At 42.6% G+C, this 144,179-nt stretch overlaps 1 protein-coding gene across 6 annotated transcripts; it reads left to right on the plus strand.

Annotated features, from left to right (window-relative positions):
• The first annotated feature begins 7,202 nt into the window (after window positions 1-7,202).
• Window positions 7,203-90,356, plus strand: RFX2 (regulatory factor X2). 6 transcript variants are annotated; one of them, XM_075863346.1, is made up of 18 exons: window positions 7,203-7,293; window positions 62,278-62,390; window positions 63,212-63,301; window positions 65,894-65,970; window positions 66,663-66,921; window positions 74,878-74,952; window positions 75,976-76,157; window positions 77,224-77,343; window positions 77,543-77,658; window positions 77,849-77,967; window positions 78,162-78,271; window positions 78,532-78,683; window positions 82,237-82,334; window positions 82,505-82,654; window positions 82,742-82,950; window positions 83,132-83,285; window positions 84,050-84,092; window positions 89,875-90,356. In XM_075863346.1, exons 2-18 carry the CDS (start codon window positions 62,286-62,288, stop codon window positions 89,982-89,984), a joined length of 2,169 nt encoding a protein of 722 aa, XP_075719461.1. In that variant the 5' UTR covers window positions 7,203-7,293; window positions 62,278-62,285; the 3' UTR covers window positions 89,985-90,356. The 6 variants fall into 6 exon arrangements, with proteins under 6 accessions (XP_075719461.1, XP_075719471.1, XP_075719488.1 ...); XM_075863356.1 differs by lacking the exon at window positions 7,203-7,293 and adding an exon at window positions 7,377-7,622; XM_075863373.1 differs by lacking the exon at window positions 7,203-7,293 and adding an exon at window positions 7,377-7,570 and having other exon boundaries at window positions 77,549-77,658.
• The last annotated feature ends 53,823 nt before the right edge of the window (window positions 90,357-144,179 follow it).

Genomic DNA, 144,179 nt, shown 5'->3' on the forward strand with positions numbered 1-144,179 from the left:
GCCGATTAACCCCTTAGATGCAGGGCTCAAAAGCGAGCGCTGCACCTGTGGTGTTTACAAGCAGATCGGAACCCCGCAATGAAAGCTAGCTCCGAACCCTGCCATTAACCCCTTAGATGCCGCAATAAAAAGTGATCGCGGCATCTTAGTGGTTTGTAGCGATCGGCATCGACACAACGTGATCAGGAGGATGCTGATCATTGCTATGGCAATCGGAGGCCTAACAAGGGCCTCCTGGTCTCCCACGTACGATAGCCTATTATGCCCCGCCAACGGAGAGGACCTAATAGGCTTGCTGTCAGTGAATGACTGACAGCTCTAATGCATTGCACTATGTGGGTAGTGCAATGTATTAGAGCAGCAGGCCTTCAAGTCCCCGAATAGGACAAAAAAAAGGAAAAAATACAAGTACGCATACTTGGTATCACCGCTTCCGTAACGAGCCAATCCATAAAACTATGTTATTTTTCTCACATGGTGAACAACACAAAAAATAAAAACCAATGTCATAATCGCTATTTTTTTTATCACCCACCCTCCCAAAAGATAGAATAAAGTGATCAAAATGTCGCATGTACCCCAAAATAGTACTAATAAAAACTACAACCCGTCTCACAATAAACCAGCCCTTACACAGCATTTTTTTACTTAAAAATAAAAAAGTTCTGGCTCTCAGAATATGGTGACACAAAATCTGCAGTGTCCAAAAGCGCATAAGATTTGGCACGATTTATCAGTGCAACATTGGCCACATAAACCTGAAATATTATTTACCGAATTATCATACCCTCTTAATATGCCCTGATGTACTCCGCACAGCTTACATTACATTATAAACTGAAATACCAGCAAAACCCCAAACAGAAAAACTGCCAAGCTAAATCTGCTCTCCAAAAGCCAAATGGCGCTCCCTCCCTTCTGAACCCTACAGTGTGCCCAAACAGCAGTTTACGTCCACATAGATGGCGTTGCCATACCCAGGAGAGCCAGCTTAGCAGTTTACGAGGCGTGTAATTTTCACTTTGCACCATCCGCTGAGCATTAATTACTAATCAAAAAACACACCTGTGGGGGCAAAATGCTCACTACACCTCTTAAAATTCCTTAAGGGTTGTAGTTTCCAAAATAGGGGTCACTACTTGGGGGTTTGTTTTACTATTTGACCTCAGGGCCCCGCAATCATGGGTCAATGCTGTGAAAAATCACCAAAATAGACCTCACATGCACATGTGGCTCTTCACTTCTGAGCCCTGTCATATGTCCAGGCAAATGCTAAATGCCTTGAGGGGTGTAGTTTCCAAAATAGGGTATCTTCTTGGGGGCTTCCACTGTAGTCTGGTACCTTAGGGTTTTTGCAAATGCGACATAGTGCCCAAAAACCAATCCAGCAAAATCTGCATGCCAAACAGCGCCATTTTGAGCCATGCCGTGTGTCCAAACAGCAGTTTATGACCACATGTGGGGAATTGTCATATTTGGGAGAAATTGCTTTACAAACGTTGTGGTGCTTTTTCTCCTTTATCCCTTGTAAAAATGAAAACAATTATTATTCTTATTCACATGAGCGTGTCAGTTTTGCATGCATAAAAAACGCAACGCTTTGTGCGCGTTGCAGTTCCTTGTGCCATCAGTGTACAGTGCGCGGCTGCATTTTTTACGCACGTATGACATCTGTGTGTCATGCGTTTATTAAGTCAGCAAAAAAAACTGAAGGTGTTTTTCTTTCTCATCATTTCTTTATCAACTGTTGTGTGAATATTGTTTGTGATTTTCAAGCGCCCATTGACTTCAATGGGTGCGTGATGCGCAAAAAACGCAGAAGAATAGGACATGCAGTGAGTTTCATGCAGCGGACACGCTGCATGAAAAACACAATGTCTGAATGGCCCCATTGAATTGCATAGTTCCGTGTGAATAAGGCCTTAGTTGAAGAAAATGTTGATATTCATTTATACGGCCTAATTTCAATTAATTCTGCAAAAGACCAGTGGGGTCTAAATGCTCACTATACCCCCTAGATAGATTCCTTAAGGGGTGTAGTTTCCCAAATGGGGTCACTTTTGGGGGGCTCCTACTGTTTTGGCCCCGCAGGCACTTTGCAAAATGTGACATGTCCCCCAAAAACCATTTGTAAAGGATCTGCCAGACACAGCTTCTGTGTCGATGCCCATGGTTAGTCAGTCTGCACCTGCTCCTAATGCATGGAGCCAACAAGGAGTTCAAAAACAGGGGTATGCTGCGTAAAATAACCATTAGCAAGAGGAGTGGAGTCGATACCCACTACCGGGACAGGTTTAGGCAAATCAATCAATGGCATAGCTAGAGACATAGCAAATTCCACAGACATAATATTAGCAGAAGATCCTGAATCCACGAAGGCACTGCCGGTAGCAGACCTACCACCAAAAGAGACCTGAAAGGGAAGCAAGATCTTATTAGGTTTCATATTTACGGGAAAAACCTGCGCGCCCAACTGACCTCCCCGATGGTCACTTAGGCGCGGAAGTTGTCCGGCTGCTTATTCTTACGCCTAGGACAGTTGTTCACTTGATGCTTGTCATCCCCACAGTAGAAGCAGAGACCATTCTTCCTGCGGAACTCTCTACGTTGTTGGGGAGACACGGAGGCCCCTCCGTGGAAGAACGAAGCAACGGAACCTTGGGAGCCATCATGGGGGAGCCAGAGGAGGAGGCACAAAAACGTTCAAGTCGTCGTTCCCTGAGATGTCGGTCAAGACGTACCGCTAAAGCCATAACCTGATCTAGAGAGTCAGAAGAGGGATAGCTAACTAACAGGTCCTTCAGGGCGTTCGACAGACCCAATCTAAACTGGCACCTCAAGGCAGGGTCATTCCATCGAGAAGCTACACACCACTTCCTAAAGTCCAAACAGTACTCCTCAACGGGTCTCTTACCCTGACGTAAGGTCACCAGCTGACTCTCGGCAAAGGCAGTCCCGTCAGTCTCGTCATATATGAGCCCGAGAGCAGAAAAAAAAAAGGTCAACAGAGGAAAGTTCAGGGGTGTCAGGAGCCAAGGAGAAGGCCCATTCTTGAGGCCCGTCCTGGAGCCGGGACATAATTATACCCACTCGCTGGCTCTCAGAACCTGAGGAGTGGGGCTTTAGACGAATAGAGCTTACAACTCTCCCAAAAGGAGAAAAAGGTCTTCCGGTCCCCTGAGAACCGGTCAGGCAACTTGAGGTGGGGTTCAAGAGGTGAGGTGGGGGAGCACTACCAGGGTAGCATCATGCTGGTCGCCCCTCTGAGCCAGGGCTTGGACCTGTAGGGAGAGGCCCTGCATTTGCTGAGCCAGGGTCTCAAGGGGGTCCATAGTTGTGTCAGGGACCAGGGTAGAAAAGGTATATGGGCCTGTGATTATGTAATGACAGGGTAGGGAGACAGACAGGTGAGCCCTAATCTACCCGCCACTCAGTTCCTGCCTACTTGCAACGGCCCGTCCTAGGCGACGGCGTACAACTGGGTGACGGTCCCTACGCTCACTATGTGCACGACAGACAAACAGACAAGGGTACACAGAAGCTAAGGGAATGGGGCAGTTGCCCACGGCAACACCGTGAGCAACAAGATTAGTGAACGAGCCGAGTAAAACCAGGAGTGTACGAGGTACCAAACGCAGAGCAGGAGAGTAGTCAGTAAGCCAGGGTCTATATGGAGCAGAGGACAAATGTACAAGCAGCAGCAGCAGGAAACAGAAGAATCACAGGCAAAGGAGGAGCAGGTAGTGAAGGTATAAATAGACAGAGGACGGGAGCTAGCTCCGTCTGGCCAGGCGGTGATAGGCTCTCCCACTCCACAGCCTCCCAGCCTGATTGGTAGAAGGAGGGTTCACCCGACCAGACTTAGGAGCAGGGGCAGACTGACTAACCACGGGCGTCGACACAGAAGCGGTGTCTGGCAGATCCTTTACACCATTCCAGCTAAATTTGAGCTCCAAATGGTGCTCCTTCCCTTTTGAGCCCTGCCGTGTCTCCAAAAAGCAATTTATGACCAATTATGGGGTATTGCCGTAATCAGGAGAAATTGGTTTTCAAGTGCTGGGGTGCTTTTTCTCCTTTATTTCTTGTAAAAATTGAAAATGTCCACGTTTTAATCTGAAAAAAAAGTAGTTTTTCAATTTCATGGCCTAATTCCACTAAATTCAGCAAAAAAAACTGTGGGGTCAAAACGCCCACTATACTCCTCGATAAGTTCCTTCAAGGGTTGAAGTTTCCCCATTGGCTTCACTTTTGAGGGGTTTCCACTGAATTGGTCCCGCAGATTTGCAAATGTGACATGGCGACGCAAACCATTACAGCAAAATTTGAGCTCCAAAAGCCGAATAGCGCTCTTTCCCTTCTAAGCCCTGCCGTGGGTCCAAACAGCAGTTTATTACCACATATTGGGTATTCCTGCGCTCAGAAGTGGTTACTTCTGACACCTCACGATCCTGACACTGGGGCTCTGCTTTATAAGTTCCTGACGTCGGTACATTGTGTGCGGCAGTACATACAACGCATCAGGACGTTGTATTGGCCGCCACACATTGTCCTGACGCTGGCCAGCGTCAGGACTTTGGAAAGAAGGACCCCAGTTATAGTAAGTTCGGTGAATGGAACAAGCCCTGCAATATAATCCCTTCTCCAAACGAACTACTGCTGGGTATAACTTTGATGGTCGGCGCCAGGGCCCATTTTTTTTATTTTCGTGGGCCAGGCCCCATATGGCAGTACCACTAGTACTGCCCTGATGGCGCCCTGACTACGCTGAGGACTGAGACATAGGAGTAACCTGCAGCAAAATCAGTACACACTTGCCGAAGTTAAGGGTGAACACCAAGTCGCCCTAAGGCTACACAATGACAGCAAAGATCGCTGCGTGCTACGGAGTGCATCGCAAAAGTGGATGCGACCGCGTTGCGCCCCCCAGGTTGCCGCGACTGTCAGGTCGTCGTAACCCCGTGGTCGCAATGTGGTCACATTCACTTTAATTACGCACGCAGGGTTTGCACAGCGATCTTTGGCCGCACAGCCTGTGTCTCACTAGAGCTACACGTGCCGCACGGCATGTAATTCACAGTGCTACATCGCATGTAATAACAGTCTATGGTGTTGCGTTACCACACACGTGCGCATCAAGGATAGATACATAGCTGTAAATAAAGAAAATGAAAATAAAAAAATCTTTATTTTGATAGCTTTCACACGACACTAGCTTTCAACTTTAATTATGGATGAAACAGCGAACCCATTAATATATATTGGCCACGGACACCTTTCCGTATATTTACGGATGTGTGTCTGTGCCGTAGAAATTATGTGCAAAGTAAAGAACATATCCTATTCTTGTCCACAATTGCGGCACGGACTCGCCCATAGAAGTCTATGGCCACTTCCGCAATTGCGGTTGGCTACAGATGTGTATCTATAGTGGTCACCTCCGTATTTGCAGACAGTAAAAACCCTTAAGGTCGGGTGCACAAGGCTTCAGGAAAGATACATATTTGCAGAATATATATATATATATATATATATATATATGCTTGAGAAAGGTCCCAAGGTGGGACGGAAACGTTGCATTTGCCATGTTGGCACAATAAACTTCACTTTTTCACCTGGATTATCGGAGTGCTGCTGAATTTTCTTCTTGGATATTGGTATGGTCTGTGGATCGGGACTATCAGCTGGCACCCTTTATTACTTGATCTCGTATTTGGAAACAGAGTGCTGTTGTCTTTCTGCTGGTATATATATATATATCTTCATGGAGATTTATAAATATTTTGTGCAAATGTGATTTCTTCGACCTGTATAGAATCACACTAAACTGTGGCTTACAATTATTATATATCTTTGATAGCGATTCACAGCGTAAGGCTATGTTCACACAGTGCAGATACGCTGCGTAAAAGCACACAGCGTATCCACCCTGGGCGCCGCAGGGAATTCCGGCCAAAGAAAAACCCACACCAAATTGTGTCCGCTCCGGAAATCCTGCATTGAAAAAAAAACCAAAAAAAACAAAAACAAAAAAACAGATACTTACCATGGTGACACATCCCTCCAACGTTCTGCAGCACTGGGATGACGTTTATCCCATGTGACCGCTGCAGCCAATCATAGGCTGCAGCGTTCACATCGGCTGAAACGTCATCCCAGGCTGGCCTGGACAAAGAAACACAGATTCCTGAGCAAATAAGATTTTGTTTTTTTTTTCTTAGTTGCGCTCTTTGCAGCGAAATCGCTGTTTTTCTATTGCAAAGAAACAGTTTCACCTCCCTATTGAATTCATGGTGGAAAATCTGCAACAAAAAAAGCAGCGTTTACGCAAATACAGCGGACATGCTGTGGATTGAAAAATCACACCGCAGGTCAATTTGAGCATTTTTTCCCACTTATTTATTCAAATCTCATCCAGTTTGCTGCTACTGTATTACGCAACAAACTCTGTTTCGGAAAATCCACAGTATTTACACTATGTGAACTTACCCTAAGGGTCAGTTTACACAGTTTTTTGACGCAGAAACCGCGTCGGAAAACGCACCAAAAAAGCCTCCCATTGATTTCAATAGAAGGCGGAGGCATTTTTTGCCCTCGAGCAGAAAAAACAGCTCGCGGGAAAAAGAAGGGACATGCCCTATCTTCGACTGTTTACGTCTCTGACCTCCCAATGACATCAATGGGAGGCAGAGAAAGCGTATTCCACTGCGGTTTTTGCCCGTTGCGCTCAATGGAGCGGTCAAAAAACGCAGTGAAAATCGGCTGCAAAAAAAAAACTTTGTGTGAACAAAGCCTAAGGCCACACAGTTTTGATGCAATTTTTTGGAGCCAAACACAACAGTGAACACAAAATAAAGGAGATTCATTCAGTCTTCCCTTTATAACATTGCATTCCTTCCTTGTGGATCCACTTAACCTAAAATTAAAAAAAAGAATAAAACCGATAAAAAAAACCTGCATCAAATCTGTGTGATCTCGGCCTAAAAGTATAAACAAATGGCGACGTAGATGACGAACGTTAGGTCTGGAGCCAGTTTTCCTTTCCCTCGCATACACCATTGCAAGAGAAGGATTAGTTCAGGTTTCACGCTACATAAAATGGCGGGTTCCCTTTAAAGAATTCCGCGCTTCAACTTCCCCGGAGTTTGGCGGTTGTCCGGGTAACTGCCCTTCCCCCACCCTGAACCAATCACCTCCTCCCGCCATTGCCGGCGCCAAAGCTCAGATCCCGCCTTGTTTCTCGTCAAGGAGACTCAAACGGAGGGCAGGAACGTAGTCTAAAGACACGCCTACTGGGTAAGTCCAGATGACGAATGTGATTACGTTAGTCCGTTTTAGCCAATAGAAATGTGATAGGAGAGCGAGTTGGGCGTGGAACGGTCGTTGATGATGTCAGAGGGAGAGGATAGCAACAGTTGCCTTGAGACCCCCGGCGCCATAGTGACTGTAGCCGTGGAGACTGTTACTTGCCAACCGGAGACACACGATCAGCAGTGGCCGGAGGAGCAACCCAGGGACCGCGGGGCCACAAGTTTCACATCACGCAGCTAACCGCACGGGGAGCAGGACCCAGGTGAACCGCTCACCCGTACAGTCCATACTACACCGGGGATGGGACAGTAAAGGTCGGGTTACGGAAGTAGATGGGACTGGTGCTCTAAGAAGTAGATCCGGGCTGTGCGCATATTAACCCTATAGTCCTTGCTGGGCCGCTCTGAATATATATGTGTATGTGTATATATATATATAGCGCGCGCTATTAGTATAGTTTACTTCCATATGCAATCTGTGGTGCATTAACAGGTCCGTTTGTAGTTCCAGGTCGTCAGCACATACACTATGAACTTTTAAATCTGTGTTGTTTCTGTGTTTAATAGCTTTCATGAACATACACGAGTTGGAGTTAATCCTCAGTTTATGTTCGTAGTTTTGCTAGTAAAAATATAATATTTTGGCCTTGTTTATCAAAACTGTCCTCATTGCCCATAGCAACCAATTGGTTCTCCGCTTTTATTTCTCAATATGCTTTGGAAAATTGTAAGCTGCGCTCTGATTGGTTGCTATAGGCAACACTGTTTTCCTGTTATAGACACTTGATAAATGAGGCCCAAATCCTACGGTTTAATACACACTTGTGACTACAATATTCATGAAGCTGTTCCCAGTGTTGTAACCTACTTCCCGATACGTGAGTATAATCAGGAATTGTCCAAGTGGAGATGGTCTCAACATTGACCTTTCACCTGGAAACACACACTGACTGCGGTCACTTGTTTTCAGACCGTTATTTATCCGTCGTGTGACGTTGGATTGTGTTGTCCAGCAAATTTTGTGGCTGAAAACAAAAGATTTCAGCACTGACTGTTCTAGAGCTTGTGTCTTGGGGATTTCAGTAAATGTTGTGTCGTCCTATCTGCTCAGCAGGATTACGTATGGAGCTGATGAGCGATAAGGATTTTAATTTCGTAGACGTGCACTTCAGCATTCGCACAACCATTCTGTCTTGTATCCGTTTCCTTCGGAAGATAATACTTCCCTGGCGAGGTAGATGAGCAGATGTCATCTCTTTCCCTGAACACACCTGTTGTGTCCCCTGGGGGCGCTGTCACGGAGATCTCCATAGTGAGACGTTTCCTCTTTTATTGCTTTGTGCCCACTTTTAGTTCTTTTTCCAGGGTTGGTTAGACTTGAATGCTATGAAATGCTTTTTCTTCTGTTTTTTAATTATCATTTTCTAGTTTTTGCTGTTTTATTTTGCTATAAGTTGGAGGTCGACCTCTTGTACACACTTAGATATTACTTGTACTGACTAGATTGCTATATTTATGGCTGTCTTCTACCGACGTCTTTATATCTGGAAGGCAGGACTGTTTATTTTTGTTGCCTTTGGATACCAAACAGCTCAGCCGTTCAGCGTTCACTGTGTACAATTGTATCCGCAAAGCAATTTTGTTCCTTTGAAAATGGACACCGAAAATAAACAATTTGTAGCCGTATCTTGATATTTACTCAATGGGTGAGCTTAAAAGACCCAAATATTTCAGGTTCGCAGGAGATAATGTAGAGAGCAACAATTCAACGTCAAAGGAGCATTTCCCGTCCTCTTGGTTTTCACTGTTTACTGTTATTTATTGTGGAATCTAGTTTAGTTCCCAGTAACTATTGAATTATTTTTGGTGAGTTGTCCTGTAGTTTTCGGCTGAGATCAGATCATAATTCTGTACATACAGTTTGGCTCTACTGTAGACCTTCGTGTAAATGACTCTCTCATATGGCCCAGTTGTCTTACTGTGGCCATCACCGGAGGATTTGTCCTATTTTACTCTTATTGAGAGTGGTCATTTGTCCTTCTTGGCATTGGACACCTCATTCTATACTGCTATAATGCACAATGAGCCAGTTGGCATTGTTCCCAGACTGTTTCTATAGTTACTACTGCCAGGACTTTGTGGAAAAAATAATAATCTGAGCTGAATTTAGTAGTCACATACTTCATGTATGTCACAGGCCTCACCCATTTCCCTTTAATGAGGAATCTAAGGGCTTCTCTCCACGTTGCGGTCATTTAGCGATTCTTGCTGCAATTTGTGCAAACCCTGTGATATGACTGCGACGTGTAGGTGTCCTTGAACCATTCTGTTCAATGATGGGTGACTACCCACTATAAAAGATTTAGTCTCCATCACAGGCTGGCTAGCATTCATTTTTTTTTTTTTTTTTTTATTATACGCTCTGCTGTCAGAACATCCTGCAAGTTTTGCGCTCAATAAAAATAAAATTGTGCCTTGTTTTTTTGGGTGCCGTATTAGAGGATGATCTTTACCGTACGGAACACAAGAAGTTCCTGCAGCTCCGTGTAGTGAGGCCTGACCACCATGGTCTTGGGGGGTCTTCTCAGCCAATGCTCCTCAGGTCTACAACTCCAGCAAGAGCTACCACTGAATTTATGGCAGTGAAAGAATAAGGAGACTTGGCAGTACTACGACCATGTTTTTAGTCTTTTCTTTCCCATTTTTCAAAAAAAAACAATGAAACGCAGACGGACCCCCATTAGTAGTCAATGCAGATGTGAACAGAGTCTTAGGGCTTACTCAGACGAACGAGTGTAAACGCCATGTCGCACCCGTACGGGACCTATTTTCACTGATCCCTCCTAGACTTAAGTCTATTGAGGGATCCGTGAAAACGCAAGAAAATAGGACGTGTCCTATTTTTTTCACAGGCCCTTCACGCCGGCCATTAAAACAACGAGCGTGTGAACATCCCCATTGAGTTGCATGGGTCCGTGTACTGTCCATTTTTTTATTTAGCGGAAGGCACACGGATGTATAATACGCTCGTCTGAATGAGCCCTAGTATGTATTCTATTATGACCTTCGCTTATAAGAGGCCACATTCACACTGCAGTTTCCCATACTGTCTAACCTTTCATTGGTTTAATGGGCTAGGTTTTTATTTTTGGATATAATTTGGGTATATTAGAATTGCATTACTTAATACCTATGTATCTGGTTGGATTTCTGTCCATACCGGCACGCTGCAATGTCTGAATGCTATCCGCACTGTGCACAGCATAGATCTATTTGCAGCTCTGTAAATAGGCGGTTGTGTCATTTCAGCCAGCAGCACATTCTACCCATCACTCCTGGCTGGCAAGGCTTATTGTCAGAAGGGGCTGTGGACACCTATCTAAGCAGATGCCTCATTATTATATCTCACAAAGAATAATCAATAGAAAAAAATACATTTGGTTTATTCATGTATGTGCTACGATAACAACGTATGTCATTGATACATTGGCCTTGGGAATAGGATCTGTTTGGATATACTCCGTGTTCTAAATAGCTATGTGCAAGGCAATATGGGGCATGTAAAATTCGCTGTGTAAGCGCATGTGTAGCTTTTTTTTAATAAGAACATTGGCCACCAGTGACCTCGGTGACTACACCGTACCCGGCAGAGGTCTCTTGGAGGGGCAGACGTGTTTCTTTGTCCTATAACTTACACAGATCTGTCTTTTCTAGGTTTGAGTACATTACCTTTGCTGTACGTTTCATGTGACGGATTTCTGACCTCTTTATAAATCTGCTTTCTCATCCCTCTAGAGCTTTTATTCCTTGCATTAAATGACTAGTACGCTAAATGATCAAGTCCTTTCCGTTTTTATGTATGCTCTGTCTATTGTTAGCTCTTCTAAAAGGGTTAAGGTCCATGTGGACAGATATTTGTTTTTCCTGAAGTCACAAGCTAGAAACCTCCTCCGCGCCACCTGTATCCTGATGCCTCCAGGCGCTATTTAAAATACGCCGGCATCACTATGTTTTCATATTTAACTCTGGTCTCCTTGGTTCCCACACTAAACACAAGGGATTTCCCATGAACCTCGCTGAGCAGAGACACCTACTGGTTAGTTGGATTAAGCATGTCTTTACTCCCCCTTAAACACATTTAACTTCTAAATCCGACTCTGGAATTTTTTGCCTGGCATAGAGGCGAGGGTATTTTAAAATCTGACTCCCCGCTGTCTGCTTAAAGAGACATGCCTGTGAAGGTTATCATGCCACCTTAGTTCACAAATTCAGTACTAAACGTTCTGCTTATACAAAACATTGCTAAAATGTCTACGGAAGAGGCAAGCATGGTGTGAATTTGTTTGTATTTACTCGCTGCGTACAGGTTAGAGCAGCAGTGTGACCTGTGATAAATGGCGTTGCCCTACTTATTAGCGACCGTTGTATTTTTTCTCATCAGAGGAGCTCCATTCCTTATTTATCATGTAGTCCAGTGTAAGCCTAGTGAAATGTCAAGATCACTATTGATATTTGGTTTCCTGACAATACTGAAAGAGTAGGATAAAAAGTATGAAAAACTTAGACCTTGTTTCATGGTAAAGATGACAACCAAATCTACAGCTGTAGTGATGTCACATTAGCGTCGTGTTTACGGTTTCTTTTTCATATGATTGTTCCCAAAAAAATATCTCATTCATAAGACATTGGCACAGGTGAATGGCGAGCCAGTTTCTTCCCAAGTGCAGCATGCTCCAGACTCCTCAACCGGGCACGTGTGTAGGCATGGAGCAACGCCAGGTCGGACCTGGTGTTTTGTTTTTTTTTTACCACTTTTCTAAGTCGAAAGTGTCAGAAAATGTTAAGTGATTGGCGCTTAGCAAATCCCTACAACGCTTTACACAGAAGAGTACTTTCCACCATAGAATTTGACTATCGCTTTCTCATCGGTAGCAGTCCAACTGCTGTGGACTCCGCTTCCCCCCCTAATCTTTAGAAAAAGTGGTCTCCTCGCTGCTTAAGGGCTGCATCTCTTCTTTCACGGTGTCCTGTACACCACAAAGCTCCCAGCCATCCGCTGGGGACTACAACACGGCCCCATTCACTGTGGTGTACTTCCCAGCACAGCAGGTGGTCAGGGGTGCTGTTGAGTAAAAGAAGTGACCTGAGGGACCTCTGTCCTTTTTTGTTCTCGGGATTGTTTGGTGTCCTGAAGGTCAGAACTCCACCGGCCATAATGTTGATCATAACATCCTAGCGATGTGCCATAACATTAGAGAATGGGAATGTCCCTTTAAAAAAAGCATACGCTTAAATTAAAGCTTTTACCGGGCATTTATGTTTGTCCTACCTTCTAGGTATAACGTTAACCGTAAAATACTTTTAATCCATATTCTGTTTTGGATATAACTGCAAAACAATCTAGAAAATTAAGAGCTAAACCCTAGAATCAAATCTGAGCAATGTCTCCCAGGGAGTTCTGTACCTTTACTGGTAAGTTTTATATACATTTCTGTGCTGTCCTTAAAGAGGCTCTGTCACCAGATTTTGCAACCCCTATCTGCTATTGCAGCAGATAGGCGCTGCAATGTAGATTACAGTAACGTTTTTATTTAAAAAAAACGAGCATTTTTGGCCAAGTTATGACCATTTTTGTAATTATGCAAATGAGGCTTGCAAAAGTCCAAGTGGGTGTGTTTAAAAGTAAAAGTCCAAGTGGGCGTGTATTAGGTGCGTACATCGGGGCGTTTTTAATACTTTTACTAGCTGGGCGCTGTGAAGAGAAGTAACATCCTCTTCTCTTCAGAACGCCCAGCTTGTGACAGTGCAGATCTGTGACGTCACTCACAGGTCCTGCATCGTGACGGCCACATCGGCAGCAGAGGCTACATACAGTTCATTCTGCAGCAGCATCAGCGTTTGCAAGTAAGATCGACTTACCTGCAAACGCTGATGCTGCTGCAGAATCAACTGTAGCCTCTGGTGCCGATGTGGCCGTCACGATGCAGGACCTGTGAGTGACGTCACAGATCTGCACTGTCACAAGCTGGGCGTTCTGAAGAGAAGAGGATGTTACTTCTCTTCACAGCGCCCAGCTAGTGAAAGTATTAAAAACGCCCCGATGTACGCACATAATACACGCCCACTTGGACTTTTACTTTTAAACACACCCACTTGGACTTTTGCAAGCCTCATTTGCATAACTACAAAAATGGTCATAACTTGGCCAAAAATGCTCGTTTTTTTAAAATAAAAACGTTACTGTAATCTACATTGCAGCGCCTATCTGCTGCAATAGCAGATAGGGGTTGCAAAATCTGGTGACAGAGCCTCTTTAAAGAGACTGTCACCAGTTTATCACTTCCCTATCTCCTAACTAATCTAAAAGGCGCTTTGATGCTGATAAACGTTTATTTCCAAAGTTATGTTTTTGTTTTTTTAGACTTATGCTAATTTTGGCTTCATGGCCAACTGGGCGGTTATTTTCTTTTTACCATGTTGTATAGAAAACTGTATGGCGCTGACCAATCGGCGTTATACACTTCTCTTCAGTCCAGCCCTGTGTGATCTCCGCTAGAATCGCAAGATCATGCTGTGACGTCACTTCCTGCCGCAGGTCCTTCACCAGAGCGACTGAAGACGGACGTACATATCCTCCAGCCATGCCAGGACGAAGTCGCGGCAGGAAGTCAAGTCACAATGTGATCTCGCGATTCTAGCTGAGATCACGCTGGGCTGGACTGAAGTGTATGGCGCTGATTGGTCAGCGTCCTACAGTTTTCTGTACAACGCCCACATGGTAAAAATAAAATAACCGCCTTGTTGGCCATTAAGACCAAATTAGCATAAGTCTAAAAAAGAACATTAGCTTTCTGGAAATAATGTTTCTAAAAATAAAACACAGGAATTATCTTCATCAAAGCGTCTTTTAGATTGGGTAGGAGATGGGCACGTGATAAACTGGTGACCGTCTCTTTAAACAGGGGAAGCATATTCAGGTGATACATGCGCTTTTGTGTCTTCCACTTTATTCTCTCCTTGCTAATCTACTATTGACTTCAGTTAAATTGTAGCTAAATGTTCGGCAAACTTCTGACTAGGGATGCACGATGCATCGAAACTTCGATACTGTTTCGATACTTTGCATCCCCAAACGGTTCAATACCGTTGTTTCATGTATTTCGATACTTAGCTGCGCAGCCGCACAGCTCAGTGTTGTAACACATGAATGTGTGAGAGCGGGGCTGCGGCTGTGTGATACAGCCATCGCCGCGCTCCTGAGTCCTGATTACAAGTGCTCGGGGGCAGGATGATGCAATGCGGCCGGTGCTGCACTAATGAGCGGCGGCACTGAAAACCGAACATGGCGGGCGCACTGCAAAACACCTCCATGTTCTGTCTTCAGTGTCTGAACCGCCGCTCATTAGTGCAGCGCCGGCCGCATCACCTCATGCTGACCGCGCACGCGCTTCCTGTCAAGAGCGGGGCAGTGACTGTATTACACAGCCGCAGCCCCGCTCTATAACAGCAGAGGTCAGAGAAACCTCTCATCTCCGCCGCTATTCTCCTGAATGCTGCGATCACAGCGGACTGCAGCATTCAGGGGAAAATGAGAAGGGAGGATGCCCCTTGGATCGCATCACAGGGAATTCATGTGACGCGATTGAGGGACATACCATATATGGGCAGACAGCCCAGGGTCCATTGAAGGACCCCAGGGCTGTCTTACCATATTTCCTGTTAGGACATACCGAAGTATGCCCTAACAACTGCCTGTGTACGATCAGTGCACAGGCTAATGTACTGTAATATAGATATATTAAAGTTGAAAAAATTAAGTAAAGACAAAGTAATGTTAAATAAAATAAAAAATACACATACAGCTTTTTTACAATAAACATTAAAATAAGTCTCAATACATAAAATATACACACATTCAGTATTGGCGCAGCCGTAATAACCTGCACAACAATTTGCCGCACATTAATAGTAATAAACCCCATCATGTACCTTACACATTAACCCATTATGACTGATAAACATGATGGGGTTAATTACTATGAGGCCTCGTTTACACTAGCGTGTGCGTTTTGCGCACGCAAAAAATGCGGAGTTTTGCGTGCGCAAAAGGCATTTAACAGCACCATGTGTCACCACCATATGATGCGCGGCTGTGTGCTTTTCGCGCAGCCGCCATCATTATGACACTCCGTTTGGATGTTTGTAAACAGAAAAGCACGTGGTGCTTTTCTGTTTTCATTCATCCTTTTCACTGCTGTTGCGCGAATCACGCTGTTCGCACGGAAGTACTTCCGTGTGACATGCGTGGTTTTCACGCACCCATTGACTTCAATGGGTGCGTTATGCGCGAACAGCGCACAAATATAGAACATGTCGTGAGTTTTTTGCAATGGACTCACGTTGCACAAAATTCACGGACTGTCTGCTCGGCCCCATAGACTACTATAGGTCCGTACGACACGCGTGAAAATCACGCGCGTCGCACGGACGAATAACACGCTTGTGTAAACAAGCCCTGAATGTGAGGCACGTGGAGGTTAAATTCATCATCACACCTCGCGCCTCTCAACAGAAAATGGAAGAACTTTTTTTTTCGTTTATTACTGTTTGCAAAGTATCGAAATGGTATCGAAATCGCAATACTAAACGAAGTATTGTTATCGAAGTCCAAATTCTGGTATCGTGACATCCCTACTTCTGACATGTCATAGTGACATGTCAAAAGGTTGGATTGGTGGGGGTCAGAGCACGGAGACCCCCACCAATCACTAGAACGAAGCAGCTGAAGCACTCTTGTAAGTGCTCCGTGCTTGGACCCCCACCAATCCGAACTTCTGACATGTCAGAAGTTTGGCGAGCGTTTAGCTACACTTTAAGCAAGAAAAAGCAGCTCCACCCCCTTTGCTAATGATCCGCCCAATTCTAGAGTTCCAGCCCAAAAAATTAGAAAGTGCCGAAGTAACGGGCCCCGTTTCCTTTGCTATATTTCAACAAGATTGTTTGCAGAAGGTCTTGCAGGCCAAAGGCACTTTTGCACTGATAAGCGGCCGGTGCAGTGAGCGCCGATCAACGAGACATCATTGATCGACGCTTGCTTGCTCAGGGCACACGGAGCTATGGATGGGGACGATCTGTCGTTACTCCGATCGCTCATCCCCATACATTATTATCATGTCTGCGGCATGTCTCCCATTTTATACAGGCAGATGTGCTGCCGACAAAGATAATCTTTTACTTTTTTAAGACGATACGACTGGTAGATGATCGAGCGTTTGCTCGTTAATCTGCTGATCGTTTCCCTGTTTACACAGGGCAATTATCGGCAACGAGCGTTATATGAACGCTCATCTGCCCGATAATCGTCCTGTGTAAAACCCCCTTTAGGCTCATCTCACATCTAGTTTTTAAGGCATGTCGGAAGTGTATGCCCGGGAGTATTTCCTGACATATACTCCAATGTGCCCATAACCTCCTATGCACCCAGTGTTTGGCAAGTGTCCTTTTGGCAACTTGCTGGGCTAGTATGCGTTGGCTTGCCACCTTGTACTGTATAGAAAAGCATGTTTTTTTTTTTATTTTTTGTTATTTTTTTTACAGTGGGAGTCAATGACTGATGTATGCTATACAGTGGTATACGTCGTGGAAAACTCCCAACGTGTACCTCTGAAAAATGGGGATGTGTACTGAGCCGAACAGTTTTCACGTTGATTTCATGGTGTCCCTTTGAATATGTTCACAATGGGCAGATTAGCTGTTGAAAATCCACAGTGTATTACAGTAGCAACAAAGTGCATGGGAGTTGAACAAATCTCCTCTACACGCTGCGGGAAGAAAATCTCATCGGAAAACGTTCATAAATTGACCTGTGGGTACGGCCTTTTAATTGTGTTTTTGTTTTTTTCCTCATTGATATCAATGGGGAGGTAAAAGCTGCAACAGAAATAGTTGAATTTTTGTAGTGGAATTGCTGCGATGCCGCAGCAAGAATTGCAAATCGGATAAAAATGAAAACCACTTTTTCTTATTTAAATTTAATTGAAAAGTCTGTGCCCCCTGGTGTCATAGCAATGGCTCCTTTTACCCCCCCACGCCTTTTTCTGTGCAGCCCGGCCTCCTGGGATGACATTTCATCGCATGTATCCAGCGGTGGATTAAGTAGACCATGGGCCCTGGGCTGTTACCCAAATTTAACACTACCTTTTTGGGCAAGCATTAACAAATGGGTGTTACGATTCCCCTTGTCACAGGGCTGTGTCCCTACACACTGACATTATCACACTGTGCAGGGACACGTCCTGACAAGGGGAATTGTCTATCAGTCCTGGACTGCAGAAAGACTTTTTGTGAAACACAAGGATTTCCTATAATAAACATGTCAGGAGAGGTGACAGATTCTCTATCAATCTAGTGACTCACAGGTGACGACGTCTGATTCTAGTAGTTTTTTTTCCTCTTTTCTTCTCCATCCGGTACAGAGCTCATGACGACTTCTCCCGGCCATGACTCATTTCTGCAGAATTTGCCTTTCCGATGTCTTCGGCTCCTCACTTTTCCAACATTTCCACACCTAGAAACGAAAATAAAATTCTCATGGTGCCACATACTGTGCCCCTAAATATAATAGCACCAAACACTGCGCGCCTGAATATAATACCACACACTGTAAAGCACCACATACACACAGCCCCCTGTACATAGTGCCACACACAGCCCCCTGTACATAGTGCCACACACAGCCCCCTGTACATAGTGCCACACACAGCCCCCTGTACATAGTGCCACACACAGCCCCCTGTACATAGTGCCACACACAGCCCCCTGTACATAGTGCCACACACAGCCCCCTGTACATAGTGCCACACACAGCCCCCTGTACATAGTGCCACACACAGCCCCCTGTACATAGTGCCACACACAGCCCCCTGTACATAGTGCCACACACAGCCCCCTGTACATAGTGCCACACACAGCCCCCTGTACATAGTGCCACACACAGCCCCCTGTACATAGTGCCACACACAGCCCCCTGTACATAGTGCCACACACAGCCCCCTGTACATAGTGCCACACACAGCCCCCTGTACATAGTGCCACACACAGCCCCCTGTACATAGTGCCACACACAGCCCCCTGTACATAGTGCCACACACAGCCCCCTGTACATAGTGCCACACACAGCCCCCTGTACATAGTGCCACACACAGCCCCCTGTACATAGTGCCACACACAGCCCCCTGTACATAGTGCCACACACAGCCCCCTGTACATAGTGCCACACACAGCCCCTGTAGATATTACACACCCCCATAGATAGCGACACACACAGCCCCCTGTAGATAGTGCCATACAACACCCTGTAGAGAGCGCCACACAGCCCTCCCCCTCTTGTAAATAGCGCCAAAAAGCCCCCCTATAAAGAGCGCCAAAAAGCCCCCCTATAAAGAGCGCCACACACATACCACTGTGGATAGAGCTACACAGCCCTCCCCCTTGTATATAGTGCTACACAGCCCTCCCCCTTTGTATATAGGGCCACATAGCACCCCCCCTTGTATATAGTGACACAGAGTACTCCCTCCCCCCCTCCCTTTGTATACAGGCCCACACAGCGCTACCCTCCCTCTTGTATATAGGGCCACCCAGCACTCCCCCTTTTATATAGTGTAATGGAGCAATCACCCGCCCTCCTTGAATATATACACAGCGATAGTCCCCACCTAAAAATAATATATACAGTTTACTTGCCTTACCCCGTGGCGGCCGCTCCAGCTGGATGCGTGTGAATCCTCTGGACTAGACGCATGCGCAGACCGGCGTGATGCAGTACCTCATCACGCCGGCCTGCGCAGGGAGTCTTCCCAGCGCCTTATAGGCTGCAATCCGAACGTGAGCGGCTGCAGCCTATAGTATTCATTTCTATCTAAGTCCTGAGGACTCTGATGCAAATGAATGTGGCTGCCGCTAGCAACGCCACCGGGCATGAGGGGGCCCGTGCGATCATGTGTGGCCGGCCATTGGGCCCCCCCCTCCGGAAGCCTTGGGCCCGAACCGCCCTAATGAGGATCCACCACTGCATGTATCCCGGTCTGTAGTGGTCACATGGACTAGATCTTCACCACAGGAGGCCAGGCTGCACCAGGGGGATGCATCACTCTGGCAATGCCCGTGGCTTTTTCCTGCTGTTCTTTCTGCAGTGGCGATTCCAGCCAAAAATCTGCACCACAATTTTGTGCGGCCTTTCGGCCGGAATTTCCTGCGGGTTCTAGGTCGGATACGCTGTGTACTTTTACACAGTGTATCCAACCTGTGTGGGCATACCCTTTAACTTCAGCTCCTGTAACACATGCTGAAAATTATGTATTGTAATTACATAGAGGTGTTGCCGATTTTGTTTTGAGAGCTCTACAGAAAATCTTTAACCCGTTAGTGACCGCCAATACGCCTTTTCACGGCGGCCACTAATTCTGATGCATAAGCCTTTTTATGGCACTGCATCAGAATGAATAAACAGCTGTTAAATCTCCCTGCTCTCAGCTGCCAGAGGTAGCTGAGGGCTGGGGGCGTCCCTGCTCGGATCTCACCTGTTTAACCCCTCAGATGCGGCGCTCAATAGCGTGCGCCACATCTGAGTGGTTTTGGAGAGGGAGGGAGCTCCCTCTCTCTCCCACCGACACCAGGCGATAAGATCACCAAGTGTCTGTGTCTCCGATGGCAGCCGGGGGCCTAATAAAGGCCCCCAGGTCTGCCTGTAGTGAATGCCTGCTAGGCTATGCCAGTATTATGGCAGTAATACACTGCAATACAAAAGTATTGCAGTGTATTATAATAGCAATCGGGCAATCGCATATTAAAGTCCCCTAGTGGGACTAGTAAAAAAAGTTTAAAAAAATATATATGAAAAACCCACTTTTTCCCCTTACAAACTGCTTTACTATTAAAAAACCAAAACAAAGTAAAATAGTTATGCATATTTGGTATCGCCGCGTCCATAACGACCTCGACTATAAAGCTATTACATTATTTAACCCGCACGGTGAACGCCGTAAAAAATTTATAGAAAACCCTTGTAAAATTGCTGTTTTCTGTGAATCCTGACTTAAAAAAAAAAAAAAATGTGATCAAAAAGTCGCATCTACTCAAAAATGGTACCAATAAAAACTACAAGTCGTCCCGCAAAAAAAAAAGCCCTCGTACAACTGCATCGGCAGAACAATAAAAAAGTTATGACTCCTCAAATATGGAGACACAAAAACAAATAATTTTGAAAAAAAAGTGTTTTTACTGTGTAAAAGTAGTAAAACATACAAAATCTATATAAATTTGGTATCGTTGCAGTTGTAACAACTTGCTGAATAAAGTTATTGTGTTATTTATACCACACGGTAAACGGCATAGATTTAGGATGCGAAAAAGTGGCATAATTTCTTTTTTTATAATAATAATAAAATTATGAATAAAAGTTAATCAAATATGTACCCGAAAATGGTGCTATTAAAAAAAAATACTTGTCCCGCAAAAAACAAGACCTTATACAGCTATGTCGACGCAAAAATAAAAAAGTTATAGCTCTTGGAATGCGACGATGGAAAAACGTAAAAATTACCTTGGTCATTAAGGTTTAAAATTGGCTGGTCATTAAGGGGTTAAACATAAATTATTTCTATTGTGATGGCAGTGTGTTTTTTTTTTTTTCTCACTCTTCTACATCGTTTTTAAGCTGCTAAACTTGAGGCATGAAATAATCAGTTTTTGGAGAAGATGTTAGTTGGAAGCAGGGTGGTGGTTCTCAGTCTTCCTTGTGACCCCTCTGTGCTCTGAACAATAGGTTTAGCTCTCGGAGCTGAGTCACAGGCCTGTTCCTCATTACAAGGAAACTAGTTATATGAAGGAAAAGTCCTAAGGAACGGGACAGCAGCAAGTGAAATACTTGAGAATTCATGATGTCGTTGTATTTGATTCAAATATAGGTTATAGATGACTTCCTTTCTAGTAAAAAGTACGCTATGTAGCGGTCTGTACTCCTCAGGGGAGATGCTACGATTTAAATATCCATATAAATATTATATTAAATAAAAGCACTACAAATACTCTGGTTAAACAGAGCATCTCTCCACCACTTTGTTCTGTTTGGAATTTTGATCTGGCTGCACGCCGTTTGCCGCGTTTTTTGAGGGGTTTTTGCACTCGCGCCCATTGAGTGCCACGGGCAAAAACGTTGCCAAATACGCTTTCTCTGCCTCCAATTGATGTCAATGGGAGGTCAGAGACCTAAACGCCAGAAGATAGGGCATGTCGCTTCTCTTTCCCGCGAAACTGTTTTTCCAGTACATCCCTCATGACAGCACTACAGGAGGTTGCCCTCTTGACCTCTGTAGGGACAGGAAGACAGAGAGGTTAAAAGGCCCCTCCCACCACCCACTTGCCAGTGTTCTTCCTGTCCCCACAAGGGTCAGGAGCAGAGAGCGTCGCTCCTGTATTAGTGCAGGAAAAAACTCGGGCAGGGGGCAAGATCGGGGGGTCCGTGCACTCCCCCTTCTCTTCCCCCTAAAGCCCAGGCTAACACCCCTCATACGACGGGTCCCTTAGCTCCCTCCCTAAGACACCTACCGGAGGAATCCTAGGCAGGGTTCTGGTAGTGTGTGGGGGCTGGGGTTTCCCAAGCAGGCTTCGGCCGGACCGCGGACCAGGCGGGGACCGGCAGCTCCATAGGCATGGACGCACCGGCAGGGATCCTCGCTGCACCGCATAGCAAGCCTTAGCGCCGGCTATGGCGGCTGCACTCCAGGTACACGCTGGACGAATAGCCGACCGGATATGACGTCGGGCTACTTCCGGTCCGCGGCCATCTTGGAAGGCGGGAAATTCAAAACGCCCGCATTTAAAGGGACACGCACAGGTATGTAGTTAGAGCTGATAACTCTAACTTGGATTTATTTTTTGTGGTTTGCATATTGCATTGCCTGTTACCTGTCGCGATATGGAACTTCCTCGTCCTGATGGAACTCCAGATATGTCCCAGGGTCACGTGAGTCTCACCCTTGGGGAAGGGTATGACCCCTTATGTATGTACACCATACTTTACCTACCTTCTGTTTTCTCTAGGAAAAAGATTTCTCTCAGAGACAAACTGATAAAAAGAAGGTTAAAAAATGTGCGACTTGTGCAAAAAAAATTGCCAGAGTCCCATAAAAAACAATTGTGTCAGGATTGTATTGCCAAAATACTAAAGGAGGAACAACCAACGTTCATGTCCGAACTTAGGACTATGATTCGTGAGGAAGTGGGTCAGTCAGTAGCCTCCCTCGCCCCTCCGCAAGAAACTCCCTCACACTCCCGGGCAAAAAGACCACGGATTGAAGTGGATCAAAAATATTGGCCTCCTGGGGGCGTGGCCAGCTATGGGAGAGTGAAGACGTGCTTTCTCCAGCTCCTCACCCAGTGTGCTAAAATCGGCTGACATCCACTCTCAGACATGGGGAAGACGACTAAAAAACACAAGGCAGCAGCCCCTACCTGCCCCTCATCACCCCAGCGTGATATCGGGGAATACTTCGGGCGACAACCCCAGATGCAGCTCCGGGCCTCGATCCGGGCCGAGGCCGGGGGTCAAGATGGCCGCCCGACCTCTCCATCTCCACTGTCTCAGTGCCCTGAGCTGATAGAGACGGCAACAGAAGTCGCTCACTTACCTGTCCGGGTCCAGAATCTGGAGGCCTCCGATTCCGCATCTCTTCTCCGGGCTGTGGAGGATCCTGCGGCCCGGCCGACCTCGCCTGCCTGCATCCAAGATGGCCGCCGGGACTCTGTGGTGCTCGGATGTGGGCCTGCTCTGGGGAATACGGCCCCCTTCACAATCTCTCCGGATGGGAGAGCCCCGGTGCAGAGGGTATCGGACCCTCGGTCTCATTGTGAGGCATCTGGGGCTCCCTCCGCGGCAGGTGCCGCTTTTCTGCCATCAGGCCTCGTGGCCTCTCAAGATGGCCGCCGGCGCTCTCCGGCTGGCCTGCAGACGTCGGGTCTCCATCCACCTACGCCATTGCTTTCATGGCCTGATGGCCAGCTACCTCCTGGACCTGACTGCGGCCTGCTACCACCTGATCCGGCCTCCAGGGTCGCAGGAGACGCCACAGCTGCCCTGACTACAGCTCCACAGCAGGACGATTCATATGAGAGGCGCAGTGAGTACCGAGGCTCTGAACCTCCTGCCCCCAGTGTCTCTTTACAGCCTGTAGGGCCACTAGTCCCAGACCTCCCCACTCCTCTCAGGGGCCCTGGGCTGGTGGGGGCCCCCCCATCTTGGTCCTCCAGCTCCTCAAGGAGCAGCGCCCCAAAAGTCCCCTCAACCACCGCCCCGGCCGGGCATGTGGGATTTCCCCTTCAATCCGGGACTTTGCCTGCATTACATACCCGTGACCAGGGTCCTCAATTCCACCCACTTCCTTCTCCTGACCTGGAATATGCCCATGCTCCGATGGATATACCAGCAGACCTTGCATTAAGTCTCACAGACCCGTCGTCTGGAGGTATATGTGAAAATAGGCCGGCGACTCTTTCAGACATCCGCCAGCTTGTCCAACTGTTGCCCACCAGGGCTGATATGTCTTCCTTTGCCAGACAGATCGTGGAAGAATGTAAGCTGGAGTTTACTCAATTTCGGGCTGAACTTTCCTCACTTTCTACAAGGGTGGACACTCTTACGCAGGAGCGGGTTGCTGATAATGCCACTATTGCAAATATCCAATCTACTATTCAGCAGCACTCAGCTCAGCTGTTCACTTTGCAACAACACCTCGATGATATCGAAAATCGTAACAGGAGGAACAACCTACGTGTGAGAGGATTGCCCGAATCTATTCCTACGTCCGATCTGTTTTCAACTCTCTCCACCATCTTCAATACTTTACTAGGCCGTCCGCCAAATACCCATATAGAGATCGACCGGGCACATAGAGCTCTCCGCCCTGTAAGTGCTGATGATCCTCGGCCGAGGGATGTCATCTGCCGAATCCATTTCTACGCAATCAAGGACTCTATCCTGCAAAAAATCCGGCGGCAGCCCATCATTCTCCATCAAGGCACGCAGTTACGTATTTTGCCGGATTTATCTCGACATACGCTGGCGCAAAGAGCTGCTCTCAAGCCCCTGCTGGAGGTGCTCCGAAACCGGGACATCATTTACAGGTGGGGCTTCCCGTTTGCCCTTATGGTCAGACAGGATGGCCGTACCTATACCGTGCGATCCCCGACCGACTTGCCTAGTTTCTTGCGGGACTTGAACCTTCCTCATGTTGCGTTACCAGAGTGGCCCTCATTGTTATCCTCTGCTGGCGGAGGATCGAGAGGGAGACGCCCGCTCCCTGGGCCTCTATCTGTGGCAGAGGGTCGCCCTCCACGAGGACCCCGCAGAAGATCTAGACGCCGACAAGAACGGGACCCTACTCCACCCATGGAGACCGCCCGTTCGGCGTGATGACCCGGATTTCACACCCCTGGAATCCTTCCTTTTACGTATTTACTTGCTGTCGGTTTTCAAGAATGCCTGTGGTTTTGAGTATTACCTTCAGATGCCTTCCAATGTCTTCCTCTTGCTCATTATTTAAAGTGTGCAATGATGTTAAGCTGTCAATATTTATAATATGGTACGCTGGGGAGAGCGGATAACTCTTATGCGTAGTTGTCACCTTCCCCCTGTAGGTTTTGGACCGAATTTTTGGTCTACCGCAATTGTGCGCTTAGCTGGTGCGGCAGTTGTTTTCTTACTGCCTTTTTTGTTTGATTTTATGTCTGTGTTTTTCTCTAATGCTCTGTTCTTTACTCCTAGCTTGTTTCCCTCCTCTTCCTCCCTCCTGGCGATCCTGGACTCCGATCCCTCGTGCGTTAGCCGGCATACTTCAGCGAGCCGCTTAGTCTGCACCCATGGCTGACCTTACTATTGCCTCCTTCAATGTGAAGGGGCTGAATGTTCCTGAAAAGCGGGCGCAAATTCTACACCATCTACACAAGCGTAAGGTACACATTGCATGCTTCCAGGAGACACACTTTAAGGAGGGACATACCCCTACTATCAAGCACAAACATTACACTACGTGGCATTTCAGTAATAATCCCCTCTCCAGATCGTGTGGAGTTGCCATAGCCCTCCACAAGTCCCTCCCCCATCAGGTTGTTAATCTGGTTGTCGGTCCCGACGCAAGATACATCATCTTAGTGCTTAATATTGGTGGGAGGGAATTCACGGTGATTAACGCTTATGCTCCCAATCAGGGTCAGGTGCCCTTCGTTCTCCAACTTATAGAAGCCGCCCTTCCGGTGGTCCGGGGGACTGTGGTGCTGTGCGGAGACTTTAACCTTACTCTGGATCCGACGGTGGATAATTCTACTGGTCGCTCTAGTGTTGCATATGGTGCTATTAGACGGGCGAGGCGTGCTCTCCTACAGCTTCAACTTTGTGATGCATGGCGCCTACAACACCCCACTGATAGGGATTATAGTTTCTACTCCCATCCGCATGGCACCTACAGTCGCTTGGATTACATTTTCATCCAGCAGCATGCTCTCCCCTGGGTAGCCTCTACGTCCATTGGCAGTATCCTGTGGTCTGATCATGCCCCGGTATACTGTACCTTACAACTCCCCTTCATCACTAAAGGCTCCTGGACTTGGAGACTGAATGAGTCCCTGCTCCTGGATGGGATGTGCCATGATGATTTACTTCAAACGGTGGAATATTTCACACTTGATCACGCTCAGGATGACACGTCCCCCTTGGTGCGTTGGGAAGCCCTTAAATGTGTTCTCAGGGGGGTCCTCATAAAACACGGAGCGCGCCTTAAAAGAGAAAGGGCCCACTCCCTTAAAATTGCGCTCCAAAAAATTAGCGCTCTTGAACTGGCCCACAAGCGTGCGTTGTCTCTTCCGATTTTACGGGAGTTACAGGTTGCCCGACAGGACGCCAGACGGCTGTTGGACTCTGCCCAGCAGCGCGCTCTCCAAGTCTGTCGCAGTAAATTCTACGAGTTTGGCAATAAGAGCGGACGCATGTTGGCCAGAGCTTTAAAAACTAAGATTGCCCAATCACACATCCCAAATACTAAAGCTCCTTCTGGCCAGGTGGTTCACACGACCCCAGAGATAGCGGATTGCTTCCATACCTTTTTCTCTAATCTTTACAACCTTGACCCTCCCACCCCTACCCACTCTCATCTGCCAGACGGGGATTCTTTCTCTTCTCCCTTCACACCGTTGTCTAGGGAGATAGCTGAGGAACTTGATAAGGACTTCACCTCCCCGGAGCTCCTTGCGGTTATAACCGATCTTCCTGGGGGAAAGAGTCCTGGCCCGGATGGCTACACTGCCAAGTTTTACAAGGTGTTGGCTGACCGGTTGTTACCGTTTTTACTGCCAGCTTTTAATTCTATCTCCCCGGAGGTCCGGTTTCCTCCTAGCTCCACCTTGGCTCATGTCACGGTTATCCCTAAGCCGGGTAAGGATCCTCAACTCTGCTCCAGTTATCGTCCCATCTCCTTGCTCAATGTAGACCTGAAAATTTACGCCAAATTGCTCGCCAATAGACTAAATAACTACCTGCCTGATCTAATCCACCCGGATCAGGTGGGCTTTGTGCCTGGTCGGGAGGCCCGGGATAACACCCTTAAAACTCTAGATATTATCCACCACGCCCAGACTAACCACATCCCGCTCATGATCCTGTCCCTAGATGCTGAAAAGGCGTTTGACAGAATATCGTGGCCTGCCCTTTACCAAACCCTTCGGCATGTGGGAATAGGACCCTCTCTCTTGGCAAAAATCATGGCATTGTATCGTACGCCTTCGGCCCAAATAAAAATAAATGGCTCCCTCTCGGCACCTTTCCCTATTTACAATGGCACGAGACAGGGTTGTCCCCTATCCCCCCTGTTATATGTTCTGGTTATGGAACACCTCATGGCCTCCATTCGGAGCAACACGGATATTAAGGGTATTAATATTGGAGGGATGGAATACAAGTGCTCGGCATTTGCTGATGACCTATTGGTCTATCTCACAGATCCTCATGTCTCTCTTCCTTCATTGATGTCCGAGTTGTCCCGTTTTGGAACATGGTCTAATTTCAAAATCAATTTCTCTAAGTCGGAAGCGCTAAATGTTTCTCTCCCGGGCCCGTTAGTGTCGCTTCTCCAAAGTAATTTCCCCTTTTCCTGGCCCTCCAGAGGTATTACATATTTGGGTGCCCGTATAAGTGGTGACCTTACACAACTGTTTACAAATAATTATATCCCCCTACTGGCCAAGTTTCGCACTGATCTTAATTCCTGGCATAAGACTGAATTTTCCTGGTTTGGCCGTATCAATATTATTAAGATGTCGCTCCTCCCCCGCTTGCTTTATCTCCTGCAGACGATCCCCATCTCTATCCCATCCTTCTATTGGTTGCGGCTTCAGCGTTGCTTCGGCTCCTTCATTTGGCCGACTGGTCGCCCACGTCTGAGCCGGGCTCTTCTGACTCGCTCCAGGGGTACGGGTGGGGTTGGTCTGCCGGATTGTAGGCTCTACTATCTAGCATCAACTCACGCACGTGTTTTAGATTTTTTTCATAACCGTGAATCAAAACTATGGGTCCGTTTGGCTCAACAACTATGTCCCAGTACCCTATCATCCCTGCCGTGGACCCTGCCCGGGAACAGACCGACTCAAACCTCCTTTGTGGTCCATCATACCCTTCTGGTATTGAGGTCCTTAGGACCTGAAAGTACGCTTATAGACCCCCTGGGTCCTTTAACTCCAATCACAGACAATCCAGCCTTTCCTGCTGGTAAGGCTGGTCGCTCCTTCCTAGGCAGGCCGTCCACCAATCCCATGTATTTTGCCCAGGTTCTCTCCGCTTCCTCTCTTCTCCCTCTAACATCCATCTGCCCCGATGCTGTGCCCTCCACTCGCCGTATATATGAATATGCCCAGTTAAAGCACTTTTATGGAGCGGTTAAGCGACGCGCACATCTTCACCGGTTGTTGACGGACTTTGAGCGCCTATGTGTCTCCACCCAGCCCCCTACCCATATCATATCCACGATATATAAGTTACTCCTTTCACAGCGTTCCCAACAACTCCCCTCCTTCTGCGGGGCCTGGGAGAGAGAATTGCATACTACATTTACTGACGCACAATGGAAGCGATGTTTCTCCCTCTCACAAAAAGCATCTATAGCCACTAGGGCCCAAGAAACTAGCTACAAAATAGTATCTAGATGGTACCGGGTCCCGGCTGCGCTTCATAAATGGTATCCATCTATGCCTGACAATTGTTGGCGTTGTGGTGATGTAGGAGGTTGTATGTCTCATGTTTGGTGGAGTTGCCCCTTGTTGAGGAGTTTTTGGGATGCGGTACTTAAATTGATATTGGAGGTTACTGGAGTCTCTGTCCCCAACTCTCCGGAAGCAGCTCTTTTATTCATGTTCCCGATGCCAATACAAGTTTATAAAAGCTCACTAGTTAGACACCTCCTTCAGGCAGCAAAGTCAGTGATCCCGCGCAGGTGGAAAACGGCAATACCTCCAACATTAGATGAGTGGTTTCGGGAAGTTGCCGCGATACAGCGAATGGAACACCTGGTGGCTCACTCTCCGGCAGCTGTGGTAAAATACACATCTACGTGGTCTCCTTGGATAGTGTTTCTTTCTTCTCCTTCCTACCTCACGGCTGTAACCTGAGTTGGCCTATGCTCTTGTGAAATGTACTGTGACGCTTGCTGGCTGATGTTTTTTCACCCAGAATACCCCAGAATCGGAGTCCAGGATCCCCTTGTCCTCTCCCCTCCCTCCTCCTACTCCCCCTCTGGGGACCTTTTTCTATACTTTCTCTTCCCCTGTCTAGGGTAATGTGCCGCTCCCTCTCTGTTTGAATTAAGTGGCCTCACTGTGCCTCCTGATGTTTTGCTGTAAGAATTCTCCATGCTACTGTTGTATACTGCGCAGTGTCCTTCCTATTGAGATGTGATGCACATTATTGATTGATTTCTCTTTTTTGTTGTTGTTCTGATTTGTTTTTGATTTGGTCCACTGACCTTGTTTGTCGGTTCCATTTATGGTGTGGAGGCCTTCCCTCCACTATGTTGTGTAATTTTGTGTTTTGAAACTCAATAAAAATTTTTGAATAAGAAAAAAAAAAAAATATTGGCCTCCTTCTCAGGGGTCGGACTCTGAACAGGAGTGCTATTACCTATCGGAAGATGAGTTAGAAGAAAGAGACGAACTCTTACCTTCAACTTCTTCCACTCAAGAGAAAAAATTTTTTTTTCTTCTCTTCCGAGATGTCTGATACCCTAATTCAAGCAATACGGGAAACTATGGATATTCCCGAAGTGGACCAACCACATACCATCCAGGATGAGATGTTTGGAGGTCTAACGGGAAAGAAAACAAGGGTTTTTCCGGTAAACGAAAATCTTAAAAGAATGGTGACAACTGAATGGGAAGATTCAGAAAAAAGGCTCTTCATTTCAAGAGATTTTAAGAACAGACTTCTCTTTGATCCAGAGGACACTAAGCCTTGGGATGAAATCCCAAAAGTAGATGTCCCAGTCGCCAGGGTTGCTAAAAAAAACCGCAATCCCCTTTGAAGATTCCTCTCAGTTGAGGGACGCCATGGACCGAAAGGCAGACGGACTACTAAAAAGAGCGTGGGAATCTTCCTCTGCCTTGATCTCAACTAATATCGCGGCCACATCAGTAGCAAGAGCAATGTTCATATGGCTAAACCAGCTAGAGACCCATCTGATGATGAAGACATCACGACAAGAGCTACTAGAATCTCTACCGTTACTAAAAATGGCAACCGGATTCTTGGTAGACGCTTCAGCAGAATCTATTAGATTTGCTGCCAGGAATGGGGCTCTCTCAAATGCTGCTAGAAGAGCATTATGGCTCAAAATGTGGTCAGGAGATACTAAGTCCAAAAACAAGTTGTGTTCTATCCCATTTACAGGGTCTCTGATGTTCGGTCCTCTCCTTGATAACATACTGGAGAGTGCAACAGATAGAAAAAAGGGGTTTCCTGAAGAGAAACCAAAAAAAAAAAAAAAACCCCCTCAATTTGGAAGATTTCGCCAACAGAGGGATCCTACTTCACAGAACTACAGCGGGAAAGGGAAGTCCGGTCGCTGGAGTTACCCCAAAGGGAAAAGGGGTCGAGGATATCTCCTTAACCCAAATAATTCATTCCAGCCCTCAAAGCAATGACGCCAAGAGTGTGGGGGGAAGACTCCTACAATTTTATCCCGAATGGTCGAGAATAACCCAGAACCCCTGGGTTCTAAAGATAATAGAAGAAGGATACAAAATAGAATTTTCCTCCATTCCTCCAGAGAAATTCCTAATAACCCAGTACCAAGCAAAAGATCTTCATCAGGTACTTATCCAGGACGTCCAGAAATTACTCAGATTGAGAGCCATTTCCCCAGTTCCCCACAACGAGATATGCAAGGGCCACTATTCGAAAATCTTCTTGGTCAAAAAACCAGATGGTTCCTACAGGACAATAATCAACCTGAAGTTCCTAAACAAATGGGTGAATTATCGGAAATTCAAGATGGAGTCTATCAGATCGACTATTCCTCTAATAAGGGAAGAGGCATCAATGTGTACGATCGATTTAAAGGATGCGTATTATCACGTTCCTATCCACCCCGCGTACCAGAGATTCCTCAGATTCGCAATTCAGGACGGTCCTTCCATTCTCCACTTCCAGTTTGTCTGCCTCCCCTTCGGCCTTTCCTCCGCCCCCAGAATTTTTACAAAAATTATGGCAGAGATCATGGCATTCATAAGAAGTCAAGGTATAGTAATTATCCCATATCTAGACGACTTCTTGTTGACAGCAGATACTCCTGCTATCTTAGTCAGTCATCAGTCACAGGTTCTTTCCCTACTACAAAAATTGGGATGGATAATCAACTTTCAGAAGTCGAGTCTTCCTCCCCAGAAACAGAAGGTCTTCTTAGGAGTACTGCTAGACTCCTCCCTTCAACATTCCTTCCTCCCAAGAGAGAAACAAATACTCCTACTGGCAGAAGTAAGAAAATTTTGGGGGAAAGACGCCTGTTCCATAAGGGAATGTATGCGGATGTTGGGAATGATGACATCTTGCATCCAATCTATTCCATGGAGCCAATTTCACTCCAGACCCTTACAGAATCTGATCTTGTCCCGGTGGGATCGAAAACAAAACTCCCTGAATTTAAAAATGCAAATTTCCGAGACTGTGAAATCATCTCTCCTGTGGTGGCTCTGCACAAACAACATAGACAAGGGAGTCCCCTGGAGAACTTCTCCTTATGTAGTGATTACCACAGATGCCAGCAAACACGGCTGGGGGTCAGTAATCCAAGACCAACACTTTCAGGGCACATGGACTGGTCAAATGAAGATGATGTCTTCAAACTTCAAAGAACTAAGAGCTGTATGGGAGACACTTATAAGAGCTTCACCCACCATAAAAGGGAAGCATATAAGAATTTTATCGGACAACACGACAGCAGTGTCCTTTCTTCGCCATCAAGGGGGAACAAGACACACTCTTCTTCAGGGCCTCTCTGCACAAATTTTCAGTTGGGCAGAAGAAAACGTCCTATCAGTCACGGCAGTCCACCTAAAAGGCTCAGAGAACATCAGCAGATTTCCTGAGTCGGGAAAAAGTAGACCCAGGAGAATGGTCCCTAAACAAGGAAGTCTTTCGTTGCCTAACCCGAAATTGGGGTTATCCACAAATAGACCTGTTTGCCACGAGGAAAAACACTCCAGTAGAGACATTCTTCTCCCTAAATCTCAGAGACAACCCATTGGGAGTAGATGCATTGTCCCAACACTGGGACATGGATCTGGCCTATGCCTTTCCTCCGTTTCCTCTAATACCAATGGTATTAAGAAAAATCCAGGAAGATTTGACAAAGCTCATCATTATTCTTCCCTATTGGCCGAAAAGAAGTTGGTTTCCAATCGTACAATACCTAGCGTTGGAAGATCCTATCATGCTCCCAGTCAAGGAGAATCTTCTCTCCCAGGGTCCCTTATTCTTCCAGGGAATAGAGACTCTGAAATTGTCAGCCTGGATCCTGAAAGGCAGATCTTGAGGAACCACGGTCTGTCAGACGAGGTAATTTCAACTATCTTATCAAGTCATAAAGAAGTTACCTCAAAAATCTATCAAAAGATTTGGAAGAAATTCTGTTCCTGGCATGGAATCCCAGGACCAGATCCCTTTTCTCCCAACATTGCAAAAATCCTAGATTTTTTACAATCGGGATTCAGAAAAGGACTTAGCCCTAGTACCTTAAAGGTACAGATTTCAGCCTTAGGTAATTTTTTTAACACTCCTCTGGCTGAACATCGGTGGATCAGAAGATTCACCCAAGCGGTCTCTAAACTGAAACCTTCCCTAAAGAAATCCGTTCCTACCTGGGATTTGAATGTGGTGTTAACGACTCTTTGTGAGCCCCCCTTTGAGCCGCTCGACAAAATTAGTATGCATTTTTTAACTCTAAAAGCTGCATTCTTAGTCGCTATTACTTCAGCAAGAAGGATTGGAGAAATCCAATCTCTGTCAATCATAGAACCGTACCTAAAAGTACAAGAGGATAAGATCATCCTAAAGCTGGATCCCTCATTTATTCCAAAGGTATCTACCGCTTTCCATAGAGAACAAGAAATAATTCTACCTTCCTTTTATCCAGATCCAAAAGACCAACAAGAAGAAAAATTCCATTGCCTGGATGTCAGGCGAACAATTCTTCAGTATCTGGATAGAACCTCCTCCTGGAGACAAGATAAAAATCTATTTGTCCTATTCGGGGGAAAGAATAGAGGAAAGAAAGCCTCAAAAGGCTCTCTAGCGAGATGGGTAAAAACCACCATACAAGAAGCCTACAAGTCCCAAGGACTATGTGCCCCACAAGGCATCAGAGCCCATTCAACAAGGGCAGTCTCGGCATCCTGGGCAGAAAGAAGAGAAGCCTCTATTGACCAAATCTGCAAAGCTGCCACTTGGTCAAGCCATCATACGTTTTACAAACATTATAGGCTCGATGTTCTGTCCGATACGGATTTAAGTTTTGGACGGAAAGTCCTCCAATCCATAGTCCCGCCCTGAGCATTATAATCTGGTATTGCTCCTGTAGTGCTGTCATGAGGGATGTACTGGAAAATAGCAATTAGACCTACCGGTAATTGTATTTCCAGGAATCCATCATGACAGCACCATTATATTCCCTCCCTTATTGAATTCTGATTTGTGCATTTAACATGTCAGTTATTATCCCTAGAAATAAAATAGGGTTGCATCCATCCTGGTGTAGTAATTGAAAAACACTGGCAAGTGGGTGGTGGGAGGGGCCTTTTAACCTCTCTGTCTTCCTGTCCCTACAGAGGTCAAGAGGGCAACCTCCTGTAGTGCTGTCATGATGGATTCCTGGAAATACAATTACCGGTAGGTCTAATTGCTATTTTCCGCTCGCTGGAATAAAACGCCTCCGCCTCCCATTGACATCAATGAGGCATTTTCGAACGTTTTTTGGCACGTTTTCCGACGCGGTTTCCGCGTCAAACTCAGTGTGAACTGACCCTAAGGCCGCATGCACACAACCGTAATTTTTATTCGCAATTAAGGATCAGTAATTGCAGATAAAATACTGACACGTTAATTTCTATCGGCCACGCAAAAAATAAAGCTTGTCTTATTTTTTGCATTTACAGACCGTGCTCCTATACTTTATATTGTGAGCACAGCCCTCAAATGCGAATGACTGTCCGCGGCCCTTCGGTGCAGTAAATACTGCACGGTCGTGTGCATGAGGCCGAACTAGATAATAATTAACGGTTCTTAAACTTCCTTCTGGGCTTAAAAAAAGAACTTTCCAGCTGCAATTTTATTTCAGACCAACATACACAGATCATTAAAGGGTTTTCCTCAATTACAAGTAATGACATCACTAGAACCCCCGTCGATCCTTCAAAGTTTTATGCTGCATCAACGCTCCTGGCTACCTGCTGTGCAGGGAACTACAACACCACCTCGCACACTTGAAGTTCCCTGCAAAGCGGGTGGACAGGAGTGCTGCCATGCAGGAAAAAAATCCAAAGGTTTTCAGGACTGGTGGAGTCCCAGAGGTTATAATGTTATGGCATATTCTAGAAATATGCCATGACCTATAATGAGTATACTTTAAATTGGCCCTAGTGCATATGGAGGAGAAAGGAAGTATGGTTGTCGGACACCGTATGTGTGCAAGTACTGTGGAATATGTTGCCACTTTATAAGGAACTAGATTTTAAAAAAAAATGTGGTTTATTCAACTATTCTAAAATTATAAATTTTTACTCGGTGGTGCCCCCCGCCCTCCAAATAACTGCTAATACCGCTGGGTCCTGCATTTTGATAATAAACAGCCTACCCTATTATGTCTCTGCCCAGCGCTGAGTAGGAATAAGTGCTACTGTCCTAACCTGCCCTGCCCCCCCCCCCCCCCCAGCGCTGCGTATGATACCGGTGCTGATCTTCATGTACAGTTCTAAATTTATTCTACAGGGTGGGCCATTTATATGGATACACCTAAATAAAATGGGAATGGTTGGTGATATTAACTTCCTGTTTGTGGCACATTAGTATATGGGAGGGGGGAAACTTTTTAAGCTGGGTGTTGACCATGGCGGCCATTTTGAAGTCGGCCATTTTGTATCCAACTTTAGTTTTTTCAATGGGAAGAGGGTCATGTGACACATCAAACTTATCGAGAATTTCACAAGAAAAACAATGGTGTGCTTGGTTTTAACGTTACTTTATTCTTTCATGAGTTATTTATGGTGCACCACCACATTATGGGTGTCAGGTCTGAGCATTCCTAGATAAACTGTTTCCTGGAAAGTGGATTGGTCGTCGTGGGCCAGTTGAATGGCCCCCTAGGTCTCCCGATCTGACCCCCTTAGACTTTTATCTTTGGGGTCATCTAAAGGCAATTGTCTATGCTGTGAAGATACGAGATGTGCAGCAACTGAAACTACGGATACTGGAAGCCTGTGCTAGGATTTCTTCTGCAGTGTTGCGATCAGTGTGTGAAGAGTGGGAGAAGAGGGTTGCATTGACAATCCAACACAATGGGCAGCACTTTGAACACATTTTATAAGTGGTCGGAAACTTGTAAATAACTCATGAAAGAATAAAGTAACGTTAAAACCAAGCACACCGTTGTTTTTCTTGTGAAATTCTCGATACGTTTGTGTCACATGACACTCTTCCCATTGAAAAAACTAAAGTTGGATACAAAATCCGACTTCAAAATGGCTGCCATGGTCAACACCCAGCTTGAAAAGTTTCCCCCCTCCCATATACTAATGTGCCACAAACAGGAAGTTAATATCACCAACCATTCCCATTTTATTTAGGTGTATCCATATAAATGGCCCACCCTGTACATACAGAGCATGTATTAGTAGTGATGGAAACTCACCACTCTTTTAACAGGGACTTGACTACCTGGTATTTCCCCAGGCTAGAAACCTCATGACGTCCATCTATACATCAAATATTCATTGCGACGTGAGCCTTTAATGTGCATTATTTACAAGCAGTTTTAGATTGGATTGCTTCCGTTGTATTATATTATTGTAACCTCTTTTGGGGTTTCTGGAATTGTATAGAAAGGCTCTTTTTTTTTTTTTTTTTTTTTTTTTCCCGCTTGTTAGTTGGTGCTTATGCAGTTTGACCACTGACTAAAATTAAATGGCGAGAAATGTGTTTTTGAGAACCAGGGTCACAAATTTGTAGATCAGCAATAACCATTAAGTAAACTGCTGCTTAATGGCCTTTGGCTAAAGACCCATTTCCCTTTTGTACGTCGTTTCTATGTAATAAACATATGGGATGAGGCATTTCGGATGGGAGGTGAAACACTTGAAGCGATTGTCAGATTTAGAAAATCCATGGGCAAGTACCCTTATGGGGAATTCTAAGAAAATAAGGGGTTGCCCTTGTTCATGACCTATTCGCCATAGCAGCTACAAAGCGTGACCCGGCATGTCAATGCATTATATGGGCTGCACATTAAGGCTGAGTTTACGCGGGTTGGATACGCTGCGTAAAGGCATGCAGTGCGTATCAGCCCTGTGCACCACAGGGAATTCCGAACCGTGGTGCAGTTTTTCGCCCGTAATGTCCGCTGCTGAAAACTGCAGCAGTTAGCCGGCCTGTTAGCATGACGTAAAATCCCAGGATACAGCTGCAGCCAATCACAGGCAGTCACATGGGATGAAGGCCAGCCTGGAGGAAGAAACACACGCCTAAGGCCTCATGCACACGACCGTGCTCGTAATTACGACTCGTAATTACGAGCACGGCCGGCCACGGGCAGCCGGCCGCTTTTGCGAGCCGTGCTGCCATTATAAAGTATAGCAGCACGGCCCGTAAAATAGAAAAATAGAAGATGTTCTATTTTTTTTAACGGCACGGGCACCTTCCCGTGAGAAAACGGGAAGGTACCCGTGGCTAACAGAAGTATATGAGCCCGTTATTGCAATAACGGGTGTTTTTACTGTCGTGTGCATGAGGCCTAAGTAAGTCTAAGATTTTTTTTTTTTTTTAAATTCTGAGTTGCGTTTTTTTGCAGCGGAATCTCTGGCAACCCGCCGCAAAAAAACGCAACAACTGCTATTTGTTGTGGATTTACCTCCCCATTAAATTTAAAACCCGCAACAAATAAGCCGCGTTTACGCAAATACAATTGACACGCTGCAGAATAAAAAATTCCGCACTGTAGATCAATTTCTGAGCGTTTTTTCCGCTCCATATTTACGCAGCGTGTGAATAAGATTTGTTTTATCTCATCCACTTTGCTGCTACTGTATTTGCTGCGGATCTTCTGCAACGATTTCTGCTGCGGAAAATCTGCAGTATTTACGACGTGTGAACTGACCCTAACTGTGTAATGCTTCAGCACGTTATAACAGCACTTGATAAGTGCTGCACTATATTGATTGATTTTTTATTTTTTACCATTACTGGAGATACTTAACACCTTCCCGACCGCCCACTGTCTTTTGACGTCAGGCGGTGCAGGTGCTTAATCTACAGAGACGTCTTTTGGCGTCGCTGTAGATCAGGCTGATGCGCTGAATACAGCTGGGGTCGGCAAACATCCGGACCCCAGCTGTTTAACCCTTTGATTACCGCGGTCCGTGACCGCGGCATGATCAAAGGGAATTCCCCTCTTTGATTTAATCACCGGGATTCCAGTGATGCGATCAAACAATGGGGAATCCCTCTGCAGTCAGCCCTGGGGACCTACAAGGGACCCCAGGGCTGTCTGTTCCATTTGCCTGCTGTTTGGGCACACTATGTACTGCCCGATCAGCAGCCTGTGTCATAGTGACACAGTGTAATGTATTAGCGTACAGAAGTATGCTAATACATTACAAGTCACAAATAAAGTTATCCCTTGATGGGATTAAAAAAAAAAAAAGTAACAAAACAAATAAATAAAAAAAGTCTCAAAGAGTTGTATTTTGCATTAAATACATTTTATTGCCCCTACACTAAATAAAAACAAAAAACCTACACATATTAGGTATCTACACGACCGTAATAACCTGAAGAATGAATCTAATGGGTTATTAAGCGTGAACGGGATAAAAAAATTAACAAAAAAAACAATTCCAAGAATCGCTTTTTCCTATATTCACGGCGTAAAAATTTTTTGGTGAAAAATGTGTGAAAAAAAAAAATACTATTTCTCTCACATAAAACAAGGCCTGATACAGCCACGTAAGTGAAAAAATAAAAAAGTTATGGCTGCTGAAACGCAGAGAGGCAAAAACAGAAAAATTGAGCTGGTCTTTTCAGGCCCGGTCATTTAATGGTTAAAGGGATTCTGTCAGCAGACTTGACCTGCATAAACTTAACACCGCTAAATATGTGCTGGGGAAACCAGTTCATACATCCCCATGTTTACAATCATAAACCAAGTAGGCCAAAGAAAAAGATCTTTTATTAACTCCCGTGCCATATGATAATGAATCATGAAGTGTCCACTGGGCGTACTTTCAAACCTCCTCTGTGCGTGATTGATGTCTCCTGGAAAGGACGAGGGATGAAGCAGGAGAGGTTAATCAAGAGAGGAGGATAGGGGTTGCCACCGATAATACAGGACGCTTCACAGATTAACCCGTTAGTGACCGGCCCATCGTGTTTTTACCTCGGTCACTAACGGGCCTTATTCCGATGCCATAGACTTTTTACGTCGCGGCATCGGAATAAGTAAACAGAGCAGGGAGCGGTCAAATCTCCCTGCTCTCAGCTGCTAGAGGAAGCTGAGGGCTGGGGGCGTCCCTGCTCTGCCGGGTGAGATCGATATTTGTATCAATCTCACCCGTTTAACCCCTCAGATGCGGTGCTCAATAGCGAGCACCGCATCTGAGTGGTTTTGGAGGGAGGGAGCTCCCTCTCCCACCGAAACCCGGCGATACGATCGCCGAGTGTCAGTGTCTCCCATGGCAGCCAGGGGCCTAATAAAGGCCCCCAGGTCTGCCTGTAATGAATGCCTGCTAGGGCATGCCGGAGGCATGACCTAGCAGATGCCTGTCCGTTTTAAATGGACAGGCAGTAATACACTGCAATACAGAAGTATTGCAGTGTATTATAATAGCGATCAAAGAATCGCATATTAAAGTCCCCTAGTGGGACTAGTAAAAAAAGTTAAAAAAAAAGTTTAATAAAGTTAATTTTAAAAAAAATGAAAAGCCCACTTTTTCCCCTTACAAACTGCTTTACTATTAATAAACCAAAATAAAGTAAAAAAGTTACGCATATTTGGTATCGCCGCGTCCGTAACGACCCTGACTATAAAGCTAATACATTACTTAAGCCGCACGGTGCCGTAAAAAATGACAGAAAAATTGCTGTTTTCTTTGAATCCTGACTTTAAAAAAATGTGATTAAAAAGTGATCAAAAAGTCGCATCTACTCCAAAATGGTACCAATAAAAACTACAAGTCGTCCCGCAAAAAAAAAAAGTAAATATTACTGCCTGAGTTGAACGATTAAATTAAGTTTATTTAGATAATCTTAAAAATGGGCCCTTAAAGCCAAAATAACAGGCTCAATCATATGGTCAGCAGCAGAGACCTAGCCTATGAGGCAAAGGATACTAACTACCCACAGACCAGTCTCTCCTATTATTATATATAAGCTGAATCCTACTGATTGATTAGTAATAGCGCCGTACCACGCTATACCTTGCGCTATGTTGCGCTCGTCCGGCTCTTAAAGCCACGTAAAGTGCTGTGGTCAGCAATAGGGTCAAGACCTCCAATGTTCGGTAGCAAGCCCCCTGTTGCAAGATCACTGACCAGTATTCACTCAAAGTTAAATTGTTAGTTGTAATGCTCTATCGTTAATCCTACGCGTTTCAGAACCACCGTTTCTGGTGGAACATCATCAGGGATTATTAGTGTTAAACAATAATCTTTAATATAGATGCCGGATCGCACGGTTGTGTGCATTAATGAACCTCCCGGCTCGTGCACGATCAAGATATAATGGTCGCCATTATATCTTGATCGTGCACGAGCCGGGAGGTTCATTAATGCACACAACCGTGCGATCCGGCATCTATATTAAAGAGTTAGTATCCTTTGCCTCATAGGCTAGGTCTCTGCTGCTGACCATATGATTGAGCCTGTTATTTTGGCTTTAAGGGCCCATTTTTAAGATTATCTAAATAAACTTATTTTAATAGTTCAACTCAGGCAGTAATATTTACAATTTAACGGAACGAAAACCTAGTTATCAGAGAGATATATTATTATATCGCAAAAAAAAAAGCCCTCATACAACCGCATCGGCGAAAAAATAAAAACGTTACGGCTCTTCAAATATGGAGACACAAAAACAAATGAAAAAAAAGCGTTTTTACTGTGTAAAAGTAGTAAAACATACGAAAACTATAAAAATTTGGTACGTTGCAATCGTAACAACCCGCTGACTAAAGTTATTGTGTTATTTATACCACACGGTAAACGGCGTAGATTTAGGACGCAAAAAAGAGTGGCAAAATTTTAGATTTTTTTCTATTCCCCCCCCCCAAAAGTTAATAAAAGTTAATCAATAAATATGTCCCCCAAAATGGTGCTATTAAAAAATACAACTTGTCCCGCAAAAAACAAGACTTTATACAGCTATGTCGAGGCAAAAATAAAAGAGTTATAGTTCTTGGAATGCGACGATGGAAAAACGTAAAAAATAGGCTGGTCATTAAGGTCTAAAATAGGCTGGTCATTAAGGGGTTAAAGTCCCCTAGGGGGGACTAAAAACAAACACAATAAAAATTAGTTTTCTTTTTAATACAAAAAAAATTAAGTTTCCCATAAGGTAACGCAATTTTTAATAAAAAAAAATATCATAATTGATCACTTTATAGTCGCATGTACTTCAAAATGGTACAAGTAAAATTACAGCTTGCCCCACAAAAAAACAAGCTCTCTCCGCGCTCAATCAACAAAAATGTAAATATGGCGGCACAAAACAATTTTTTTCTTTGTAAGAGTAGTAAAACATAAAAAAGAATGTGTCGATTTGGTATCTCTGTAATCGTATTGACCAGCAGACTAAAGTTAACATGTCGTTTTTACTGCAATAAACGCTGTAAAAACTAAACTCCAGAAACAATGTAGGTATCAGGGTTTTTTTCCCCAGTTCCACCCCACAGATATATTTTTTCAGTTTCTCAGTACTTGCATGGTACATTAAATACTGCTATTAAAAACTACAATTCGTCCCGCAAAAAACAAGTCCTCGTACGGCTATGTCGGCTATGTCGACAGAAAAATAGTTATGGTTTATAAAATGTGGGGAGGAAAAAAAAGAAAATCAAAAAACGTAAAATGGCTGCAGCGCCAAGGGGTCAATAGAAAGCTCGCCACATCTGATTATCAAATGGTAAAAATACAAATAATGTACAGACAAGTTCTAGAGAAATATGGCAAATCTATTGATCAGGTCCATAATCAGAACATTGGGATTTGGGTCAAAAGTAGGGACTGTGAGATGGGAACATTTGGGAGGTTTTAGATTGCGGTTTATTACTGCAAAATTGTGGCAACTTGCCTCTGTTTTGCGGTTTCACAAAAACATCCGCATTCTACCACTGTTTTGCAGTAGTTACTTGAAACCGCGATTTGACGGTACCCTCTGAATATACCCATAGAAGCTTCATATAGTAATGGCACAGACTTTGCAGCACTGGAGTAGAACCGCCAAATAAAAGGCATTAAATATCCGCAACGTTCAACTTGTCAACTGATCTGCATTTATGGTGTAATCCTCGCCTCTCTCTCTCCAACATGTTCCAGCTTGCCATACTCCGGGAGGTTTGTTTTTTTCCTTCATTATCCTTTCTTCGCTTCTGTGAGAAGACATTCTTGAAATTCCTTATTGCTACACAAGGCCTGATTATTGGGCCCAAAGACAACCCCTGGCGAGGACATCAAATTAGCATTACAATAAATGGAGATGTGCTGGTAAGACCAGGAATACAGGGCATGTTTCATACATCGAATATAATGCCAACAGAGAAGTGAAGAGGCGTATTTTTGTGTTCTCTGAAATGTGATCGCTCGGATTTATGAAGTCTAAAATGCACGTGTATATGCTGTAGCAGTTCCCATACACTTCCGATTGTGTTATACTGTTGTGGAAGCGGGGGGCATCTGATTTTCACAAAATTTTCATAATTGTGCCATTTTGCCGCAGTTTCTAAAAAAATCATTCCAGAAATTGAAAATTGACCCCACATTGCGAATGGACCCTTACTTTGCTGCATTATTATTATTGTACCCCGGTTGGGCAAATGGGCATTTATACTAATGCTGCTCATATGTCTCTTTAAATAAGTTTCTTGGTTTCCTTCATGCATTTTACACAAAATGCAAACTTGTTTGCAGCTTAATATTTACCAAAGGCTCAGTATTGGCATGAGCAGATAAATCGGGCTGTTGGTACAACAAATAAGGGGCAATTCTTAGGGCACACTTCAGTAGTAGTAATAATAGGCTGTCCGTGCCGACATTGTATTATTTCCGCTCCCTCGGCTCTCCAGTCCTAATAACTCCCACTTTTAAGTAGTTAAAATGAGCTAAAAATACTCCCTGGTCAGTTTCTATAAACACACGCAGATATCAAATTCTGCGCTCTGAAGATGTCTAGATCTGATAACCTGTTGCAGAAAACCCTTAATGTTCTTTCATTTAGAAATGTGAAATTCTCTGTAGTGGATTGTCCTAGCAGTGATCTGGAATAAACAGTATCTCTTCTCGCCCCCTCCCTTCACATTTCCTGGAGTCTGGTATAATACATGACACATTACCTAGTTAATGGTAGAAAGCAGAGCAGCATACAGTAGGGGAGGGGGAGGGGGTGTGTGGAGTGGCGTATTGTTTAGTTTGGGATGTAATCTTTGAGTTGCCCAGCAACCAGATCATGGATACAGGAGTGGACTGTAGTTGCTCCTAGCAACTGTTGTTTGCCGAGTAACAATCCGGAGCAAAGCAAACAGAGCCAAGCATGGCAGTCTGCGCTTTACACAAGGAACATCTGCATCTGTTTTTCTGCTGATTAAACATGGTCTGACCTCCACTCTCCAGCAAGAAGTGGAAATCTCGGCATTACTGTCTTTTTACAGGGATATACAGTGGATATAAAAAGTCTACACGCCCCTGTTAAAATGCCAGGTTTTTGTCATGTTACAAAATCAGTCCAAGATGAATAATTTCAGAACTTTTTCCACCTTTAATGTCACTTATAAATCTGTACAATTGTATTGAAAAACAAACAAGTCTTTTAGGGTATAAAATTAAAGACAAAAATAACGTGGTTGCATAAATATGCACACCCTTAAATGAATACTTTGTTGAATTACCCTTTGAATGACAGCATTCAGTCTTTTTGGGTAGAAGTCTATCAGCATGGCACATCTTGACATGGCAATTGTTGCTCACTCTTCCTTGTAAAAGCGCCCCACATCTGGCAGATTGCTTGGGCATCTCCTGTGTACAGCCCTCTTCAGGTCACCCCACAGATTTTCAATGGGATTCAGGTCTGGGCTCCGGCTGGGCCATTACAAAACTTTGGTCTTCTCCTGGTGACGCCATTCTTTTGTAGATTTGTAGGTATGCTTTGGGTCGTTGTCGTGCTGAAAGGTGAAATTCCTCTTAATCTTCAGCTTTTTAGCAGGGGCCTGCAGGTTTTGTGCCAATATTGCCTGATACTTGGAACTGTTCATAATTCCCACCACCTTGACTAAAGCCCCAGTTTCAGCTGCAGAAAAACCACCCCAAAGCATAATGCTGCCTCCACCATGCTTCACTGTGGGTATGGTGTTCTTTTGGTGATATGCAGTGTTGGCTTTGCACCAAACATACCTTTTGGAATTCTGGCCAAAAGGCTCAACCTTGGTCTCCTCAGACCATAACATGTTTTCCCATTCTTTTGGCAGAATTTATGTAGGTCTTGGTAAAACATAGATGGGCTTGGGTGTTTTTCTTTGTTAGAAAAGGCATCCGTCTTGCCACCCTACCCCACAGCCCAGACATATGAAGAATACAGGAGATCTTCATTGTGTTCCATGGTATAGCTAATGCCTTGGAAATTCTTTGGTACCCTTCTCCTGACTGATGCCTTTCAACAATCCGATCCCTTTGCTGTGTTGTAAGCTCTTTACGGACCATGGCTTTTGCTGTCACATGCAACAAAGAAAATATCAAGAAAATCCTAACAGAACAGCTGAACTTTATATGGGGTTACTCAGAATCCCTTCAAATAATGGCAGCTGTGTACTGCCTACTATTTAACATGAGTTTAAGTGTGATTGGCTAATTCTGAACACAACATCCCCAATTATAAGAGGGTGTTCACACCTATTTTTATTTTTCCCCTATAAAAGATTTGTTGTTTTGCAATACAATTGTACGGGTAATGGGTCTTAACCCCTTCCCGACATTTGACGTAACCATACGCCAAAGTCGGACAGGGGAAGTATGGAATGGGCTCACGGCGTGAACCCGTTCCATACAATGCCGGTGTCGGCTGTTTGTCATAGCCGACACTTCAGAGTAACGAGCGGCATTACGCTCGAGCGCGATCCCGCTCGTTTAACTTGTTAAATGCTGCGGTCAATAGTGACCGCAGCATTTAAATCGTTAGAAAGAGGGGGCGACCCCCTCTAACAGCTCATCGCGCCCCCGCAATGCAATCGCGGGGGGGGGCCTTGGTTGCTATGGCTGCCTGGAGGCCTAATGAAGGCCCCCAGGTTCGCCATCTTTGTGCACCTATTAAGCCCTGCCTCCGTCATTTGACAGCGGCGCGTAAAAAAAATGACGGCCGGCACAGAACATCGTAAAGCCCATTCAAATGAATGGGCAGATGTTTGCTGCCGCTTTGGAGCCGTATTTTCGGACGTAATTCGGGGCTAAAACGCCCGAGTTACGTCCGTAAATAGGGTGTGTGAACCCAGCCTTAGGGAGATTTCAAAACCACAAAAAAGGCCATACTTACTAAGTGAGGGAGAATTGAAAAATACAGTGAACGAAAAAAAAAAAAATCTCCAAGAATGCCCTGGCAATCCAGATGCTGTTTGACGTGTATTCTTGCGCGTTTTACACTCCGAAATACGCGTAAAAAAACCGCTTCATTAGGCTTCTTATTCAAATCAATTGGAAAGCACGCAGTTGGTACATACAGCGCGTATTTAAAAAAACAAACCGCGTCTTGTAAAAAAAAGTAGTGTCAGAATACGCACCAAATATTCTCATAGTCAATGGGAGTCCTGATTGCAATCGCACACAAAACGTGTCCAACGCCTGTATTTTAAAAAGCGCTTCACAAGAATTGCTAGCATATTTTACACGTTGTGTGTACTTTCCCTAAGGGTATATTCTGACAGTGTGAACAAATCACTGTTAGGCTGGGTTCACACGAGCACATTAACATCCGTAATGGACGGACGTATTTCGGCCGGAAGTCCCGGACCGAACACAGTGCAGGGAGCCTGGCTCCTAGCATCATAGTTATGTACGATGCTAGGAGTCCCTGCCTCTCTGCAGGACAACTGTCCCGTACTGTAATCATGTTTTCAGTACAGGACAGTAGTTCCACAGAGAGGCAGGGACTCCTAGCATCGTACATAACTATGATGCTAGGAGCCCGGCTCCCTGCACTGAGTTCGGTCCGGGACTTCCGGCCGAAATACGTCCGTCCATTACGGACGTTAATGTGCTCGTGTGAACCCAGCCTTAGGGTATGTGCACACGATAAGTGGCTTTTACGTCTGAAAAGACAGACTGTTTTCAGGAGAAAACAGCTGTGTCGTTTCAGACGTAAAAGCTCCTCCTCGCATTTTGCGAGGCGTCTTTGACGCCCGTAATCTTGAGCTGCTCTTCATTGACTTCAATGAAGAACGGCTCAAATTACGTTGCAAAGAAGTGTCCTGCACTTCTTTGACGAGGCAGTCAATTTACGCGTCATCGTTTGACAGCTGTGAAACAACGACACGTAAATGACAGGTCGTCTGCACAGTACGTCGGCAAACCCATTCAAATGAATGGGCAGATGTTTGCCGACGTATTGTAGCTGTATTTTCAGACGTAAAACGAGGCATAATACGCCTCGTTTACGTCTGAAAATAGGTCGTGTGAACCCAGCCTAAATTGCAGTGAAATCGCTGCAAAATACTTTGCGTTGGTTTTGCAAAAACTGAGTTTGGCGGTAATTACAGTGATGAAGTACAATTTTATCTCCGCGTCTGCATGTACCCTAAAACAGTTTGACTCCATGTTTGATGTATGCCGATCAGCAATAACATTAACCCCTTAATGACCAGCCTATTTCAGGCCTTAATGACCGAGCTATTTTTACGTTTTTCCATCGTCCCATTCAAAGAGCTATAACTTTTTTATTTTTGCGTCGACATAGTTGTATAAGGTCTTTTTTTTTGCGGGACAAGTTTTAATTTTTAATATCACCATTTTGGGGTACATATAATGTATTGATTAACTTTTATAAAAAAAAACATTTGCGGGGAATAGAAAAAAACTACAATTTCACCACACCTTTTTGCGTCCTAAACTTATGCCGTTTACCGTGTGATATAAATAACACAACTTTTTTCAGCGAGTTGTCACGATTGCAACGATACTAAATTTATATAGATTTTGTATGTTTTACTACTTTTGCACAGTACAAACACTTATTTATTTTTTTTGTCCAAATTATCTGTTTTAGTGTCTGCATATTTCTAGAGCCATAACCTTATTCTATTTTTCCGCCGTGTAGCTGTATGAGGGTTTTTTTTTTTTCGGTACGACTTGTAGTCTCTACTGGTACCATTTTGTAGTAGATGTGACTTTTTGATCACTTTTTATGTTTTGTTTTTTTTTGTTTTGGCAGGATTCACAGAAAACAGCAATTTTTGCATGTTTTTTTCATTTTATTTTATAAGACGCTCACCGTGGGGGTTAAATAATATAATAACTTTATAGTTTGGGTCTTTACAGATGTGGCGATGCCAAATATGTGTAACTTTTTTAACTTTTGTTGTTTTTAGTAATGAAGCAAGGGGAAAAAGATGGGTTTTTAAAAAAAAAAAAAAATCACGTATTTTTTTTTTATAGACTTCATTAAACTTTTGTTTCACTTTTTTACTAGTCCCACTAGGGGAATTCACTATGCGAACCTCCGATTGCTTTTATAATACACTGCAATACTTTTATATTCAGTGTATTAGTGCCTGTACGTTTAAAACAGACAGGCATTGGCTAGGCCATGCATCTGGCATTGCCTAGCGGGCATAACTAGGGGCAGACCTGGGGGGCTGCCATAGAAGACAGACACCCGGCGATCTTATCACCGGGTGCCAGTGGGATGAGGATGCTCCCTCCCGCTCTACAAAACCACTCCGATGCCGCGCTCGCTATTGAGAGTTTAAACAAGCGAGATTGATACTGATATCGATCTTGTCCGTTAGAGCAGGGCTGCTCCCTGCTCTCCGCTACCTCTGGTAGCGGAGAACAGGCAGTTCTAAAGGCTCCCTCTCTATTTCTTCCGATGCAATGGCATAAATAGGCTATTGCATCGGAATAAAGCCTGTTAGTGGCCGCCGTAAAAACACCTATGGGCGGTCGCTAACTGGTTAAAAAATACTGACAGGTGAAGTAAATTACATGATCTCATTACAATGGCACCTGTCATGGGTGGGATATATTAGGCAGCAAGTCAACAGTCAGTTCTTGAATTTGATGTGTTGGAAGAAGATAAAATGGGATCGACTTTGACCAGAGCCAAATTGCTATGGTTCACTGACTTGGTCAGCATATCCAAAATGGCAGGTCTTGTGGGGTGTTTCCACTATGCAGTGGTTAGTAACTAGTAAAAGTGGTCCAAGGAAGGATAACTGATAACCCAGCGACAGGGTCATGGATGATATAAAGGTGTCCGAACACAGTGTATCACAGCTTGCTGTATTTGGGACTGAATATCTGCAGTCTGAAAAGGTCATAGTGCCCATTCTGACCCTTGCCCATTGTAGGCACTTTTGGTGGAGGACAAGTAAGCATCAGAGCTGGACCATAAAGCAATGGAAGAACCATGCCAGGAATCACGTTTCTTGTACATGTGGACAGGCAGGTGTCTGTGTCGCTTACCTGGGGAAGAGTGTTCTACCTAGTGCCATTTGGGAAGAAGGCAAGCCGGCGGAGGCAGTGAGATGCTCTGGGCAATGTTCTGCTGGTAATCTATGGGTCCTGGCATTTATGTGGAAGTTACTTTGATATGTACGACCTATTTTAGGATTGTTGCAGACCACCAAGTACCCCCCCCCCCTTCATGGCAACTGTATTCCCTAATGGCAGTAGCCTCTTTCAGCACGATAATGTGCCCTGCCACACTGCAAAAATTGTTCAGGTATGGTTTGAGGAACATGACAATAAGATTAAGGTGTTGGCTTTGCCTCCAAATTCCCAAGATTTCAATCTGATCTAGCATCTGTGGCATGTGCTGGAAAACATGGAGGCCCCACCTCGTAAACTACAGGACTCAAAGGATCTGCTGCTAACTTCTTAGTGCCACATATCGCAGCACACCTGCAGAGGTCTTGTGGAGTCAGTATCTTGACAGGTCAGAGCTATTTTAATGGCAAATCCTGCCAACGATAAGTGTAGCTCTAATAGATATTCGTTAAAGTTTTATGTTTAAACTTTTTCTTCCTAGCCCCTTTCTGACATCCCCTGTACATGTACGGCGAAAGTCGGAGGGTAAAGTATATAGCCTGCTCCATGCGCCACGGATGTCCGCTCTGTATTACAGCTCTCTAATGGTCGGGTTCGGACATAACCACAGAATTTAACCACTTAGATGCTGCAGTCAATAGCGAGCGTGGAATCTAAGCCATTAAATAGAGAGGGTCCCCTTTGCCCCAAGGTCTGCCATCATTGTTGTCCTATATTTTATATGTATGATAGATAGATACATACATACATACATACATACATACATACATACATACATACATACATACAGCCCTACTTAGGAATCCAATGCCCACTGATTAGACTGCATTTTCAACATAACAGGTTAGCTTTAATAGAACAAAAAAAGTACAATACATACCAGAATTGCGGCTTTTTGACACCTTACCTTCAGATAAATAGAATAAAAAAATGATTAAAAAGTTTGTTACCCAAAAATGCTACCCATAAAAACTACAACTTGACCTGTGAAAAAACAAGCGCTCCATGGCAGAAATAGAGAAGTTAGCTGTCTACTTTGTTTGCGTAGTTTTTGGAATATTATTTTATTTTTCTAGGATGTTACAAGGCTTAGAACTTTAGCAGCAATTTCTCATATTTTCAAGAAAATTTCAAAAGCCTATTTTTTCAGGGACCAGTTAAGTTCTGAAGTGGCTTTTAGGGCCTTATATATTAGAAAGTCCCCATAAATCACCCCATTTTGAAAACTGCACCCCTCAAAGTATTCAAAACCGCATTCAGAAAGTGTTTTAACCCTTTAGGCGTTTCACAGGAATTAAAGCAAAGTAGATGTGAAATTTACAAATTTCATTTTTTTTTTCTTTTCGAAAATTCATTTGTAATACATATTTTCTGTACCACAGAAGGTTTTTCCCAAGAAATGCAACTCAATACATATTGCCCAGATTCTGCAGTTTTTAGAAATATCCCACATGTGGCCCTAGTGCGGTAATGGACTGAAACACAGGCCTCAGAAGCAAAGGACCACCTAGTGGATTTTGGGGCCTCCTTTTTCTAGAATATATTTTAGGCACCATGTCAGGTTTGAATAGGTCTTGTGGTACCAAAACAGTAAAGACCCCCCAAAAGTGACCCCATTTTGGAAACTATACCCCTCAAGGAATTTATCTATGGGTATAGTTAGCATTTTGAACCCACAGTTTTTTTGCTAAATTTATTTGAATTCGTATGTGAAGATGAAAATCTACTTTTTTTTTGTGAAAAAACATAGAAATGTTAAATTTTTACAAGGCATAAAAGTAGAAAAACACCCCAACATATGTAAAGCAATTTCTTCCGATTTATAGTAATACCCCATATGTGGTAATAAACTGCTGTTTGTACTCACAGCAGGCCTCCGAAGAGAAGGAGCACCATTTGGATTTCTGATTTTGCTGGAATAGTTTTCAGTGCCGTGTCGCGTTTGCAATGCACTGGAGAGATGAAAACATCGGAAACCCCCCAAAAGTGACCCAATTTTGGAAACTACACCCCTCAAGGAATTTTTCTAGGGGTAAAGTTAGCATTTTGACCCCACAGTTGCTTTGCTGAATTCATTGGAATTAGTCTGTAAAGGTAAAAATCTACTTTTTTTTCTGTAAGAACTTGACATTTTTAATTTTTACAAGGAATAAAGGAGAAAAAGCACCCCAACTTTTGTGAAACAATTTCTCCAGATTACATAAATACCCCATATGTGGTAATAAACTGCTGTTTGGACCCACACCGGGGCTTAGAAGGGAAGGATCGCTATTTGGCTTTTGGAGCTCAAATTTAGCTGGAATAGTTTTTGGGTGTCATGTCGAATTTGCAAAGCCACTGAGAGAGCGAAACAGTGGAAGCCCCCCAAAAGTAACCCCATTTGGGAAACTACACCACTTAAGGAATCTATCTAGGGGTATAGTGAGCATTTAGGCCCCACACGTCTTTTGCAGAATTTATTGTAATTAGGCCGTGAAAATTAATAACATTATTTCCACTAAAATGTTGAATTTTTTCAATTTCACAAAGGAGAAAATGCACCCCAACATTTGTAAAGCAATTTCTCCCGAGTACGGCTATACCTCACATGTGGTCATAAATGTTTTTTCATTAGAAAGTAATTAACCCTTTCCGAACTGATCCATGTTTTGCTTTATTTTTCCGTCAATAGTGGTGTGAGGGCTTATTTTTTGCGGGACGAGCTGTAGTTTTTATTGGTATCATTTTTTGGCACATAAGACTTTTTGAGCACTTTTTATTACATTTTTTGGTAGAGCCAAGGTGAACAAAAAACTGCGATTTTGCTGTTTAAAATTCTTTCTTTTTCACGGTGTTCACCGTGCGAGTTCAATAATGGTATATTGTAATAGCTTGGACTTTTACGGATGCAGCGATACCAATTTTCAGTTTTGTGTTTTTTTACATTACTTTAGAGAAAAAAATTTGAAAAGTGTTTCTTTTTGGACTTTAAATATTTATGACATTTTTTCCACTAATAATGATTAACTTTTTTTTTTTTTTTTACATATTTTATCAGTCCCCCTAGGAGACTTGAACCACCGATCGTTAGATCACTGGTAGAATACACTGCAATACTAATATATTGCAGTATATTGTCATTTTTACAGGCTCCTGTAACAGCGCGATCGCTGTTTCTGTCCGTTAGTCCCGGGTATCAGCTGTAATACACAGCTGACACCCGCAGCGTGTGGGGCGCGCTCAGCACGTGAGACGCTCCATATATCACCCCCCCACACACCACGACATGCTATTAAGTCATGGCGCACGAAGGGTTTAATGCGCAGCGGATGGTGCAGAGTGAAAATTACTATTTTCCACTGATGTGCCATTTTAGTGCACTATATGTTGTGCCACAAATACCTCATAAAATATTAACCAGGTTCTCCCGGGTATGGCGATGCCATATCGGTGGACGTAAACGGCTGTTTAGGCACGCTGTAGGGCTCAGAAGGGAGGGAGCGGCATTTGGCTTTTGGAGCACAGATTTAGCTTGGCAGTTGTTCTGTTTGGCGTTTTGCTGGCATTTCAGTTTATAATGTGGGGGCATATGTAGGCTGGGCAGAGTACATCAGGGCATAATACGAGGGTATAATAATGGGGTAAATAAATAATCTGCAGATATGTGGCCAGTGGCGCACTGATAAATGGCGGCCAATCTTATCCGCTTTTGGAACGCTCTGCACATTTTGCATCGCCATAATCTGTTAGCCGGAACTTTTTTTTATTTTTTCACCACTAGAGCTGTGTGAGGGCTTATTTGTTGCGGGACGATCTGTAATTTTAATTGGTTGTTGATCACTTTTTTTATTCCATTTTTCGGCAAGCCAGGTGACCAAAAACCATCAATTCTGACAATGATTTTTATTTATTTTTTACGCCGTTTACCCTGGGCTATAAATGACCATTATATTTTAGTCTGCGGGTCGGTACGATTACGGCGATACCATATGTATATAGGTTTTTGATGTTTTGCAGCGTTTGCGCAATAAAATCACTTATTTAGAAAATAAATTATTTTTTGTCACCGTATTCTGAGAGCCATAACTTTTTTATTTTTCAGTCAAAAAAGCTGTGTAAGGGCTTGTTTTTTGCGTGACGGGTTGTAGTTTGTATCGGTACAATTTTGGCGTACATGCGACTTTTTGATCACTTTTTATTGTATATTTTAGGGAGGGGTGGTGACCAAAATAGTGATTCTCGCATTGTTTTTCGTTTATTTTTTTTGCAGTGTTCACCGTGTTGGAAAAATTATAGTTTTATAGTTGGTGATTCCCAATATGTGTAGTTTTTTTTTTACGTGTTCATTTTTTTCCTATAATAAAAGACTTATTATAGGAAAAAAAAAGCAGTTCTTGTTTATGTCACTTATAACTTTTTTATTTGTACACTTTTTTGAAAACATTTTTATCCTTTTTTTTTTTTTTTTTTGTACTTTTTTCACTTGTCCCACTAGTGGACACTTAGACTTGCAGCTTTGATCGCTGCTAGAGTACATTACACTACCTTCGTAGTGTAATGTATTCTAACTGTCATTGTGATGTAACAGTCACACTGACAGGAAGCCTACGACGACCAGCCTCCGGCTGTTCCTCATAGGCTTCTGTACATGGCAGCCCGGAAGCCATTTTCTGGCGTCCGGTTGCCATGGGTACCATCGCCAGCCCCCGTGATTTCACGTGGGGGCTGCCGATCGGCGCTAAAATCCTTCGATGAGGCGATCGGAATTGACCGCCGCATCGAAGGGGTTAACTGCCGAAATCAGCGGTGATGGGCCGCTGATCGGCAACAGGGAATGCAGGGCAGACACCCTGCACAGTTAACAGCCGCTGCGGTGTTGTGCCGCGCGGCGGTTAACTGTCAAAGCACAGACGTAACTGCACGTCAAGGTGCGCCACCTTACTGCACACATTGACGTGCAGTTACGTCAAGGTGCGGGAAGGGGGTTAGACAAAAGTTTTTTTGTAAAAGAAAAAAAACCTAAGGCTTCATTCACACGAGCTTGTCCAATTTTCGCAAAAAAATGGACCATATTTCATGACCGTGTGCCGTCAGTGTGCTTTGCGTTCCGCATCAGTGTGCTTTGCGTGTGGCATCCATTGTTCACGTCCGTGCAAGTACTTCCCTTTTTTTTTTTTTTTTTTTATAAAATTTCTCTAATTGTTTAGCAGCTGATGCATGAAACACTGACAGCACACAGATTTAGTCCGTGTGCTGTCCGTGTTTTTCAGACACCCATAGACTTCAATGGGCGAAACGGACCAAAATAGGACATGCAGTGAGTTTCACGCAACGGACACTTGCTGCGTCAAAATTCACGCATGTCTGAATAGCCCCATTGACTTGCATGGGTCCGTGTGCTGTCGGTTATTTCAACAGACTGCACACGGATGCGGAACACGCTTTTCTGAATGAGCCCTAAGTTTTGGTTTTGCAAGAATCCAATAAGGAGAAAAAAGAGTCACTGTTACCGCTCGGTGAACTCTGTAAACAACGAAACTCAAAAAGCAATGGGGTATCTTTTTTTTATAAAAATGACTGCAGCGGAAAGGGGTAAATAGTAGTAGTAAAATATATCTATAGTGTCCCAAGAAACTTTGCGTTTGCCGTCATTCAACATTATTGCCATGTCGTGAAACTTTGCGTCAAAGTAATGTTGTCGTTTGCCGTTCATTGAACCAAGTGTCCACAATGTACTCTGGGGCGTCAGTGAAGTAGAAATGGCTGTAGGAGGACAATGAGCCTAATGTTGATCTTCTTTACAGATTACATTCAACTGCACATCAAATGTAATGTACAATCCTCTAGCTGTAATGTCCTTTAGTGGGATTAGTAACACGCAGTTCTGCCCCATGATCACTATTTTATCTTGCATATCTCCAGTTCTAAATACCGCCAGAGACCTTTGCGTACGTATTTGTAGATGCACTTTTAGAACCTACAGTTGCAAGAATAAAGTGGGATAACTTGGAATCCTGCAATGATTGCTAATAAAATGCAGCCTGATTGTTCTCGAAGTCACAATTATAGACCAACACAATGTAACTAAACTAATAACACAAATAGGTGTACTGTTCATGTCTTTTATTGAGCACATTTAGTAAGCACCCTCAGTGCAAGGAGGAAAAGTAAGTGGACCCTTGAACTTAATAACCTTTAAATGTCCCACTAAACTTTTCCTGTAGATGCAAATTTGCATAATAATGAGGAATTTTAGACCGTTCCTCCCTGCAAATCTGTTTTTAGTTCATCAATATTTCTAAGATGCCTTGCATGTACAGCCCTCTTCAGGGCATGCTACAGCTTCTTGATAGAGTTAAGGTGAGGACTCTGACTTGTCCATTCCAAGACACAAATTTTCTTCTTTTTAACCCCTTCAGGACCAGCCCCATTTTTTTCAAATCTGACATGTCACTTTATGTGGTAATAACTCTGGAATGCTTTTACCTATCCAAGCGATTCTGAGATTGTTTTCTCGTGACATATCGTACTTTATGTTAGTGAAAAATTTTGGTCGATAAATTCAATATTTATTTGTGAAAAACACCAAGATTTAGAGAAAAAATTTGCAAAAATTTGCATTTTTCTAAATTTAAATGTATCTGCTTGTAAAACAGATAGTAACACCACACGAAATCGCTACTATTTCACATATCCCGTATGTCTACTTTATGTTTGCATCGTTTTTTGAACGTCCTTTTATTTTTATAGGACGTTACAAGACATAGAACTTTCGCAGCAATTTCCTACATTTTCAAGAAAATTTCAAAAGGCAATTTTATTCAGGGACCAGTTCAGTTCTGAAGTGGCTTTGAGGGCCTTAAATATTGAAGTCCCCATAAATCACCCCATTTTGAAAACTGCACCCCTCAAAGTATTCAAAACCGCATTCAGAAAGTGTTTTAACCCTTTTAACCATTTCACAGAAATGAAAACAAAGTAGAGGGGAAATTTACAAATTTCATATTTTTTGCCAAAATTCATTTGTAATAAAAAAAAATCAGTAACACAGAAGGCTTTACCCAAGAAACGCAACTCAATATTTATTGCCCAGCTTCTGCAGTATTTAGAAATATCCCACATGTGGCTCTAGTGTGCTAATGGACTGAAGCACCGGCCTCAGAAGCAAAGGATCACCTAGGGGATTTTGGGGCCTCCTTTTTGTAGAATATATTTTAGGCACCATGTCCAGTTTGAAGAGGTCTTGTGGTGCCAAAACAGTGGAAATCCCCCAAAAGTGACCCATTATGGAAACTACACCCCCTCAAGGAATTTATCTGGGGGTATAGTTAGCATTTTGACCCAACAGTTTGTTTGCTAAATTTAATGGAATTAGCGTTTTGAAAATGAAAATCTACTTTGTTTCTGAAAAAACATCGAATTTTCTAATTTTTACAAGGAATAAAGGAGAAACTTCCCCCCCCCCCCCCACACATTTGTTAAGCAATTTCTCCCGATTACGCAATACTCCATATGTGGTAATAAACGGCTGTTTAGACCCACGGCAGGGCTCAGAAGGGAAGGAGTGCCATTTGGAGCGCAGATATTGTTGGAATGGTTTTCGGTGCCATGTCGTGTTTTCAGCGCCCTGGAGGGACCAAAACAGTAGAAACCCCCAAAGGTGACCCCATTTTGGAAACTACACCCCTCAAGAATAACATTTAAAAATTGCGTCATTTCTAGGATATCTTTTTCCAAAATAGTACATGAAACTGATGAAACACACCCCAACATTTATTACCTAGTTTCTCCTGTGTCAAGAAATACCCCCACTTAGGCCGTAATCTGCTGCACAGTGTGACCCCCAAAGCAAAGAAGCACCCTTTGGCTTTTCAGAACATCATTTTAGCTTGAATGAGGTTGATAGGCCCCACTCCATGCCTGTAAAGGATTTGAGCTTGCAGAACGATCTGACACCCCTAGAAGTGACCCCATTTTGAAAACTGCACCTCTAAGGTATTCACCTAGTGGTTTAATGAGTGTTTGTACCGCTAGGTTTTCATAGCCGGAATCATGGTATTTAGGTGGTAATTTTTTTAACAAATCTATTATTTTTGGGGCATGGTTGCCTTCCACAGCATATTAACCCGTAGAAGTGCATTTGCCAGTGTATGTAACTATGTCGTGCCAACAAAGCAGATGACCAACAAATGTGTCAGTCCACAGCTGTTAACAACCGTTAAAGCAGGGAGAATTAAAATTAGAACTGTATTGGACTGAAGGGCAATATATTTGAGAACTGGAGGAAAAAATTTAGAACTTGAGCATGTTCACAGGATGAAAGAACGGGGCTTTATAATGTCACTACTTTTTTTCAAAGGGACTGGTCATACAACATCTCTTTAGCCCCATCAATCTCTATATCGGAGACTAACGTGCCAAGGGACGTTGGCACAGCATTACAGGTCCCTGCCCGTCAAAGTAGGAACCGTAATTTGCACAAAACAACCAATCACCTACAGAATATATAAAAGGGCAGTGTCCAACACCATCTTTATGGACAGTAAGGCCTCATGCGCACGGCCGTGATTTTCGGGTCGGCCGGCTGCGGACTGTCAGCCGCAGGCCGCCCGCAAATCGCGGGACATGGCCGCCGCCATTGTTTTCAATGAGCCCGGACTGCAGAACAGGGCCGTAATAAGACAAGCCCGTTCTTTCTGTGGTCCGGGCTCCCGGGCCGTGCAAGGACCGCAAAAACTATGGTCGCGTGCATGGCCCCATAGAAAAGAATGGGGCCGCAATTCTCCCGTGGATTTTCGGGGGAATTACGGCCGCAAAAACACGTTCGTGTGCATGGGGCCTAAAGGATCACTAATCCCCTAAGATATTGTCAGTTTTCCTGGAAGTATTTTCGGGTTTAACATGTTGTGTAAAAGCCTGAACAACAAAAAAGCCCATAACGTATTGATCAGGAACAGCTCGTAAATTGAGTAATCTCCAAATATAAAGAACTATGCCCATATCACCAAACCGTTTATAAGAATTAATATAACCGCTTTATATGGCAGGAGATAGTTATAATAATAGGCAAACTCAGTAAAATTATTACAAAAAAATATGTATTGAAGGAATATTACATTTATATGAAATTATGCTGTCAAATAAAAATTTAATTTTTATCTCAAGTGTGCTATTTCAGTGATTCCAACTGACCTTATTTTTAAAACTCTACCCTTCAAGGAGGTATTCATCTAGGGGTATAGTGAGAAAATTTGTTAGGGGTTTTTAAGAAATATTTTAATTTGGTGTGACTAATTATAACGTGAAACCACGTAGGTATTCGTCTAGAGCAGGGGTCTCAAGTACGTGGCCCGCAGGCCGCATGCGGCCCCTGGGGCTGTCATCTGCGGCCCGCGGGACACAGAGCCGCTAGCATCGGCTCTGCTCCGAGACTCTGGAATTCCCTGACATCGCTGTCCACATGTGAACAGTGATGTCTGGGGCTTCCCCAGAGCTGGAGTCCCGGGCAGAGCGCTAGTACAGGCTCTGCTTCGGGACTCTGTGGAATTCCCTGACATCGCTGCCCATATATGGACAGTGTGTCAGGGTCTTGCCCAGAGCGGAGCAGAGCGCTGGTGTCGGCTCTGCTCCTGGACTCTGTGGAATTCCCTGACATCGCTGTCCACATATGAACAGCGATGTCTGGGGCTTCCCCAGAGCCGGAGTCCCGAGCAGAGCGCTGGTGTCGGCTCTGCTCCGGGACTCTGTGGAATTCCCAGACATCGCTGTCCACATATGAACAGCGATGTCTGGGGCTTCCCCAGAGCCGGAGTCCCGGGCAGAGCGCTAGTACAGGCTCTGCTCCGGGACTCTGTGGAATTCCCTGACATCGCTGCCCATATGTGGACAGTGTGTCCGGGTCTTCCCCAGAGCGGAGTCCCGGGCAGAGCGCTAGTATAGGCTCTGCTCCGGGACTCTGGGGAGCCTCTAACATCGCTGTCCATACATCGACAATGATGTCAGGGGCTTCCCCAGAGCAGGAGTCCCAGTGATGTCAGGAGCACAGCTGGAGTACCAGGAAGAGCCTACTAGCGCTCTGCCTGGGACTCCAGCTCTGGGGTTGCCCCTGACATCTGTCCATATATGGACAGTGAGCTCAGGAGCAGAGCTGGAATCCCAGGCAGAGTGCCAGAAGCGGCTCTGCTCCGGGACTCCAGCTCTGGGCAAGCCCCTGACATCACTGTGGCAGCCTCTACAGAGGGCACTGTGGCAGCCTCTACAGAGGGCACTGTGGCAGCCTCTACAGAGGGCACTGTGGCAGCCTCTACAGAGGGCACTGTGGCAGCCTCTACAGAGGGCACTGTGGCAGCCTCTACAGAGGGCACTGTGGCAGCCTCTACAGAGGGCACTGTGGCAGCCTCTACAGAGGGCACTGTGGCAGCCTCTACAGAGGGCACTGTGGCAGCCTCTACAGAGGGCACTGTGGCAGCACCTAAAAAGGGGCTGCCCAATCTTGACATGTGTGCTAACTGAGCCGCCGGACTGCATTTAGCGACACTTAAACTGGAAAGCTGGATTGTTGAAATAAGCACGTGGAGAAATATCTCACATTTTAAACCTAGCACTATTATTATTATAGTAATGTAGTATTATTATTCTAGTAATATAGTGTTATAGTAGTTCAAATAACTAATTGATTAACAATAATTTTGTATTGTATCAAATTTGAAAGTAATGCGGCCCGTCAACTTCCCATTTTTTTCTATATGCGGCCCACTTACCCGGCCGAGTTTGAGACCCCTGGTCTAGAGGTATAGTGAGAATTTTGTTAGGGGTTTTTCAAAAATATTTTCATTTTGGTGTGACTAACTATAATGTGAAACCACTTTAGGTATTCATCTAGGGGTGTAGTAAGAATTTTTAGTCTTGTTTGGGCTTCTTTTAAATTTTGTGGGCAAAAATATGATATAAAATTACTCTGCTTCAAAAATCAATTCAGAATGGGCAATTTGTAAAATAAACGGGTGTATAAATAAAATAATCTAAAAGTCAGTGGAAGTATGGTAAATTTGGAAGCATTCAATGATGCATAGGCCTGGCATTGTGGGGCATGTCTCACACTGGTGGATAGTGTCTTTCCTAATGCCTTTTTTGGAACACATCTGACATCTTTTCTGGGGTCTTGTTTTCTTGTCAGTGGGGGATTTACTGAGGGAAAGTGCTGGCCTGGAATTATACGGCAACTGTAATCTCAGTGCCCTCCCCTTCTGGGTTGTCAAATAAAAGGGCCTTGATTATTGTCTCCTGAAATTGGAGAAATGTGTTTCTATTGCCTGCGTATCTGGACACCACAAATGCGTTATTCATTGCCATTTGGGTGAGGTGGACTGCCAGCTTCTTGTACCAGGTCTTACTTTTCCGCATGGCACTATATGGCTTTATGACCTGATCAGATAGATCCACCCCACCCATAAAGAAGTTATAATCCAGTACGCAGGCAGGCTTGGCAGTTGTGGTGCTGGAGCCACAAACTGGAACGTGGATGCTGCTATCCTTATGGATGCTAAATAAAATGTGGACATCTTTCTTGTCCCTATATTTCACTAGCAACATGTTGTCACTGCACATTGCTTTGCTTTCTCCTTTTGGCAACGTCTGGCCCAGAAGGGTTTTGGGGAGGCCCTTAGAATTTTTTTTTGATCGTGCCACAGGCCACTGTCGCTCTTGCCAAAAGGCACTTTTGGAGAGGGATGCTGTTCTAAAAATTGTCTATATAGACATTATATCCCTGGCCAAGTAGTGGGTGTACAAGATCCCACACACTTTTTCCGCTGACACTAAGGGAAGGGGGGCACTCTGGGGGGGGGGGGATCAATTTTGGAATCCCTTCCCTCATAAATCCGGAAACAATGAGTGTACCCGGTGGAACTTTTGCAGATCTTGTAGAGCTTTATTCCATACCGGGTCCTTTTATTTGGGAGGTATTGACGGAAGTGGAGCCTTCCCTTAAAACTGACGAGAGATTCGTCGACCGCAATATTTTTATCTGGGGTGTAGATTTGGGCAAATTTTCAATTTGAAATTATTTATGACAGGCCTTAAATAAACGGTCATAATTTGGATCATTGGAGGGTGGGCAGCGGGTATTATTTAGGCGGTCTCCTAACGTAATGTGGCGCAGAAATTAGCTTGTCCGAGCCGGCGATGAGGAGAATCCCCTGTCTTTTGTTTACATATGCTGTGATTGGTAATTCATTTTTGAATGACCAATCACAGCCATCAACGTCACAGGACCGCTTTGATTGGTCCTGTGCCGGCGAGCAGCAAGTGTTTGTTGCTACTCGCCGCCGCGATCTGCCTGCTGTCACCATGTCAAATGACATGGTGACAGTTTATCGTCGGGACGTTACTGTACGTGAGAATGCGGGAAAGCACCGCCGATTGTCACGTACAGTAACTTGATTCAGCGGGAAGGGGTTAATCTATTTTGTTTTTTTGTCTGCAATGTCATGGTCTTGTTGCATCGCCCAATGTTTCCATTGTTCCCTAAAAGATTGCAAGGTGTTCAGGCACTGAGGCAGCAAACTGCAAAACAGCCCCAAACCCTGATGCTCCCTCCACCATGCTGGGATGAGGTTTTGTTGTTGATGTTCAGTTTTCTTTTTCCTCCAAACATAGTGTTGTGCGTTTTTGTGCTCAAAAGTTAAACTTTTGTCTTATCTTAACATTTTCCCAGAAGCATTGTAGAAGCAGGTGTTAGCGGGCAAACTTGAGACAGGCCACAATGTTTTTGTTTTTTTGTGGAGAGCAGCGGCTTCCTCTTGTGGTGTCCTTCCTTGAACACCATTCTTGTTCAGTGTTTTCCTAATGGTGGACACATGAATTGCAGTTTATAGATTCTTCAGTAGATTTTCTTTCTTGCCTCTTTCAGGATTGCCCGTTGTGATCTTAACAGGACACCCACTACTAGGGAGAGTAGTAACCGTCCTGAATTTTCTCCATTTGTAGACAATTTGTCTAACCGTAGATTGATGTACACCCAGGTATTTATCAATGCTTCTGTAGCCTTTTCTAGCTTCATGAGTCTCTAGAACAAATCATCCGAGGTCTTCTGAAAGTTTTGTCTTGAGGCATGGTTCTCACTAATCTTTATTGAGAAGAACTGAATTGTCAGTAACAAGGCTTTGTGTGCCTTTATTTAATGGGTAAATCAAGTGTAGAACCCAAACTTCCAATCTTCACACCTTAAGGCTATGTTCACACGGAGTATTTTGGGGGAGGAATATCTGCCTCAAAGCTCCAAACGGAATTTTGAGGCAGATATTCCTCCCCCAAAATACTCCGTGTGAATAGCAATTATCGCGCCGTTTTTCGCCCGCGGCCATTGAGCGCCGCGGGCATAAAACACGCTTTCTCCTGCCTCCCATTGAAGTCAATGGGAGGTCGGACGCGGAAGCGCCCGAAGATAGGGCATGTCGCTTCTTTTTCCCGCGAGGCAGTTTTACTGCTCGTGGGAAAAAGACGCCGACGCCTCCCATTGAAATCAATGGGAGGCGTTCTCGGGCCGTTTCTGCCGAGTTTTGCGACGCGGTTTCCGCGTCAAAAAACTCTGCAAAAGACCCCGTGTGAACATAGCCTAACTGAAAAACATTTTTTGCCAATTAGCTCTTGGAGAGTCGTTGACAGAGGTTCACTTACTTTTCCTCCTTGCACTGTGGATGTTTACTCAATAAAATACATGAGCCGTACAATTGTCTGTGTTCGTTTACTTACATTGTGTTTGTCTATATTTGTGACTTGGCTAACAATCCGACCACATTATAGTCGTAATAAAGGCAGAAACTCAGGTAATTCCAAAGTGTCTACTTGCTTTTTCCTGCAACTGTATGTACTTCATGTTTTCCTGCTTTACTATAACGCTGCTTATTATAAATGCATGTTTCTTTTTATTTGCACTGTATGGGTGGTTGAAGATGTACAGTTGACTTTCTATAGTCCTGAAATATTCAAAATACACTTATCCTCATATTATGGGTGAGAAATAAAATAAAGATTTTTTTTTTTTCTATTTGTTGGCGAGAGCACCTTACCAGCCAAGTCTTTAGTAAAAGATACACCTTGGAATTTTTACCTGCATGATAAATTTTGTGGTCGCATAGCGCCCTTCTAACGTCACTCTCTTCTCTCCTCTATCATTTAGCTAGCACCATGCAAAGTTCAGACAGTGGCTCAGATTCTGCGACCTCCGTGGCATTACGGACCTCTGCATCGGCTCAAGCGCCAGTAGTTCAACCAGTTCCAGCTTCTCAGCAGGTAATATGCTCCTGAAGATCTGAAAACGCATGTTGAACCTTACTGTCTAGTTAGCACATACATGTTTTTTTTGGGGGGGGTTTTTTTTTTTTTTCTATGTCTCGCCAATATTTATCTATAAAAGTGCAATGAAACAATAATATTAAGATTAAATGGAATTTATAATAAAATGGCATTCATTCGGCTTCGTTCACATCTGCGTTGGGGTCCCGGTCTGATGTTCCGTCAGAACGGGACCCTGAACAGACACAATAGAAAACCAGTCGACTACGCTATTGCTTCCGGCAAAACAACGGGTCCGGTGCACAACAGAGACAAATGGAAACCATGGGCACCGGATCAGTCACCATTGAAATCAATGGTGATTGAAACGGAAACCTCTGGTTTTCGTGTGTGTGTGTTCAGGGTCCCGCTCTGACAGAACGGGACCCCAATGCAGATGTGAACTAAGCCTTACTCGTCTTGCATTTTTGCATAAAAAAATATATATATTTATATATTCTTGTGAAGATTAAATGATATTACAAAGCTGGCCATACACATTAGATATTTGTTGTACTCTGATGTTACCCCCTATCAGGGTACTCAAAGAACAGACTAATATTACCCTGCTAATCCTATGAGTGGCACCAGAGTTGTTCGGCAAGTTATCTTGCTCCTCTTTGAATTAAGATGCATGCTCGTCTGAACTGAACATGCACAAGCTAAATAATGTGAATGGATCGCTTTTATTTTTGTATGAAGAGGATCCACAATCCACGGAAGATGAGGTGTTAAAAACGATGTTCTTTCAATCTCTGTTGTTCACCTTTTCCTTCCAGAGGAGTTTGTCTCAGTCGTCTGGTTCTGCTCCCAAAGGAGCACATGGTCAGGGTGTCTCTGTGCCCAGAGCTCACCAGATACAGCAGCAGGTAAAAGACCCAAGAAGGTGCAAGCGCAAAGTCTGCCTGCTACTAATCTCCTTATTCCACGCTGCCTATCAATCCTTGCATTTTTAAAGCACTGCTGACCATTGCATCGTTTCTAACGCAGGACTGTATTTTACTGTGCTTGTTAACCTTTTACAATCCGAAGTGTTAAAATAAGAATGAATTCACACGCTGCAGAATTCCTACAGATTTTCAGTGCGCTTTTTGCACTGAAAATCCAGGGCAGTACACAGTACAATGCATGTGGATGGGGCTTTGAAAAAACCCCATCCACATGTAGCAGAAAAAAATCTGCTCAGAATGTCAAATCTGCAGTGGATTTTCAGCCCGGATGTCTCCCTTTTGGGTAAAATCTGCATCAAAATCCGAGTTTAACAGATGCAGATTTGTTGTGAGATCCTTGGTGGAAATAGTGTGCAGCTTGTGGACTCAGCCTGCTGTTAAGAATCTTGTCTGCCTTATGCATGATATAATATGCATTCATTCCTATATGGGAGTGATCAAGTCCTGAAATAAGTGCTGCTTATTTTCCCTAAAAGCATACTTGTCCATTAAACCATTAAAGGGGCTCTCTGGCAGTGATAATTACAGTTTATTGAAGTAATCATTTAAAGTACTTGTGTGTTGTACACGAAGTCAAACTGCTGCATAAAGTGCATCCTGGTCAATGGACATGACCTACGAAGGAGTGCCTGTAACCGTAATCCCTGAGATCTGCTGGGGCGCAGAGACTGGATGGCTTCAGCGAGCTGTTAGTACCAGAGAACCCTTTTTATGGACTGTGTGTTTGTAGAGCCATGTGCATATGTTCAGTGTGTATTGCGACTCCCTATGTATGCAGCTTGGTAATTGCCTTTTGTTTGTGTTTGCATGTTAAGACTGGCAGATAAAGAAGTGTGACCTGAGATCTAAGCCTCTGTTTACACGTGTGTTGTGGCTTGTGTTTATAACGGAAACTGTGATTCTGAGCTGAATGGACTCCGTCATGATGTCTGTCGTTTTGACAGGAAGAATAACGCTGCATGTAGCACTTTTCTTCCCGGCAAATCTGACGGCATCTGGGACAGAGGCTGCAAACTAAGACTGGCAAAAAAGAACTCCGCTATCGCTATAGTTGATTTTGACCCCCTACCATCCAAAAATGTCATGCTAAGGGAAGAAGGCTAACCAGAAAGTTAAATTCCGTTAAAATTGAAGGATTTTTGGCTCCTTAAAGCCGCCACTAGAGGAAACTTACTGCACATTGGATTTTAAACCCCCCACTGATGTCCATGGGGCTGTATAAATGCATATGCATTCAGTTCCCTCTAGTGACGGCTGTCAGCAGAAATGATATAAAAGCTCTCTGCAAATACTCTCCCCTGTCTAATTTGTCCCTTTTGAGTCTTTGCGTTCATCCGTGTTCGTGTTGATGTTTTAGAGGGTTTCTGTGGTAGACAAGATGTATCTCCCAGTGATAAGAGCTGAAAATATTGTGTCATGTTAATTTTAAATCTTATTACAGAACAAAGCTTTTAATATTGCATTTTAGGGTGTTTGCCGCTAACACAGCTGTCTTACACTGCTCCGGCATTGTGTGCGAATAGCCGCGAGATGCTGCTAAGATTAGTTATTCTGCCTGACTTCTAGATCGATTGTATGTTGCCACAGTTCCATACACATAATAACAAGAAACAGATAGTCAATGTTTATCATTATGTTTTATTAAAATGATCGGTTCCAATCAATAAAAGAATGTAGCAGGACAAAATGGACTTTTTTTTTTCTTTTGGTTCTTAGAATTTAAAGAAGCACTCCACGTTTTTCTTTTTTTGCCCCCTCCACTTGTACATTGGTGTTTCAGTGGGGTGCTGTGTGCAAAAAAAGTACCGATCCCTGTATCGTGTTTTCGGGTCCGGCGCGGACCACATAATCTTCACTCTGACCGGTCTATTCTCACGGAGCTTTTCAGTAAATTGGCACTCAGGCTCTCAATGTATTTCTATGGGAGCCTTGTTCTGACTCGCATAGGAATGCATTGAGAGCCGGAGTTCCGGTTTACTGAAAATCTCAGTGATTCCAGACCAGGTCAGAGTGAAGATCACGTGGTCCGCGCCGGACTCGAAAACGACATGATGCAGGGATCGGTAAGTTTTTATGTACACAGCAGCCCACTGAAACACCAACGTACAAATGGAGGGGGCAAAAAAAGAAAAACGTGGAGTGCTTCTTTAAATATTTTCTTTCCTGCTACACCTAAAATACTGCATACAATGTCATTTAGACTGGAATCACACATGCAGTTTTGTCTTTTTTTTTTTTTTTTTTGGGCTAAACAGGAGTGAATACAAAATCGAGAAGTATATAGCTTTCCTTTTTTGTTTTTTATTTTCTTTTGGATCCACGCCTTTCTCTGGTGCAAAAAACTACGATGAAAGCTGCATGTGTGAGTTCAACCTAAATCCACCTTCGTATGAGAGAATGCATGTGCAAATTTCTTTGAAGCAATGATCCTAAAATAGGTATAGCCCAACATGTTGTGACTTACATATATGCACTATACATCCAAAGTGGGTAAAAATTAATTTGTTGCAGATACAAACTGTGAACCATGTCTACCCTGGACAAGTGCAGTATGTGGATGGAGATACAGTGTACGCCAATGGCGCCATGTAAGTATTCTCTAGTACTTTATATCTGGATCTGATTTCCGTTCCGTTTCCTCTTAAATATTTACTGGTGTATATTCCCTATAAAAAAAAAAAACACATTCGTTGGGAAATAGTGGCTGGTTGTGTGGGAAAGGCCTACCAATATCCCAAAAGTCTGTAGATTTACCTCAAGCTTATGAAAACTTTACCTTACATATTTTTTTTTATTTTTTTTTAAGTTCTTTTTATTGAACGAAATAGAACAATTCATACTATAAAAGTCCCAGTACGGGATTTACTGAGCCAAATACAACCACTTGAAATAAGAAAAAGTACAAGTCTTTTGTAAAATACAATAAGTCAAATTAGGCAACAAAGCGCCAGGATCCCGAGTCACACACATCGCAGTGGACACATCCCATTTTAAGGACTAAGCGTTATTGGTGAAGCAGACCGACTTGCCCGAATTCGGTAAAACCATATAAAAATACAGATAAACCGTTCAAATCAGCGGTTTACTGCGTTTATTCTGTCGCCAGGAAGCACTTGACAAGCTTGGTTTTTTCATACCTTCCTTCGATTTATGCTTTTTTTTTTTTTTTTTTTTTTTTGTGGTTTCTCTTTGTTCTTGTAACTACAAACTATATGTTCAGGCCAACTAGTTAAGTTTTGCATTTTTGTTGTATTCACAACCTATTCATTTCCATCAACAGCCGAACAGCTTATTCCTACAATACTGAAGCGCAGATATATGCTCCGAGTAGTGGTGCCTCTTACTTTGACTCTCAGGGCGGAGGTGCCCAAGTAACCACTGTGGTCTCCTCTCCCACTTCAATACCCTCCCACAGCATGGTGGGTATTACCATGGATGGGAGCCAAATCATCTCTAGTTCTGGAGCATACCTAATACATGGTGGGCTGGACAATGCCCGCCATAGTTTATCTCACACTTCTCGTTCCTCACCCGCAACGGTACGTATTTAAGTATTTGGTCTCCTTGTGATTCTCTGTGACCCACTGTAATAAGTCACAAAATGTAGTTGTCAAACTTAAGACATGCATGCAAACTAACAGTAGAATGAAATTCATGCTTTGCACTGCAATTCCTGAATGCAATTAATGGCTTCCATATTCGTTGATTGATGTCACCCAAGACAGTTGGTCAGGATCCAGTCAAGAGACCATGGCTTTTTCCAGGGCATATGACTGACGTTTCTTTCATATGGAGGTTAGAAAAAAAGTGTGCAAGTACAGGGTGGTATTTTATATCTATATACACTGATCAACCATAACATTAAAACCACTGAGCACTGAGGTGACTAACAATAGTAATGTCATTACAATGGTGCCTGTCAAGGGGTGGGATTTATTAGGCAGCAAGTAAACGGTCCGTTCTTGAAGTTGGTGTGTTAGAAGCAGGAAAAATGGCAAGCGTAAAGATCTGAGCAACTTCAACAATGGCAAAATTGTGATGGCTAGACGACAAGGTCAGAGCATCTCCTAAACGACAGGTCTTGTGGGTGTCCCTGTGGTATGCAGTTTATTAGCACCTACCAAAAGTCCTAGAAAGGACAACCAGTAAACTGCTGACCGGGTCATAAACGTCCAAGGCTCAATGATTCACATCAGGAGCGAAGGCTATCCCGTCTGGTCTGATTCCACAGAAGAGCTACTGTATCACAAATTGCTGAATAAGTAAATTCTGGCTATGATAGAAAGGTGTTGGTAGCTTGCTACTTTTAGATTTGGGTAGCCACAGACTGGTCAGAGTTCCAATGCTGACATCCGTACACTGCCGAACTGTGTAATGGAGAAATAGAAGAAGGTGGCTGGGTCTGATGAGTCACTTTTTCCGTTATTTCATGTTGATCGCTATATGTGTGCGTCGCTTACCTAGGGAGGAGAGGGCACCACAATGCACTATAAGAAGTAGGCAAGCCTACAGAGGCAGTGTGATGTTCTGCTGGGAAACTTTGGGCCCTGGCATTTATGTGGATGTTACTTTGACACGTACCGCCTATGTAAATATTGTTGCAGACCAAGTACACCCAAATGGTATTTCCTAATCGCAGTGCCCTCTATCAGCAGAGTCATGTGCTCTGCCACACTGCAGACCTTGTTCAGGAATGGTTTGAGGAACATGCCAAAAAGTTCAAGGTATTGACTTTGCCTCCAAGCCTCCTCACAGATGTTCAATCGAATTGAAATCTAGATGTGCTGGAAAAGCAAGTCTGATCCATGGTGTCCACACCTCAAAACTTAAAGGGGTTTTCCCATAAATGTCGGCTAGGAGCGGGTTCCACCTCTCGGACCCATGCCTTTCTCTAGAACGGGGTCCCCTAAACCCCGTTCTAGCTCTTTTTGATCACGCTGCCTCCCGGCCACTTACTGATTACATGGTCGGGAGTTACGGAAACAGCGTAACTTGCTGAGCTACACTGTTTCCGGAACTCCCATAGAACTGATAAGTAGTTACGGAAAACGCGTAACTCGCATGCTACATTGCTTCCGTAACTGCCATTCACAACAATGCGCGTTATGGAAACCACGTAGCTCAGCGAGTTACGCTGTTTCCAGAACGCCCAACAGTGTAACCAGTAAGTGGCCAGAAATTAGTGAGAGTGCAAAAAGCTGGAACGGTGAACGCTGTAAAAAAACAAAACGGCAGAGTTGCTTGTTTTTGGTCACCTTGCTTGCCAATAAGTGATAAAAAAAAACATTTCATTGGTACCATTTTGGGGTACATGCAAACTACAGATTATCCTGCAACAAATAAGCCGTCTCACACAGCTCCGTTGGAGAAAAAATAAAGTTCTGGCGCTAAGAATAAGGCGACGCAAAATGTGCAGAGCATTCCAAAAGCAAATCATATTGCGCACCATTTATCAGTGCAACACTGGCCATATATCTATGAATTATTATTTATTTACCCCATTATTATACCCTCTTATTATGCCCTGATGTACTCCGCACAGATTACACATGCCCCCACATTATAAACTGAAATACCAGCAATATAAACAGAACTACCAAGCAAAATCTGCGCTCCAAAAGCCAAATGGCGCTCCCTACAGCATGCCTAATTTTGAGGTATTAGTCTTCAGTGCCACAAACTGGCCACAACATATTATGCCATTTTAGTGCATATCAGTGGAAAATTTTAACTTTCACTTTGCACCATCCGCTGTTCATTAACCCCTTCGCGCAACACGACTTAATAGCATGTCATGGTGAGGGGGGTGATGTATGGAGCCGGCTCACGATCTGAGCCCGTGCCATACGCTAAGAGTGACACCTGGGACTAACTAACAGGAACAGGGATTGCGCTGATACAGAAGCCTGTAAGAATTACAGTATACTGCAATACATTAGTATTGCATTGTATTGTATCAGCGATCTAATGATCGCTGATTCAAGTCACTTGGGGGGACTAATAAAATGTGTAAAAAAAAAAGTGAAAGTTTAGTGAGATATTCCCCCAAAAAAACTTTACCCACTTTTTTTTCTCTAAAGTAATGTAATAAACAAAATTTGGTATTGCTGGATGCATTAACCCCTTCCCCCTGCTTGTATTCTGGGCCCTAATGTCCAAGTCATTTTTTAGATTTTTCCATTGTCACATTCGAAGAGCTGTAACTTTTTTATTTTTGCGTCGGCATAGCTGTATAAGGTCTTGTTTTTTGCGGGACGACTTGCAGTTTTTATTGGTACCATTTGAGAGTAGATGCGACTTTTTGATCACTTTTTATCACATTTTTTTAAGTTAGGATTAACAGAAAACAGCAATTTTTCCATTGTTTTTTATTTTATTTTTTTACGGCGTTCACAGTGCGGGTTAAATAATGTAACAGCTTTAAAGTCGGGGTCGTTACGGACGCGGCGATACCAAATATATGGAACTTTTTTGCTTTATTGTAGTTTTTTTCAATAGTAAAGCATTTTGCAAGGGGAAAAAGTGGGTTTTTCTTTTTTTTTTTCGCTTTTTTTTTTTTATTAACTTTATTAAACTTTTTTTACTTTTTTACCAGTCCCACTAGGGGACTTCACTATCCTCCGATCGCTATTATAATACACTGCAATACTTTTGTATTGCAGTGTATTACTGCTTGTCCGTTTAAAACGGACAGGCATAGGCTAGGTCATGCCTGCGGAATGATCTAGTAGGCTTTCGCTCCAGGCAGACCTAAGGGCCTTTATTAGACCCCCGGCTGCCATAGAAGACACAGACACTCGGCGATTTTATCGCCGGGTGTCAGTGAGATGAGAGGGAGCTCCCTCCCTCTCTCCAAAACCACTCGGATGCGGTGCACGCTATTGTGCACCGCATCTGAAGGGTTAAACGGGTGAGATCGATACTAATATCGATCTCACCCGGCAGAGCAGGGACGCTCCCAGCCCTCAGCTGCCTCTGGCAGCTGAGAGCAGGGAGATTTGACCGCTCCCTGCTCTGTTTACTTTATTCTACAGCAGCGCCGTAGAATGGCGGCGCTGTAGAATAAAGCCCATTAATGACCGCCGTGAAAAGGCTTATCGGCGGTCATTAAGGGGTTAAAGTCTGAACTATTACAATATACCATTATTTAACTCGCACTGTGAACGCAGTAAAAAATAGTAAAATTTTTTTTAGAAAAAGTGATCAAGAAGCTGTATGCACCAAAAAAATGGACCAATAAAAACTACAACTCATCCCGCAAAAAATAAAAAAATTCCCGCAAAAAATCCTGCAAAAAATAAAGAAAATGAAAAAATTCAACATTTTAGGGTGAAAAATGTTGATTTTTTTTTTTCCTTTTCACGACCTAATTCTACATTTTTTTAGCAAAAGACATGTGGTCACTATACCATTTGCAAATGCGACCTGGCACCCGAAAACCAATCCAGCAAACTTGAGCTCTAAAAGCCAAGTAGCGCTCCTTCCCTTCTAAGCCCTGCTCTGGGTCCAAACAAATTGCTTTACAAATGTTGGGGTTCTTTTTTTCTCTTATTCCTTGTAAAAATTAAACATTTATACATTTTGGTTTTTATTGGCCCCAAAATTAAGTAGGTGCTTCTTTACTTTTGAGGCTTGTGTTTCAGTCAATTGGCACACTAGGGCCACATGTGGAGTGTTTCTAAAAACTGCAGAATCTGGGCAATAAAAATATTGAGTTGCGTTTCTCTGGTAAAACTTTGTGTTATAGAAAAAAAATGTATTACAAATAAATTTCGGCAAAAAAAAAAAGAAATTGTGTAAATTTCCCTTCTACACCTAAAGGGTTAAACTTTTCTGAATGCTGTTTAGAATACTTTGAGGGGTGCAGTTTTTAAAACTGGGTGATTCATCATTGGGTCTATCTAACACACACACACACACACACACACACACACACTGAACTGGCCCCTTAAATTTTGAAAAATGCTAATTTTAGATTTTCTAAATTTTTGTGTTTTTCACAAGTTAAATACTGAATTTATCGACAACATTTTTCCACTAACAAAGTACAATGTGTCTCGAGAAAACAATCGCTTGGATAGGTAAAAGCATTCCAAAGTTACCACATTAAAGTGACCCGTCCGATTTGAAAAACAGGCTCAGCCCTGAAGGGATCTGTTATCTTGGTACCAGATACCACAGGGCACCTTCGGAGTCCATGCCGCTGTTTTTAGCAGTACAAGGGGAACTTCTCCATATTAAGCAAGTAGCTTTAACGTTATGGCTGAATGGTGTTTAAGAAGTCTTCAGAATGGTTTTTATTACTATCCTTCATAAATCCTGCCACTACTAAAGACAAGAATGCAACATTTCAAATCCTGAGGCTTCTTGCGGCTCCCGTTTCCTGATCATGCCTTCCTGTTTTACAAATATCAACATGCTTACTTTGCAAAGTCATGAAGTCTTGCACACATTACTACAGATTTCTTCACTTTTATCTTTCTTTTTTAAATCTTTGTATCTATCATAGACACCGTTGTTTGCATGTGATAAAATGTCACTATAGGATTGTTTCTATCTGGCATCCTGTCCTGTGTAACACATTGCTGTTTTTTATTCTGCCTTTTAAGAAATGTAGCAAACTTTAAAGCGTATGTTCACACGCTTAAAGAGGCTCTGTCACCAGATTTTGCAACCCCTATCTGCTATTGCAGCAGATCGGCGCTGCAATGTAGATTACAGTAACGTTTTTATTTTTAAAAAACGAGCATTTTTGGCCAAGTTATGACCATTTTCGTATTTATGCAAATGAGGTTTGCAAAAGTCCAAGTGGGTGTGTTTAAAAGTAAAAGTACAACTGGGCGTGTATTATGTGCGTACATCGGGGTGTGTTTACTTCTTTTACTAGCTGGGCGTTCTGATAAGTATCATCCACTTCCATTCAGAACTGTTTTTTTTTAAATTAAACTAGCGTTTTTTGCGGCGTATTTTACGGACGTTTTTGGAGCTGTTTTTCTATGGAGTCAATGGAAAAACGGCTCCAAAAAACGTCTCAGGAAGTGACATGCACTTTTTTACGGGGCGTCTTTTTACACGCCGTTATTTGAAAATGAGGCGTATAATAACACCCCGTCGGAACAGAACGCCGTATTTCCCTTTGAAATCAATGGGCAGATGTTTGTAGGCGTTCTGCTTCCGATTTTTCAGTACGTTTTACGGCCTAAAAAGCAGCTGAAAATAGCCCGTGTAAACATGCCTTTAGGCTAAGTTCACACGAGCGTTGTCTCCCATTTAGGTCTCTACCGTCCGAGGAAAAGATGAACCAAAATCCAAACGGAAAGCATCATTTCCATATGAATTACCAGTGATTTTTATGGTCATTTATTTTGTTTCGGTTCGATTCCGTTTGCCTCCGTTCCACTAGGTTTCAGTTTTTGTTTTTGTTTTTTTTTTTTTTTTTTTTTTTTTTTTTTTTTTTTTGTTCGTGGAAGCAAAAGTGCAAAAGACCACTTTTGCTTCCATGAAAAAAAAACGGAAGCACATTTGCTTCCGTGAAAGAGAAACTGAAGCCTAGCGGAACGGGGGCAAGTGGAATCCAACTGAAACAAAATAATTAACATTGAAATCAATGGTAACTCCTATGGAAGCAATGCTTTCCGTTTGGATTATCAGTCATCTCTTCTTATGAGGGAAGAGAACTAAACGGGAGACAACGCTAGTGTGAACTTAGCCTAATTCTACTTTTGACAGTGTTTTTAAGTTTTTTAGATCTACATGACTTTGTAAATAGTTTTTGTACAGATTATCTGTTATTGCTTTACAAGTTCTGCTGATTGCCATGGGAGACAGACAGCAGTTTTTAGCTTTTCTTTGCTGTGAGACGTGACTTTAGAGCTAAGCTCTGCTCTGTTAATGGCCAACTTTTCTGGTAATGGAAAAACCGCAGAATTCTGAACACCAAAAAGATCCTAGAATTTAAAATCCGTTGAAAAGTTAAAGTGGAATAGTCACAGAACTTTTTATTATGTAGAATAGTGTTTTTAAAATGTTTTCCAAGACATTTTGGGTAGAGTTATCCTGGCATTGGGGCATTCTTCTATTCATTTCTATAAGAGTTGTGGGTCATAATAGAAAAATATAATCTGCATGAGGATTATGGGTCTCTTATAGAAGGAAAGCAATACTGTCAACTAGGCTATTCATTCCATCAAAACGACGGAACCCTTGCACAACGGAGACAAATGGAAACCATTTGCACCGGATCCGTCACCATTGAAATCAATGGCGATTCAGATGAAAGCCTATGGTTTCCGTTTGTTTGTCAGGGTTCCATTCTGACGGAAAGCTCGGACGGATTGCCTGAACAGAGCCCTGACGCAGATGTGAACAAAGCCTTAGACTAGGTTAAGGCTATGTTCACACGGGGTCTTTTGCCGAGTTTTTTGACGCGGAAACCGCGTCGCAAAACTCGGCAGAAACGGCCCGAGAACGCCTCCCATTGATTTCAATGGGAGGCGTCGGCGTCTTTTTCCCGCGAGCAGTAAAACTGCCTCGCGGGAAAAAGAAGCGACATGCCCTATCTTCGGGCGCTTCCGCCTCCGACCTCCCTTTGACTTCAATGGGAGGCAGGAGAAAGCGTGTTTTCTGCCCGCGGCGCTCAATGGCCGCGGGCGAAAAACGGCGCGATCATTGCTATTCACACGGAGTATTTTGGGGGAGGAATATCTGCCTCAAAATTCCGTTTGGAGCTTTGAGGCAGATATTCCTCCCCCAAAATACTCCGTGTGAACATAGCCTAACAGTGTTTTTTGCAGGCAGAAAATAAGCCTCAAAATTCAGTTTGGAATTTTGACGCAGATTTTGCTCTGCCTGCATGCCGATTTTTGCTGCGTTCTTCGCCCGTGGCCATTGAGCGCTGTGGGCAAAAAACGCACTGAAATACGCTTTCTCTGCCTCCCATTGATGTCAAAAGGCATGTCCCTTTTTTTTCCCGCGAGCGGAAAAAGCAGCTTGCGGGGGAAAAAAGGGACATGCCCTATCTTCAGGCGTTTACGCCTCTGACATCAATGGGAGGCAGAGCGCATTTCGCAGCGGTTTTTGTCCGTGGCTGAGCGTTTTCGGCCGTTATCAGACGCGGTTTCTGCGTCAAACGTGTAAAAAAAAAAACTGTCCCTTACAGTGCTACAAAATGTACCAATATTGGAGACCTATATCAGAAAATTACACTGATGTCTACTCTAACATAATTTTCACTTGAATGAGTATTTTATGTTGTGCACAAACAGAATTGAGCTTGTTACTCGAGCTAGTTGAGACTATGCTTATAATAAATGTTTCCTAACAAAGTGAGTATTTTTTTTTTTAGCATGTTCCTGCTTCTTCTAGTGCAATAATTCTTTAGTTTCATCTAAATCTATCAGTGCATGTTGCAGAACAAGAGCTTTTTCGGCCCATGTGTTCCCATAATCTGGGCTCTGTCTGACGTTTCCTCTGTTTTTTGCATGCTTTCTCTGTAGCTTGAAATGGCGATTGAAAATCTCCAAAAAAATGAAGGCATCACCTCTCACAAAAGCAGCTTGCTCAACAGCCATGTAAGTTCACTTGTAACTTCACAGTCTGCTCTGCCTGTCCTAAGAGCTTTACTGGCATGCTTGTTTATAACCCTTTTGCACATTATTTACTATAGCCATAACACATCATATTCTCTTGTAGAATATATAGAAGAATGATGTACGTGGATTTTCTGTAGGACTATGGATGCACCTATGCAAATATGACAATATCCCTCTAGTCCACTTGAAACCTGCCAACAATTCTAGCTTTCTTAATGCAGATTTAACTAAATGTGCTGTAGCAGGAAACCAATACCAAAGAAGCAAAACTTGCCATTTGGCTGACACTTCTACTGAGCAGCCTAAAATTCCAGCTGAATGTTGGGATATAAGCTAGAGTGTGCTCCTTGGGCAACTCTTACATGGCAAATCAGTGTAATGTCAGCTGGCATTCGGATCCTTTATGCCATCACAAAATGCCAGGCTTTGTATCCTGTAGTTTACCATGTAATGCAGAGGTCCAAGTACAAAGATGACTGAATGGTGTGTTACCAATATAAACTTCTTGCAAGTTTCGGCAATACAGTCTCCGTTTTACATTGGTACCACTTACAGAGCGGTGCTAGAAGGAAAGTCAACCATTTCTCTGCTCGGGAAGCCGAAAGGCTCAGGAAGAGCACACAAGATGCGAACTGCATGACACAGAGCAATTCTTTCCTCTCTATCTAATATGCAGAATATAAAACCACACAGCAAAGTATCAGCCACCTTCACTTATGCCTGGGCTCATGTTGGCTTTCCTACAGGCCTCTAGACTTCTGATGCCTCCCAAACTTCCAGCACATTTACTTAACCTTCACAAATGCAGCTTTGTTGTTTAATAGTTAATACATAATCTTTGCGAGACATTTTGTTTTCGTCCCTTTTAGTGGATAGCATGAGCTTTAAGAATAGTTCACAAAAGGCATTTATTAGGAATCCTTCTAATCAATATGGCTGAATTGTTCTGCTACGAAGTATACGGTATTTCCTCATTTTATTCTCTTCCCATTCTTTTTGCAGCTCCAGTGGTTGTTGGATAACTATGAAACAGCAGATGGTGTGAGCCTTCCCAGAAGCTCCCTGTATAACCATTATCTGCGGCATTGCCAGGAGCACAAGCTGGATCCAGTGAATGCAGCTTCATTTGGCAAATTGATACGCTCAGTGTTTATGGGACTGCGAACGCGACGTCTTGGTACCAGGTTAGTAGAAGACCGAGTGATACTTTTGTGTTTGACTGTCACACTACTTTTGGCATTAGGTTTGTCAAATTTAAATATCCTTTTAAAAGAAAACAAAAATGGGCTAAAGTCAGCAGTGGGGTGCCACAAGGATCTGTATTTGGTCCAATCCTTTTTAATCTTCTTTACTAATGACCTTGTAGAAGGGATTGATAGTAAAGTATCAGTTTTTACTGATACAAAACTTTGTAAGCTACTTAAAGGGCTTGTTCAGTCATAAGAAATTGATGGCCTCTCTTCCAGAGAGGCCATCGACATTTGATCTGTGGGGCTCAGACTCTCCGCACCCCTGCCAATCAGCTGTTTTGAAGGGGCCGCAGCGCTCGTACGAGTGCTGCTTCCCCTTCATTCCTTATCTGCTTGTACTGCGAATCGCCAACGCACACTTATTCACAATATTACAGCATTCTCCCGTTAACTTACCGGTAGTCGGGCCCCCACCGATCAGATATTGATGGCCTATCTATCCTGAGTATAGGCCATCAATTTCTTATGGCTGGACTGATTTGTTAAATATTACAGAAAGACCTTGATAAACTGGCAGCATGGGCAAGATCATGACAGACTTTGTTTATGAAGCTTGAATATAGGGTTTAGTTTTGGGATCCACATTGTAAAAATAATTCCGGAGACCTGGAGAGGGTTCAAAGGGGGGCGACTAGATTGTTTGATGGGATGGGAGGTCTTTCTGGCAATAAGAGGCATGAAAAAAAATTGGCTTGTTCAGCTTGGAAAAAAGACTCTTATTAACATGTATATGTGTGATCGTGTCAAGATCAAGAACTTGCACGTAATCTGTTCATTCAGAGGACTTCACAAAGGACCGGGGGACATTCATTGCATATGGAGGAAAGGCATTTCAGACCTCAATATAGGAAAGGGTTCTTTACAGTTAGAGTAGTCAACTATGGAATGTCCTACCCCAAGAGGTAGTAATGGCAGATACTATGTCTGCATTCAATAAAGGGCTCCATTCTTATCAAATGACTAATGGTTTTTAAATATTTTTTTCTATGTTCTTTAATAGAGGGAACTCTAAATACCACTATTATGGCATCCGACTGAAACCTGATTCTCCCTTGAACCGACTTCAAGAGGATACCCAGTATATGGCAATGAGACAGCAGCCCATTCATCAGAAGCAAAGGTTGGTGAGCACTAGATATGTCCACCATCGAAACTTAACTGGTAAAGTTGCTTTATGTTCTAGATTGCTTAGTCTCACCATGTGTTAAGATTCCAGCTGTAGATTTCAGATCCTGTGTGCCAGGGCCCCTTAGAAGTAGCATTAGGAGACATTTAAAGTCTATTTTAGTCAAGTTTATTCATTATCATCTTTTGACTAGGTACAGGCCTTCACAAAAGATGGAAGGCATGCTAGAAAGCACTCCAAACAGCAGCCAACACACTTCTCCAGAGCAGTCTGTAGCTGCCCAGAGCCAGCATCACCAACAATTCATAGGTAAGTCATGGCAATGCTTGTAGCCATAGTAGCAGCTTTTAGATCCCTCTAAGGCCGAGTTCACACACTGCATTTTTTTGAGACCTGTTATGGCCGCCAAAACGTGGGCGTAGAGGTTTCTAGGTTTTATGTATTAATGTGCAATTTTGCTAGTAAAGAGATTTGATGTAATTGTCTTTTTTGCTTTTAGATATGTCCCATGTGTTTCCAGATTTCCCTGCACCAGATCTGGGTACCATACTCTTACCAGATGGCATTACCATGACAGATATAAAGAATTTGCAGCTTATGTACCGGCGACACTGTGAGGTTAGGATTCTTGTTTTACTTTCTCACACACCAGCTTCTGTCTTTCCTGAATGAACCAACAGATTGTCAGAAATCCCATCTTGTCAATTGCATATTTACGTTTGCGATGCCAGTTAAGACCTCACACAAGATATATTGAAATGCTTTATTTTTCATGTTGAATTGTCTGATGGGAAAAAATATTTTATCTCCAGGCAACTATTGACGTGGTTATGAATCTACAGTTCCAGTACATTGAGAAACTATGGCAGGCCTTTTGGAACTCTAAGCCGACCTCTCCCGATGGCTCTACCACGCTGACAAGGTGCAAAATGAAATTTCATGCATTAGGGTATTTTATACTTGTTTCACTTTTTAAACCTTATATAAAAACTTGCATTGTGGCTGTTCATGGGAGATGGGCACTATATTCTCTTTTGAGTCTGAACCAGAATCTAAACTAGTGACTGGTTTTGCTACTGCTTGGTCCATGAAGTTGTTCAAGCTCAATGTTAATTTTGAGTTTCTCTTGGAGCCAGCTTCAATAATAGAATTGAGTAACAACAGAGTTGTCTTCTTACACAGTGATGAGGAACCAGAGGTTGTAATCCCAAAGGACAAGTTGATGGTTATGTGTAAATATGAACCCATTATGAGATGGATGAGGAGCTGTGACCACATCCTGTATCAAGCCCTTGTTGAAATTCTCATCCCAGATGTCCTACGTCCTGTGCCCAGTGAGTATAGAAAATTCCGTCCGATTTTTTTTTATTTTTTTTTGTTCATTTAAACCACGAAAAGCTTGCACAATTGACCTTTGTATTACATAGAATAGCAGGAACATTGGATTCATATGACTAGTACGATTCGTCTCCGATCTAAAAGATCTACGCATTTTTATTTTTTAAATCATGTTTTTTATTGAACATTTTTCAAATATAAGCAACAAAAACGTAACGCATGTATAAAATGCTGTGCTCCGGATTAATAACACCCCATGACAGTTTGACATCGTTATGCAAGAACATCGCTGACCAATTAGTAAACCAAGATGCTACATGGAAAAAGAGGATAGGGATTCCAGGTGTTACAGCTCAAGACATCGAGCGTCTCCATATGTGGGGTATTGCCCAAATGGTCAATAAGCAATATTCGCTATTCAAAAGGGGGGCGGGGTAAGTGGACACGCATTTCATCGAATAGTGAAGCACACCACACTAAGGCCCCATGCACACGACCATATTTTTTCCCTCCCCTAAATACGGGTCTGTTGTCATCCGTATTCCACCCGTATATACGGACCCGTTTTCTCTGCTATATTGCACTGCACTAATCGGCAGCCCCTTCTCTCTATCCAGCACTGATCTAGAGAAGAGGCTGCTGATCAGTGCTGGATAGAGAGAAGGGGCAGCCGTTCAGGCATAGTTTCTGCAGCGGAACGCAGCGATAGAAAGAAAGACGTTCATACCTACCCCGGCCGTTGTCTTGGTGACGCATCCCTCTTTTGACATCTAGTCCGACCTCCCTGGATGACGCGGCAGTCCATGTGACCACTGCAGCCTGTGATTGGCTGCAGCGGTCACATGGGATGAAACGTTATCCCAGGAAGCCGGACTGGAGGAAGAAGCAGGGAGTTCTGGGTAAGTATTAACTTTTTTTTGTTGCGGGGTTTTATTCACTGTCCAGAGGTAGTCACTGTCTAGGGTGCTGAAAGAGTTACTGCCGATCAGTGCAGCCCCTTCTCTCTATCCTGCACTGATCGTTTAACTCTTTCAGCACCCTCGACACTGACTATCCCCTGACATCGCCTAGCAACGCTCCTGTAATTACGGGAGCCCCATAGACTTCTATGGGCCTGCCCGTGCCATAATTACGGCCTGAAATAGGACATGTTCTATATTTTTCAACGGCCCGGGCACCTTCCCGTAAGCAAACGGGAAGGTACCCGTGGCCAATAGAAGTCTATGGGCCCGTATTTACGGGCATTTTTACTGTTGTGTGCATGGGGCCTAAGAGGGGAGACTATGTAACAAATGTAACGTCACCTATCGATTTGATGCTCCAAGTAGTATAGCCAAAGCAATTAGTGAGTTTCTGTTTTAAATGTGATGGGAGAAGGAATATAAATTTATCCCATAATTTTAAAGAATTTTTCAACTTTTCTTGCTTTGCAAAGGAAAGTCTCCACCCTGTCCAAAATAAGTAAGATCATTTTTCAAAAAAAAGACTAGTGGAAAGAACAGTCCCAATCCAGGCCTGTAAGATTATTTTTCTTGCGGCAGCTGACTAGGCAATAAACCGGTGTGTGGTGTATTACATTTAGGGCAGAAATGGTCAGAGGAGTTCCCCATGAGAAATCCCCTGTGAGGGGAGACATAGGCTCTGTGGGCTTAAATGTCATCTCCCAGCACATAGCTGATAGAAGATGTTTAGCAGCGACAACCAGGGATTTCAATATGTCGTCATGTCACATTGTCTAGGTGTTCTACCCAATAAGATATGCCTTTGCGAAACATAGTATGAGGCGACTATCCTGAAAATCTGTTTTGTTTTTTTGGCCCAGGGAAGGAATAAGGAGAACCTGGGGTTGAGGCCTAAACGTGGTTGTCTAGCCTTGGTCCAGGTATTCCAAGCGGTCATGACAAGGGGGGATAGCCCGTTGTTCGGTTTGAAAAAGCAGAGTATAGGGCATGGAGAATACAAGTCAAGGAAGTGGGTAATGAAAATTGCTGGTCTAAAATATGATCCGTAAAACATGAAAAGCCAGTCTCCAATCACCAATTGAGCCGCCATGTTGTATAAATGAATTTGTGGAAAGTTAATGACCCCTTTGTCACGCTGTTGCTGCAGGATAAACGGACTCTCCCTAGATCTCTTATGATTCCATATAAAACAACAGAATGGGGCGTTAATGCGTTTAACGTCCACTGGTCTCAAATAAATAGGTATGGATTGTATCCGATATATTGTAGTTGGGAAACACTACCACTACCCAAAAATAAAAAGAAATATGTTTCCAGGTCAAAAGTTGGGACTCCAGATATGGCAGAAAGCAGTCCACATTGTCTTAGGAGGTGAACTCCCAGGAAGGGAAGATGGTCTGAATTCCACGTAAAAGCATATCCCGAGAACCAAGTCGGTTTAGAAGGGCCTTTGAGAATCAAAGCTTCTGATCTGTGTGCATTGGTTCCCTGTTGGGCTTTAGAGCTATAGTATGTGATATTCCGAAGAATATGTGAGCGAGAAGTGGAGGGATTCCATGTTTATCATCCACAAATGCTGACCGTTTGGATGCCCTGGAAGGATGTTACGAAGTATAAGTGGCGAAGGAGTGGGTCAAGGAAAAGATTAAACCGTAATAGAGAGAGGGGCAGCCTTGACGTGTACCTTGAGCGATTTGAAGTAGATAAGCCCATTTACAGTAAAGGATGTGGAAAATACGGAACCGATCACTAGGTTCGGTGGTGCAACACTGTTGTAAGGAGTGGCCACGAGACTGAATGAAATGCTTTTTCCGCATTGAGACCCAGCAGCATAGTCACAGGGGAGGAAAGGTCACATGCAGAGACTGTGCTACTACTGCTTGACTGATGCTTTTAGTGGGGTGTCTATATCTAAGGAATCGCAACTGGGCCGGGGTGATAATGGGCCTGAGCATAATTTTGGAGGCGCTCTGCTAAGATTTTGATAAGTAATTTTATAGTCTTGGTTTTAAAAGGGAGATGGGTCAGTAGGAAGAAAGGTGAGATTTATCCCTGTCAGGCTTGAAATGCAGTATAGCCCTAAATTCATAAAAATAAGGGGAGGTTAAATAAAAGATATATGTTTTTCTGTGTCATTTGTTCTAAATTCAGTTTTACATTAAAGTATGGTAAATCTGCATCATAATATCATTGTGTTTTAGGAAAAACTTCCCCTACTGGGGATTAACCAGGGTAATAACTTCCAGGGCAACGAAACGCCAACATTTTTAATTTATAATTGGTGGATATATAGTTTTCCCTTGGAAGTGTCAGACTCATCATCTTTTTTGGATTCTGAAACCTGCAATGATCCATTCAACCTGAATGTGGAGCTATTGTGCTGCTAATAAATGATGATAAAGTTGCTGTGGTACCCTACGGTTTTCAGACTATTTAGCTTTTTTTTTTTTTGTACACTGCTTCCAATGAGCAGTTAATTTTAGTAAACTGATTCTAACCAGTGTATCATTTCTATCTTTACTTTTTGTTTTTTACCCAAAAAAATTTATTTTATTTTTTTCATCTCTTATTTCACGTTCTCCGTTAGGTACATTGACTCAGGCTATCCGGAATTTTGCAAAGAGTCTGGAGGGGTGGCTGACCAATGCAATGTGTGACTTTCCCCAGCAGATTGTCCAGGCAAAGGTAATGTCGTCTGCTCAGACTCTTTTTAGCATAGAGTCAATGTCCATTCATGATTTATTTATTTTAAAAAAAAAAAAATGTAATTTTTTTTTTGGTTTTACCTTTTTGCTATGGCTGAATATATGTTCTAATGTTAAGTATTAGTGATTTTTTTAAATTTTATTTTACAGGTTGGGGTTGTTAGTGCATTTGCTCAGACCTTGCGTCGATACACTTCCTTAAATCATCTTGCACAAGCAGCCCGGGCTGTATTGCAGAATACATCACAAATTAATCAGATGCTTAGTGATCTCAATCGTGTGGACTTTGCCAATGTTCAGGTAAATATAGGACACGTCAGGACTGTGTTGTGAAAGGATTATTTCGTGGCACGTCTTCTCATAGAACCATTTTGTTGCTGATGACAGGAACAAGCATCCTGGGTGTGTCAATGTGAGGAAGGCATGGTCCAAAAATTGGAGCAAGATTTCAAGTTAACTCTTCAGCAACAGAGTTCTTTAGACCAGTGGGCAAGTTGGTTGGATAATGTTGTTACTCAAGTGTTGAAGCCACATGAAGGAAGCCTCAGTTTCCCAAAAGCTGCAAGGCAATTCCTTCTGAAATGGTCGTTCTACAGGTTAGTTCATGCATGTGAGCAAATGGGGGGAAAAAACAAAAAACTCCAGATTTACCATTGTATTTATATAGTGGTTATTTGTCACCTACATTTTTTTTTCTCTCCATCTGATCCCTAATATACTGTAGTTTACCCTCCCCTGAAATACACCAGTCAGTACTGTTTTGTTTTTTCTCCACAGCTCAATGGTAATCCGGGACCTCACTTTGCGCAGTGCTGCCAGTTTTGGGTCCTTTCATCTAATCCGATTACTTTATGATGAATACATGTTCTACTTGGTAGAACACAGAGTGGCTCAAGCAACAGGAGAGACACCTATTGCAGTAATGGGAGAGGTAGGTTAATACATTCCCTGGCATAGTACTGTTCTACCCATGAGAAGCAGGTAATATGTATCATAAGTGAGCAGCTCGCAAGTATGTTGTATAAGGTCTAAATAAAGCTTTCAAACCAAAGTTATTTGGTCTTCTGGGTTTCTTCTAAAGCAAGAAAACCTGTTCATTTGAAGTTGGGTATCCCTAAGGGTATGTGCACACGACCTCTTTTCAGGCGTAATCGAGGCGTTTTACGCCTCGGAATTACGCCGTAAAAGACGGCTCCAATACGTCGGCAAACATCTGCCCATTGCTTGCAATGGGTCTTACGATGTTCTATGCAGGCGAGCTGTCATTTTACGCGTCGCTGTCAAAATACTGTGCGTAAAATGACGGCTCGTCAAAAGAAGTGCAGGACACTTCTTGATGTTTTTGGGGGCGTTTTCTCAGACTCCAATGAAAACCGCTTCAAAAACGGCCATGAAAACCGCGAGTTGCTCAAAAAACTTCTGAAAATCAGGAGCTGGTTTCCCTTGAAAACAGCTCCGTATTTTCAGACGTATTTTGTTAATCGTGCGAACATACCCTAAGACTAATGGGCAAACCAGTGACTGATATAAGCGTTTATATTGAATTACCCAATAGAAATGTGACACTGGAGTTATGATGCCCCCTTTTTTTTTTTTTTTTTTTTTCAAAAATACCATTTTACACTTTTTTTTTTTTTTCCTCATGTTTCCTATCCAGGAAATTAAAGTTGTATTTTTTTTTTCTTCCTTCTCTAGTTCAGTGACCTGTCTTCTATGTCTCCTGTGTTAATAGATAAAGGTGGGTAATAGACATGGTTTACGTCGGTTTATTTTTACTAAATTAACCCCTTACCGCATCGGTACGTCCTATATTGCAGTGCTTTAAGGCACCGGAGCGTACCGGTGCGTCCTGGCTAAAAACTGTCACCCTGTCAAAGGACAAGGTGACAGAACTGTGCCGTCAACTGTTTATGACAGTTGATCGGCACAAAAAGACGGCAGGGGACCAATCACAGTGGTCTCCTGCCGGCGATCGCTGTGATTGGTCAGTCAAAGCAGACTGACCAATCACAGCTTCATGACGTGGTGTATGTGATGGCGCTGGCTCCGCTTGAGCCAGCGCCATCACCGCCGGTAATCCGCTATCCAACACCCCTCTGCAACGGCCAGGACCGGAGCTAGGCTCCGATCCGGCCGATTAACTCCTTTGATGCATCGATCAACGCGATCGATGCATCAAAGTGTCTTGTAGCCTATCGGCAACCACGATGGTTGCCGCGGGTGTCAGCTGTTTGTCACAGCTGACATCGTGCTCTAACGGCCAGGACCCGAGCTAGGCTCAGATCCAGCCGATTAACTCCTTAGATCGCACCCTATGGTTGCTAATGACCACCATCGGCACCCGCGGGTGTACCTATGGTTGCTATGGCAACCGTAGCCTAACAATCGCTTCCTAGTACGGAAGCCTAATGGGCTTGCTGTCCGTGAATAGCTGACAGCTCTAATACACTGCACTATGTAGGTAGTGCAGTGTATTAGAATAGCGATCAGGGCTTCATGCATTCAAGTTCCCTAGTGGGACACAAAAAAAGTTAAAACAAGTTAATAAAAATGTTGTAAAAAAGTAAAAAAAAATAAGTTTCAGTTTAAAAAAAACACTATAACAGCCTTTTTTCCTATAATAAGTATTTTATTATAGGAAAAACAAAAGAACATAAAAAAAAGTACACACATGTGGTATCCCCGCGTCCGTAACGACCCAAACTATAAAAAAAATCACGCTATTTTACCCGTACGGGGAACACCGTAAAAAAATGGAATAAACTATTCCAGATTTGCTGTTTGTTAGTCACTACCTCTCGCAAAACAGAATAAAAAAAGGGATCTAAAAGTTGCATGTACCCCAAAATTATACCATAAAAAACAAGCCCTCCCGCAGCTTTTTTGATGGAAAAATAAAAAAGTTATGGCTCTCAGAATATGGTGACACTAAAAATAAATTATTTGAAACCAAAGTGATTTTATTGTACAGACGCTGCAAAGCATAAGAGAAACTATATACATATGGTATCGCCGTAATCGTACCGACCCGCAGAATAAAGTCAAATTGTCATTCATAGCGCATGGCGAACGCCGTAAAAAAAAAAAATTATAAAAAAACATCAGAATTGCAGGTTTTTGGTCACCTTGCTTGCCCAAAAAAATGAAATACAAAGTGATCAAAAAATCGCATGTACCCCAAAATGGTACCAATGAAAACTACAGATTGTCCCGCAACATATAAGCCCTCACCCAGCTCCGGTGGAGAAAAAAAAAAGTTCTGGCTCTCAGAATATGGCGATGCAAAATGTGCAAAGTGTCCAAAAGCGGATACGATCTGACACCATTTATCAGTGAGACACAGGCCACATATCTATGAATTATTATTTATTTACCTCATTATAAAAACCTTCTTATGTCCCTGATGTACTCCGCACAGATTACATATGCCCCCACATCATAAACTGAAATACCAGCAAAACCCCAAACAAAACTACCACTAAGCAAAATCTGCGCTCCAAAAGCCAAATGGTGCTCCCTCCCTTCTGAGCCCTGCAGCGTGCCCAACGGGCAGTTTACGTCCACATATATGGCATCGCCATACCCAGGAGAACCCGCTTAACAGTTTGAGGTATTTGTCTTCAGTGGCATGAACTGGGCACAAAATATTGTGCACTAATATGGCATATACCTGTGGAAATTTGCAATTTTCACTTTGCACCATCCACTGAGCATTCATTTCTAATAGAAAAAATAAACCTGTGTGGTCAAAATGCTCACTATCCCGTTAATAAAATGCCTTCAGGGGTGCAGTTTCCAAAATGGGGGTCATTTGTTTTGGGTTTGTTTTACTATTTGACCCCAGAGCCCTGCCATTGTGGGCGAATGCTGCAAAAATCACCAAAATAGGTCTCACATGCGCCTTTCACTCCTAAGCCCTGTCATATGTCCAGGCAAATGATAAATGCCTTGAGGGGTGTAGTTTACAAAATGGGGTCACTTCTAAGGGTTTTACACTCTACTCTGGTACCTAATGGAGCTCTGCAAATGCGACATCGCGCCCATACACCAGTCCAGCAAAATCTGTGCTCTAAAAGCCACATGGCACTCCTTCCATTTTGAGCTCTGCCATGTGCCCAAACAGCAGTTTAGGGCCACACATGGGGTATTGCCGTACTCAGGAGAAATTGGGTAACAAATTATGTGTTGTTTTTTCTCCTGTTACCCCTTGTGGAAAAAAAATTGGGTGCAAAACTACATATTTTTTGGGAAAAAAAAATATTTTTCATTTTCACTGCCTCATTCTAATACAATCTATGAAACACTTGTGGGATCAAAATGCTCAGTACACCCCTAGATGATTACCCTGAGGGGTATCGTTTCCAAAATTGAGTCCTTCCTCAGGGGTTTCTACTGTATGGGTACCTCAGGGGCTCTGCAAATGCGACATGGCACCCAAAAAACAATCAACCAAAATCTACATGCCAAGTAGCACTCCTGCCATTCTGAGCCCTGTGGTGTATCCAAGCAGCAGTTTATGACCACATATGGGGTATTACCGTACTCGGGAGAAATTGGTTTACAGTTGTTGGGGCGCTTTTTCTCTTTTATTCCTTGTGAAAATGAAAAAAATGCAACATTTTATTGAAAAGAATGTAGATTTTCATTTTCACTGCATAATTCCAATAATTCGGCAACAAAACTGTGGGGTCAAAATGCTCACTATACCGCTAGATAAATTCCACGAGGGGTATAATTTCCCAAATGGGGTCACTTTTGCCAGGTTTGCACTATTTTGGCCCCTCGGTGGCTTTGCAAATGTGACATGGGGCCGCAAACCATTCCAGCAAAACTTGAGCTCCAAAAGTCAAATGGCGCTCCGTCCTTTCTAACTTCCGCCATGTATCCAAACAGCAGTTTATTACCACATATTGGGTATTGCTGTGCTCAGAAGAGTTTGCGTTAGGCATGATTTACACGAGCGTAATATACGCGCGTGCTTTTCACGCGTGTCGTACGCATCTATATTACTCTATGGGACAATGCAGACGGTCCGTGGGTTTTGCGCAGCGAGAGTGCGCTGCGTAAAACTCACGACGTTCTATAGTTCAGCGTTTTTCGCGCATCACGCACCCATTGAAGTCAATGGGTGCGTGAAAACCACGCAGGTTGCACGGAAGCACTTCCGTGCGAACTGCGTGATTCGCGCATCAGCTGTCACTATGAATGTAAACAGAAAAGCACCACGTGCTTTTCTGTTTGCAAACATCCAAACGGAGTGTCATAATGATGGCGGCTGCGCGAAAATCACGCAGCCGCGCATCATACACTGATGACACACGCAGCTGTTAAGTGCATTTTGCGCACGCAAAACGCACACGCTCGTGTAAATCAGGCCTTACTAATATTGGGGTGTTCTTTCTCCTTTATCTATTGTAAAAATGAAAAAATCTGAGCTAAAACTACATTTTATTAGAAAAAATTTTGATTTCCAATTTCGCAGCATAATTCCCATAAATTCAGCAAAAACAGTGTAGGGTCAAAATGCTAACTATACCCCTAGAAAAATTCCTTGAGGGGTGTAGTTTCCAAAATGGGGTCACTTTTGGGGAGTTTCCACTGTTATGGTCCCTCCAGGGCTTTGCAAACACGACATGGCACCGAAAACAATTCCAGCAAAATCTGCGCTCCAAAATCCAAATGGCCCTCGTTCCCTTCTGAGCCCTGCCATGGGTCCAAACAGCAGTTTATTACCACATGTGGGATATTGCCGTAATCGGGAGACATTGCTTTACAAATCTTGGGGTGCTTTTTCTCCTTTATTCCTTGTAAAAACGAAAACATCATATGTATCATCAAGTAGATTTTCATTTTCACAGACCAGTTCCAATAAATTTAGCAAAAAACCTGTGGGCTAAAAATGCTAACTATACCTCTTAAAAAATTCCTTGAGGGGTGTCGTTTCCAAAATGGGGTCACTTTTGGTGGGTTTCCACGGTTTTGGCACCACAAGACCTCTTCAAACCTGACATGGTGCCTAAAATATATTCTAATAAAATAGAGGCCCCAAAAACCACTAGGTGCTCCTTTGCTTCTGTGGCCGGTGTTTCAGTTCATTACCGCACTAGGACCACATGTGGGATATTTCTAAAAACTGCAAAATCTGGGCAATAAGTATTGAGTTGCATTTCTCTGGTAAAACCTTCTGTGTTACAGAAAAAATTATTACAAATGAATTTCATTAAAAAAAAAGTCGAAATTTGTAAATTTCACCTCTACTTTGCTTTATTTCCTGTGAAATGCCTAAAAGGTTAAAATAATTTCTGAATGCTATTTTGAATACTTTGAGGTGTGCTTTTTTTAAAATGGGGTGATTTATGGGGACTTTCTAATATATATAAGGCCCTCAAAGCCACTTCAGAACTTTAACTGGTCCCTGAAAAAATAGCCTTTTGAAATTTTCTTGAAAATGCGAGAAATTCTAGCTAAAGTTCTATGTCTTGTATCGTCCTAGAAAAATAAAAGGACGTTCAAAAAAACGATGCAAACATAAAGTAGACATATAGGAAATGTTAATTAGTAACTATTTTGTGTGGTATTACGATCTGTTTTACAAGCAGATACATTACAATTTAGAAAAATGCAGATTTTTGCAAATTTTCTCTAGATTTTGTTTTTTACAAATAAATATTGAATTTAACGACAACATTTTTTCTGTATCATAAAGTACAACATGTCACGAGAAAACAATCTCCGAATCGCTTGGATAGGCAAAAGCATTCTGGAGTTATTACCACATAAAGTAACACATGTCAGATTTGCAAAAATCGGCTGTGTCCACAAGGCCAAAAACAGGCTTAGAGACTAAGGGGTTAAGCTTTTTAAGATCAGCTAAAGCGAAAGTCCAGCCAAATGTTACAATTAAAATGTAAATAAAAAGTTGAGTACCTCGGTAAGTACTTTCATGCATATATATTCCATAAAAGAATATTAAAGAAAAATAACATCTTAGTAGTTTGCTATGCTGTCAATGCACTGATCTCTGGTACCAGGAGTCCAGGAGACTAATGAATTTAATAAAATGTCATTAAAAACAGGAAAAGATTGTAAATGGTTTGCTTTTTCTAAGTGACTTTATGTACAGTCAAAATGGGGAATAATATATGGATGGCTTTACTTTAAATGATAACATGATAAAATACAGCAGAGGTCGTTTCCTCAAGAAAGTCCTGAAGACTTGTGATATGCGTTTACGACAAATAGATCCTGAATAAAGTTATACTGTTAATAAATGCTAAAATATTCCAATAGATCCAAATCTACTAGTTTATATCTAGATCTTAAGTTGTAAAATGTGGCTGAAACAGACTAGAGCTTAGAAAAAGAATGGTCCTGATAAAACCAGTCCTATGTTAGGTTAGTTCTTTAGTGTAGCTAAGGGGGGGGGGGGGTGGCTGAGCAGTTGGAAGGATCTCTGCATTAAAAGGTCAAGGTACTGTTGACAATCGTAAAGTAAATAATTTTTTAATCCATTTATACAGATGACATCAGTGAGCTTGGAAGTGATACGGATGGGGACATTCGTGCCTCTGGTGAGCCCCCAGTCAAGAGGGAGCGCGTGGATATGAACCACTCCATGCAGGAAATGTAGAAAAGAAAAATCAGCTATGCCTTAATGCTTCTTGTAATGGGATTTCCTCATTTCTGAGGCAACCTGCCTTCATGAAACTAGTGCCTGCACAACACACACCATGTTGAGAGTTTAGTGTGTTTTCCTATTAAGGACCACTTCCATAATTTTCCTGACATTTGCTGTTTTTAAATTAAGAAGTATGGCCTGGAAAAATTGTGACATCACTGACTGACAATCGCTCTGCAGCCAAATGTGCCACGTTCCAACCCATCTTCTATATTGTGCAAACTTTCTTTTAAGATAAAGTACCTAGGTCTGAGGTATGTAGAAAGACGTTTTAGGCTTGTCTTTGTCTTAATTAAAATAAAACAAACTACATATTGTGGTATATAGCTGGAGCCTTTTCCAATACCTTGGCACATTGTTAGGTACTGATTTTACACCATGGCCCTGTTACCTCACTATATAACTATATATATATATATATATATCTCCCCAACCTGGGCTGAAATCCTTTTGCCAAATCACACTGTGCGATAGACAACAGAATAGAGTGTGAGTACTTGCAGGGTATGTCCATGAGTGGAGAAAGTACTGCTGGGAAGAATGGCATTTGTAAAAAAGGTTACTGAGGTAGAGATTGATCTTGACATGCACCTAAATGGGGGTCTTCTGGAGAGAGGATACGTGGAGTGTCTTACATTTCTTCATATCTGTCTTAACAGCAAAAAAAATTACGTGTTGAAAGATTTTTATTTTCTCTGCTCATCTCATGGTGGTTTATTAAACCTTTTAGGATAAGATCATCACATTTTTGCCATTTAGTCTGTTAAGATTGAATATATGTTTATTATAGGCTTGTTTTAAGGTGTGTATCTGATGTACCCCCATATTTGTTCTGTCTTTAAGTTTAAAAACCAAAGCATCCTGCAGGCAAAGCACAAGGCTTTGCCTTTATTTGTGACACATGGTTATGCTCTGAATTTGGGCAGACCCTCTGTCTTTGCTCTGGTGCCTTCTGAATCCAATTAAAGCCGCTTTCACATAGCAGTATTTTGGTGGGTGTTTTTGTGTCCGTATTTGAAAACCAGAAGTGGAGGATAAACAGAAAAAGTATAATGGCAAGAGCTGTACCGCTTGTGTTTTGGATTCCAAGTACCGACCGGCATACTGCCGCGTGAAAGTGGCCAGAGGAATCCTGGACTTTGTTCCCTCTTAAGCTTCAGATAAGGACTATTCTGACTAAGTAGTATCTGTAACGCGATAGATTTTGTCTTGGCCTGTGCTCAGTGACTATACTTTCTGGTACGGACATCAAATTGCTATTGATGTTAAAGAACCAAGAGTTTAGCAATCCAGTGCCTTAGTATTTGATCCTGCCTCACTCCCCTTCCTCTTTTTACCTTTTTAGTATTCATTGCTTTCATACACTTTTTATTAATTGGTTTCCACATACTGCTTGTTCATTTAAGTCTAAACTAAGTTGCTATACCAACGTTCTAAAATGTGAACGCATCCAGTGGCCTCTTTGCATTAAACATATATACCATGTGTTAGAGATGGCGGTCCCTATTCTATCTACATATTGTTCTTTCATTTTGAGTAATTACTTTGTAACTAAGTGGGTGATTATCCGACCGTCTGTATATGGTAGATTTTAGTATGTGGGCAGGAATGTATAGAAGTATATATCTTTTTCACTTACTGTATTTTAAATATATGGGTATTTGAAGAAACGCTTTATGAACTGTATTCTTAACTGAAATACATATAGTGCTTGGACTTAAATAGGCTTATCCTTTTTATCCTGAAGACCAATCACTGCATATTAGGAAACCAAACTGAGACTTGTTGGTGGCACGTGACGTGGTTCTTGAAACGGGACTTGTTGAACTTCTCTGCCCTGAGTGTGAACGTGTGGCCTTTTACCCCTCCCTGGGACTGTGTAGCTGCCTTTCTTGTAAACCTTTTTAAGTCTGGGAATTTCAGAAGGAAGTTTAAGAAACTTAATTGTATATTTTATGAAATATTTTTTGTTAATGATATTCTTCTAGTAATAGTTGACTTGTTTGGCACTTTGCAAGACATACATTGGATAAACAATTGGCCTCTCAAGATAATATTGCTAGCTAAATTTTTCCCATAATTGGATCTGGTAGTTCTATATAAAAATAAATAAAAGCTATGTTCTAACCGTGCAATCTGCACATATAGCTTTGTTCACCTATAGAAAAGTAATGGTTTTTTTTCTATTTCAAGCTTGTAGGTCTGTACTTATGTGGTAGAAGTACTTGTTCAATATGCTGTGAGTTTTTATATTCGGTTTTTAATATGTTGTAATACAACAGCAGTAATGCGATTTTTGGTTTTGTTTTGTTTGGGCTTTTTTTTCCTCCCCAAAATTGGTCAATCTCTAGTTTGTATAGACTGCACTGATATTACTTTGTATTATTTAGATTTAATTTCTTTGCTATGACTTGTTTCTACCATTTTATCCAAATAGAAGTACACTATGGAAAGTTGTTAGACTTCATTCACTTCCCAGGCTGAAAAAGGACTCTCTGTAATGTGTTATCTGGGAATTTACAGCTCCTATTTTATTTTTCTAAAATAGCATATTGAAGTTGTATTATTTTCATATCTAAATAAACCTAATGTATATTAAACATAATAAGGGTTGTAAATACACATGCAATCTTATGCCCACTGTCAAACAAAGCTCTTTGTTTTGGTCTCTGTTAAAAGTAGAAAGCAATTGTGACTTAAATTTTATTTTCCTTGTAAAGTGAATATTGGATTATATTGGATTGAATGTGTTCATGTGTCACTCAGTGTGTGTTTATTTCCATTTTGTTCTTGCACTTGAGTTCATAGGTTTATTTTAAGGCGAGACATACATCTCCCATTCCCTTTTGATATCCTATACATACTGTCCTTGTTTGGTCTGTAATCTCGACTGACATTTCTACTCTATTTTAAATGGAGTGGATTATTGCATAGTAGAGAAAAGACCAAATAATTTGAATGTACATCTAGCCTCAAGCCTCATGCTCACAACCTCTTTACGGAGCCATAACAGGGCACCCGATTTATGCTTTTCATTTCATCAAAGGGAATGGGTCGCTAGAAATGGTTTTTTTATTTTTTATAAACAATATTTAAGTGATTACACATTGTTTTTAATTTTTTCACAAGTCAGGAAATATTATAAATGAGATTCTAATTTATAACATTTCCATGTGCTGGTCACTAGAGGGAGCGGTTCCCAAAATTGCAGCATGGTCAATGTGGGAAAGCAACCTCATTGCTTTATGCTGCAAATATGGGGTAGACACACTCTCTCTAGTGTCCTCACACAATCCCCCCCCTCCCTTATGCTGGCTAGTGCCAGGAGAAGGAGGGGTTTGAATCTTCAAACCTCCTACACTGGGTGCCGCCATTTTCTGAGCGACTGCACAGTGTAGGAGGATTAGATCCAGTGCTCAGCAGACAGTATAACACGAACATAAATTACCTGTTCCTGCCGCCTCCGCTCCTATTCCTTGCGCATTCGCTTCCTTGAACATATGGCTGGACGCCGCGACCGGAAGTCCTCATTTTACTGTCTGGCAGCGGCTTCCAGTCCACAAGAAAATGGCGCCGGATTTCGCTCTGCGAACGAGCTTCCTTTTGGTCTGTGTGGGAGCGGCGCATGCGCCGTTCCCACACAGACGGCGTACGCTGCAGAGAATGAAATTGCTCCCGTTCGCATTCTCTATGGGGTTGTATGTGCCGTATTCCATCTCTGTATGTGTCATTAATCGACAGTAAAAGAAAGTAAAAAGTAGAACACGAATGAATAAAATTTATGTTAATATCTTAATAAAAGCAATATGATAAAGAAAAAAAAAATTCCCATGACACCTTCCCTTTAAGAGGCTTTTTCTATCGGGTTCAAAATAAATCCAACAGAATAAAAAAAATGCTCTATCGAATGCCAGATTACGGATTCCTGAGGGCTTATAGCCTTCGGCACATGGCTCTGTCCTGTGCATGAGGCCTTGCAGTGTAAATAGAGCTTTAGGAGTTCGATCACGTAGGTGGATGAGACCTCTCCTGTGTCTAATATGGAGATTGAGTAGCTTGAACGCTGCTTTAAGCATTGTTCACACAGTGAAGTTTGGGGGGGGGGGTACCGTTCTAATGAGGTTTCCGTCAGAACGGGACACCGAGCAGACACAAACTGACAATGATGGAAAGCAGAGGTTTCTGTCTCAATCACCATTGATTTCAATGGTGACGGAGCCGGTGCCCCTGGTTTCCGTTTGTCTCTTTTGTGCACCGGATCAGTCGTTTTGCCGTAAGCAATAGCGTAGTCTACTAATTCTGTAATCTTTCAGGCTGAAAATTGTGCCCTCTAAACTCCTAATAGTGTGCGTAAATTCTAACAAGGTGAAGAATTCTCAGGCCATCTACAAGGTATTGGAAGCTCCTGTGAAATACACACATTTCCATATGGGCATTAGATGTGTGAAAATGCATCCATGGCCTGTATATGTGGTTAATACGAAACAGTCAAGATGTTTCATTGATTCTAACCAAAATTGGCCACTCTGTTGAAAGCATGATGTGGTCTTCTAGAGACCATTTTTACAGTCTCTTAGGAATAAATTGTTTGTAATCTGGTCCTCCGCCTAGAAAAATTGCTGATTTTGTTCCATGGGCGTAAAGGACAGCATAATGATTTTCCAGTTCATGTACATTTCATACAATGTGTACCCAAACCTCTGCCTGAAGTTTATAAAGTACAAGTCCACTTTGACCGAGTGGCCTCCAACTGTCAGACGCTGTTGCTGTTTCACATTTAAGATTCTGACTACCAGCTGATACATCACATAAGAACATATGCTGAGAAAATGGCTGTCTATTTTCTAAGCTCCAACGGTCAAATAGAATTAGACAAACTGTCTAAAAAAAAAAAAAAGTGTATGCTATACAATCATTATCAATTGTGACTCCTGTACAAAGATGGCCACGGCTGGCATCAAAGATGTTATGCGCAAGCAAGTGGCCTATTCACTACACTTCAATACAGCAGAGCTGCAATACCAGAAACAACACCTGTACATGTTTACTGCTTCTGGAAGAAAACCACTATATCTTTAAAATCCTGTACAACCCCTTTTAATGTTTTTATATAGGCAGTAAAGGTTAGTAGATGACAAACCATTCTATACAGCAATGTAGAAAAAACAAACTATATATATATATATATATATATATATATATATATATATATTAGTGTGTGTGTATGTTGTCCAATACAATAAGAGACAGCACTCCAATTAGTAGTGAAAAAATTTCCCTTTTTTTTTAATTTTTATTAGCCCTTGTGCGACGTTTCGGCTCTTTACATGGAGCCTTTTTCAAGCATACAGTCAGTGTAAAAACATGTGCAATATATGGAGACCAGACAATTGATCTCATTAGCAAGTGATTAAAGAGGCTCTGTCACCAGATTTTGCAACCCCTATCTGCTATTGCATGTGATAGGCGCTGCAATGTAGATTACAGTAACGTTTTTATTTTTAAAAAACGAGCATTTTTGGCCAAGTTATGACCATTTTCGTATTTATGCAAATGAGGCTTGCAAAAGTACAACTGGGCGTGTTGAAAAGTAAAAGTACAACTGGGCGTGTATTATGTGCGTACATCGGGGCGTGTTTACTACTATTACTAGCTGGGCGTTGTGTATAGAAGTATCATCCACTTCTCTTCACAACGCCCAGCTTCTGGCAGTGCAGACCTGTGACGTCACTCACAGGTCCTGCATCGTGTCGGCACCAGAGGCTACAGATGATTCTGCAGCAGCATCCACGTTTGCAGGTAAGTCGATGTAGCTACTTACCTGCAAACGCCGATGCTGCTGCAGAATCATCTGTAGCCTCTGGTGCCGACACGATGCAGGACCTGTGAGTGACGTCACAGCGTGATCTGCCAGAAGCTGGGCGTTGTGAAGAGAAGTGGATGATACTTCTATACACAACGCCCAGCTAGTAATAGTAGTAAACACGCCCCGATGTACGCACATAATACACGCCCAGTTGTACTTTTACTTTAAACACGCCCAGTTGTACTTTTGCAAGCCTCATTTGCATAAATACGAAAATGGTCATAACTTGGCCAAAAATGCTCGTTTTTTAAAAATAAAAACGTTACTGTAATCTACATTGCAGCGCCGATCTGCTGCAATAGCAGATAGGGGCTGCAAAATCTGGTGACAGAGCCTCTTTAACATAAAATCAGTCATAATTTTTCAAAGAAAATGGAGTATAAAAACACGTGTCAAAAGGCGCATAGTAATCCTCACAACAATTGGGACCACCATGTACTTAGCAATATAAGTGCTGATTAGTGTACATAATAATAAATGTTTTTACAGGTGCAGACAATACACAGTAAATGAAAAACATTAGCCATGTGTTTACCTTGGGTCCATGTATCCGAGCGCATTTCCGGCGCCTTAAAGAATAAGCGGCGCTTATCTGGGACAAATATCTATGGCGCTGAAGCGACATTTTGCGCTTGCGCATAACATCTTTGATGCCAGCCGTGGCCATCTTTGTACAGGAGTCCCGATTTATAATGATTGTATAGCTTTGGACAGTGCAGACATAATTGAATGTTTAGAACAGCGCAAACTAATTAAATTTGACTAGTTAAAGCCATATCAGAATGTTAATAGCCTACTCGATAATCGAATTTGGAATATGAAGGCTACCTAAATAAATGACAATATAAGATGTAAAGCGCTGTTCAGCATGTAAGGTTTATGAGGCCAACCGTGGCCATTTTGGTAAAGGAAACGCTAACTCGGACAAAGTATACTATGACTAACGCAATAGTCCAAGTATATTTATATAGTTAAAATACTTTATATATGAAGGTAATGATCATCTAATTCGTTAATGTTAGTTTTGCCTTTTTAAGAAAAATAAAAAAGATTAATATTTATTTAGAGGAAAATGCAGAAAAAACGCTGTTCAAACGCACTGTGTGTATACTGTCAAAAAGCAATAGCCCATCGATCTCAAAATTAGACAAAAAGATTCAAAGAATTTGTTTTATCCAACACATCCTTGTAGCAAATAATTGTAAAATATATTTTTTTGAAGACAAGCACATCTGATATAGTTTACGAGGTAAAGAATACTAATGGACATCATTTTGCACCCCCAGAACTATAGATCCAAGGCAAAACACGGTAAGCACTTGATATATTCTTTATCAATGATCTGAAAAAGATTTTTTTTAAAATTTGTTTACAAATATAAGCAGTTTTTACACTGTCATATACACAGAAGGTATATGACCATCGCATCCCTCTGTGGGCAATCAAGTCTCTAGACTACACCATATGCAACAAAGTCAACATTGAGACCATTAGGCTTCAATGTTTGTAATCTCTCTATCCACTGAAGTTCTTTATATTTAAGTAATTTAATACGGTTCCCTCCCCTACGTGGAAAAGGTACATACTCGTATATCACTTCCGTATAGTGCTTAGATACAGGGAGATCCAAACGTTTTTTCCGGATGGTATAGCGTGTTGATTTAACCGTATTTTAAATTCAAGCGAAGTTTCTCCAACATACAGGAGGTGACAAGGACACTCCAAAATGTATACAACATGGTCAGATATACAATTTAAATAAAACCTTATGTCATATGCTCGTTTGGTCTGGGGATGAATACATTTTGATACTTTATGTATCAGAGGACAGTTAATACAGTTGAGGCAAGGGTAACAACCTGTATTACTTTTGGTAAAATAGGTTTGTCTATTAATTCTACCAGGACCTATGTCAGAATGTACTAGTCTATCCTGTAAATTGGGTGATCTACGGTATGAAAATAACGGATTATGCTTAATCTCAGGAATGTGTGGTAAACTGTGTCTCAACATGGGCCAATATTTTAATATAATTTAATTAATACTGTCACTGTTCTCAGCAAAGGTACTAACTGTAGCGCCCATGGCCGCGGGCCGTCGGGTTTACTCACCTCCCGACGCCCGCAGCCATGGATCTGTGAGCGCTGGCCTCCGTCTCCCTCCTAGGAGATGCCAGCGCTCACTTCCGCTCCGTTTGGCTGGATCCCGCGCGCAATTAGTAAATCGTCATCACCATCAACTGCCACGATTTCCTGGTCTATAAGAAGGCCCCTGGCCTTCTAATCCTTGCCTGAGCGTTGTTAGTCTTTCCCAGTCTGTCTCGCAAATGGTTCCGTAGTGTCTCCCGGTCCAGCTGTTACCCGTGCCCTGTTACCGTTCCTGTATTCCGTGTTGTTCCTGTGCCTACCCGCGTTCAAGTGTCTTCTGCCACGTCAAGTGTCATCGGATACTGCCCGCCACGTCTGGCGCCACTTGCCGCACCTGCCTCCATCCGTGCTGAAGCCACCGCCCGGACTATTTCAGGTACCCAAGCATACTGTCTGCCATTTACTTCTGCTTAGACTGTGACCTGGTCAGCTGCCTCCCCGCTACGGCGGAGCGGCCTAGTGGGTCCACATACCCTGTGCCCGTGACACTAACAAAGGGTATACGGGCTGGCAATAACCCTCGTGTTTTAGACTTTAAAAGTGTATCCCTCTATGTAAGCTCCACCTTCAACCTTTGATGTTTGAGATACATTGTTGTGTAGCCCCTACGAAGAAATTTGTTTTCAATATTCTGGAGAGTGCCATCAAGCTGAGGGAATTGCTTTTGGTGCCCCCCTGCTTGTTTATATAAAACACTGCAGGGAGGTTGTCTGACTGAATTTGTACATCGTGATGATTGAGTACAGCCTGAAAGTGTAATAGGGCCAGTTTGATCGCCCTGAGCGCCTTCATGTTAGATAAAAGGCAGCTGTCGTGTTTGGACCATTTCTTTTGCACCCATGATGTTCCCACATGTGCACCCCAACCTGTATTTGAGGCATCAGTAGTGAGGAGTATCCGATGAACTGGTTTCAGAGATCTTCCTCGATTTTGAGATGGTAGAGTACCAGCCACCACTGGAGGTCCCGTTTCACATTCGAAGGCACTGATATTAAGGTGTCGCGTGACCCTATTCTCTTGTCCCTGCTTTTTAGTATGTTGGATTGCAACATTCGGATGTGTGCCATTACCCAGGGTACCGCCTCGATAGCCGATGTTAGAAGGCCTAACACTCTCATGGCCTGACGGATGGAGCAGTGACTCAATGAAGTTAGTCGCTGAACACCCTGACGGATAGAACATATCCGGTCGCTGGACAAAGTCAGTGACATTTTCTGTGTGTCTATCATGAAGCCTAAGTATTTTAACTTGGTGCATGGTGTTAGATGAGACTTCTGGAGGTTTATGATGAAACCGTGCAATCTCCGTATTTCTAGCGTGACCTTCAGGTGTTTTATGAGCATGTCTTCTGACGGAGCTCTCACCAGCCAATCGTCCAGGTACAGACATACGAAGATCCCTTTCATGTGTAGTACTGTAGACCGTACCACCGCTACATTCGTAAACACTCGGGATGCTGATGTTATCCCAAAGGGTAGGCAGGTGAACTGAAGATGTAGGACTGGGATATGAAGTTATGCATCTTGCAGATCGATAGTGGCTAGAAAATCTCCTTCCTGGATAATATTTATGACCGATTTGTATAGATTTCATTTTTACATTTTTCTTTACAAAGCTGGTTCAGATATGTTAAATCTATCACTAACCGCCACTTGTCTTTTTTTTGGAACGGCAATGATAGGGGAGTACACTCCCCAACCCCGCTGATGTTATGGGATTTCCTCCAATGCTCCTTTCCTTATGAAGTCCTGAATAAGCCTGAGAACAATAGGATTTCTTCCTCCGTTTATACAGAATCTGTTCCTTGGAACAGTGTTTAGTTCCTTTTTGAGTAGCCATTCGGGATGGTGGATCTGACCCAAGAGTCTGTGGACGTTTTTAGCCATAGGTGAACAAACGCTCCTAGTCTCCCACCTACTGGACACTCCTCTCTTGGTTATCCTCTTGCTTGCATTTGAATCTACACGGTCTGTCTCCACCCCCTTCTAAATGGCGGCCTCATTGGAGGACGTGGGAAGGAAACCCCTTTTTCATCAATTAATTTAAGGATGTCTTCCAGCGGGGGGCCGAAGAGAGCGGAGGGATGGAATGGTAGGGAACAGAAATTATTTTTAGATGGCACGTGCCCTGTCCATTGCTTGATCCAGAGGGTTCTACGCACCATATTAGAGAGAGCCAGGGATCTGGAAGCAAACTTCAAGACATCCAGCGGCTCGTCACACAAAAATTCTGCAGCCGCTTTCATGAGAGGGATATTTTGCAAGATTTTCTCCTCTTTCGGTATGCCTTCCTCCAGATCTTGAGAGAGCTGACTAAGCCATGTACGAAGGGCTCTGACAACCGGGATCGAAGCTGATGCCACTTTACACGCCGCAGCCGAAGGATGAGTACACTATTTTTAATATGCAATCAGCTCTGCGATCCATTGGATCCTTTAAGAGCGAGGACTCCTCTGAAGGAAACACAGATTTCTTTGACAATCTGGCAACAGCAAGATCAACTTTGGGCGGAACATCCCAGTTAGAACTGAACTTGGGATCTGTTTTGTAGGTGTGTTTAAACCTCGCCCCTCGATCGATGCGTCTCTCCGGCTTATCCCAATCTTTCTGGACCCAATCTGTAATAACAGGATGGGAGGGAAGGACTCTGTCTTTATTGACCGGAAAATAATAAAGTTGTTCCTTTTTTGGTTTTATGAGACACCTCTTTATCAGTCTCCACGGTCAGTTTGACTGCTTTCAGCAAGTGCGGGACCTTGTCTTTATCTAACGGATAAACATTCTCTAAGGGTTCCCCATCAGAGTCCTCTGAATCTAGATCCTCCTCCAATAGATCATATTCAGAATGGGATTGCGGAGAGGGCGACCGCTTTCTACCTTTTTTAGATTTTTTTTCGGCATAGCAGCCGACTTAGTCTCCTGAAAGCTATCTGTAAACTGATCTTTAAACCAGGACCGAAACCCCACGGCTTCAGTATGGAAGGATGGTTCAGGAGGTCTGCAAGATGAACAGAAACTCTGGTCCCAATCCCCTGGCAACGGTTGCTGACAACCTTTACACATATTGTGCTTGGACTTCCTTTTATGTTTCCCTTGAGATGCAGGACTTGCCATCTGGGAAAAATGGCATACAACTTACAATCCTATCTGTAAGTGGCCTCAAGGAAGCAAAACCCTTCTCACATTACACAATAAAAGTTTTGGGTACCTTTTAATCTCCAGGGTCGAGCAGCTGCACCAGCGCCGTAGCCCTGGATTCGCGGTCCGTCCTTGAACCACCGGGATCCCGCGAGACTTCCGTTCTTACGCATGCGCAGACCGCACCGGAGTCCGGGAGAGTGCACAGCGCATGCGCCGGAATACAGCGTACACCTTACCTCGGCGACGGCCATCTTTGGACACCCGTCCGGAGGTGTATGGGATCCAAGTCTAGGAGCCGAGGGACATGTAAGACCTGTATGCCGCGCCAGACTGGAAGCGTGGCTTCTCATTACCTCCAGGTAAGATTTTTAGAAGTTGGACCTAGGAAACCCCCCAGTTTACAGCCCCCCATGTCCTCATGGGTCGCAGCTTAGGAACAGAGGAACCCCCTCTGTATAAAGCATTTTGGTATAGATGTCTTCTGTCTTCAACTATCCATGTTCATAGAAAAGAGAAAATACGCTTTCTGAAGGGATTTGGGCTCTATTTAAGGTTACCTGGGACCTCCTAATTGTTTGATTACTGCTGAGTAATATGTCTCTATTATCCAGTCAGATTTAGTATCTTAAGGGGTTAAGTGTTCTTTCTTTAGGACGACCAGGAAAGGTCTATATTTAATGGCTTCGTTTAATATGAGAGTCGGTAGGTATGTACACTTATGTAAATTATATACATAGTGTGGAAATCCACACAAACATTCTGGACAGGGAATTTCTTCAGAGTCCACTTTAATATAGGGCGTATTTGGAATATCGTAGTTTTATTTTATTAGAATCGTTTTCCATGGCGTCACACACCGCAAAATGCAGCGCGCCCAGCCCCCCCGACACTTATATCTTTGGCCGCAAAACAGGGAACCTGTTAAGTATTTTTAAATAACACCAGGGGTGGGATTCAAACTTTTAACAACCATTGTGTCTTATGGGCAGCGCCAACAAAACCCTATTTTCTTTCCTGCACTTAGAGACTTAACCTATATCACTAATGTGGAAATGTAATTGCATCCCTATAATTTAAATCTAATTGTGCCACCCTTGGCAGTGACAACTGCAATCAAACATTTGCAATAACTTGCGATGAGTCTTTAACGTTACTGTGGAGAAATTTTGGCTTTTTTTTTTTTTTTTTTTTTTTTTTTTATTCCGTTACATTGGAGAGTTTTCAAGCCTGCACTGCCGGTTTAAAGGGAGTCTTATCACGTTTTCATCTCCCAAACTTCTAATAATGCTGTATAGTGAAGCATGATAGATTTTCAAACATACATATGTTGCCCAAGTCAGCCCGTTGTGAACCATAAAGTGCATTTAGGCCTCATGCCCACTTCAGTGTTTTTCTTCAGGGTGCTAGCCGTTTTTCTAAGCGCTAGCACCCTGACCCATTCATTTCAATGGGGCCTTGCACACTTCAGTTTTTTAGACGGTCCCGTTGCTCCGTTCCGATCGAAAGTAAAGCATGTCCTACTTTGGTCCGAGATTCCGTGACCGTGAGGCCCATGCAAGTCAATGGGGCCGTCAAAAAAAGCTGAAGGCACACGGAAGGCATCCGTGTGCCGTCCATGTGTGACGAAGTCGTTGCCTAGCAACGGCCAGGCGGGCAGAAATACATTACAGAGATATTACACTAATCGGCAGCCACTTGTCTCTATCAATCACTGATAGAGAAAAGGGGCTGCTGATTAAAAATAAAATAAAATGCAGTTCATATGTACCCGGTCATTTTTTTGGTGACTAGTCCCTCTTCTTCCTCCAGTCCGACCTTCCTTTCTGGCGCAGCAGCCTATGATTGGCTGCAGAGGTGGTCACGTGGGATGAAGCGTCATCCCTGGAGGCCAGCCTTCTGACGTCATCCTGACGTGCGTGACCGCCACTACAGCCTGTGATTGGCTGCAGCGGGGACATGGATGAAACGTCATCGCTGGAGGCCGGACAGGAGGAAAGTAAGTATGAACTTATTTTTTTTTTATTTCATTAAAATTGTATTTTCCGAGCGCCGAGCATGCTACTGTCCAGGGCGCTGAAGGAGTTCCCGCTGATCAGTGCAGCCCATTAACTCTTTCAGCACCCTGGACAGTACCATGCTTGGAAACGGAAACACGGAGTGCACATGGCCGCTAAAACGGGCACACGGATCCGTCAAAAACAGCCGTGAAAACTGTCGGAAGTGTGCACGAGGCCTTATACATCTTGACACTTCCTGTATTGGAGGACTCTGCAGTGCTCATTTGCATATGGAGGAATAAAAGCACTTTTTTATGATTCCCGATAGGCTGACTTGGGTAACATAGGTATGTTTGAAAAACTATCATCCTTCCCTATATAGCAGTATTAGAGGTTTGGGAGGCAAAAATGTGACCCGTTAGTGACCGCCAATACGCCTTTTCACGGCGTCCACTAACGGGCTTTATTCTGATGCATATGCCTTTTTACGGCACTGCATCAGAATAAAGTAAACAGAGCAGGGAGCTGTCAAATCTCCCTGCTCTCAGCTGCCAGAGGCAGCTGGGTGCGTCCCTGCTCTGCCGGGTGAGATCAATATTAGTATCGATCTCACCCGTTTAACCCTTCAGATGCGGTGCGCAATAGCGTGCACCGCATCTGACTGGTTTTTGGAGAGAGGGAGGGAGATCGCCGGGGATAAGATCGCCGGGTGTCTGTGTCTCCAGCGGCAGCCGGGGGCCTAATAAAGGCCTCCAGGTCTGCCTGTAGCGAATCTAGCAGATGCCTGTCCGTGTTAAACGGACAGGCAGTAATACACTACAATACAAAAGTATTGCAGTGTATTATAATAGCGATCGGATGATCGCATATTAAAGTCCCCTAGTGGGACTAGTAAAAAAGTTAAAATAAAAGTTTAATGAAGTTAATGAAAAACCCACTTTTTCCCCTTACAAACTGCTTTAGTATTAAAAAAAACCAAAATAAAGTAAAAAAGTTACACATATTTGGTATCGCCGTGTCCGTAACGACCCAGACTATAAAGCTATTACATTACTTAACCCGCACGGTGAACGCCGTAAAAAATTAAATAAAAAAACGACGGAAAAATTGCTGTTTTCTGTGAATCCTGACTTTAAAAAAATGTGATTTAAAAAGTGATCAAAAAGTCGCATCTACTCCTAAATGGTACCAATAAAAACTACATGTCTTCCCGCAAAAAAAAGCCCTTGTACAACTGCATCAGCGAAAAAAAAAAAACGTTACGGCTCTTCAAATATGGATAAATAATTTTGAAAAAAAAGCATTTTTACTGTGTAAAAGTAGTAAAACATACAAAAACTATACAAATTTGGTATCGTAATTGTAGCAACCTGCTGAATATAGATGCGTAGATTTATGACGCAAAAAAGTGGCGAAATTTCAGATTTTTTTTCTATTGAAAAAAAAGTTAATCAATAAATAATATGTACCTCAAAATGGGGCTATTAAAAAATACAACTTGTCCTGCAAAAAACAAGACCTTATACAGCTATGTAGACGCAAAAATAAAAAAGTTATATCTCTTGGAATGCGACGATGGAAAAACGTAAAAAATTGCTTGGTCATTAAGGTCTAAAATAGGCTGGTCATTAAGGGGTTAAGGTATTGCCACAAAATCTCAATGGTATCCAAGTCAGAACTTTGACTCGGTAACTCAAACAGCTTAAAGGGAATGTTGCTAGAAAAAATAATTATTTTTTTTTTTAGTTAAACAGTTAGTGTATAGGTGATTAAACATTGTTTTAATTTTTTTCACGAGTCAGGAAATATTATAAATTAGATTATAATTTATAATATTTCCCGGCGCTGGTCACTAGATGGAGCAATTCCCAAAATTGCAGCATTGCATGTGGTAAAGCAACCACATTGCTTTATGCTGCAAAATTTGAGAAAACTCACTCGCTCTAGTGAGCTCTCAGAATCCCCCCTCCTTTATCCTGGCTAGTGCCGGGAGAAACGAGGGGATTGAACGGTCAAACCTCCTACACTGTGTGTCGCCATTTTTTGAGCTAACACACAGTGTAGTAGGTTAACATACAGTAGTAAACACAGTAAAACACATACATACACAGACCTAACTTACCTGCTCCTGCCGCCGCCGCTCCCTCCAGTCCGTCTGCTACCTCCGCTCCAAGTGCACAAGTCCGGAGGCCGCAACCGGAAGTAGTAATCTTACTGTCCGGCCGCGACTTCCGGTCCACAAGAAAATGGCGCCGGACGTCGCACAGTTCTATTTGGACTGTGTGGGAGCGGCGCATGCGCCGTTCCCACACAGACGGCGTACAGCATAGTGGATGGAACGGGCCCCGTTCGCATTCACTATGGGACTGTATGTGCCGTATTCCATGTCTGTATGTGTCGTTAATCGACACATACAGAGATGGGAAAAAAAAATGGCAGCCCCCATGGACAAGAAAAAGTGAAAAAATAAAAAAAAGTAAAACACAAACACACAAATAAATAAAAAAATGATTAATAAAACACTAAAAGCAAATTGGTCTAAAAATGTTTTTTTTTTTTGTGACACTGGTCCTTTAAGGCTTTATTCAAACGAATGGGAATTACGGGAAGGTTCACCACTGTTCCAAGTTTTCTCCATTTGTGGATAATAGCTCTCACTATGGTTTGCTAGAGTCCCAGAGCCTTAGCAATAGCTTTGTAAACCTTTCCAGACTGGTAGATTTCCATGACTTTTTTTTTTTTTTTTTTCTTCATCTGTATTTGAATTTCTTTAAAACGTGGCATGGTTTTATTTAACCCCCTCCTGACATCTGCCATATGGATAAGTCATGGAAAGCTAATGCTTCCTGCATTTTGCCGTATCCATACAGAAGCTGAGCCGGTGCCATCATCGCCGGATATCAGCAGTGTATTACAGCTGACATCCGGCTGTAATGCATTTAAGGTGTTTGCAGCTCATCGGCACCCCAGCAATGAAATTGCAGGGGTTCCGGTGGCTGCAATGGCCTCCGGAGGCCTAATTCTGGCCTCCCAGTCTGCCTAGCACGGAAGCCTTCCAGGCCCCTCCCAGAGACGGAGCCTGAAAGGCTTCCGCAGCCGACTGCAAGATGGCGCCGGCTCAGGAGCGGAGCCGGCGTCATCAGTGGTGGTTGTCAGCTGTATGTTACAGCTGACATCCACCTGTAACGGCAGGAACCGGAGCGAACTCCCTACCATTAACCTCTTAGATGCATTGATCGAAAGCGATCGCTGCATCTTAGAGGTTGCTAGCAGATCCGGCAGCCATGCCATGCAATCAGGGCTGCCAACTGCTGCCCTGGCAACAGGAGGCCTAACAATGGCCTCCTGCTCTGCCATTACGGAAGCCGATTTAGGCGAAGCCTAATCTGTTTGCTGTCAGTGAATGACTGACATATCTAATACATTGCACTACATAGGTAGTACAATGTATTCGAAAATAAAGATCAGACAGTTGGACCTTCAAGTCCCCTAGTGGAACTTGAAACTTGTAAAACTTTTTTTTTTTTTTTTACACTTTATACTTTTTTTTTTCAAGTAATAAAATAAAACACAATTGCCCTTTTCCCTTATCAAGTCCTTTTTATTATTGAAAAAAATAAACCATACATCTTTGGTATCGCCGCAACTGTAACGACCTAAGCTCTAAAAATGATATTCTACGCGGTGAACAGCGTAAAAAAACCAGAAACTATACCAGAATTTCTGTGTTTTGGTCACTTTGTCCTACAAATATTGGAATAAAACGTAATCAAAAAGTCACATGTATCCAAAAATGGTACCTATATAAACTATAACTCGTCTCACAAAAATCAAACCCTCCTACAGCTCTGTCGATGAGAACATTTATTTTATTGTGCAAAAAGTTGTAAAACATAAAAAAGTGCTATAAATTAGGTATTGCCAGAATCGGACTGACCCGCAGAATACAGTTAACATGTAGTTTATAACACATGGTGAACGCTGTATAAAAAAAACCCAAAAAAAACTGCCAGAATTGCAGTTTTTTGGTCACCTTGCCTCCCAAAAAATAGGATGTACCCCAAAATGGTATCAATAATAACTACAGCTCATCCTGCAAAAAAAACAGCCCTCATACCACTACATCTATGAAAAAATAAAATTAGTTAAGGCTTCCATAATTCCTTAAAATATATGCAGTTGTGCAGGCCCGAGGGGAACATTTCTTCTGTTTCAAGAGGCGAATTATCAAGGCCCTAAAATTAGGGAACCAGGAAGGGGAGGGCCCAAACATATCTGCTGGAAGCGAGGGCGCCCGCATTATACTAGAACAACACTTCCCAGCAAAATTCCCCAAACTGCAAAGGTGTGTACCAAAAGGGGGATAAGAAAGAACACCGGCCTGTGCAGAAAGGATTGTGTCGCAGCGTAACAGACCTCTATCGATTTATTTAGCTTTTTCTGGTTTTTTTACCTCCTTTATTATACCACCTGACTATGCCCCTGATGTACTCCACACAGCTCACATATACCCCCACAATATAAACTGAAATACCAGTAATACTCAAACAGAACTGCTACCAAGAAAATCCACGCTCCCAAATCCAAATTGTGCTCCCTCCCCTCTGAACCTTACAGCGTGCCCAAACAGCTGTTTACTTCCACATATATGGCATCGCCATACCCGGGAAACCCTTTTAACAATTTTTGGGATGTGTGTCTCCAGTAGCATAAGCTGAGCACAACATATTTGCCACAGAAATAGCATATTCTAGGGAAAAATTTTCATTTTTACTTTTCCACAAATTATTACGTTGCGTATGGTGCAAAGTCCTGTAGGGTGAAAATGCTTAATAAATGCCTGGAGGGGTGCAGTTTCCAAAATGGGGTCACTTCTCAGGGGTTTCTTTTATTATTTCACATCCGAGCCCTGCTTTTGTGAACCAATACTTCATAAATCACCAAATTAGGCATCAATTTTACATGGTACTCTCTCTCCTGAGCCCTGTCAAATGTCCAGGCAAAAGATTAGGCCCACATGTAGGGTGTTTCTAAAACCGGGATACACAGCATAAAACACAAGCGGTCTTGTTATGGTGGCAAAAGCTGGGCACCACATATTGGCAGATCTATGGAAAAAAAATCCCATTTTCACTCTTCAACATCGAGTGCACACTCATTTCTGCAAAACACGTGCAGCGTTAACCTGCTCTCTACACCCCTAGGTGAATACCTTGGTGTAGGTTCCAAATGGTGTCACTTCTGGGGGGGGGTTTCTACAGCTTTGGTCCCACAGGGGCTTTGCAAATGCGACATAGCGACCAGAAATCAATCCAACAAAATCTGCACTCCAAAAGCCAAATGGCGCTCCTTCCTGAGCCCTGACGTTTGCCCAAACCGCAGTTTATGACCACATATGGGGTATTGCCGTACTCTGGAGAAATTGCTTTAGAAATGTTGCGGTTCTTTTTTTCCTTTATTTGTTGAGAAAATGAAACATTTTGAGCTAAAGCTACGTCTTATTGAAGAAAAGGGAGTGTTATTTTATTTTCACTGACCAATTCTAATAAATGCTATGAACCACATGTGGGGTCAAAATGCTCACTACACCCCTAGTTTAATTCTTCAAGGGGTGTAGTTTCCTAAATGGGGTCACTTTTTGGGTGTCTTCATTGTTTTGTCCCCTCAGGCTTTGCAAATGCGACATGGCCCCTGCAAACATTCCTGCTAAATTTGAGCTCCAAAAGCCAAATGGTGCTCTTTCCTTTCTAAGCCCTGCCGTGTGTCCAAACAGCCGTTTATGACCACATGTGGGGTATTGTTTTACTCGGGAGAAATTTCTTTACAAATTTTGTGGTGGTTTTTCTCCTTTAGTCCTTGTGGAAATGAGAAAAAAATAGCTAAACCTACATTTTCTTTGAAATAAAATGTAGATCTTCATTTTCACGGCCTATTTCCAATAATTTCCGCAAAAAAACTGTGCAGTCAAAAAGCTCATTATAGCTCTAGATAATTTCCTCAATGGGTGTAGTTTCCAAAATAGGGTCACTTGTGGGTGGTTTCCACTGGGTCACAGGGGTTTTGCAAATGCGACATGGCCTCCACAATCTATTCCTGCTAAATTTAGGCACCAAAAGCCAAATAGCTCTCTTTCCCTTCTAAACCTTACTGTGTATCCAAACAGCCATTAATGACCACATATGGGGTACTGTTTTACTCGGGAGAAATTGCTTTACAAATGTTGTGGTGCTTTTTTCCCATTTTAGTCCTTGTGGAAATGAGAAAAAAAAAATTGCTAAACCTACATTTTCTTGGAAAAAAATGTCGATTTTAATTTTTACGGCCTACTTCCAATAATTTCTACAATAAACCTGTGTGGTCAAAATTCTCATAATTTCCTTGGGGTGTGTATTTTCCCAAATGGGGTCACTTTTGGGGATTTCCACTGGTTTGGCACTGCAAGAGCCCTTCAACTTGGCATGGTGCCTAAAATATATTCTAATAAAAAGAAGGTCCTTTTGCTTCTGAGGCCTGTGCTTCAGTACATTACCACACACTGGCTACATGTGGGATATTTCCTAAGTCTGCAGAACCTGGGCAATAAAGATTGAGTTGCATTTCTCTGGAAAAACTTTGTGTTACAAAAAAATGGATTAAAAATGAATTTCTGCAAAAAAATAATGACATTTATAAATGTCACCTCTACTTTGCTTTAACTCCTGTGAAACATCTAAAGGGTTAAGGAACTTTCTAAATGCTGTTTTGAATACTTTTGTGTGGTATAACTGCCTGCCTTACAAGATACATTTAAATGTAGAAAAATGAAAATTTTTTCACTTTTTTTTTTTTTTTGCTGAATTTTGGTGTTTTTCACAATTTAAATACTGAATGTATTGTGCACATTTTGCCAGTAACATAGTCCAATGTGTCACGAGAAAACCTCAGAATCGCTTGGATAGGTAAAAGCATTCCGAAGTTATTACCACATGAAGTGAAACATGTCAGATTTGAAGTATTGCAGTGTATTATAGATGCGATCGGATAATCGCATAGTGAAGTCCCCTAGTGGGACTAGTAAAAAAGTAAAAAAAAGTTTAATAAAAAGTGGGAAAAAATGAAAAACCCACTTTTTCCACTTACAAACTGTTTTATTATTAAAAAAACAAAATAAAGAAAAAAAAGTTACACATATTTGGTATCGCCGCATCCATAACGACCCCAACTATAAACTTATTACATAATTTAACCCGCACGGAGAACGAACGTCATAAAAAATCAAATCATAAACCATGCAAAAATTGCTGTTTTCTTTGAATCAGCCTAAAAAAACAAATGTGATAAAAAGTGATCAAAAAGTCACATCTACTCCAAAATGGTACCAATAAAAACGACAAGTCGTCCCGCAAAAAAAAAAAAAGCCCTCCTACAACTGCATCGGCAAAAAAAAGAATAAAGTTATGGCTCTTCAACTATGGAGACGCAAAAACATATCATTTTGAAAAAAAAATTTTCACTGTGTAAAAGTAGTAAAACATACAAAATCTATATAAATTTGGTAACGTTGCAATCGCAACAACGTGCAGAATAAAGTTATTGTGTTATTTCTACCACACGGTAAACGGAGTAAATTTAGGACGCAAAAAAGTGTGGAGAAATTGCAGTTTTTTTTCTATTTCCCCCCCCCCCCCAAAAGAAGTTAATAAGTTAATCAATAAATTCTATGTACCCAGAATGATGCTATTAAAAATTACAACTTGTCCCGCTAAAAACAAGACCTTCTACAGCTATGTCAACGCAAAAATGAAAGTTATAGCTCTTTAAATGGCTTGGTCATTAACCCTTTCAGGACCAAGAGTCATCGATACCTCAATGACCAGCCCCATTTTTTCAAATCTCACGTGTCATTTTATGTGGTAATAACTTTGGAATGCTTTTGCCTATCCAAGCGATTCAGAGATTGTTTTCTCGTGACATATTGTACTTTGTTAGTGGAAAAATTTGGTGAATAAATTCATAGCTTATTTGTGAAAAACAGCAACATTTTTAAAGAAAATTAGCAAAAAATAGGTCGAATTTTAAATGTAATCCACTTGTAAAACACATTGTAATACCACACAAAATTGTTGCTAATTAACATCCCCCATATGTCTACTTTTACTTTTATATTTAAATGTTTTTTTGAACATTCTTTTATTTTTCTAGGACGTTACAAGGCTTAGCACTTTAGCAGCAATTTCTCACATTTTCAAGAAAATTTTAAAAGGCTATTTTGTCAAGGACCAGTTCAGTTTTGAAGTGGCTTTGAGGGCCTTATATACTAGATAGACCCCATAAATCACCCCATTTTAAAAACTGCACCCCTCAAAGTATTCAAAACAGCATTCAGAAAGTTTATTAACCCTTTAGGCGTTTCACAGGAATTAAAGCAAAGTAGAGGTGAAATTTACAAATTTCATTTTTTTTGCCGAAATTCATTTTGTAATGCATTTTTTTTTCTGTCACACACAAGGTTTTACCAGAGAAATGCAACTCAATATTTATTGCCCAGATTCTGTCGTTTTTAGAAATATCCCACATGTGGCTGTAGTGTAATAATGGACTGAAGCACCGGCCTCAGAAGTAAAGGTGCACCTAGAGGATTTTGGGGTCTCCTTTTTTAAGAATATATTTTAGGCACCATGTCAGGTTTGAAGAGGTCTTGTGCTGCCAAAACTGGAATCTCCCCAAAAGTGGTTTTGGAAACTACACACCTCAAGGAATTTATCTAGGGGTATAGTTAGCATCTTGACCCGACAGGTCTTTTGCTATATTTATTGGAATATTTCTGCAAAAATGAAAATCTACTTTTGTTTCTGAAAAAATATAAAAATTGTTTAATTTTTACAAGGAATAAAAAGCACCCCAAAACTTGTAAAGCTATTTCTCCCGATTACGGCAATACCCCGTATGTGGTAATAAACTGCTATTTATTTTTTGTGTCACCATATTTCTGAGAGACATAATTTTTTTATTTTTCAGTCAAAAAAGCTGTGTAAGGGCTTGTTTTTTGCGGGACAGGTTGTAGTTTTTATTGGTACTATTTTTTGGGGTACATGCAAATTTTTGATCACTTTTTATTCTATATATTGGGAGGGGTTATGACCAAAAAAATAGTGATGCTAGTATTGTTTTTTAATTATTTTTGCGGTGTTCACCGTGCAGGAAAAATATTATAGTTTTAAAATTAGGGTCGTTACGAACGCGGTGATACCAAATATGTGTACGTTTCTAAAGTTTTAGTTTTTTTCCTATAATAAAAGACTTATTATAGGAAAAAAAGCATTTTATGTTTTTGTAACTTAAAAATGTTTTATAAGTGTAAAAACAAGTTATATTAATTTTTATTTTTTTTACTTCAAGACCTGCATCACTGATGGCTGCTATAACACATAACACTACCTAGGTAGTGTAACGTATTATAAACCGTCAGTGTGATGTTGACAGTCACACTGACAGGAAGCCTATGAGGACCAGCTGGTCCTCATAGGCTTCCGTGAATGGCAGACCGGAGGCTGTTGTATGGCCTCCGATTTTGCCATGTAACAGACGGCAGCACCCGCAATGGGTCCTCGAAAGTTTGTTGTAGCAGCAAACTTTCCAGTTTGTTACTACAACAAACTTTCCCTGCGATCACATGATCGGGACCTGAACCAATCAGGTCCCGATCATGTCTCTGGGACCAGAGGCAGGGGTTAACAGCGCGATCTGGGTGTCAACACTACTCTGAGACACCAGGATCTCGCTTTTAATACCCACTGTGAATTCACGTCGGCGCTGCACAGAGCCCAGCAAGCGCCGATGTGAATTTACTGTGGGCGGTCAGTAAGCAGTTAATAACGGTGATCATATTCTCTGTAGCCGAACCAATCGGTTTGGCTGTCAGAGAACAGGTTGCTGGGGAGCCGCGGACACTGACACAGCCGGCGTCCGAGCGCTTTTCACAGCGCTATGCCGCCTGGAACAGAGATCTGTATATAAACGTCCTGGCAGCACGGGGTATGTGCGAAAAGAACGTGTATCTACGGATTGTCGGCATGAAAGGGTTAAGGTCTAAAATAGGCTGGTTATTAACCCCTTCCCGCGATTGGGCGTGACTATACGTCTGTAATCGGTGATTGAAGCTTGGGCGTAACTGTACGCCCGATTGCAGGAAAACTGTCACCATGTCAATAGACATGGTGACGGGGTCCCGATCGCAACTGTCATAGACGGTTGCCGAGCAGGACTCGCGGCACAGGACCAATCAGAGTGGTCCTGTGCCGGCACGAGCTGTGATTGGCCAGTCAGTACTATGATGCTAGGAGCCCGGCTCCCTGCAGTGTGTTTGGTCCGGGACTTGCGGCCGAAATACGTTCTGTCCTTTACGGACGTAACCTGCTCGTGTGAACCCAGCCATACATTACAATCTAAATCTCACTATACCGCTAGATGAATTCTTTGAGGGGTTTAGTTTCCTAAATGGGGTCACTTTTCTGGGTTTCTAATGTTATGACACCCCACAGCCTCGGTTTTCATGACACAGGGCAGTAAATGCCATCGTAGTAGGCCTCAGATGTTGCATGGTGCTCTTTACCTTCGGAGCCCCGCCACGTGCTCAAACAGCAGTTTATTTCCACAAATGGGGTATTGCCGTATTCAGGAGAAATTGCGTAACAAACTGTGGGTGCTTTTTCTCCTTTAACCCCTTGTGAAAATTATGAATTTGGGGCTAAAGCAACATTTTCTTAGAAAAAAAAAACAATTTTATTATTTTACTGCCCAGTGTATGAAACACCTGTGGGGTCAAACTGCTCACTATGCCACTTGAAAAATTCCTTGAGGGGGTGTAGTTTCCCAAATGGAGTCACTTTTGGGGGGTTTCCACTGCACTGATACCTTTACAAATGCGACATGGTGCAGAGAAATCAATCCAGCACTCCAAAAGCTAAATGGCGTGCCTTCCCTTCCGAGTCCTGCCGCTTGCCCAAACAGCAGTTTATGACCACATGTTTGGTATTTCCGTACTCTGGAGAAGTTGCTTTACAAATGTTGGGGTGCTTTTCCTCATTTATTTGTAGAAAAAAAATAAAAATTTTGAGGTAAAGCTACATCTTATTGGAAAATAATGTAATTTTTCATTTTCACTGCCCAATTCTAATAATCTATGAAACACCTGTGGGGTCAAAATGCTCACTACACCCCTATATGAATTCCTCAAGTGGTGTAGTTTACTTTATTTTTGCACCACAAGACCTCTTTTAACGTGACATGGTGCCTAAAATATAATTTAAGAAAAGGAAGGTCCAAAAATCCACTAGGTACTCCTTTGCTTCTGGGGCTTTTGTTTTAGTCCAATAGCGCACTAGGGCCACCTGTGGGATGTTTCTAAAAACTTCAGAATCGGGGCAATAAATATTCAGTTGTGTTTCTCTGGTAAAAACCGTCAGTATTACAGGAAAAATGGATTACAATGGAATTTCTGCAAAAAAAAAAATGAAATTTGCAAATTTCCCTTCCACTTTGCTTTAATTCCTGTGAAACGCATAAAGGGTTAAGATACTTTCTAAATGCGGTTTTGAATACTTTAAGGGGTGCAGTTTTTAAAATGGGGTGATTTGTGGGGGTTCCTAATATATAAGGCCCTCAAAGCCACTTCAGAACTGAACTGGTCCCTAAAAAAAAAAATAGGCTTTTGAAATTTTCTTGAAAATGTGAGAAATTGCTGCTAAACTTATAAACCTTGTAACATCCTAGAAAAATAAAAGGATGTTCAAAAAACGATGCCAATCTAAAGTAGACATATGGGAAATGTTAGCTAGTAACTATTTTGTGTGGTATAACTATCTGTCTTTCAAGCAGATACATTTGAAATATTGGTGTTTTTCACACAAAAATATTGAATATATCGACCCAATTTTTTCACTAACTAACTTAAAGTACAATATGTCACGAGAAAACATTCTCAGAATCACTTGGATAGGTAAAAGCATTCCCAAGTTATTACCACATATAGTAACACACGTCAGATTTAAAAAATGAGGCTGTGTCATATGGTCCAAAAGTGGCTGCGTCCTTAAGGGGTTAATAATCTAGTTTTTTCAGCAAAATGTTATGTAAATAGAGGAAAACCAACAAAATATGAGATATAAACAGTCAGCATTGTGAAGAACTAGACATGGACCGCACTTCCATAATATATTTGTTGATCTGAGCCACTAGGCATAATTTATAAACATGAACAAGGTTCTTTGTTAACATTTTAATCAAACTGTATAAGCCCACTTGCCACTTCATGGCGACCTCTTTAAAAGTGGGCCCCTATCGGTTGCAGCACCGCATTGGTGGCCACTGCCTCTGCTGCACCGCTCATGCAGAGGGAGCAACCGAAGGGCCCAAAAGCACCCATGCTATCAGGCTGTGCCAAGACTCCTCGGCTCTGGGCCATGTCCCCCCACAAGTACAGCAACAGATGCCACCCCACAGCACAGCACCACAACAGGTGAACAGATGGAATAAGCTCACCTTACCATGTGCCCCCAGTGGCCAACTGAGAGCACAAATGAGGTCAGAAACACTTATGAGGTCATTCCTAAATTAAAATCAGCTGGGTCAAATGTGTGGAGTGCTGGTGCCAAGTAAAACTTTTTGAGAGGTCACTGAAGTGGCAAGTGGGCTTATACAATTTGGTCAAAATGTTAACAAAGAACCTCTTTGCCTTTTACATTTTTGCCTAGTAGCTATAGATCAATGTATTACAAGTGGATGTGCGGTCCATGTCTAGTCTCACATACTGACATATAAACTGTGTTGAAACATGCACACTGTATCACAGGACATAACTTTAACCCCTTTACGACGTATGGGTACGTTGGAGCATTAAGTTGTCATCGTGTCTAAAGACACGGTGACAGTGTAAAGATGGCTGCAGTCCCTGACAGCAGACCATCTTTACATGTGGCCCAGGGGGGTGCCCCCACATCGGCAATCACTGCGATAGGCTGGTCAGTTCAGACCGGCAATTGCAGCTTTTTGAGGCTATAACCGATCACTGTGCCGCAGGGCACAGTGATACGGTGGGGATTGGTGATGTCTAGGATGGCATCAATCCCTGCCATGTACTTGTAAGGCAGTAGTAATGGTGCCACCCCCCGATCGCTACCATTGGTCAGTCTGCATAGACCGACCAATCGTAACCATGGTGGGCATTTCAAACAACCTGCGCCAGCTCTGCCCACCTCATTCTGGTTAAGAACTGTGAGCAGAGCTGGTGTGAGTCTGTGAAACGAATACTTACCCTTGCTGAGGCCTTCTGTGCTCCGATCGTTCTCTTCTGTATCTTGCTGTGTGATCACTCACTGTACTGCTGCTGATTTTTTTTTTTTTTTTTTTTTTTTTTTTTTTTTAGCAGCAGCACTAGTAATTCCTGAATTTCCCTTTCCCATTCCCTGTTCCAAAATCAGGCCAGTCATTAATAATTTCTGCACCAAATTTCAAGAAGTGTATATACCCCCCCCCCCAAAGAACATTGTAATAGACGAGTCCCTTCTACATTTTAAGGGTAGGCTAAAATTCCGCCAATACCTTCCCAGTAAGAGGGCAAGGTATGGGATAAAAATGTACAAGCTGTGCGAGAGTCGCTCAGGGTACACCTACAGGTTTCGGGTTTATGAAGGGAAGGACTCAAGGATTGAACCCCCAGAATGCTGCCCCCCCCCCCCATCCTGGGAGTTAGTGGGAAAATAGTGTGGGATTTGGTGCACCCACTGCTGGACCAGGGTAATCACCTTTACATGGATAACTTCTAAACCAGCATCCCACTATTTAAATGCCTCTCCACCAGAAATACTGCAGCATACGGCACGGTGCGCAAAAACCACAGAGGCCTCCCTAAAACACTGCTTGGCCAACGTGTTAGAAGGGGTGAGAGCAGTGCAATATGCAGCGAGAACGTGTTCATCAAGTATAAGGACAAGAGGGATGTCCTTCTCTGGACCATAATACATGGGAACGGCAGCACCCCTGTCCCTTTACGAAGTACCACGGTGACCCACAAGCCAGATTACATCGTGGGCTATAACAAGTACAAGAGAGGGGTTGGTCTCTCAGATCAAAACTTAAAGCCCTATAGTGCCATGAGAAAAACAAGGGTGTGGTACAAAAAGGTGGCCGTGCACATGGTACAGATGGCAATGTATAACACTTACGAGCTATCCGAATGTGCAGGCCGGACAGGGTCATTCCTTAATTTTCAAGAGGAGATTATCAAGGTTTTTGTGTTTGAAAACCAGGCAGGGGAGGGCCCAAGCACATCTGCTGAAAGCGAGAACGCCCGTATTGTACCAGGGCAAGACTTTGCCAGCATTGTTCCCCAAACTGCACAGAAGGTAAGATCCCAAAAAAGGTGCAGAGTGTGTAGCAAAAGGGGGATAAGAAGGGACACCACTTATCAGTGCGAAACCTGCCCCGAAAAACCCGGCCTGTGCATAAAGGATTGCTTCAAAGCTTACCTCACGTCTGTGAATTATTAATATTATTATTTATGTACCATTTTATTATACTCTGATATGCGCTTCACAACATACACATGCCCCCACATTATAAATTAAAATACCAGTAAATATGGCCTAATTCAAATAAATTTAGACAAAAAAAAAACCTGTGGGGTCAAAATGCGAATTATACCCTTAGATAAGTTCCTTCAGGGGTGTCATTTTCTAAATGGGGTCACTTCTGGGGTGTTTCCACTGTTTTGGTCCCTCAGGGGCTTTGCAAATGTGACATGGCGCTGCAAACCAACCCAGCAAAATCTGAATGCCAAATAGCACTCCTTCCTTTTGTGTCCAAATAGCAGTTTATAACCACATATGGGGTATTTATTCAGGAAAACAGCAGCACAGCCACAAAAAATTCTTCAGTGTGAAAGGACAACTCCCCAAACATAGGTGGTGCACGCAGCAAAGAATCCCAGGTCCAAGGGAGACAATCAATATGCAATTGAAGAAAGAAACTGCAGCACTCAAGATAATCCAAAGAAGAGTATTTGATTTATTCACCAAGCATAAAAACACTTGCAACGTTTCAACCCATGAATGGGTCTTTATCAAGCATGGTTACATAGATTCAGTGCACACTTTATATAGTACAAAATACATGACATAATTTCCTATACATCATTTCATGTAAACAAAGTGCTTAAAAAAATAAATACATCCATAATAACATTTATAAACTTCTCCACATGTTCCTTGTGAGAAAACCTTATTAAAAGTGTGTGAATTGACACTCAACATATCTACACAAAGTACTCCGAACTCATCTAAAACTCAATGTCCTAAGATTACCATTGTGCATGCGCCTACATAGCCCACTTTGCATATCAAGCGTCTCCTGTTTCCATAGAGAGCAAAGAACGGCTCCTTATTGACTGTGCATGCGCAGGTACACACTATATTACGCCTGCATCTGTGGAATAGTATGACGGACAGGAACCTCCCTATGTACTACCTTATCTCCAAAAAATGGGGTCACTTTTGGGGGGTTTCCACTGTTTGTCCCTCAGGGGCTTTGCAAATGCGACATGGCCACCACAAACCATTCCTGCTAAATTTGAGCTCCAAAAGTCAAATGGCGCTCCTTCCCTTCTAAACCTTGCTGTGTGTCCAAACAGCCGTTTATGACCACATGCGGGTGTTGTTTTACTCAGGAGAAACTGCTCTACAAATGTTGGGGTGCTTTTTCTGCTTTAGTTCTTGTGGAACTTAAAAAAAAAAAAAAATAGTTAAACCTACATTTTATATGTCATCATTCTAACGTTTGACATATCCTGTGGATATGTCATGAATGTCTCTCATGAGAAAACCCCTTTAATGAACTAGTGAACTAATATGCTAGCAGAACGAATCGTGACAGTCTAGTTTATTAAGATGCATATGACACTGAATGTAGCAGCGCCACCTATTTTAGTGTAGAGATACTGACACATGGTGAATGGTGATGAGAGAGCAAAAAAGCAGCATAGCAGCACCTACCACAGAGCAGGGGGTACAAGAGCCAATGTCCGCAGCAAGACTGGACCTCTGGACTAACAAGATAGTGATTTTAGCACAAAAACAGGTGAATTGCATGACCACACATACTTTCTTTCTCTCTCGATTTGTATTTGCTGGGCTGTTGGCATTTTCTATTTTCCTTTTCCAGCATTAGGTACTAAAAAGCCAGTGGTGGTGTGACCGTGAGGACCGAGGAGCTGCTGTGCTCATGATAGCACAAGGCCCAATTCATACAATTAAAATAATCAAAAATAAACGACACCAGACACAAATTATGTGGATAAAAAGACCTCAATGTTTTTATTAAGGGTTACCAAAATATTAACCCCTTCCCGCTTTTAGGCGTGACTGTACGTCCAAATTAAAAGTGCGTTCCCGCAATAGGGCGTACAGTCACGCCCTGTAGATAAAGCCGACACAGGAGCTGTGCGCACTTCATCTTCAGCGACTGTCAGCTGTCATACACAGCTGACATCCCGCTGCGATGGCAGTTTCCGCCGATCGCAGCCCTTGCGGCTGTCAATGGCGTCCGCCGCATTTAAGTGGTTGACAGAGGGAGGGAGCTCTGGTGGCGGGGGTTGCTATGGCAACCAGGAAGCAGTTGCTAGGCTTCCTGGTTGCCCAGGTACGGTAGCCTATTAGGTCCTGCCCGAGGTATGACGTAATAGGCTAACTGTCAAATGAAGAATGACAGTTACGATACACTGCACTACATAAGTAGTGCAGTGTATTGTACAGGGAATCAGAACACAAGATCAAGTCCCCAGGTCAGTGTAAAAAAAAAAATGTTAAAGAAAAATAAATAAAAGTTTTAACTAATAAAAACAACAATCGCCCTGTTTCCCTGATCAACTCCTTTATTATTAGTGAAAAAATTAACATGAAAAAAAACTATACATAATAGGTATCGCCGCGTTCGGATCGGCCTGATCTGTAAAAATATCACATTATTTTTACCACACGGTGAACACCGTAAAAAATTATTAATAAAAAACCATGGCAGCATTTTTTTTTTTGGTCATCTTGTCTCAAAAAAATGTAATAAAAAGTGATCAAAAAGTTGCAAGTAATGCAAAATGGTACCAATAGAAACTACAGTTCGTCACGCATAAAACAAGCCCTCCCACAGCGATATCAACTAAAAAATAAAAAAAAGTTATGGCTGTAAGAAAATGGCGACACTAAAACATGTTTTTTTTTTAGAAAAGAGTATTTTTATTGTGGGAACGTAGTGAACCGTAAAAAAACAATATCAATTTGGTGTCGCTGTAATCCTATCGACCCGCAGAATAAAGTTAACATGTTGTTTATACTGAACACTGTAAAAAATAAAAAAACAAAACCGTGCTAGAATTGCTGTTTTTTGGTTTCCTCATCTCCCAAAAAATGTAATAAATAGTGATAAAATAAAACCCATGTACCCCAAAATGGAACCAATAAAAATTACAGCTCGTTCCACAAAAAACAAGCCCTCACACAGCTCCGTCAACGGAAAAATAACACGTTATGACTCTCAAAACGCAATGATGCTAAATGACGGCCCAGACTAATTTTTTAGGTCCATTAGAATTTCACTAAATACCCCACATCGTCATTTGCTGGACCCCACAGGTGGACCCTGTAGATGCAGCGGAGATGAGGAAACTTTAGGGCCTTGTGCTGCTTATAGGGCTAGTGAAGAAGTCAAAGATTAGGCAATACTGGAGTGCAGATATTTTGTATAATACCCAATAAACCTGGCCTGTGCATAAAGGATTGTTCAAAGCGTACCACACCAATTCATGGATTATTCATTCACCCCCTTATTACATCATCCTATTATGCCCTGATGTACTCCGCCCAGCTTACATATGCCCCCACATTATAATCTGAAATACCAGTAAAACACCAAGCAAAATCTGTGCTTCAAAAGCCAAATGGTGGTCCAACTGAGCCTGGCAGTGTGCCCAAATGGAAATTTATGACCACATATGGGGTATTACTGTATTCTGGAGAACCCGCTTAACAATTTATGGGATGTGTGTTTATGGTGGTACAAGCCGGGCACAACACATTGGGCACTGAAATGGTATATCTGTGGAAAACGGCAATTTTCAATCTTCAACATCTATTGTTTACTCAGTTTTGCAAAACACTTGTGTGGTCAAAATGCTCACTACACCCGTAGATAAATTTTTTGAGGGATCTAGTTTCCAAAATGGGGTAATTTTGAACAAATGCTAAGTCTTATTGGAAAATAATGTAATTTTTCATTTTCACTGCCCATTTCTAATAAAATCTATGAGACACCTGTGGGGTCAAAATGCTCACTACCCCCCTAGATGAATCCCTCAATGGGTATAGTTTGCCAAATGGAGTCACTTTTGGGTAGTTTCCACTGTACTGGTACCGAAGGGGCTTTGCAAAAGCGACATGGTGCAGAAAAACCAATTCAGCAAAATCTGCTCTCCAAAAGCCAAATGGCGCTCCTTCCCTTCTGAGCCCTGGTGTGGTTTATTACCACATATGGGGTATTTCGTACTCTGGAGAAGTTGCTTTACAAATGTTATGGTGCTTATTCTCCTTTTATTTTATGAGAAAATTAAACATTTTGACCTAAAGCTACGTCTTAGTGGAAAAAAAATTAATTTTTCATTTTTACTGCCCAAGTCTAATGAAATCTATGAAACACCTGGAGGGTCAAAATGCTCACTACACCCCTAGTTGAATTCCTCTAGGGGTGTAGTTTCCCAAATGGAGTTACTTTTGGGGGGTTTCCACTGTACTGGTACCTTAGGAGCTTTATAAATGCGACATGGTGCCGAGAAATCAAACCAGCAAAATCTGTACTCCAAAAGCTAAATGGCGTGCCTTCCCTTCTGAGTCCTGCCGCTTGCCCAAACAGCAGTTTATGACCACATGTTGGGTATTTCCATACTCTGGAGAAGTTGCTTTACAAATGTTGGGGTGCTTTTCCTCATTTATTTGTTACATTTTTTTTAAAATTCTATGGTAAAGCTACATCTTATTTGAAAATAATGTATTTTTTTATTTTCACTGCCCAATTCCAAGGAAATCTATGAAATACCTGTGTGGTCAAAATGCTCACTACACTACACCCCTAGATGAATTCCTCTAGGGGTGTAGTTTCCCAAATGGAGTCACTTTTGGGGGGGGTTTCCTTTGTTTTTGCACCACAAGACCTCTTCTAACCTGACATGGTGCCTGAAATATAATTTAAGAAAAGGAAGGCCGAAAAATCCACTATGTGCTCCTTTGCTACTGGGGCCTTTGTTTCAGGCCCGTAGCACACTAGGGCCACATGTGGGATATTTCTAAAAACTGCAGAATCAGGGCAATAAATATTCATTTGTGTTACTCTGGTAAAAAACCTTCAGTATTACAGGAAAAATTGAATTTCTGCAAAAAAAATTAAATTTGCAAATTTCCCTTCCACTTTGCTTTAATTCCTGTGAAACGCATAAAGGGTTAAGAAACTTTCTAAATGCTGTTTTGTATACTTTAAGGGGTGCAGTTTTTAAAATGGGGTGATTTGTGTGGGTTCCGAATATATAAGGCCCTCAAAGCTACTTCAGATCTGAACTGTTCCCTAAAAAAATAGCCTTTCACAATTTTCTTGAAAATGTGAGAAATTGCTGCTAAACTTATAAGTAGAGATGAGTGAACCGGGACAACCGAACCCGGTTTCGGTCCGAACATCGTGAAAAGTTCGGTTCGCAGCGAATCTGAACTTCACCGGGTTCGGCCGAACACGTTTTGACCGAACCCGGCTTATGAGTCACTGATTTTTCGGTACGCGACATCAGGAGATAGTCACTGTCCAGGGTGCTGAAAGAGTTAAGCGATCGGCAGTAACTGTTTCAGCACCCTGGACAGTGACTTCCGATCACAAGATACATCAACATGTAAAAAAAAAATAGAAGTTCCTACTTACCGATAACTCCGTGCTTCTTCCTCCAGTCCGACCTCCCGGGATGACGATTCAGTCCAAGTGACCGCTGCAGCTAATCACAGGCCGATCACAGGCTGCAGCCATTCACAGGCCAATCCCAGGCTGCAGCGGTCACATGGACTGCCGCGTCATCCAGGGAGGTCGGGCTGGATGCCGAAAGAGGGACGCGTCACCAAGGCAACGGTGACACGTCCCTCTCTTGACATCCAGCCCGACAACCCTGGATGACGCGACAGTCCATGTGACCGCTGCAGCATGTGATTGGCCTGTGATTGGCTGCAGCATGTGATTGGCCTGTGATTGGCTGCAGCAGTCACATTGGCTTAAATGTCATCCAGGGTTGTCGGGCCGGATGTCGAGAGGGACGCTTCACCAAGGCAACGGCCGGGAGGCCGGACTGGAGGAAGAAGCAGGAAGTTCTCGGTAAGTACGAACGTCTTTTTCTTCTTTTTTTTTACAGTTTGCTCTATATTGTGATCGGAATTCACTGTCCAGGGTGCTGAAAGAGTTACTGCCGATCAGTTAACTCTTTCAGCACCCTGGACAGTGACTAATTTACTGATGTCGCCTAGCAACGCTGCCATAATGCTGGGTGCACACATGTAGCCACCCGTCATTACGGGAGCTCCATGCATGATATATTATGGGCTTTCTTGAATTACAGGTTCGGTCCGAATCGAACTTTTTCAAGAAATTCGGCGAACCAGCCGAACCGAACTTATCATAAGTTCGCTCATCTCTACTTATAAGCCTTGTAACGTCCTAGAAAAATAAAAGGATGTTCAAAAAATGATGCAAACATAAAGTAGACATGTGGGAAATGTTAACTAGTGACTATTTTGTGTTTTATAACTATCTGTCTTACAAGCAGATACATTTGAATTTAGAAAAATGCTAATTTTTGCAAATTTTCTCGAAATTTTGGTGTTTTTCACAAAAAATATTGAATTTATCGACCAAATTTTTTCACTAACATAAAGTACAATATGTCACGAGAAAACAATCTAAGAATCGCTTGGATAGGTAAAAGCATTCCGGAGTTATTACCACATAAAGTGACACGATCATATTTAATTAATGAGGCTGTGTCATTTTGTCCAAAAGTGGCTGCGTCCTTAAGGGGTTAATACTTGAATTAATAAAATAATACATACTTGAACCAAATGAATAATGAAAACATTTTATAATTAAAATCACAATAATAAGAATCCAGTTAAAAAATCAGTCCACCTCGCGTGGCTTGGACGCTGCAGTGACCGGACGCAACTATGGTGAGCTCCACTGGATTATCGTTAATCCTGCTCCATCTGCCTACCTGATTGGCACAAAACAAGTAAAAAAAGGTACCGACCTTGCTGACTCGGTGTAGAAAGGGAACCGGCCCGGCACCGTTTCCGGAGATTTACTGGCGAGTAGCGAGTAAGGCCTTCTCCTCATGTGAGACCGGGGCCTAAATTTCCGGCGGGATGGATCAGCGGCACCAGCTGCACTGCAACAGGTCCTGCTAAGGCATGTTACGCAGCAATAGCTGGATTAGGGCAGCTGGCCTACTACAACCTCCTTAGGCCCAGAGAGACATTTTCTGCTCCGATTTTCACTGGTGAAAGGAGCCTCCCTGTGAAGTCTGGGGAGGACTAACTTGGGCCTGCAACCCAGGAGAACCTGCAGACAAGCGTCCAAAGACTTCGGAGTGCCACCTATACCCCCAAGCTCCATATCTCTTAATTACCTCAAAGAGCGCTGCTCTAATGTTTTATTGCTGGCCCCGCACGTAGTGTATACGTGCTGATACCACTCTGCCATATACTGCAGATATCTGGACTTAAATTCTACATTTTTGCTAGGCGACCCTCCCCTCCACTACGTAGGGAGGTTGCTGGGAAGCTGTAAGTGTGGTTCTAAATGAAGCACATGTAACTACCACTGCGAAGACACGCACTTTATTTCCTCTTTGGTACCACAAGCTAATAAAAGATGGTGAAAACGGGCAAAGATAAGCTCAAGGATCTACAAAACACCCCTAAAAAGCACAAAAATCAATAATAAAAAAACATGCTTCCTTCTCCATCTTATGCACATGAAGAAGACACTGAACTGTCACAAGATGGGGACTCAGCTAGAGAGAGCAGTACGGCCCAGACTACTTCATATGATGAATCTGATGCCTGCCATATCTCTAGAGCCTTTCTCAAGAAATGTTTGTCTCAAGCCTTGTCGCCAGTGTTGAAAGAACTTTCTGATATCAAAATGGATGTCAAGCACATTGGCCATAGAGTAGACGCGCTGGAAAACGTCCACACTGCTTTATTGTCTCACAGCATAGTGGCACAACAGAATGTTATCTCCCAACAAGAAGACTTAAATCAAGCATTTCTTCAGTTTGAGGACCAGGAGAATTGTAACAGGAGGAAGAACATTCGGCTCAGAGGGGTGACGGAGACCGTAGCACCGGAGGCATTGCGGGCAGTTGCCATATCGATTTTCTCGGACCTGTTGGGGGCGGAACGGGCCTCTGAGATAGTTATCGAACGTATACATAGAGCGCTAAGACCTAAACCTGCACCGGAGGAACCGCCGAGAGATGTGGTCTGTGGGCTCCTTAGCTTCGTGAACACGGCTGTCCTTCTACAAAAGGCCAGAGACTCACAGGGAATTTACTATGACAATTGTAAAAAGTCTTGTTTTCTCAAGATGTGGCGGCCAGTACACTAACCAAAAGACGAATTTTGAAGCCTCTAACAGACGTTCTGAGAGATCGTCGTATCCCCTACAGATGGCTGTACCCCTTTGGACTTTCTGTTATGAATAATGGTAAACCTCTAGTGGTTAGACAACCTGAAGATTTGCATAAACTCGACCGTGCTCCGCATAACTCCAATAGACATACCATCGTGGCTGCTGGTTCACTTACATGCTCCGTATCCGGATCTACCACCTCCAGATGTCTGGTCTCTACAAACCAAGGCTATGTCTCCAAAAAGGGCTCCCACCTGAACTCTTGGGATGTGAAATTTGTTGCTTCTCTTGGTATATAAGAAATGTTTCTAGGGTGTGAAACTGCTTTAAATAAGCTCCTGCTTTCCAGCTGTAAAGAGCCTATTATTGGTTGTTGGAGATTTCCAGCTGGAACTCTATGTATGAACTAAACACAATAAATGGTTATAAACCATACCTAATAGAAATCCCAAAATATGCAATCAATATATAGCACGGTGCCGTTTCAGAGAGCAATAATTCAAAAAGAAAAAAATAAATAAATATTTTCCAAAACATACCAGGCACTCTTTGGGATAAGAATAATTTTGTATAAATGTTTATTAAATTCCATATAAAAATATATTTTAAAGATTTTATATATATATATATATATATATATATATATATCTTTCCTCTTTTCTCCATAATGCAAAATAATTTTTGGGAAAAAGGAAAGGGTTTGAGAAAACACATTTGTATCAAACTAGATGTACATAATTTAAAAAAATGTCTCCTGGTCAGGATACCAACACAGACTTTTGTAACCTTACTTCCATCAATTTATCTCCCTCTAAACATAATGACATGTCATGATAAGGAATCTAAGAATTATAAATTCTATACACAAGCCTTTCAACAGATCCCTATAGGTAGTTAGCTGCAAGAACCGGTTCTTGAGATTTTTATTCAGACACCGTTGGTCTCAGTTCACACTTGCGTTTTTTTCTTTTTTTGGAAATTTCATCCGAAACTGGCAAGAACAGTTCCTCTTATATGATGGCAATAAAAGTTTAGGTAAAGAAACAGATACTCATCTTCATGTTGATCCCGCAACACCGAACGGACTGGAGATTCCCTCCTTTCCACTATGTTCCTCCTCCTGGAACAATTGTAGGGTTTAAGGCAGATTTTGGAGATATACCAATCGGGTTTTTCACCCCTTCGATCTCATCAATGGCAGGTCACCGTTCTCACATGAGAGATTTTCCTTATATCCACTCCATCAACGCTCAATGCCCATATCCAGTAGCTTAGATCTTCATACTCGGGGGCAGCCGAGATTTCACACAAGGTGAACAGATTTTTTGGCGGTGAAGCACACTCCTACGTTGAAGAGTCGGTATCGTGCTATGCTGGTATCCACGTTGATTTTTTGAGCAACGCTGGAGACTGCAGGACGAGGCAAGGTTGACGTCACTACCTGCCAGGTGTAGACTAATTAATCAGCTGACGCGTTTCATCCCGGACCGGGATTTCCTCAGAGCTATTTCGTAAGTTCAGTAAAGTCTGGCATCTCTATAGTGCCGAATTTAAAGGGAACTGGACTCATATGTGAGGATATCTCATTAAGTACTCATTCTAATCCAAGAATTCAAATCCAAAACATCCTATTATACATATCTTTCTTATATTTATAAATTCCCCTCAGTATTATATCAAACATTTCTATCGGGAGATTAAATACTGAATTTTATACTACTTTAACTGGTAACCCTATTCCAGAATTGACACGCATACTTAATATAAAACTGATGTTTGCTGTAGATGAGGGCTTGATAAGCAAACAAGAACTCCAATACTTGGAGATAAAGGAGCCACGTATGCCTACCATGTATGTACTTCCCAAGGTGCACAAAAATAGAGATACCCCACCTGGTAGGCCAATTATCTCAGGGTGTGACGGCCCCACTGATCACCTTGGGAAGTACATAGATGAAAAACTTAAACCATTTGTATGTATTCTCCCCTCTTTTGTCTTAGACACAGGAGATCTAAGTAAATTGGAAAAACTCATGATTGAGGGTGACTTTTTGCTCGTGGGATTAGATGTAGAATCGTTATATACTTCCATCCCCCATGGAGCTGGATTAAGGGCCGCTGCACACTTCCTGGAGAGGCGAGGAGGGGAATGGGCTCATCAAAATGAATTTATCATAGAGATGTTGGAATTTGTCCTAAACCACAATTGCTTCTCATTTGATGGTAAATATTACCGCCAAGTACAGGGGACTGCTATGGGGTCCTCCTGTGCACCTTCATATGCATGTCTACATCTGGGATGGTGGGAAGAATTTGTTGTTTATCCCCACCCCCTCTTCAGGAGGTGTGCAGCCACCTGGCTCAGATACATGGATGATGTGCTCCTGTGTTGGAAGGGATCGGTGGAATCCCTGGAAGAGTTTATTAAAGATCTAAATACGAATAGTTTGAATATTTTCTTGACATTTACTTCAAGTGAGACTACTATTAGTTTTCTTGATTTGAATATTCACAAGGAAGGAAATCAACTTATGACCACGACTTTCCGTAAACCAACGTCAGGAAATAGCCTTCTGGCAGCAAGTAGCCATCATCTACCTTCCCAAATCAAGGGAATCCCAATAAGCGAATTTCTTCGAATCAGATGCAATTGTTCTAGATTTGAAGACTTTAAAGGAGAGGCTCAAGACCTAACACCTCGTTTTCTAAATAGGGGATATCCTAAAAAAATTATAAAAAAAAGGGTACAACAGAGCTATAAGACAAGATAGGAGGGAAATTCTTGAGAGGGTGAAAAAAGAAAAACATGATGATAGAGTACGGTTCATCTCAAGGTATGGTTCCCATTGGAATTTGCTACGTAACTTAATGATTAAAAACTGGCCCCATTTAACTTTGGATAAAAGGATTGGTTCAATAGTAGGGGAAATACCAAGTATGGTTCCAAGAAAAGCTCCCACGTTAAAAGATATTTTAGTAAGCTCTGAATTCAAAAGGAAGACCTTAGACAACGAAACATGGTTAAAGGAACAGTGTCATCACAAATTATTTTTTTATATGTTAAAGATGTTAGTGCTTTATTAAAAACGTTTATATTCATTTGTGTGTTTGTGTTTTACTTTTTCTTATTTTTACACTTTTTCTTCCCTATGGGGGCTGCCATTTTTTGTTCCATTTCTGTGTGTGTCGATTAACGACACATACAGACATGGAATATGGCAGCCACAGTCCCATAGGGACTGCGAACGGCTCCCGTCCCATTGACTGCAGTGTACGGCGTCTGTGTGGGAACTGCGCATGCGCCGCTCCCACACAGTCCTATTCGAAATTGGCGCCGTCCGGCGCCATTTTCCTGTGGACCGGAAGTCGCGGCCGGACAGTAATATTACTACTTCCGGTCGCGGCTTCCGGATTTGTGCACTTGCACCAGCGGCAGCAAACGGAGCGGACGGGCCGGAGGGAGCCGCGGCGGCAGGAGCAGGTAAGAGATTTCAATGTATGTTCGTGTTTTTGTGTGTTTACTACTGTATGTAAACCTACTACACTGTGGGTTAGCTCAAAAAATGGCGACACACAGTGTAGGAGGTTACACCGTTCAAACCCCTCGTTTATCCCGGCACTAGCCAGGATAAAGGAGGGGGGGATGCCGAGAGCTCACTAGAGCGAGGGCTTTTAACCCAATGTTGCAATGCTGCAATTTTGGGAACAGCTCCATCTAGTGACCAAAAATGGGTAGTATTATAAATTAGAAATAATTTATAATATTTCCTGGCTCGTGCAAAAAAAAAAAAAAAAATTTGAACAATGTTTAATCACCCACACACTAAATGTTTAATTTTTTTAAAAAAAACATGTTTTTCTGGCAACACATTCCCTTTAAATAAACGGCCAAAGGGGATGTACATGTGTGGATCTTGCAATTGTTGCAAATACGTTTTGAAGTCCGATACCTTTTTCGACAGTGAACATAAAAGAGAATTTAAGGTTTATAATTTTATTAACGGTCGGTCAACTCTGAGGAAATCCTGGTCCGGGATGAAACGCGTCAGCTGATTAATTAGTCTACACCTGGCAGGTAGTGACGTCAACCTTGCCTCGTCCTGCAGTCTCCAGCGTTGCTCAAAAAATCAACGTGGATACCAGCATAGCACGATACCGACTCTTTAACGTAGGAGTGTGCTTCACCGCCAAAAAATCTGTTCACCTTGTGTGAAATCTCGGCTGCCCCCGAGTATGAAGATCTAAGCTACTGGATATGGGCATTGAGCGTTGATGGAGTGGATATAAGGAAAATCTCTCGTGTTAACGGTGACCTGCCATTGATGAGATCGAAGGGGTGAAAAACCCGATTGGTATATCTCCAAAATCTGCCTTAAACCCTACAATTGTTCCAGGAGGAGGAACATAGTGGAAAGGAGGGAATCTCCAGTCCGTTCGGTGTTGCGGGATCAACATGAAGATGAGTATCTGTTTCTTTACCTAAACTTTTATTGCCATCATATAAGAGGAACTGTTCTTGCCAGTTTCGGATGAAATTTCCAAAAAAAGAAAAAGACGCAAGTGTGAACTGAGACCAACGGTGTCTGAATAAAAATCTCAAGAACCGGTTCTTGCAGCTAACTACCTATAGGGATCTGTTGAAAGGCTTGTGTATAGAATTTATAATTCTTAGATTCCTTATCATGACATGTCATTATGTTTAGAGGGAGATAAATTGATGGAGGTAAGGTTACAAAAGTCTGTGTTGGTATCCTGGCCAGGAGACATTTTTTTAAATTCTGTACATCTAGTTTGATACAAATGTGTTTACTCAAACCCTTTCCTTTTTCCAAAAAATTATTTTGCATTATGGAGAAAAGAGGAAAGATATATATATATATATATATATATATATGAAAAATCTTTAAAATATATTTTTATATGGAATTTAATAAAAATGTATACAAAATTATTCTTATCCCAAAGAGTGCCTGGTATGTTTTGGAAAATATTTATTTATTTTTTTCTTTTTGAATTGGAACTCTATGTATCCTTTTGAGAGCTATACCATAATGGTACCACCAATTACTTTGCTGCTAACAGAAAGTGCGTTTCTTCTCTTTCCTCATGTATAGATTGGATGTATTCTTCTCATCTTATATATACGTGCATTATTTTATGTATACTTGTTTTCAGGGCTACTTTACTACCTCTGATGGGAGCTTGGATTTATGTAATCTCAGGCCTTTCAGTCCGATTACAATGCGATATGTATTGCAATTTTTGTGATGTTTCTTTTTCTCATGCAATTTGTTATAAGTTCGATTGTTGTGGTGACAACTCATGAGTACCTTCCCCTTATCCCTAACCCATTGTACATGTGTAAAAATGGCTGAGGTAAATATTGTATCGCTGAATGCGAGAGGTCTTCACACTCCTCAAAAACGCAGCCAAATGTTCGCTATTGCCAGGAAAGCCTGGTCAGACATACTATTCCTGCAAGAAACCCATTTCAGACAACCACACACTCCCTCCTTATCACACACTTTATTCTCAATGTGGTTTCGCAGCACGCATTCTTCTGCCTCGAGAGGAGCTAGTATTGCCATTGGTAGATCTGTCCCCTTCACTCTGCTAGCCCAACAAATTGATCCTGCTGCTCAGAGGCGTAGCTAGGTTCTCCTGCACCCGGGGCAAAGATTCAGATTGGCGCCCCCCCCCCCAACTTATTTCCTGACATCTCCTTCCCCCTCGCCATATTTGCTTTCCCTACCAATCAATGACGTGTAATTTTTTTTTCACAATTTTTTTAATGTAACTCGAGTATAAAAGCATTTCTACATTTTACAAGCTTTGTAAATAGCGCTACACTCCCCCCTTGTAAATAGTGCCACATTCCCCCCCTTTTAAATAGTGCCACACCCCCCCCTTGTAGTTAGCGCCACACTGTGAACAGACCGGTGAGCGGTTGCCTACCGCTACCACTCTCCGCTCTGCCTGGTGTTACTTACCTGAGGAGCCGAGGAGGTCATGCGGTGCAGGCAGCGGCGGAGTTCCTTCTGACTAGGGTTGCTGACTGCCAGGGCCGGCCTTAGCTTGGATGGCGCCCTGTGCAGGACTCTATTGTCGCCCCCTACACAAACCAAAAATTAACCACATATATGGACACGCTGGAACAAATATACTGTACATACATAAAGATAGATATTTAGACATACAGGGAAATATACATACACACATCTGGAATATATACATACATACATACATATATACAGGTAAATATATAGATGTACAGACACATACACACACACACACACACACACACACACACACACACACACACTGGCAAATAAATACACAGACAGGGACATATACAAATACATAAAAGGCACATATATACAAGCACAAAGACACATTCACAAACAGACCTATATATACACGCACACAGGCACATATATACACAGCACAGATAATGTAATTATGTCACCTGCAATCCTATGTAACACCTTAGATAACACAGTGATAACTCTCTGAGTACAGATGATGTAGTAGATATCACATGCAGTCCTATGTAACACCGCTGATAACACAGTGATAACTCTCTGAGTACAGATAATGTAGTAGCTGGTGCCTGCAGTCCTATGTAACACCACAGATAACACATATAGTGATAACTCTCTGAGTACAGATAATGTAGTAGATGTAAGAGACAAACACACACACACACACACACACACACTGTAACATATACACAAACAAAGACAGAGACACACACTGTATACACACTACACACACACAGACACTCACCATGTCTCCTTGCTGACAGCATCACAGGTCAGGACGGGCTGTGGGTGGAGCTTCCTCTCTGCTTCTCGGCTGGCTGTGTGTAACAGCAGAGCTGGAAGGCTGCAGCACGGGAGTGGACCTGTCCCCTGACCTCATGTCACTGACGTGAGGTCAGGTGACTGGACTGGTCCACTCCCTGGCCGTCACAGACCCCAGTCAGAACGCCGTAATTTCCTGGCTCTTGATAAAGCTGCTGCAGGTGCCCGACATACGGGGCGACTATCAGCAGCGATCAGCTGTTCTTCGGCACCCCCTTTCCCTACCACCTAGTTGCGCCCGGGGCACGTGCCCCGCCTGCCCCCCCCCCCCCTAGCTACGCCCCTGCTGCTGCTAGATATGTATTTGTTAAAGGGACAATAGGGAACACAAAAATTACTCTAGCTAACATTTATGCACCTAACAGAAACCAAGATAAATGGCTAACTAGCACTTTGCATAAATTACAAACCTTTCAGGAAGGAGTCCTAGTACTGGGAGGGGATTTCAACTGTGTATTAGAACATAACCTTGATACTACTTCTAAAACACTGGCTATATCTAACAGAGCGCTCTGGACAATGAAGTGGGCTCTGACTGATCTCTCGCTGGTTGACGCATGGAGAGCAGCCCATCCGGACACAAAAGACTTCACATATTATTCTCCAGTACACGGGACATATCACAGATTAGATCGCATTTATATCTCTAACAGACACCTCTGTGACGTCACTGCTTCAGACATAGGGTCCATCTTGATATCTGATCATGCGTTAATTTCAATGTCCTTGTCTATTTCATCTCTCCCCAGAAATACACTGTGTTGGTCACTAAACGAGACACTACTTGGTTCCCCAGATCATATCTCAAAGATTGAGAGCAAACTCCAGGAGTATTTTCGCTTCTATGACATTCCGGAGACCCCTTGCCGATCATATGGGAGACCCATAAGGCCTGCATTAGAGGCAAGTTTATTGCTTTGGGCTCTAGAGTCAAAAAAGCTAGGGACGCCCAAATGAACTCCCTTTTGAACAAAATTTCAGCTTTAGAAGCGCTCGGAAAACAATCTACTATACAGAAATATCAAACTGAACTTGCAAAATTGAGAAATGATCTTAAGGATCTCTTGAGTGTCAAGGCTGCTAGGGCACTCCAGCGATGCAAATTTAAATACTATGCCCATGGGGATAATGGGTCCAAAATTTTCGAGCCTGATCAAAAAACAAAAAGAAAAATCCTTTATTACCAAAATGAAAAAAGACACTGGAGAAGTAGTCTCCTCCACAGAGGATATTGCGACAGAATTCCATAGATTTTATTCCTCTCTCTATAATATACTGTCCAATGATCCATCTTCAAGACCGGAGGATCGTTCAGTCCCCATTGAATCTTTCCTTAATTCCATCTCCTTACCCAAATTAGATGACGAAGATTTGAAGGATCTAATGTCCCCTTTTACGGAACAGGAGGTCAAGGAGGTATTATCCTCCATACCCAGTGGTAAAAGCCCTGGCCCGGATGGGTTCCCTATATTCGCCACAACTTTGCTGCCGCATTATGTGAAACTTAGCAATTCACTTTTAGCTGGGGACAACCTTTCCAAACAAATGCTTGACGCACATATAACAGTCATCCCAAAGGATCCTATGGTGTGTGGGAGTTATAGGCTCATTTCCCATCTGAATACAGATGTCAAATGGTGGGCATAGCTACTGGCACACTGTATAAATTTATTGCTCCCCAAACTGATCAACCCGAAACAGACAGAATTTGTCCCACTTAGGGAAGGGAAATTTAACACTACCAGGGTAATCAATGTAATATCTTTGGCCAAAAGACAAAGAATTCCACTAGTTCTCCTCAGCACTGACACCGAAAAGGCATTCAACCGGGTTGCGTGGGATTTTATGGCAGCGGCCCTGGTTAGATATGGATTCCCTCCCGCCTTTATCAAAGCCATCTTCACGCTTTATAATAAGCCATCTGCTAGGCTTAGAATAAATGGCACCCTCCCCCCATCCTTTGATATTCACAATGGTACGAGACAGGGCTGCCCGTTATCCCCCTCCCTCTTTGTGCTAACAATAGAACCCCTAATCCAGAAATGTATACAATCCCAAGATGTACATGGCCTCAAGATAGGGGAGGTTACCCACTCAAAGGCTGTATTTGCTGATGAAGTTTATATGGAACTCTGCTCACCCTAGATTTGCATACGCTCAATTACGACTCTGTAGACTACAGGCGGGATGCGGATTGCCAGATGTTCAGGCATATTATAGAGCTAATCACTTAGCTAGATGGTTGAACTTAGTACATGTACAGCAGACTGAGTGGCCTCACATACACATTGAGCGACACATTCTTGTAGAGGAGTTGGCCATGCACCTTTGGTCTGATGTACCAATTAAGGGAGTCCATTCTAGTAATACATTAAAACGCACGGTGGAGGTGTGGCAGAACTTTTTCCAAAAACCGAAAACGGATAGGGGACCTTCTGCACATATGCCACTCAGTGTTCTCCCAGCCTTCTTGAAAACGGCCGCCATTCCGACTCCATATCCTTGGTTGCACCTACTGCATACAATGATCTATCCTACTCTACAAAATGTCTCGGCCCCACTGCGGCTGGCTGGTTTACTGCCTCCACATCATTCATACACGAACTTGCATTCACTACGGTATGTAAAGAATTTTGTACGAAGTATACACAACCCCTGCGGGACATTAATTGGCTAGAACATTTGTTGTTCCCAAACCTCCTCAAAGGCCTTCTATCTAAAATATATACTAAACTCCTGCAGTTAGCAGCTCCGCCTAAACCTAGATATTTGTTGGCATGGGAAAAGGCGCTTTCCACCACTTTTACCCCTTCTGAAGTTTCTAGTATTCTGTCCAACTCACACGGATTTTCTCGCTGTGTTAAGATCCAAGAGAATTCACGAGAATCCACGACCCCACCTACCATTCCTCAATGGTTGGAAAAGATTAGACAGATTTTTAGAATGGAGGAACTGGCTGGCTGGGAGAGTGGAGCTCATGTTAAATTCTTACAAACATGGCAGAACTGGCTAGACTTTACTAAAAGCTCGTATTGTGAAAAAGTATTCGGCACACTGAGTCGTAAGCAATGGATTCTTGAAATTTTTATTATGTTTTGATGCCAAGGGTTAGGTGCAACGTTTCGGTCAAAGGACCTTCGTCAGGCACTATAAGTATACAGAATATTTATACATTGGTATATTAGAATCATATACGTACATTGGTCAAAAATTTAGAATAAAGTAAAACATGACGTAAATAAGGAAAATAAAGAAAATAAAATAGAATAAAATAAAAGAACAGAATTGTGCTGTGAAATAACACAGGATAAATAATCAAACAAGAATAGTATATGTGTACGGACGACATCCTCATCCCAGGTACAATAATATGATCAGGTATGTATTAATATAGCGAGTTCCTCATATAGGCAGCATGGACAGTTCTACAGAGACTGTGTTTAGCAAATAGAAATATCTATACGTAGATCGTTAAGAAAGAAAGGACAAAGCAGTAAGAAAGACAAACAAGGCAGTATCTATTGCTGTCAAATATGCATATCCCTAAGGGCAACACAATAGCACAATAACATAATAGCATAATAGCATAGTATAGCAAGCATCTATGGTCTGCAGAGACTATCAGTTTAGTGCTAGCTAGCATAACATAAGACCATAGTTGTAATATATTGGGTGCAGGATCGTTGCAGGCATACCTTGTTACCCTGGTTTCTGGTATGTCCAGAAGATTGGCGCTGTAACTCCGAATGGCGCGTTTCCGCTCCTTTTGGCGCTAAATTGGGGGATACACTACAGGTTTAAATATCCCTGTGCGGGGCGGGTTGTGGGCGTGTCTCAGCGCGCGTCTGATTGTGGACGTCCCGCTATGGGCGTTCTACTAGTCCGAGGACACTCGTGTCCTCCCCTGTCAAAACCCTGCCTCCCCTGCATCTGGTTGGTTAGTGCCGTCCCTGGAAACGCCTACATATATCGAGCGTGTGGTGGCTCAGGGGAATCTCTGCTGTAGGCTCACGGCTCGTCTCGTAGTTAAATACACATTGTGCCGTGCCAGAGACATATTTAATTGTAGGGAAACATAAATGATGTACATGCTATTGTGATCAGGTAACATCTTTGGAGAGCATATATCAAAGGGACAGCATATCTCGGATGTAGTATATTAGAAGAGGTAACTAGTGATAGTTTGCCAAAATTGTAATTTAAAGACTTGTCAATCACCTAGGCAGATACAAATAAATGGTAAGGGAACCACAGTTGCTGGTTGTGTATGTTGTCTGTGTATAGGGGCAAACGTTTCTATGTTCTAAATCTCAAAAAATGGGAGGAAGAGTAGAAGTGTGGAAATGATGAAACATAGGGCAATAGTCTATCAATAAGGTGGTACATGGTTATCTGTCTGTTGCAATTAGGTAGGGTACGAAGAAGTCTATGTATACAAACATTTGATTAATATCTCTGTCAAAATACCTAGATATAGGTTATTACATCCCCTGTTGTGCAGGAGAACCAATATTCTAAAGGATACCTTTTTCGGCATGTAGGCAGGTATTATGCCCCGTGTTGGGTCAGCGTGTCTGTAAAAGAGATATTAGTCATATTTAATGGTGGTTGTTTGTTGCATGTTTACAAAAAGCTGCTCACCTCATACTCCCTGTTCAGGCCTTTGGGCTCCAATGTTTGCAACCTATGAATCCAATACGCCTCTCTGCGCTTAAGTATCTTAATCCTATCCCCTCCTCTTCGTGGGGCCGGAATGTGTTCAATTACCTGGAACTGTAGCTGTGAGACGTTGTGTGTTCTAGATAGAAAATGTGCAGGAATTGGTAATAGGGTCTTGTTGCATCGAATGTTGCTCTTATGTTGGCCTATTCTGTCCCGTATGCGCTGTGTCGTTTCTCCCACATACGCTAGCCCACATGGGCATTTAATCAGGTAGATGACATAGTTCGTGTTGCATGTAAAGTATTCCTTTATCGGTATATGCTCGCCAGTCTGGGGATGTCGTAGTATGTCACCTTTTATGATATGGGAGCACTGTAGACAGGATCGACAAGGGAATGTCCCTTTTCTTGGGGTATTCAGAAAGGTTTGTCTTAATTGTTTCTTTATTGATCCTACATCTGCTCTAATTAACCTATCCCTGAGGTTCTATTGGATTCATAGGTTGCAAACATTGGAGCCCAAAGGCCTGAACAGGGAGTATGAGGTGAGCAGCTTTTTGTAAACATGCAACAAACAACCACCATTAAATATGACTAATATCTCTTTTACAGACACGCTGACCCAACACGGGGCATAATACCTGCCTACATGCCGAACAAGGTATCCTTTAGAATATTGGTTCTCCTGCACAACAGGGGATGTAATAACCCATATTTATAGGTATTTTGACAGAGATATTAATCAAATGTTTGTATACATAGACTTCTTCGTACCCTACCTAATTGCAACAGACAGATAACCATGTACCACCTTATTGATAGACTATTGCCCTATGTTTCATCATTTCCACACTTCTACTCTTCCTCCCATTTTTTGAGATTTAGAACATAGAAACGTTTGCCCCTATACACAGACAACATACACAACCAGCAACTGTGGTTCCCTTACCATTTATTTGTATCTGCCTAGGTGATTGACAAGTCTTTAAATTACAATTTTGGCAAACTATCACTAGTTACCTCTTCTAATATACTACATCCGAGATATGCTGTCCCTTTGATATATGCTCTCCAAAGATGTTACCTGATCACAATAGCATGTACATCATTTATGTTTCCCTACAATTAAATATGTCTCTGGCACGGCACAATGTGTATTTAACTACGAGACGAGCCGTGAGCCTACAGCAGAGATTCCCCTGAGCCACCACACGCTCGATATATGTAGGCGTTTCGAGGGACGGCACTAACCAACCAGATGCAGGGGAGGCAGGGTTTTGACAGGGGAGGACACGAGTGTCCTCGGACTAGTAGAACGCCCATAGCGTGACGTCCACAATCAGACGCGCGCTGAGACACGCCCACTGCCCGCCCCGCACAGGGATATTTAAACCTGTAGTGTTTCCCCCAATTTAGCGCCAAAAGGAGCGGAAACCCGCCATTCGGAGTTACAGCGCCGATCTTCTGGACATACCAGAAACCAGGGTAACAAGGTATGCCTGCAACGATCCTGCACCCAATATATTACAACTATGGTCTTATGTTATGCTAGCTAGCACTAAACTGATAGTCTCTGCAGACCATAGATGCTTGCTATACTATGCTATTATGCTATTATGTTATTGTGCTATTGTGTTATTGTGTTGCCCTTAGGGATATGCATATTTGACAGCAATAGATACTGCCTTGTTTGTCTTTCTTACTGCTTTGTCCTTTCTTTCTTCCTTCCTTAACGATCTACGTATAGATATTTCTATTTGCTAAACACAGTCTCTGTAGAACTGTCCATGCTGCCTATATGAGGAACTCGCTATATTAATACATACCTGATCATATTATTGTACCTGGGATGAGGATGTCGTCCGTACACATATACTATTCTTGTTTGATTATTTATCCTGTGTTATTTCACAGCACAATTCTGTTATTTTATTTTACTTTATTCTATTTTATTTTCTTTATTTTCCTTATTTACGTCATGTTTTACTTTATTCTAAATTTTTGACCAATGTACGTATATGATTCTAATATACCAATGTATAAATATTCTGTATACTTATAGTGCCTGACGAAGGTCCTTTGACCGAAACGTTGCACCTAACCCTTGGCATCAAAACATAATAAAAATTTCAAGAATCCATTGCTTACGACTCAGTGTGCCGAATACTTTTTCACAATACGATTGGGTTGGGACCCTATTCGTGCACCTACCTAGATCTAGTGCATTCCGAACCAATTTTTACTAAAAGCTCATTATACGGTCATTCCTTGACCTCCTCCCCTCTGAACTAATATTAATACCTCAAGTAAAACTGCAGCGCACCCTTGTACTTACAACTATTTTCATAAGAGTCTCGTGACAATCACCTGTTATTGTTAATGTTTCTTCAATGCTTTAGGGAAATGTTGCTGATGATTAACGGAAGACATGACCAAGAGGCATCTTTTTTGCATAAACCCGTAGCAGGTTAGCAATGTCACATATGGTTTGATGTATTAATTGACTTGCTGTACTCTAAGATTGATATACCTATGTAAATGAGTAATTATATAGCACGCCTGCGAGCCGACATATACAAATCGCTTGACTTGTTTGTATTTCTTTGCGTATTTCTCAATAAAAACATATTGACTATAAAAATCAGTCCACCTAGCACTAGCTGGGAGACAAAACCCCCACTAATTAAACATCGCGACAAGCATAAATGTATAAAAAATTGGGAGGGAGGGTGGGGACGCTGGTCCTAGGAAATCTGGAACGGACAGAGGAGCTACGGGAAAGATGGATATTTAAAGCAGAATTTTTTCCTGCCGTTCGGACTGAATGGTCAATCAGCGACAGAGTCCTGTTGCTGGGCAGAAGATCAGAAAATGGCAGAATCTTCCAGGTAAATACCAACTGCAATAAATAAGGGAAAAGAGGGGGGGGGGGGGCAAACAGACCAAACCACCTAGAAAAAAACAGAATTAAATAACCAGCAAATAGAAATGCATTTAAAATTAAAACATGAATGCCCCCATTGCCATTATGTGTCCCCCAAACAATACTTCTCTGGGGGCCCTATCATGATGGCACAAGGCCCAATTAATACAATTAAAATAATCAAAAATTAACGACACCAGACACAAAATATGTGGATAAAAAGGCTGCAATGTTTTTATTAAGGGCTACCAAAATATTAATACTTGAATCAATAAAATAATAAATACTTGGACTAAATTAATAATGAAAAAACATAATTAAAATCATAATAATAAGAATCCAGTTTAAAAATCAGTCCACCCAGCTGGGAGACAAAAAACCCACAATCCTTGACTTGACAAAGCAAGGCCCCCCAAAAGCACTTCATCGACCTTTCCCAATATTTTGAAGACCTAGATTAAATATATCTATTTCAACATCAGATAAATGTACTCCATCAACTCTGTACAAACCAGGTAAAAAACCTTTCCAAATCTGTATACCTGTAGCTAAAGCCACGCAAGTATTGAAGATATTTTGCAAGCATTCTATTGACACGTTTTCTGATTCTTTAAAGGAAAAAAATTATCCTTGCCGGACCATACAAATCTAGGAATTATTTCAGAGAAAACCGAAACGGAATCAGGAAACATGCATTTGAATACACCAAGATCCCTTTTAATATTCCATAAGAGATCCAAAGTTTTAATTTTGCCTAAGTCATTACCTCCTACATGAAAAAGAATAACATTCGGGCTAAGCCAACAAACAGAAAGCTTCTTAATCCCTCCCATTAATCTCTCTCATTACTAGGCCTGTCACGTAGGGTTCGTGGAACAGCTGGGCCGTACCGCCTTGGGCGGTATGGCAGCTGGCCAACAGGGCGCAGGTCAGAGTCTATAGTTCATATAGGGTACCTGTGGCAGCTCGGACAGTAGGAAAGCAGGCTTGGCTGGGACTAGGCAGCAGGTAGACGTCAGGCGTGGAGTAGCATGACAGGCGTGATATACAGCACAGCACGGCAACAGCTAAACATGGCACTAGATCAGGATACAGGAACACTGGGTGCAGGACACACTAGGGGACCATTTGCAAGACAAACTAAGGATACGACAACAACGCTCAGGCGTGGGAGGAGGGGGCTGAGACCTTCTTATAGCCCAGGGTGCTCTGGGGGAAATCAGCTCAATCTCCCACATGTGTGCGTTCTGGCTTCTTAAGTCTGGACTGAGCTTGCGAGCACACCCTGGTGGTCACTGTGGAACAGGACGGCCGTATGTGCAGACATCTCTGGAGAGAAGGGCGTCGACTGGATGGAAGGAGTTCGTGGTCAGCGACCACGGATGTTATAAGGCCCCTGATTCCGCACCAGAAAATATGAACGGTCTTGCTATCAAATGATACGTTTTCAGTGTAGATTCTTCATTTAGCTCTCTGTTGAGTCCAATACAAAAAAGAATGGCTAAGCATCCAAACTAAAGAAGAACCTATAGAAAAATTAATCAAATAGTGAGCTACAAATCAGGCCTGACATAAATCCTATATTTTTTAGACTCCCATCTACCAACTCTTTTTATTTCTTCATCTAGACCCAATCTAGCTGCTTCAGTTGCAGCACCGATCCTAAAGGAATGTGAAGATATTTTAAGATCAATTAACTGTAATAAAGAATTTAACTGGTATTTAGTTAATGGACACAAATTCTCGTGAATTAAAAAGGGACCTGGAACAACTGGTCTAATCTCTAACCAATTTGTGACATTTAAAATTGGACAAAAAAAAAGGAGCCATCCAAAGAACATAAAGAGATAAAAGAACCTCTACCCAACTTATCAGTGTTGATCTTCTCAAATGAATAAAAACGGCAGATGTGTCTACACTAACATCAGTAACATCCAAACCAGAACAGACAGACTTACTAGCAGAAACTATTGTCATTGCTAAAAAATATCCAACTACAAAAACTGATCTAAATAAACATAGTTCAAACTTATTAAAACAAACTTTTTCTAAATGTACCCAAAGCTGACCCAATAAATCAAAAGATGGGTCTTCTCATATCTGGCTGCGAAAAAGCTTTACGATATCCTTTCAACACTTGTTTTACCGAAAAAAAAAATAGAAACCGTTTGGTTACCAAACAACTTTAAATATAAAGAAATTCCAGCTAAAGTCTTAAAAATGTACTAAGACGAAAAACCTCATAAATTAGGTCAGCTAACAATAATAAACAAACATAAACTAACCAACATGAAAATGATTAACTTGGAGAGGAACAAAATTGAGGCCATATTTTCCATGCTGCTGAATAATCAACCCATGTTCTAGGAGCGACAGAGGCCCGAATATTATCCAACACTAGTCCCAGATTAAATCCCATAAGTGTACAGGGCATTTCGTGCCGATCAGGTCCGCCTCTGGAGCCAACTCCCGAAACCTCAACCACTGAGAACGAGATAAACAGTCAGCCAACAGGTTAAATTTACCTTCGATATAACTAGCCTTTAGCCATATATTGAAACGCATACAACACAAGACTAGATGTCGTAATAATTTAACAACTAGGTCAGATTTAGGGTAAAGGGTATAAATAGCAAAACAAACACCTTTGTTGTCAGAAAAAAGAGGAATTAGTTTAATCCGGAAATAAGAACCCCAACTTACAATCGATACAACAAGCATAAATAACTCAAGCAAAACCATATTTTTTAATTTTTTTAATTTTTTTTTTAAATTACAATTTTTATTCATTTTTCAAAACAAACAATATGGAATATACGTTCAATTACAGCAGTGTAAACAATCAGCAAGGGATGAAAGGAAGGAAAAAGGACAAAAATACCTGAGCACATAAATGCAGTTATATATCAACTTTCAATATCAGTGACTGTGCTGCTCATAGGCGTAATGTTATAGACTGAGATTTGTGACGTTATTTTCTATGCAAGTAATTAGTGCTCCAGGTGCCATCTAGTGGCCAGTGTTGGTAATTTCCTCCATTGTGTAATATCTTGTTTTCCCCACCCATGAGAAAGTGAAAAGCATTCTGGGAAGAAGAAGGGCAGTCTCTTGTATGTCTGTTCAGAGAAAGGACCTGTGTGATTCATTCCATCCCTCCTGTCGTCGTAGCATAGTCGGTAAGCAGATAGATGGTTTATATTACTGGCTATCAGCAGCCACAGGAATACTGTTAGGACAGTATTCACTCTGTTACATGGGACTGTAATATATCAGTTGGTGTAGTTGTGAAGCTCGACCTAGCCTCATGGTCAGCCATGTCTGGTCCTATACTGTATTTGTACTGCCATACACTGTTCATACTGTACTATAACTGTTCTCTCTACTGTTTATTTGCATATAGGCTTAATATATGTCAGCCTGTTACCTATATATGTAGTATATTTATTCATGTGCCCTTGTTCTTATGTATTGCTGTAATCTAATGGCATGTATATTCTTGTTTGTTCCTCAGTTTTACCCTAATCCTATGACCAGTTAATAAAGCTACAGACTTTCAACCAGTCTCATTTATTGGCTAGTAGGAAGGTGTTTAGCTGCCTGTCGAGCTCCACATAGACCCTGGGGGTGCATGAAGTGGGGGCAGGACAGTGACCAAAAAGCAAAATGGGTTATAGTAGATGACAATTAGAATCGTACATAGAGTCAGTATACTTATCATATACACAATAACATCTAAGGCAAAAGGTAGCAAAAGGTACTATGTGGAGAGAATAGTTTGAAAAAGGGTCCACGGTAACCAAAGAGCTGCATTGGAAC

This window comes from Rhinoderma darwinii, chromosome 1, assembly GCF_050947455.1.
Source record: "Rhinoderma darwinii isolate aRhiDar2 chromosome 1, aRhiDar2.hap1, whole genome shotgun sequence".
NCBI lineage: Eukaryota > Metazoa > Chordata > Amphibia > Anura > Rhinodermatidae > Rhinoderma > Rhinoderma darwinii.

Bases quoted from the DNA above. Each gene is read 5' to 3' on its own strand.
- RFX2 (XM_075863346.1), top strand. From the start codon at position 62,286: ATGCAAAGTTCAGACAGTGGCTCAGATTCTGCGACCTCCGTGGCATTA. The intron at 82,655-82,741 runs GTAAATATAGGA...TGCTGATGACAG, and splicing joins TGGACTTTGCCAATGTTCAG to GAACAAGCATCCTGGGTGTG. The intron at 84,093-89,874 runs GTGGGTAATAGA...CCATTTATACAG, and splicing joins TCCTGTGTTAATAGATAAAG to ATGACATCAGTGAGCTTGGA.